The 144179-nt window shown below is 43.4% G+C and overlaps 4 protein-coding genes across 6 annotated transcripts in view; 1 reads left to right on the top strand and 3 right to left on the bottom strand.

Moving 5' to 3' along the window:
* OBSL1 (obscurin like cytoskeletal adaptor 1) overlaps positions 1–10922 on the bottom strand; it is an 83530-nt gene extending 72608 nt beyond the window's left edge. Inside the window, 5 exon segments of the mRNA XM_075829182.1 lie at positions 869–1144; positions 5290–5550; positions 5988–6254; positions 8624–9732; positions 10642–10922. Coding sequence (XP_075685297.1) covers positions 869–1144; positions 5290–5550; positions 5988–6254; positions 8624–9728 — 1909 coding nt within the window. The 5' untranslated portion in view covers positions 9729–9732; positions 10642–10922.
* Positions 10923–33360: 22438 nt separating this feature from the next.
* On the bottom strand, positions 33361–61534 carry TMEM198 (transmembrane protein 198). 2 transcript variants are annotated; one of them, XM_075829180.1, is made up of 5 exons: positions 61193–61534; positions 51822–52077; positions 50255–50830; positions 37870–38069; positions 33361–37043 (listed from the first exon to the last, which is right to left on the bottom strand). In XM_075829180.1, the coding sequence occupies exons 2-5, from the start codon at positions 51982–51984 to the stop codon at positions 36900–36902; spliced, it is 1083 nt and encodes a 360-aa protein (XP_075685295.1). In that variant the 5' UTR covers positions 51985–52077; positions 61193–61534; the 3' UTR covers positions 33361–36899. The 2 variants fall into 2 exon arrangements, with proteins under 2 accessions (XP_075685295.1, XP_075685296.1); XM_075829181.1 differs by lacking the exon at positions 61193–61534 and adding an exon at positions 60967–61184.
* A 12466-nt stretch (positions 61535–74000) lies between these two features.
* LOC142656185 (peroxisomal N(1)-acetyl-spermine/spermidine oxidase-like) lies at positions 74001–103272 on the bottom strand. Its single transcript, XM_075831078.1, has 5 exons — positions 103217–103272; positions 88996–89285; positions 86686–87900; positions 83308–83491; positions 74001–74877 (listed from the first exon to the last, which is right to left on the bottom strand). The coding sequence occupies exons 3-5, from the start codon at positions 87873–87875 to the stop codon at positions 74740–74742; spliced, it is 1512 nt and encodes a 503-aa protein (XP_075687193.1). The 5' UTR covers positions 87876–87900; positions 88996–89285; positions 103217–103272; the 3' UTR covers positions 74001–74739.
* Positions 103273–103440: 168 nt separating this feature from the next.
* Positions 103441–126259, top strand: CHPF (chondroitin polymerizing factor). 2 transcript variants are annotated; one of them, XM_075829178.1, is made up of 4 exons: positions 103441–104356; positions 118633–119197; positions 122151–122333; positions 124584–126259. In XM_075829178.1, the coding sequence occupies exons 1-4, from the start codon at positions 104061–104063 to the stop codon at positions 125841–125843; spliced, it is 2304 nt and encodes a 767-aa protein (XP_075685293.1). In that variant the 5' UTR covers positions 103441–104060; the 3' UTR covers positions 125844–126259. The 2 variants fall into 2 exon arrangements, with proteins under 2 accessions (XP_075685293.1, XP_075685294.1); XM_075829179.1 differs by lacking the exon at positions 103441–104356 and adding an exon at positions 117594–118463.
* Positions 126260–144179: the final 17920 nt, after the last annotated feature.

Raw genomic sequence — 144179 nt, 5'->3', positions numbered from 1 at the left:
GGTATGTGTGTTTTATGGCAGCTGAAATAAATGAGAGTGAAGTGACAGAAAAATGTCATAGATTATTACAGTCTCCAGGAAGTGATGGGGTATAGCCCCTTCCCCAGGGACCAGGTAGTGACAGGGAAGCTGCACAAAGAGACTTATATGTGTATATAGTGCTCATATCCTGCCTTACCTGGGCCTCCAGCAGTACAATAGAGCTGTCATTAAGTCCCTGCCCTCTACTGATAATGAGATGACTTATTATCAGCCCCAGTCTGCACAGTAAAGCTGACAAGTAAGCTACAGAAATCAGGAAATGTCAGCTTCATGTGTATGCTCTAGTGGTCAGTGTGAAAACTGCAATTTCTTTCAAGATTTCTTTGTATGTGGATAGTTAAAAAATAATGATTTTATGATGATACATCCCCTTTAAAATTTTGTTGTCAAAGAATCATTTACATCTGATCTAGAAAGATCGTCGTTTTCATTTTCACAAATGATTTATCATATAAAACCAGTTCCAATAACTCTAAAAAGAAGTCTATGGCAGTATATATGATTGCTATGGGCTCATAGGGCCAATGGTGAAGAGATTCTCATGTTGGCCCCCAAAAGGGCCGTATGGGGAAACAGCAGCAGAGCTCTTCTCTACCATAAAAGATGGAAATAATAATTTGAGGGCGTGTGTATTTTTGCAAATTATCTGTGCCCAATAATACCCATTAAAATGGGTTATGGATAAGAATGAAACGATCATCCCAATGATCCATGAGATCCCAAATGGTTTTTATTATGGGAAAAAAATTCCAAGTCAAAATGCACCCCCACCCCACCCGCACATAGCGGATATGTCATAGGAGGACAGGATTACAGATGTTCTTACCGGACACAGTGACAGTGAAGCTGGTGCTGTCATTACCCATTTGACAGGTGTAGGTCCCGCTATCTACTGGGTCCAATGATGAGATAAGAAGCCTTCTCATTCTGCCATCTGACTGGAGAGAGAAGCGTCCTCCTGTCTCCACTTCTTGACCATCCTTCATCCAGCGCACTTTTGCCCCTGAGCTGGGCACCTGGCAGCTGAGGCACATGGGTTGTCCGGCATCCTGTCTCCTGTTAGATGGTTCTCCAGAGGCCGGGGCAATGCTGGAGCCCCTGACTGAACACAAAGAAGAAATGGTATAATTCACAACCACTCATAATACTGACGCAGAAAAATATAGAAGTGCACATAGGCAGACATATACATACGGGCCCTGAGGGCAAAGGAGGCCCGCCACAACCTGACCCCGTGGCTGACAGGGCACGATGGGACTTCTTATCTTGCAAGAGCTTTGAAAGCCTCAGTTTGTAGACCACTGATATAAAGCATCATGCGCCCCCTAAAAGTCATAGTCATAGAAGTAACGCTGAAGTCTATAAAGCTCCTGTACAGGTGACACTTTGGCGTTTGACGGTTGCGCCCCAGCAGCGTCTCCAGACGTCAATTCTAAACTTTAACGTTCTAAGTTGTACATTATGCCTTATAATAGCCACTGAACTGCTGCAGAACATCTTTCTGAAGAGGGAGCAGAACGTCATGTCAGTCTTTTGCAGCAGTAGGAGCAATGTTCTGTATAAGGCCAGATTCACACGAACGAGGGCAAACTCAGACGTGAAAAACGGAACGAATTGCACCAATGCAGGTCCCGTTTTCACGGATCCTTCATAGACTTCAGTCTATCGAGGGATCCGTGAAAACGGAAGAAAATAGGACATATTCTATCCTTCAATGGACTCTTCACACGGACATCTGAATTCGGCCTAATACACACCATGGTTGCTGCAGAACTTCTTTTATAAGGGAAGTTGGAGTGTCATATCAATCAAAATGATATTCCTCATCCTTTTGATGTTCTGCAACAGATAGTGTGTACATTATGCAGGACAAGTGATCATTCAGGGCTTATTCAGACGAACGTGTTATACGTCCGTGCAACGCGCGTGATTTTCACGCGCTTAGCACAGACCTATGTTAGTCAATGGGTGCGCGAAAATCACGCGCAGAACACTGAAGCACTTCCGTGGGACGCGCGTGTTTCGCGCAACAGCAGTAAAAAGTATGAATGAAAACAGAAAAGCACCACGTGCTACAAACATACAAACAGAGTGTCATAATGATGGCGGCTGCGCGAAAATCACGCAGTCACGCATCATACGCGGCTGACACACGGAGCTGTTATGGACCTTTTGCGTGAGCAAAACGCCGTGTTTTTTGCGCGCGCAAAACGCACACCCTCGTGTAAATCCGGCCTCACCCTAATAACCCTAATGTTTAATCTAATCCTATCATGTGTGTTACGGTCTGCTGAGCCGGTGTATCTAAGCATATCATGTGTGATACTGTCTGCTGAGCCGTGTATCTAAGCATATCATCTGTGATACTGTCTGCTGAGTCGGTGTATCTAAGCATATCATGTGTGATACTGGCTGCTGAGTCGGTGTATCTAAGCATATCATGTGTGATATTGTCTGCTGAGCCGTGTATCTAAGCATATCATGTGTGAAACTGTCTGCTGAGGCGGTGTATCTAAGCATATCATCTGTGATACTGTCTGCTGAGTCGGTGTATCTAAGCATATCATGTGTGATACTGTCTGCTGAGCCGTGTATCTAAGCATATCATGTGTGATACTGTATGCTGAGCTGTGTATCTAATCCTATAATGTGTGATACTGTCTACTGAGCCAGTGTATCTAAGCATATCATGTGTGATACTGTCTGCTGAGCCAGTGTATCTAAGCATATCATGTGTGATACTGTCTGCTGAGCAGGTGTATCTAAGCATATCATGTATGATACTGCTTGTTGAGCTGCTGTATCTCAGCTTATCATGTGTGATACTGTCTGCTGAGACGATGTAGCTAAGCTTATCATCTGTGATACTGTCTGCTGAGGTGTGTATCTTATCCTATCATGTGTGATAGCATCTTCTGAGCCCATGTATCTAAGCCTATCAAGTGGGATACTGTCTGCTGAGCCAGTGTATCTAAGCATATCATGTGCGATACTGCTTGTTGAGCTGCTGTATCTCAGCTTATCATGTGTGATACTGTCTGCTGAGCCAGTGTTTCTAAGCCTGTCATGTGGGATAATGTCTTCTGAGCCAGTGTATCTAAATTATCATGACTGAAACTGCCTGATGAGCTGGCGTATCTAAGCTCATCACGTGTGGTACTGTTCACTGAGCTGATGTATCTAAGCCTATCATGTGTGGTACTGTCTGCTGAGAAAAATTCATCTGTCTATCATGTGTTATACCATCTTCTGAGACGCTGTATCTAAGCTAAACATGTGTGATACTGTCTGCTGGAGCAGGGTATCTAAGTTTATCCTGTGTGATACTGTCCACCAAAACGATGTACCTAAGCCTTTCATGTGTGATACTGTCAGCTGAGCCAATGTATCTCAGCCTATCATGTGTGATACAGTATGGCGAGTGCTGTATCTAAGTCTGCCATCTGTGATACAGTCTGCTGAATTGCTGTATCTAAGCCTTTGTCATATGATACATATCAAAGTACAATATAGCACTACATCTATTTGTGGAAAACTCAATTTTCTTGTGTCTGCTCTTCCCCCTTACACAAATTACTCCTGTTTATAAAGGGAAAACATATGTATTAAAGGGACAGTAGTGCAAGGCCTGAGGGGGCGGAGCATGACACAGAGGTTTCAAAGCACACCAAAGAGAGAATCCTTGTGTCATGCTCCACCCCCTCAGACCCTGTAGTAGACATAACACATTGCATCAGCTATGCCCAGTGTGTTCTTTTAAGGAATTGCTGAAAATAAATTTTCCTAACAAGGAAGCAAAGGATTAAAAGGTGAACTAACCTGTCACTTTAAGAGTGGAGCCAATCAGTCATAAGTGACTGGAAAAGAGATTGAGCTGTTATGATTCGGCATCTTGAACATCGGGAGATCCAGAAACATTTGGTTATCTCATTAGTGAGACATGTAACGTTACAGCGCCCTGTGGGATTTCGTTAATCCAAGAATATTCATAGAAGAGGCGGCTCAGCACTGCAAGACGTATTCAACGTGCCCTTGGATTAACCTTTTAAATTCTCAGGGCTTCCCATGCAGACGGACATATGTATTCCAAGCTGCATTTGTTTCAGAAAGAATCTCCACCTTTTATCGTCTCGTCGTATTTAGGTCCAACATTTTGTGCTTATTAATATCATAATATATCTTTATAGCAGGCGGAGCTCCCTTTTCTGATGCAAAGAACCAAATCCCCTGCATAAATATTAAATTAGTGGTGCAGCCCCCACTAGGGGGAGCTTACTGCATACTGTGTTATTATTGAACTCAATGTATGAACAGTATGCAGTAAGCTCCCCCTAGTGGTGGCTGCAGGCAGCTAGAATTTTTGAATTTGATTCTGTGTCTATGCAGGGGATTTGGAGCTCTGTATTAGAAAAACGGATCTTCGATCGCTAGAAAGATACATTGAGAAACTAATCAGCACAGGATTTTGGACCAATTTAGATTTTAAAAAATAAGCGAATGGTGTTCAAGGGTGGACGTCTTAAAGGGATTTTCCAGGAAGTAATTTTTTTTTTTCGTAAGAATCTTAAAAGCAATTTGGGACCAAGTTTTAGGGCACTAGCATTTTATTTTTTTTATCCTTCATGATTTTAGTGCTCATAAAGTTTCTATTTTTCATAGCTATGTGATAACTTGGTTTTTTTTCGTTGCTTTTAGCAACATTTCTAGGTTCATATGCTGTACTGTACATAATGCGTATTATCAATATTGTATCATAAATAAATGTGGTGAAAAAAAATAGAAACTAATACTCTGCATTATAGAAACAAGCAACAAGTACCACTCCACCAGTATCAGGTTTCTTCAATCAGGTAAACTTTTTATTGCATAATGCAAAAGAATACATACAGTGAAGGCGACGTTTCGGCCAAACAGTTCCCTTTCTCAAGCCCATATGGCCACTATGTCTCCTTCACTGGATGTATGGCCGACAGCCGGCATTTTGCCGCATTTTATTTCCCTAAAAGTTTCGGAATTCACTGTATCAGAAACTTTTTGGAAGTTGGAATTAAATTTGATTTGTGTAGAATTGATTAGTTTATCTCTAAGCCTAAACCCCAGCCCAAACTTTAGAAGGAACTCTATGGAAGGTCGTGACAATCTGCATCAGCCTTCACTCAACCTCATGCCCCATTGGGGGGGGGGGGGTCAGTCATTTAAATTGATACAGGAACCGGATAATGTACCTGTCTTATTATTGTTTCTTACCTTTCACCCGGAGGTGACATGAAGACTCAGAAAGCCCAGCATGGAACTGTATGATACCCGCATCTTTTTGTGTGACCCCGACCATCACCAATACATGAGTCCTTCCAAAACTTTTCACAACCGTTCTATGATCCTCAGAAAGGATGAAACCATCCCGAGTCCAACCGACCTGCTCCACTTCACTCTCCGTCTCAGCACAAAACGCTGCATTTCCACCTTCGGCAACCTCCAAACGACGGGGCAGCTTCTTCACAATGGGCCCTGAGACGGCGATACCAAAGTCTGGTTATAAGATTCTCAAACGCATTAGACAAAAAGACATTCATAGACCTTCAAACCCTAAAGTCTCCAGATAATAAAAAAAAAATACCATTATTTACTGTTTTTGCACCACTTTTAAACTGCTTTCAAAATCCTACTGGTTGCCCTTGGAAACAGACAACAGATTAGCACCACCCTGCTGTCAGACACAGCTGAGCTCCCACATTGCACTGCTCTCTGCTAATATGAAACCAGCTGAATTCTACATTTTTGCTTTAGACATAATTGGAGATAAAATATCAAAAGCAGTACAAGAGAAGTAAAGGAAAGGATTCACAGTTACTGTCTATTTAGGTTATAACTATGACTCGATATATAAATTGTTGACCAATACTAAATAAAAATGACGGGAAACTTCATGTGATGGTAGACCTCACCTCTTACTGCGACTTCTGCAATACTCTGGGCCCCTCTATGAGTCTGGCACACATAGACACCATCATCATCTGTCCGGGCCCCTCGGATTATCAGTCGTCTGAGGCTACCATGTTCCTCCATTTGATGTCGTTTCCCTGGATGAAGTCTTTGATCCTCTAGGTACCAGGATGTCCGGATCCCTTCTGGAACTGAACACTCCAAAATGGCGTCCTGCCCCTCCCTCACCGCTATGTCTCTCAACGGAGCTGGGAAGCGCTCTCCTACCTCTGCAGGAAAGGGAGAGCATGGGTCATAATGGTCCCAGACTAGGGCACTTGAAACTGTGTTTTTAACATTGCATATACAGTCAAAAAAAATCCTTTTATTCTGCATCTGATAATCCAAAAACTCTGATAGTCCGTTACTTGTTTTCAGCATGGCACTGCAAGATAATGCGGCAGGCCATCCGCTATCCTTAAAATGGTAGGTACACTTTTGCAACCAATTTTTTTGCTATTGCTCTAATGCATGTAAAATAAAAAAATAAACAATCGCCGACCGTTTTGTGTATACAGCTCCTATGCAGACTTATGTGTCTCCATGGTTACAGACTACAAACAAACCAAGGGTAGTCTGATTCTGAAGTCAGGTTTTACTTTACTCCCTTTGCCCCCTCTTGATAACCTACACTTGGCCAATCAGTTATACAATGATCGTTTATACAAATGACCCCCCCCCCCCCCCAAAAAAAAAAAATGGCAGACAGCATTGGCTGTTACCGAGGTACAAAGGGGCCATAACTTTATTGATTGAACAGAATGACAGTGTCATCTGAGAGATGATTTCAATAGTAACAACCAATACGACTGCACTTCTGCAAAAATGGCCGCCAGAACAATACCGAAAAAGTACAATATCTCTGTAAGTGAATAAATCCTAAATACCAAACTTTATCTGCTGCTCTAACTACTGATTTACTAATATAGGGACAATGTTAAGATTTGGGTGAAAATCCACTTTAAAGGAGTTGTCTCAGGACAGACATTGATGAAATAAGATACGTTGTCAATGCCCAAGTGGCTGGGATCCAACTGATGTGACCCCTGCCGATCACTGAAACAAAGTGACAGCAGGGCGCATGGTCGACCATGGACCCGCTGGCGATATACCATCAATATCTATCCTCAGACAACCCCATTTAAAGGGGTTCTCCAGGACTTTAACATTGATGGACTCTCCTTAGAATAGGCCATCAATGTTTGATCGGTGAGCGTCCGATCTCGAGAACCTCCACCGATGAGAACAGTAAAGGGGTTGTGGCTTTTGCATGAGCGCCACGTCCCCTTCACTGTTTACATAGCCACAGCGCCTCATCCATACGAGTGGCTGTGTCTGGTATTGCAGCTCATCCTATTCACTTGACTGTATAGACTCCACTGACTTTTCCGTATTCATCTCCTTAATATCACTAGCTCTTTACTGTGTTCTGCGTCTCGTCTTCGGAGATTCCAGATGAGTCCTTATTTCTGTGGTGGAAGTAGGTGCTGGACTATGGGGATTTTTGGACTATTGGATTTAAGAAAATTTAATTGTATATTCAAGTTTTCAAAATCTGAAAATAACTTTGAAGCATTGGCTCCTAAGTTTAGGTTACCAGACCCTCAAATAGAGCTCAATGGTTAATGTTGCGCAATATTTACCCGTGTGACCGTCACATGACTGTCTACTGCCATTTTTGTATCAACCAGTTGCATTACATCGGACCCGTCACCGTTAATGTTACCATGGCATAAGTTTGGATACACACATATATCAAGGGCCCAAAGACACCAGACGGCAATCGATGAGCAGCACTGAGGATAGCACAGAAACCAATGGCGTGGCTAAGAGGGTGACGACATTGAAAACATATCAGGGGCCCTGATGTCTGAGAGGGCCCAATTGTTGCCTGCCACATAAGAGAACAGCAATACTAAATGCTATCTGATAGGCGGGGTGGGATAGACGGGTGCAACAGATTCTGCATCGGGGCCCAAGGGTTTCATGCTACATCTCTACCTTCAATGTAAATGTTTTTGGTCAATTTTATTGTTTCGGCCCCCCATCCCATTTAAATAGTCAAAGTTCTAGAACTTAGGCTCAATAATTATCGTAGATTAGGGTGCCCATTGGCAATCCATGCAGACTGTATGTGAAAGTGTCGTTTTTTCTTCGAGAAGGGGCCGGCCATAGGTTGGTTGGCGCCCTTTGCAGTACTCTCTATGGATGCCCTTTCCTTGATGCCCTATTGTGCCCAAATAATACAATCATACAGTGCTGAAATAACACTGCCCAATGAATAAACTAGGGGATGTAGCTGTGTCCTGTGCAGCAGCAGTTCTATAGATTTGTGCATCAAGTGTGGGATTGAGGGTGCACGCTCCAGTGCCCAGTCCATTAGGGCTAGTGGTGCCCCCTTGAGTAATGATAGGTGGAGCGCCCTGTGCGATCGTACAGGTTGCATACCCCTAAGGCCAGCCGCCCGTGCGCTAACCTGGCCTTATATATTATGGAACTGCATATCTAGCAATTCTCTAAGATATTTCTAATATTGGAATTGACCCCATTAGGGGTTCTAGTGTGAATTGAAGTTGCATTACGTGTTCCCCCTACATACCTCTCACATGTAACATGACAGCACTAAGCGTGTTTCCAGCTGAGTTTGAGGCACCGCACACATACAAGCCTCGATCCTGTTGGCGACAGAACAGCACTTTGAGTATAAAGTGCCCATCACGGTCTTCGTAAATGAGAGTTCGGCGACCAGGGCTGACCGCACGTCCATCTTTGCGCCAGACGATTTCAGGCCTTGGTTTACCAGTAACTAGACAGCGAAGCTTAGCATGTTTCCCTTCATTGACTGTGAATACTTTCACCTGGGCCGGAGGATCCCCTGGAATTGGTTCGGGACCTTGCCGCGGGGTCGGGTCCACAAGAAGTACGGCAGCAGCCAAACATTGCCCAACAGAATTAGTGGCCCGACACACATAGACGCCAGCGTCAGGGGGGCGGACATGAGTAATACATAAAGAGTGTCCCCCGGGAGACAACTGGTAATGAGATCTATCAAAAATCTCTTCAAGGCCCCTTCCATCTTTCTCCCAACGAATTGAAGGCTCTGGTTTTCCTGAAACTGTGCATGTGAATTCCCCACTTTGACCACGGGTCAACCGTTGCGATCTCGGAAGGAGCAGAAAACATGGAGGGAAGTCGGGGCCATCAGAGTGGTGGTCATCGTTGTTGGTCGTATCCAATGGAGTTGGGCGTTGGGTTGTTTCGGCAGAAGGCTCCGTACTGGAATATGATGGGTTGGCCAACTTGGTGGATAAAAATAATTCATTCGATGGACCAACACGCGGCTCGTTGACTGGAGTGTTGTTGAGCGTCACAGTGAGTTTGGCGCCTGCGTAGCCTTCCCCTGACCAGTTACTAGCTCTGCACATATAATGGCCAGAATCCTCCAGCCGCAAGTCACTGATCACCAACTGGTACCAGTCCCCGTCTGTCTGAGCGTAGCATCTGTCCCCCAGCTCAAGACGAATATTTCCGACGCGTTCCCACAATACACTGGGTGGTGGATCTCCACTTATACGACATCTCAGGACAGCATGTGTGCCAATGGATGCTGCGACTGAACGAGGAAAAGACAGAAAGCGAGGAGCGCTCCCCGGCATGTCTAAACCCACGTGTGAGTTCTGTGGGGGAAGGGACAAAGCCGCCATCTACCTGGAAGAAAAAAATAAATCATGATCATTAAAACCAGAGCCAACTCCAAACTAATATTCATCAAAATTCTGATACTCCGGTATTCTTGAGACCAATATGGCAGATTATTGGAATTTATTTCACAGTATTTCTGCTAGATGTCAGTGAATAGGAACATTCTTGTTTTATATCAATAGGATCAAAACCTGTACAGACCTAACAATTTTCACAGCTAAGGGTTTGTTACAATTGTATCCAGTGTAGAAAATCCTTTATGAACTAAACAGCCTGTCTCCAGACTGACAGATTTTACCTGCACTGATACATTGTAACAAACTATTAGGACAGGAGGGATTTGTACTGCTGTGTTTATTGTCTGGATACAATTGTAGCAAAGTCTCACTTGTGAGAAGCATTAGACTAGGAAAGGATTTCAGCCTCTAGATGTAAACAAGAATGTTTTCATTCACTGACAATAAGCAGAGATCTTGAAGATGGTGAGGAATTGAAACACAAAGTATATTAGAAAGTTGCAGAACTTTTTGTTATACGATGATTAAGATTGTGCTGGTAGGAGAACAAAGTATCTCCTTACAAAGTACAGCGGGGGTCTCCAACCAACCTGTAGCTCTCCAGCTGTTGTAAAACTACAACTCCTAGCCCACTTAGATGGCAGGCGGAATGAGAGTGAGGGGCACATGTCAGCCAAGGCTGACCACTGTCTACTGTGTATGGCCCCTTTAAGAAATATCTACATAAGATAAAAAAAGATGAAATAAAATACTAATAATGGGGGCAGATATTAGTCATCCCATTGAAGAACACTATAGTCAGCCCCTCCCAAGCCCAAAATGGTAGATAACAGGGAACAATAGAATGCACTCAAGATATAACTTATGGGGTCCCTTTAATAAAATCTCCTTACGGTACCTTTTGTAATGCTGTGCTTCCCCCCCAGTGGTTGGTTCGGGTTCCTGTAGATCCTAGTGACTTCTGGGGTCTCGTGGAGGATTCCTTGTCCAGGGGTCTTGGTCGTTGGTTGATCTGAGCTGTATGAGAGACAAGTCCGGCTCCTCCTCACCCAGAAACAATCCTAATTTTAGTCTCCAGATAAAACGTTCTAGCAGCTGATTCTGTCATAAGCCCCAGAAACACAGGCGAGGAAGAAGCTGACGGCCGAGCCGGGAGGGTTGTGATGCAGAAACAGGTGGAAGCTGAGACCCCGGCATAAACGCCTCCTGGTGGGATCGGTTTCATACCCAGCAGTGTGTGGCGGCCATGCCTGTGATTGATTGGTACAGATAGATATGCCGGGGCGTGCGACATGGATTTTTTTTGGGGTATAAGATAACGTAATGGTTAGACGACCACCCCCATGTAGTAGATGAATGTCAGCAATGCATTCCTCTCCTATCACTTCCGACATAATCACAGCGCTCTACTGGTCTGCGATCCATCACACCCGCTCCTGTGGGACAGTCCGCCACCCCCACCCCGGACAAGAACAGGACAGACAGGGACACAAAAAGATACTCAGCGTGTGGCATGAGCCTGTCACAGCATGCCGCCTGGCACCGCTCACATACCAACCCTGTACAGTATCGCTATGCTGCTCTTATAATACACTGTATCGCTGATCCCACCCGAATCAAACACCCGGATCGTGTAACATGTCATCTCCGGTAAAACCTTTCAAATACTTGCCCTGCGCCACCACCCCATAACGGAGATGTTAGCGGCTGCGGCTGGCGCTGGTAGCGTGCAGGGCATCTATATTACTGCTGCAATACTCTGCGACTTGAAGGGGATGTACGAGATGAGAAAAAAGGGTCCGCTATTTTTTGCAGATACTGCGCCCCTCTTGTACCCGCTATTCACTTGAATGGGGCTGGACTGCAATACCAGACACAGCCTATGGATAAGAGTGGCGCTGTTTCTATCTTTTTCTCATACAACCTTTACACATTAGCAATGCAGAAAACTTTCCTAAATTAGATGGGTTTTTTTTAATAATAAATGTTCTTCTCATCATGCCTCAGGATAGGGCACAGGTTTCATATTCTCCTTAGAATAGGTCATCCATGTTCGATTAGGAGGGTCCGACCTCTGGGACTCTCGCCGATCAGCACAATATGGTGCAACATCCCCTTCTTTATTTCCACAGGCATAGCGGCTTGTCCAAACACCGCAGCCTCTTCATTGTGCTGATCATCAGGGTGGGTCGCTAAGGTTAGGCGCCCACAGGTCAAACATTGATGGCCTGGACTCCAAGCTGACCTACATTGATACATTGTAGCAAACCCTCAGCTGGGAAAAGAGGACTAGCTAAAGAAATATTTTCAACTTGTAAAAGCAAACAACACATTTTCCATTCAATGACAGCAAGCAGAGATCTTGAAAATGAAGAGAAATTGAAAAACAAAGTAAAAGAAAGTTGCAGAACTATTCCACATAAAATGTAAGTTTTTTGCAGGACTCTCCAATAGATGATACCCTAAAGAGGTACAAATAAAGGGGCATTTTAGGACATTTTGGGGGGTGCTCCTAAAGGGAATGGCGGGGGACTTAAGGTGTCCTACAATTTGGGATTGAAATGTTGGGAGTTATGGTTATCCAATCCATTTGGATCCATTGCAAAAAAAAAAAAAAATCTACAGATATTTACTATGGTGAACCCGGTCCCGAGATAGTGGACCCCCAGGGGGTCCGTGCTGCAGGGTAGTGGTACCTGTGTGCAATGCAGCTTGAGATACAGGGAAGGGGGAAGGGGTTGCAGCTGCCATTCCCAAAAATACCAGAGTGATGACATGGCCACAGAAGAGGGTCAGTCTGCAAATTCAAAGCCTCGGCCCTATGTATAGAATCGCAGGCAACCTGAGACGAGCCTCAAAACGTGCCTATAAACCGAGAAAATAAGGGGCAACCACTGTAAACACCCCATGAAGTGACCCCACAGAGACCTCGCTCTCAGAGGCTGAGCGGCCAGGGAAGCCCACGTGCACATGGGAGGTAAAAACTTTAAATACCCGGCAGGACCCCTGGGGAGCGCTGGCACTGACCTCATGGAAAATCCCTATATAGATTTCCCAGAATCACATTGCAATTCCCAGAGCTCCCGTATGGATCTTGTTATGATGATGACATTCTGGTTACTGACAAGGTTACCCTATAGGGGACGGGTGTGTTTACCTTTAAGGCGTATTCCGACAAAATAAGAAACACCAGTAAATAAGAATCCTTGAGTCGCCTTGTTAAAAGTTTGTTTCAGCTGCTTCTTGTCATATCTGTTTCTGGGAAAGCTGGGTGCCAGCCTAGGTAACCCACATATAAAGCTACAAAGCGGTGGTCACCCAGCTTTCCCAGACTCTTGAACATGAAAATGATCAAATTAATTTATAATAGTCAGATATCTCAGTCTAACCTGATTATATTATAGTGGGATAACCATGGCGTACTCTGCCCCCCGCTGTTCTCCTATGGTGCAAGAAGAGGGTCTGTGGACACCCCTGACATAGGGCCCCTATTTCAATTCTTAGTTGCCGTTGACTTTATATATAAAGTATTCCCGTCACAGTAACATCTATATAGTGGCAAAATGGTCATTGCTGTGCCCTACTGTGCCAAGAGGCAAATGCATACCTCCCAACTTTCAAGAATCACAAAGAGGGACAATCGATGGGGCACGCTTAGCGCGCCACGGAAAATGGTTTCCCTTAAAGCAGCGCCTCTAATCCCGCCCACTCCCCCGCACATACACACCTGGTTCAACCCACACAGAGTCATTCTCCAATAGTGCCCCCCACACAGTGTAATGCCGAGTAGCTGCCCCATACAGTAAAATGCCGAGCAGCTGCCCCATACAGTATAATGCCCCTATAGATTCCCCCATACAGTATGATGCCCCCATAGCTGCCCCATACAGTATAATGCCCCCTTAGCTTCCCCCCATATAGTATAATGCCCCTATAGGTTCCCCCCTAACAGTATAATGCCCCTATAGCTTCCCCCATACAGTATAATGCCCCTTTAGCTGCCACTATACAGTATAATGCCCCCTTAGCTGCCCCCATACAGTGTAATATCGCCTTAGCTGCTCCCATACAGTATAATGCCCCCTTAGCTGCCCTTAGTGCCAGTGCCCACATATAAAGTGCCAGTGCCCACGTAGATAATGCCATAGTGACTATGTAGATAGTGCCACACACAGTGCCCATGTAGATAGCGCCACAGTGTCCCCTGTAGATAGTGCCACACCCCCTTAAACATAGTGCCACACCCCCTGTAGATAGCGCTACCCCCCTGTAGCCATTGAGACGCCCTCTAGGGGCGGAATCCCCAGCCAGAGCGTTGGCCACGCTGCGGCCGGGGATTCCACTCCAGGAGGAGCCCCTGACCTTACTGTCCATTTATGGACAGTGACATCAAGGGCTTCCCCGGGCTAAGCGCTTAAAGTAGCGCTGTGCCCAGGGAGTCCTTTGTACTAATGCTTAAGCAGAGAGCTGACGGTTCCCTGCTTCAGCATTGGGTTCAAATGTAGCTACATACCGAGGACGCAGATACAGGTGAGACCGGGAGTCTTGGACATACCACCGGCCGCCCGGGACAGTGGGACACTGGCCGAAATACGGGAATGTCCCGCTGAGTCTGGGACGGTTGGGAGGTATGGCAAAAGTGACAGGGTCCCCCTTAATACCATGTGCCATTTATATGGTGTCTTATTAAGTAGCAGAGGGGCCTTTGGGTCCCCTCCGACACAGGGCCCGATGCGTGTGCAACCGCTGCACCCCCTATTTACATTGGTAAATGTATGATATTGTAAGATATAAATGTATGACATTGACTGGCATTATTATCAGAGCATGTGGTTGGCTGTCACTATAATGGGGCACTGTGCTTGGCATTATTGAGGGGACACTGTTGCAGACTAAAGATCCTTTTACACCGGCCCATTTTGGCCGGTACAACGAGTGCCATTCAACGAGACAGCTCACTGATCGGCGCTTGTTTGCTCCTGTCACACGGAGCTATGGATGGGGACGAGTGGTTGTTACTCCGATCGCTCGTCCCCATACATTATTATCATGTCGGCAGCGCGTCTCCCTGTTTACACATGTGCTGGTGACATCGATAATATTCTGGGCATATAAAATGATACAATCAACTGAAGAATGAGCGTTTGCTCGTTCACCGGCTGATCGCTGCCCTGTTTACACTGGGCAATTATCGGGAACGAGCATTGTGTGAATGCTCGTTTTCCCTATAATAGGCCCGTGTAAAAGGGCCCTAACACTTTTCTGAAGGCACTGGTGACTGGCTGTCACCTTGATTGGGCACTGTGGCTAACTGACACTACCATGGGGATATGTGACTAACACTACTATGGGGATATGTGACTGACACTATTATGGGGATATGTGACTGACACTATTATGGGGATATGTGACTGACACTATTATGGGGATATGTGACTGACACTATTATGGGGATATGTGACTGACACTACTATGGGGATATGTGACTGACACTACTATGGGTATATGTGACTGACACTACTATGGGGATATGTGACTGACACTACTATGGGTATATGTGACTGACACTATTATGGGGATATGTGACTGACACTACTATGGGGATATGTGACTGACACTACTATGGGTATATGTGACTGACACTATTATGGGGATATGTGACTGACACTACTATGGGTATATGTGACTGACACTATTATGGGGATATGTGACTGACACTACTATGGGGATATATGATTTACACTACTATGGGGATATCTGACTGACACTATTATGAGGACTAAGTGGCATGGTTATGGGAATATGTGACCGACTCACACTATTATTAGGGCACTATAACTAACTGGAATGGTTATGGGGATATGTGACTGACACTAATATTGGCTGGCTGGATGCACTGGCATGCTACTGTGGTTGGCATAATTATAGAGTCTTGTGGCTGGCCAGTTATAGGGGCATAAGGCATCTGAAAAGGAGGTATTAGCTAAAGAGGTCCAGTGCATAAACCTGTCCCTCTCATAAAAATGGTGAAGAATGGACAAAGCCGTGACTTTTCCTGAGCCCCATCTGTCTCTCCTTGGTAGCTGCGGGCACCAGTCTGTGTGCCACTGCCCAAGTGTAACCCGAGATTAGAAGGATAAGACAGAAAATGCATTATGAATGTTGGGTGGAGTGGATCAGAACCATAGAAGCTGAGATAAGAGCAGTAAACAATCACTCCGCCTGGTTATAAAGGGTTAATGTCATATTATAACAACTAAGAACCCACTTCACCTTCCAACGCAGCAAAGAATCCAAGCAATTCATGTTCACGAGGAGAAATTAGAGGTTAAGAGGGGCTTTCAGGAGCGAAGTATCATTGATAAGTGAAGTCAAGACAGCGTTCTGCTTAGGAAGGGAGATCACAATGTTTATGTCAAGTAAATCAGGGCACGTCCTGTGCCACCCTGCCCATGAGCCCGGGTTTAAAGCGATAGAACCAGTCCAGGTTGCCAAGGGGTAAGAACAAACTCTCAAGGGATGAGGAGGATTAGGAGTTCCCAAATTAATATGCTTACAAAAAGGTCCCTAATATAGTATATAAACCACAGTAATGTGAAAAATGCTTGTTGTGCTGCCATCTGGTGACCACATGGGGTACTGCAGCTAAAAACAATAAAAAAACACCTGTCCAACTAATTATTACTAGGACAAAATGTATTCACTTGATAGGATTGTTACATTAGGACCATCCCTGTTCATAAGTCATATTAGACCACCATGTAATATTGCAGACACTGCAGGTGAAGTGCCGGGGGTCTCTCCTTAATCTCTTTCTGCCAGAATTCTGGTGCATTTTTCTTAGTATATTTTCGCCAGTGTATGCAGGAGCCTTCAAGTCTTCATTATATAATATCATAATGCTCTAATGAGATCTTTACCAGGAGCTTTATTACTAAGGATTTCTAACATTTTCGATCTTGAGGCACTGTGTGCCTCCTACCTTTGTGTTAGTGATCGTTTCCAAAAAATTCTAGTAAATCTAAATTTTAGTACCTGATTAGCTAACCAAACCTTTCTACGGCAAATAGGGAACCATAGATATAAATTATCAGATATATCAGTGTGTTTGGTGCAACTTTCTAATTACTTTTTATGAAAAATTATTTTTACTTTTTGAGATACAGCTGCTTTGTATTCTGTATACAGAGCAGCTGTATCTAGCGCTGATACCTGTATCCGTCAGGTCAGCGGGACTGACGGGATCAGTGACAGCGGGACACGCAGGATCGAGCAGTTACCGATCACATCTAAGTTCATAACTTAGATGTGATCGATAACAAGTGAATCCTGTGTGTCAAAAACAATTATTAGAAAGTTGCACCAAACAAACTGATATACATTTTTTTTTAAAAAACAACTTTTTCAAATGTGTACATAGCCTTATAAATGCTCTATCTCCTACATAATGTGATCGGCGCAGTATGATGTATGAGACTGACCAATCAGTGACCCCCAATCAGCCTCATACACTTCTCATTGTTCCAGCCCAGCTTCTTTCACTGCACAATCACTCTGTGCTGTGGATCATGCTGGGCTGGAACAATGAGAAGTGTATGAGGCTGATTGGGGGTCACTGATTGGTCAGCCTCATACACTCCGCTGTACAACACCCAGTTGGTAAAAAGTAAAAACACGCCCAGTTGTCCATTGAGAAACTCATTAGCATAAATCTAAACTAGCTCATAACTTGCTCAAAAATGATCGTTTTTCAAAATAAAAACCACTGTTGTTATCTACATTACAGCGCCGATCACATTATGTAGGAGATAGGGCACTTATAATCTGGTGACAGAGCCTCTTTAATAATAGCACGTTGTGAAGCTCCCTCTAGTGGTGGCAGCAGGAACCCAGAATGTTATGTTTTAAATCTTTGAGGGGTTTGGAGATCTACATCAGAAAAATAAAACTCTGACTGCTATAAAGGTATATTACTAAATGAATCAGCCCAAAGTTTTGGACCTAAAAAACAACATTGTTAAAAGTTATAATCTGTTCTGGACCCCCTCAACTAGATTGCTTCTATGGGACAAAGGGGCCCCTATTGGTAACAAGTCTTAGAAAGACTACAACACTGTACAGATGTGTCTAATATATTTACTGTCAATTTGTTGTCCATTCAATAGGAGGCGCTATTGATCAGTAAGTTACTGCGGGGGGGGGGGTAATTTGCTGACAAGACAATATAAAGACAGCAGTAGGTACAGTGATAGCGGGAAATGTTTTATATACCCGTGGCAAAGTTAATGGGTATTACAGGATCATGTGCGCTCTACTGGCAAAAGAGCTGGTGTAAGAAATCTTAAATGACTGATGTATTAATTGTGAGCCGCTGATTGCATCATATAAGTGTCCACATCTTCAGGATTACACACTTGGCCGAAAAAGACATTTCACAAGCACAAAACGAGTGTGTAACAGCTATTCTGAGCCCAGCGCTCCCTGAGCAAAACACAAAATCGTTCTCATTGAAAACCGTGGACAATGGGTCCTGATTTTAATAAAATTCTCTTTACTCCAGGAAAGGTTTTCAGGTTTTCGTCTGTGCTCAATGACGCCCCCTGTGACAAGTGTTGTGAGTAAATTACTGGCAAGCTAAAGTGAATATGTTTTACTCTACTAGCACTAAATTCTACAATACTGTCCCCTATAGACAAGAAAATAACTACTATAAAACTGCCCCTATGTACAAGGATACAACTACTATAACACTGCCCCCTATATACAAGAATATAACTACTATAATACTGCCCCTATATACAAGAATATAACTACTATAATACTGCCCCCTATATACAAGAATATAACTACTATAATACTGCCCCTATATACAAGAATATAACTACTATAATACTGCTCCCTATATACAAGAATATAACTACTATAATACTGCTCCTATATACAAGAATATAACTACTATAATACTGCCCCTATATACAAGAATATAACTACTATAATACTGCCTCCTATATACAAGAATATAACTACTATAATACTGCCCCTATATACAAGAATATAACTACTATAATACTGCCTCCTATATACAAGAATATAACTACTATAATACTGCCCCCTATATACAAGAATATAACTACTATAATACTGCCCCTATATACAAGAATATAACTACTATAATACTGCCCCTATATACAAGAATATAACTACTATAATACTGCCCCTATATACAAGAATATAACTACTATAATACTGCTCCCTATATACAAGAATATAACTACTATAATACTGCTCCTATATACAAGAATATAACTACTATAATACTGCTCCCTATATACAAGAATATAACTACTATAATACTGCCTCCTATATACAAGAATATAACTACTATAATACTGCCCCTATGTACAAGAATATAACTACTATCATACTGCCCCCTATATACAAGAATATAACTACTATCATACTGTCCCCTATAGACAAGAATATAACTACTATAATACTGCCCCCTATGTACAAGAATATAATTATTATATTGCTGCCCCCTATGTACAATAATATAACTACTATAATACTGCCCCCTATGTACAAGAATATAACTACTATAATACAGCCCCTCTATACAAGAATATAACTACTATAATACTGCCCCCTATATACAAGCATATAACTACTATAATACTGCCCCCTATATACCATAATATAACTACTATAATACTGCCCCCTATATACAAGAATATAACTACTATAATACTGCCCCTATATACAAGAATATAACTACTATAATACTGCTCCTATATACAGGAATATAACTACTATAATACTGACCCCTATATACAGGAATATAACTACTATAATACTGCCCCCTATATACAAGAATATAACTACTATAATACTGCCCCCTATATACAAGAATATAACTACTATAATACTGCCCTATATACAAGAATATAACTACTATAATACTGCCCCTATATACAAGAATATAACTACTATAATACTGCCCCCTATATACAAGAATATAACTACTATAATACTGCCCCCTATGTACAAGAATATAACTACTATAATACTGCCCCCTATATACAAGAATATAACTACTATAATACTGCCCCTATATACAAGAATATAACTACTATAATACTGCCTCCTATATACAAGAATATAACTACTATAATACTGCTCCTATATACAAGAATATAACTACTATAATACTGCCTCCTATATACAAGAATATAACTACTATAATACTGCCCCCTATATACAAGAATATAACTACTATAATACTGCCCCCTATATACAAGAATATAACTACTATAATACTGCACCTATATACAAGAATATAATACTGCCTCCTATATACAAGAATATAACTACTATCATACTGCTCCTATATACAAGAATATAACTACTATAATACTGCCTCCTATATACAAGAATATAACTACTATAATACTGCCCCCTATATACAAGAATATAACTACTATAATACTGCCTCCTATATACAAGAATATAACTACTATAATACTGCCCCCTATATACAAGAATATAACTACTATAATACTGCCCCCTATATACAAGAATATAACTACTATAATACTGCCCCTATATACAAGAATATAATTACTATAATACTGCCTCCTATATACAAGAATATAACTACTATAATACTGCCCCCTATATACAAGAATATAACTACTATAATACTGCCCCTATATACAAGAATATAACTACTATAATACTGCCCCTATATACAAGAATATAATTACTATAATACTGCCTCCTATATACAAGAATATAACTACTATAATACTGCTCCTATATACAAGAATATAACTACTATAATACTGCTCCTATATACAAGAATATAACTACTATAATACTGCTCCTATATACAAGAATATAACTACTATAATACTGCCCCCTATATATGAATATAACACTGCCCCCTATATATGAATATAATACTACAGAGGGAGTGATCCTGAGTCTCACCTTCCAGCTTTGCAGAACCATTTTATGTCCACTTCTGATTTCATAGTAAACTTTGTGATTATCCCCTGGGAGTTCTTATGGACTAGAGTCGGGGTCCTTCCATGGTTCATGTGATCCCCTGGTAGTAAGTTAAAAAAAAGTGCATATTTGTGTTTCATAAATGAGGTGCAGCGTGACATTTTGATACATCATCTGGTTTCATGTTTACATTGTACTGCACATAATTTCCATTGACTACTTATGCACAATGGGCCCTGATGCCTGAGGGGGCCCAAGGCTTCCACTGCCACTTAAAGTGTACCTCCAGTTAGGGTCCTATTACACGGCCGGTCGTGCGGCGTGTAAACGAGTGACTATCAACTAGACAGCTCGTTTGCTTCTTTCACAAGGAGCTATGTATGAGGACGAGTGCTCATTACTACGATCGCTCGTCCTCCGACATTTCTATCACGTCGGCAGCGCGTCTCCTTGTTTACACACGGAGATGTGCTGCCGATAACGATAATATTTTAGGCTGCAGAAACTATACGTTCAGCCGATGAACGAGTGTTTCTCGTTCATCGGCTGATCATTGATCGGGCAATGATCGGGAACAAGCGATCTGGGTTTGCCCGATCATTAGCCCATATAATGGGGCCTTTACTTTACTAAGAAGAGGTAAAGATAGCCCTTAGACATACCTTACACTGTGAAGGAACACACCCCATTGACAAGGGAAAAGGTAACGCCCAGTTGTCAATTTATCCATACATTTCCAGGAGAATTAACAGAGGAACAGCACCATGCAGAGTTGCAGTGGACAGTCATGACTATTCAACCTGATGTGTTATCCATCTTAAAAGCCCCCCTTGTGCTTGGTAATGAATAAAAGGGTGTAAACACAGAATTGGCCTCATAGTCAAAAATCAAAATGAGTCCTCATATTGCTGCTTCCCATACTGGTACGGGGGGGGGGCTGTTTTTTATTTACGTTCTCTGTTCTATTCCTTACAGGAGAAAAGGGCAAGGTGAACGATGGGCCAGCACCTCCTCATTTGTAGATGTTCCTGTGTAGAGTAGGAGAACTAAGCCCCAACTTCAGGGGTGTAGCTATAGGGGTGCATAGGTAGCAGCAGGGCCCTGGTGACTAAGAGGGCCCAAATGTCCCTATACCACATAAGAAGATGTCAGTTTTACATATGGCCCGTGGTAGGTCGGGGCCCTGATACATAGTTTGCATTGGGCCCCAGAAGTTACACCTATGCCCTTGTAACCCTGTGAAACATACGCCCACTCTCACAGCTCCTCAGGGGCGGTCTCTATGATATCTACGCCCTTGATTTTACCTGACAGGACTTATACCAAAACATTTCAAATAGTAAAAAATATTCTGCAAAATGCTGCTAGGTCTTGTCAGAAACCAATGTTGTCTGTATTGTAGATTGGGCTCCTTGGCAGTATTAGACACATACGTGTTCGTCTTTGTACAAGTCAGATGTTAATTGAACATCCTTTAGAAGTTGTTAGACCTACGTGGGAGAGAAACGTGTATTTTTGTTTCTGTTGTCATAGTAACCGGATACATGGCCTCTATGAGATAGGCCTAGCTGGTTTTATATTTTACAAATAATGTTGTATTATATGTAAATGCATTCTATTCACATCTTCACATCTTTTGTGAAGACTAAACTATGATTTGTGTGTCAAATAATAATAATAAAAAAATACATTAAAAAAAAAAGACCCCTGATTTTTGATGACACTTCTCTCCCATGCTGCCATTGTTTAGGTTCTGCATTGAATACAAAGTAAAACCTAAAAGGAGCAGCTACTGTTGGCGGAGAATGATAGGAGAGAGCATGGGCTATGCAATTTTATGAAGCATGGGTGACTCTGTGACTAAATAGCTCCATGGCTGTTAGAATAGGACATATGGACAGGAGTTTTCTTCATGAATCAACCCTGTATGCTTAACCTAAAAATGATAACAATTCACAATATAAAGAATAACCTTCCTCCACACTGTATGGACAATGAAAGACACTTTTGGCCTCCATTGTAATGAAGGGGGTAGGGAAACGGACAAGTGAGCCCTAATCTACCCGCCACTCTGGGCGGCGGTCCCTACGCGGTCCCTACGCTCAGTAAGTGCACGAGACAAACAGACGAGGGTACACAAAGCTAAGGGGAATGGGGCAGTTGCCCACGGCAACACCGTGAGCAACAAGAGTGGTGAACGAGCCGAGTCAAACCAGGAGTGTACGAGGTACCAAACGCAGAGCAGGAGAGTAGTCAGTAAGCCAGGTTCAGTTTGGAGCAGGATCAAATAGTCAGAAGCAGTAGCTGGGCCAAGAAACCACACGAGAAGAATCACAAGCAAAGGAGGAACAGGAAAGGCAGGTATAAATAGACAGAGGGCGGAAGCTAGCTCCGTCTGGCCAGGCTGCGATAGGCTCTCCCACTCCTAAGCCTGCCATCCTGAGTGGTGGAAGATGGAGTCAGTCTCAGAGACATAGACTCAGGTGCAGACTGATTACCTATGGGCGCATACACAGAAGTTGTGCCTGGCAGATCCTTTACAGTACCCCCCCCCCCCCTTTTATGAGGGGCCACCGGACCCTTTCTAAGTGGACCTGGTTTATTGGGGAAACGAAGGTGGAACTTCCTGACCAATACCCCAGCGTGAACATCCCGGGCGGGTACCCAAGTCCTCTCCTCAGGCCCGTATCCTCTCCAATGGACCAGGTACTGGAGGGAGCCTTGGACCATCTTGCTGTCCACAATCTTGGCCACCTCGAATTCCACACCCTCAGGGGTGAGAACGGGAACAGGAAGTTTCCTCGAGGGAGCCAAGGACAGGGAGCAGCGTTTAAGGAGGGAGGCATGAAACACGTCGTGTATTCGAAAAGATGGGGGCAACTCCAGTCGGAAGGAGACAGGATTGAGGACTTCAATGACCTTATACGGCCCAATAAACCGGGGAGCAAACTTCTTGGACGGGACCTTAAGGCGCAAGTTCCTAGACGATAACAACACCAGATCCCCGACCATAAACAAGGGGTTAGCAGAACGTCTTCTATCAGCCTGGGATTTTTGTACGCTCTGGGACGCCTCTAGGTTCTTCTGAACCTGGGCCCAGACTGTGCACAGTTCCCGATGAACGACCTCTACCTCGGGATTGTTGGAACTACCAGGTGAAACGGAGGAGAACCGTGGATTAAACCCAAAATTACAGAAAAAGGGGGAGACCCCTGACGAGTTACTGACCCGGTTATTAAGGGAAAATTCGGCGAGGGGAATGATGAGACCCAATCATATTGACAGTCAGAGATAAAACACCTTAAATATTGTTCTAGAGACTGATTAGTCCTCTCAGTTTGGCCATTAGTTTCAGGATGGAAGGCAGAGGAGAAGGACAGATCAATCTCCACATTTTACAGAAGGCTCTCCAAACCAATGAAACAAATTGTACCCCTCTGTCCGAAACAATATTGACAGGGACCCAATGGAGACGCAGGATGTGTTTGACAAACAAGGTAGCTAACGTCTTGGCATTGGGTAGTTTCTTGAGGGGCACAAAGTGGCACATCTTACTGAAGCGGTCGACTACAACCCACACCACCGACTTGCCTTGAGATGGAGGCAAATCGGTGATAAAATCCATGGAGATATGGGTCCAAGGTCTCTGGGGAATGGGCAAAGAACATAGTAAGCCCGCTGGTCGGGACCTGGGAGTCTTGGACCTAGCACAAACCTCACAAGCGGCGACGTAGGCCTTAACGTCTTTAGGCAACCCAGGCCAACAATAGTTTCTGGCAATGAGGTGTTTGGTACCCAGGACGCCTGGATGACCAGATAGTGCGGAGTCATGATTTTCCCTAAGTACCCTTAGCCGGAATTGCAGGGGAACAAACAGCTTGTCCTCAGGAAGGTTCCCGGGAGCTGAACCTTGATCAGCCGCAATTTCAGAGACTAAATCAGAATCAATAGAAGAAATGATTATACCAGGAGGCAAAATACAAGCAGGATCTTCCTCCGAAGGAGGGCTGGCCATGAAGCTACGCGACAGTGCATCGGCCTTAATATTTTTAGACCCAGCCCTATAGGTAACCAAAAAGTTGAATCTGGTAAAAAATAGCGCCCATCGAGCTTGTCTCGGGTTTAGCCTCCGGGCAGATTCTAGGAAAACCAGATTCTTGTGGTCGGTAAGGACCGTTACCTGGTGCCTAGCCCCCTCCAGGAAGTGGCGCCACTCTTCAAATGCCCATTTAATGGCTAAGAGTTCGCGGTTGCCAATATCATAGTTACTCTCAGTGGGCGAAAACTTCCTGGAGAAGTAGGCACAGGGACGGAGATGGGTGAGGGACCTGGTACCCTGGGACAAGACAGCCCCCACTCCCACCTCGGATGCATCAACTTCCACGATAAATGGCTCCATTTGGTTGGGCTGAACCAGCACCGGGGCTGAGATAAAGCACTTCTTAAGGACCTCAAAATCCTGGACAGCCTCAGGAGGCCAGTGGAGGAGATCAGCACCTTTACGAGTGAGGTCCGTAAGAGGCTTAGCGATGACCGAGAAGTTAGCAATAAATCTCCTGTAATAATTAGCGAACCCCAAGAAACACTGTAACGCCTTCAGGGAGGCAGGTTGGACCCATTCCGCCACAGCCTGGACCTTGGCGGGGTCCATGCGGAATTCATGAGGAGTGAGGATTTGACCCAAAAATGGTATCTCCTGTACCCCAAACACACATTTTTCGGTTTTCGTAAACAGTTTGTTTTCCCGAAGGACCTGGAGCACCTTCCTGACATGCTCAATGTGGGAGGACAAGTCCTTGGAAAACACCAGTATGTCATCAAGGTACACTACAAGAAATACCCCCAGGTAATCTCTTAAAATCTCATTTATGAAATTCTGGAAGACCCCAGGAGCATTACACAATCCAAAGGGCATGACGAGGTATTCGAAATGACCTTCGGGCGTGTTAAACGCAGTCTTCCACTCATCCCTCTCTTTGATGCGGATAAGGTTATACGCCCCCCCGTAGATCAAATTTAGAGAACCATTGGGCCCCCTGAACCTGATTAAAGAGATCAGGAATCAAAGGAAGGGGATACTGGTTCCTTACAGTGACCTTATTCAAGTTACTGTAGTCAATGCATGGCCTAAGACCACCATCCTTCTTACCTACAAAGAAGAAGCCAGCACCTACCGGAGAAGTAGAGGGGCGAATGTAACCCTTGGCCAGGCATTCCTGGATATACTCTCTCATGGCTTCACGTTCGGGACAAGAAAGATTAAATATCCTACCCTTAGGGAGCTTAGCTCCTGGTACCAATTCGATAGCGCAATCGTATTCTCTATGAAGAGGTAACACTTCGGAGGCCTCCTTAGAGAAAACATCAGCGAAGTCCTGAACAAACTCAGGTAGCGTGTTCACCTCCTCAGGGGGAGAAATAGAATTAACAGAAAAACATGACGTCAAGCATTCATTACCCCATTTGGTAAGCTCCCCAGTATTCCAGTCAAACGTGGGATTATGCAACTGCAACCAGGGAAGGCCTAAAACCAAATCGTACGATAATCCCTGCATCAACAGTACAGAGCATTGCTCCAAATGCATGGAGCCAACAAGGAGTTCAAAAACAGGGGTATGCTGTGTAAAATAACCATTAGCAAGAGGAGTGGAGTCGATACCCACTACCGGGACAGGTTTAGGCAAATCAATCAAAGGCATAGCTAGAGACATAGCAAATTCCACAGACATGATATTAGCAGAAGACCCTGAATCCACGAAGGCACTGCCGGTAGCAGACCTACCACCAAAAGAGACCTGAAAGGGAAGCAAGATTTTATTACGTTTCATATTTACGGGAAATACCTGTGCGCCCAAGTGACCTCCCCGATGATCACTTAGGCGCGGAAGTTTTCCGGCTGCTTATTCTTACGCCTAATACAGGTGTTCACTTGATGCTTGTCATCCCCACAATAGAAGCAGAGACCATTCTTCCTGCGGAACTCTCTACGTTGTCGGGGGGACACGGAGGCCCCGAGTTGCATAGGTACCTCCGAGTTTTCCGTGGAAGAGCGAAGCAACGGGACCTCGGGAGGCATCATGGGGGAGTCAGAGGGGAAAACACAAAAACGCTCAGTAAGTGCACGAGACAAACAGACGAGGGTACACAAAGCTAAGGGGAATGGGGCAGTTGCCCACGGCAACACCGTGAGCAACAAGAGTGGTGAACGAGCCGAGTCAAACCAGGAGTGTACGAGGTACCAAACGCAGAGCAGGAGAGTAGTCAGTAAGCCAGGTTCAGTTTGGAGCAGGATCAAATAGTCAGAAGCAGTAGCTGGGCCAGGAAACCACACGAGAAGAATCACAAGCAAAGGAGGAACAGGAAAGGCAGGTATAAATAGACAGAGGGCGGAAGCTAGCTCCGTCTGGCCAGGCTGCGATAGGCTCTCCCACTCCTAAGCCTGCCATCCTGAGTGGTGGAAGATGGAGTCAGTCTCAGAGACATAGACTCAGGTGCAGACTGATTACCTATGGGCGCATACACAGAAGTTGTGCCTGGCAGATCCTTTACAGTACCCCCCCCCCCTTTTATGAGGGGCCACCGGACCCTTTCTAAGTGGACCTGGTTTATTGGGGAAACGAAGGTGGAACTTCCTGACCAATACCCCAGCGTGAACATCCCGGGCGGGTACCCAAGTCCTCTCCTCAGGCCCGTATCCTCTCCAATGGACCAGGTACTGGAGGGAGCCTTGGACCATCTTGCTGTCCACAATCTTGGCCACCTCGAATTCCACCCCCTCAGGGGTGAGAACGGGAACAGGAAGTTTCCTCGAGGGAGCCAAGGACAGGGAGCAGCGTTTAAGGAGGGAGGCATGAAACACGTCGTGTATTCGAAAAGATGGGGGCAACTCCAGTCAGAAGGAGACAGGATTGAGGACTTCAATGACCTTATACGGCCCAATAAACCGGGGAGCAAACTTCTTGGACGGGACCTTAAGGCGCAAGTTCCTAGACGATAACAACACCAGATCCCCGACCATAAACAAGGGGTTAGCAGAACGTCTTCTATCAGCCTGAGTTTTTTGTACGCTCTGGGACGCCTCTAGGTTCTTCTGAACCTGGGCCCAGACTGTGCACAGTTCCCGATGAACGACCTCTACCTCGGGATTGTTGGAACTACCAGGTGAAACGGAGGAGAACCGTGGATTAAACCAAAAATTACAGAAAAAGGGGGAGACCCCTGACGAGTTACTGACCCGGTTATTAAGGGAAAATTCGGCGAGGGGAATGATGAGACCCAATCATATTGACAGTCAGAGATAAAACACCTTAAATATTGTTCTAGAGACTGATTAGTCCTCTCAGTTTGGCCATTAGTTTCAGGATGGAAGGCAGAGGAGAAGGACAGATCAATCTCCACATTTTACAGAAGGCTCTCCAAACCAATGAAACAAATTGTACCCCTCTGTCCGAAACAATATTGACAGGGACCCAATGGAGACGCAGGATGTGTTTGACAAACAAGGTAGCTAACGTCTTGGCATTGGGTAGTTTCTTGAGGGGCACAAAGTGGCACATCTTACTGAAGCGGTCGACTACAACCCACACCACCGACTTGCCTTGAGATGGAGGCAAATCGGTGATAAAATCCATGGAGATATGGGTCCAAGGTCTCTGGGGAATGGGCAAAGAACATAGTAAGCCCGCTGGTCGGGACCTGGGAGTCTTGGACCTAGCACAAACCTCACAAGCGGCGACGTAGGCCTTAACGTCTTTAGGCAACCCAGGCCAACAATAGTTTCTGGCAATGAGGTGTTTGGTACCCAGGACGCCTGGATGACCAGATAGTGCGGAGTCATGATTTTCCCTAAGTACCCTTAGCCGGAATTGCAGGGGAACAAACAGCTTGTCCTCAGGAAGGTTCCCGGGAGCTGAACCTTGATCAGCCGCAATTTCAGAGACTAAATCAGAATCAATAGAAGAAATGATTATACCAGGAGGCAAAATACAAGCAGGATCTTCCTCCGAAGGAGGGCTGGCCATGAAGCTACGCGACAGTGCATCGGCCTTAATATTTTTAGACCCAGCCCTATAGGTAACCAAAAAGTTGAATCTGGTAAAAAATAGCGCCCATCGAGCTTGTCTCGGGTTTAGCCTCCGGGCAGATTCTAGGAAAACCAGATTCTTGTGGTCGATAAGGACCGTTACCTGGTGCCTAGCCCCCTCCAGGAAGTGGCGCCACTCTTCAAATGCCCATTTAATGGCTAAGAGTTCGCGGTTGCCAATATCATAGTTACTCTCAGTGGGCGAAAACTTCCTGGAGAAGTAGGCACAGGGACAGAGATGGGTGAGGGACCTGGTACCCTGGGACAAGACAGCCCCCACTCCCACCTCGGATGCGTCAACTTCCACGATAAATGGCTCCATTTGGTTGGGCTGAACCAGCACCAGGGCTGAGATAAAGCACTTCTTAAGGACCTCAAAAGCCTGGACAGCCTCAGGCCAGTGGAGGAGATCAGCACCTTTGCGAGTAAGGTCCGTAAGAGGCTTAGCGATGACCGAGAAGTTAGCAATAAATCTCCTGTAATAATTAGCGAACCCCAAGAAACACTATAACGCCTTCAGGGAGGCAGGTTGGACCCATTCCGCCACAGCCTGGACCTCGGCGGGGTCCATGCGGAATTCATGAGGAGTGAGGATTTGACCCAAAAATGGTATCTCCTGTACCCCAAACACACATTTTTCGGTTTTCGTAAACAGTTTGTTTTCCCGAAGGACCTGGAGCACCTTCCTGACATGCTCAATGTGGGAGGACAAGTCCTTGGAAAACACCAGTATGTCATCAAGGTACACTACAAGAAATACCCCCAGGTAATCTCTTAAAATCTCATTTATGAAATTCTGGAAGACCGCAGGAGCATTACACAACCCAAAGGGCATGACGAGGTATTCGAAATGACCTTCGGGCGTGTTAAACGCAGTCTTCCACTCATCCCTCTCTTTGATGCGGATAAGGTTATACGCCCCCCGTAGATCAAATTTAGAGAACCATTGGGCCCCCTGAACCTGATTAAAGAGATCAGGAATCAAAGGAAGGGGATACTGGTTCCTTACAGTGACCTTATTCAAGTTACTGTAGTCAATGCATGGCCTAAGACCACCATCCTTCTTACCTACGAAGAAGAAGCCAGCACCTACCGGAGAAGTAGAGGGGCGAATGTAACCCTTGGCCAGGCATTCCTGGATATACTCTCTCATGGCTTCACGTTCGGGACAAGAAAGATTAAATATCCTACCCTTAGGGAGCTTAGCTCCTGGTACCAATTCGATAGCGCAATCGTATTCTCTATGAAGAGGTAACACTTCGGAGGCCTCCTTAGAGAAAACATCAGCGAAGTCCTGAACAAACTCAGGTAGCGTGTTCACCTCCTCAGGGGGAGAAATAGAATTAACAGAAAAACATGACGTCAAGCATTCATTACCCCATTTGGTAAGCTCCCCAGTATTCCAGTCAAACGTGGGATTATGCAACTGCAACTAGGGAAGGCCTAAAACAAAATCGGACGATAATCCCTGCATCAACAGTACAGAGCACTGCTCCAAATGCATGGAGCCAACAAGGAGTTCAAAAACAGGGGTATGCTGTGTAAAATAACCATTAGCAAGAGGAATGGAGTCGATACCCACTACCGGGACAGGTTTAGGCAAATCAATCAAAGGCATAGCTAGAGACATAGCAAATTCCACAGACATGATATTAGCAGAAGACCCTGAATCCACGAAGGCACTGCCGGTAGCAGACCTACCACCAAAAGAGACCTGAAAGGGAAGCAAGATTTTATTACGTTTCATATTTACGGGAAATACCTGTGCGCCCAAGTGACCTCCCCGATGATCACTTAGGCGCGGAAGTTTTCCGGCTGCTTATTCTTACGCCTAATACAGGTGTTCACTTGATGCTTGTCATCCCCACAATAGAAGCAGAGACCATTCTTCCTGCGGAACTCTCTACGTTGTCGGGGGGACACGGAGGCCCCGAGTTGCATAGGTACCTCCGAGTCTTCCGTGGAAGAGCGAAGCAACGGGACCTCGGGAGGCATCATGGGGGAGTCAGAGGGGAAAACACAAAAACTTTCAAGTTGTCGTTCCCTGAGACGTCGGTCAAGTCGTACCGCTAAAGCCATAACCTGGTCTAGGGAGTCAGAAGAGGGATAGCTAACTAGCAGGTCTTTCAGGGCGTTCGACAGACCCAACCTAAACTGGCACCTTAAGGCAGGGTCATTCCACCGAGAAGCTACGCACCACTTCCTAAATTCAGAACAATACTCCTCAACAGGTCTCTTACCCTGTCGTAAGGTCACCAGCTGACTCTCAGCAAAGGCAGTCGTGTCAGTCTCGTTATAAATGAGTCCGAGAGCAGAAAAGAAACGATCAACGGAGGAAAGTTCAGGGGCGTCAGGAGCCAAGGAGAAGGTCCACTCTTGGGGCCCTTCCTGGAGCCGGGACATAATTATACCCACCCGCTGGCTCTCAGAACCTGAGGAGTGAGGCTTTAAGCGAAAGTAAAGCCTACAACTCTCCCGAAAGGAGAGAAAAGTCCTCCGGTCCCCTGAGAACTGGTCAGGCAACTTGAGGTGGGGTTCAAGAGGTGAGGTGAGGGGCACTACCATGGTAGCGTCAGGCTGGTTGACCATCTGAGCCAGGGCCTGGACCTGTAGGAAGAGACCCTGCATTTGCTGGGCCAGGGTCTCAAGGGGGTCCATAGTAGTGTCAGGGACCAGGGTAGACTGGTATATGGCTTGTGATTATGTAAGGAAGGGGGTAGGGAAACGGACAAGTGAGCCCTAATCTACCCGCCACTCTGTCCCTGCCTACTTGCAACGACCCGCCCTAGGCGACGGGGTACAACTGGGCGGCGGTCCCTACGCTCAGTAAGTGCACGAAACAAACAGACGAGGGTACACAAAGCTAAGGGGAATGGGGCAGTTGCCCACGGCAACACCGTGAGCAACAAGAGTGGTGAACGAGCCGAGTCAAAGCAGGAGTGTACGAGGTACCAAACGCAGAGCAGGAGAGTAGTCAGTAAGCCAGGGTCAGTTTGGAGCAGGATCAAATAGTCAGAAGCAGTAGCTGGGCCAGGAAAACACAAGAGAAGAATCACAAGCAAAGGAGGAACAGGAAAGGCAGGTATAAATAGACAGAGGGCGGGAGCTAGCTCCGTCTGGCCAGGCTGCGATAGGCTCTCCCACTCCTAAGCCTGCCATCCTGAGTGGTGGAAGATGGAGTCAGTCTCAGAGACATAGACTCAGGTGCAGACTGATTACCTATGGGCGTATACACAGAAGTTGTGCCTGGCAGATCCTTTACATCCATAATCTGCTATGCATAAAATACCAAAGAACTTCCTTGTACAGCACAAAGGACGTCGTCTCCTATAGATATGATTTCTCCACACACAATTATTTTTTATAACGCCAATCTCAAGACGGTTTAGCACCCATTAAATTTAAAGCTCCCAGGAATAAACAGTCTTTTACACCGGGCAACACTCAGCCAGTGCAGCGAGCGCCGATCAGCGAGACATCGTTGATCGGCGCTCGCTTGCTCCTGTCACACAGAGCTATGGATGGGGACGAGCGGTCATTACTCCGATCGCTCGTCCCCATACATTATCATGTCGACAGCGATAATATTTCACTTTTTTAAAACGATACGATCAGCAGATGATCGACCGTTTGCTTGATCATCTGCTGATCGCTGCCCTTTTTACACAGGTAAATTATGGGCAACGAGCGTTATATGAAAGCTCGTCTGCGCGATAATCGCCAAGTGTAAAACCCCCTTAAGTGAGATGGTTTTCTGGGAGTCTGATATTTGGAGTGTTATTTCCTCAGATCCAAACAATGGGCTTATGAGTTGACTTGCTGGGGAAAATAATAGCCCAAAATTGTCTGTGCCTTAATGCCCTTTTACAAGGGCCGATGGTCGGGCAAACGCGCGTTCAAACAGATGCTTTTTCCCGATTATTTATGCAGCCAATAAAATTGTCGCTTGTCAGCAGCCCATCTCCCTGTGAAAACATTAATAGTGACGATTGTTCGTCCCAATAAATTACCAATCCTGGCTCCGTGTGAAAGGAGCAAATGACCGACCGAGCTCTCTCGTGGAGCGGCGCTCATTTTCGAAGCCCATATCGGGCCGTGTAAAAGGACCTGTATGTGAAGAGAATAAATTATTGTTAAATTGGTTGTCCCCTTTGGACAAACTCTACTTGTTAGAAGGGTCCCTTAAGAATAAGATGATCACAAAGTGTCCCCCTGCTGGGCCCCCCAGCGATCAGCTGTAATCTGTGGGGAAACCTGGCAAGAAGTATTTCCTTGCAGTGCCACCACAGGGGAAACTAAGCATTACACAGTGCTCAATGAGATCAATGGGTTGTCTGTGTGATGCAGGACAGGACAGGTCCTCCAGAGAGAGAGACGCTCTTTACTCTGTCCAAGAGAAGAGGATCCTGGACAGAGCACCCCGCCCCCCCCCCCTCCATTAACTAAAGAGTTCCCTAATAGGGTGTGTAAAATACCCATTAAATCTTTAGGACCACACCAGGATATCGTCTTTAATAAATGGGACACTTTAGTGAAGAGTTGAAATAAATTACTTTAATGAAGAATTGGGTCATATTTACAAGAGACGAGGGGTTTGGCACAGATAAAAATATTTGAAACAAGAAAATGTCTCCCTCCCAAAAAGAGCTAAAGCGAGCGCCTTCTCACATGCAAGTCAAAATCCTCTCATCCACAGACACAGCTACATAACCAGTGAGGCCTGTCACAACGCTTTCTTCCATGGCATAGAGTGGTCTGCTGACATACAGTGGAGGCGGCCATTTTGTCAGTCTCATCAATAGCGTGCAATCCATCATTAACCTAAGAAACAACGTAGGTGTTTTGTGATTGATATTCACGTTTTGTTTAAAATTCATGCCAAAATGGCCGCCCAGTGCCAGGAAATGGCACTCTAAGGAGAAAAGCTAGGTAAAATGACCCCACATAGACTTGTCAGAAAATGGCAATGCGTGGGGTGCATGTGCTGGGATCCCAACCAATTTCCAAAATGAAAGGGCTTCAGTTGACTGAACTGATCCCTGTGCATCGATGATGTTTCGGCCCACAAAAGGGCTGCCTGTGTCGTGACTTAGGCAATGAGTTTTCCTTGAAGGAGTTCTTATGTACTTATTAATCACGGCTTATTCATCAGTCTATCTTCTACACTCCTGAAATATATATTTACTATATAAAATAACGGTTTGTGATTGTGCCGTATGAGATAAATGCCATGATGAGGGCACTTTGGCGAAATTTTCCCTGCAGAAATATGTGATGACGTGTCCAATGATATCTAGCTATTGGCTTAATGTCTTAACAACCAATGAGAGTTCTACTTTCATTTTCCAAACTGCACTGAATTGGTTGCTATGGGTAACAAGGCACATTGGCCTCGAGTATAAAAACTAGAAAGGGTCAGTGTTGTCCATAGCAACCAGACTACCAATCAAAATTTTTGTTGCATGAAAAATGGATTAAGATTGGTGGCCATGATTATGAATTGTTGTTTGTACACATTCTGCCGCAAGAATGGCGGAATCTCCGAAAAGCTTTGATAACGTGCGCTATTTTATAAAATCATTGCAGCTTGAAATAATGGGGACCAGGGTTTAACCACACCACAAGTTATGAAGATTTAAAGAATAGACTGTTTAGTACAAGACTCCACTTTTTGTAATCAAAACCATTAGCGGGTGGGGGTCTGTGAGGTAAGAACCTACTAATTAGTAGGACAACGGGCCTGTGATACACTACCGAGCACTGTGCCCCTGTGGCCTAAAGCTTGGAGAGCTTCATATCTCTAAAGGTGCCCATATACATTCGATGAAAGTCAGTCGAACCTGCCAATTTTGGCCGGACCAGCCTATGATCGAATGTGCATGGAATCGGGAGCAATAGCTGTCGTCCGTCAGCTATCTATATGGGCACCTTAAGCTATGTCGATGACATTGGGTTAGATGGAAATGTAATCTGTTCTAGTAAAAGGTGGAAGCCGCCAGATCAAGGACCCCCACCGATGCTATCAGTAGTGTAATAGAAGTGCTCTAACAGGTGACCATAGACACTCCGATAGTACGGCCCATTGGATGAGAGGCCATAGTGATAAATTCTGTGCACGTACAGGTTCGTGACGATTATTCTTCTGATTGCGGCCACATTTTTGTGTCTATGGTCACCCAGACCCTAGAATGAAACACCTCAAACTAACCGGTACCCATTAATGTCCTGGTTCTAAAAGCGATATTCACATAAATGAGTTTCGTTATTATAGCCTCAAAACAATGGATAAGAAAGGCTTTGTGCATGGCGTTTCTGCACATAAACCATATACACAAGAAGAACCCAACAGATAATCAATAGATCAAAGAGAACATTTACAAGCCACTATTGTACACAACAATTTGTCTTCCCTCTGACCAGCTGTGTTCGTTTAGGAGACACATTATTACCAAGGTCTACATTGGACTAGGCGAGTTACCTTTAAGAGGTCCTCTACATTTATTTTTAGAAAAATCTGATTAACAGTGCAGTTAGAGATGGAGACTGGTATACTTCCAACCTGTTTTTCCGTCGCTGAGCCATTTGAGACAGACTGGTTGCTAGGGATGCAGTTTTGGCCTCATACCTAGCAACAAGTCTGTCTCAGATTGCTCAGGTATTCGGCTCACTGCTACAAGAAGAAAAGGGTCTGGAAGATTATCAGTACTCAAATCATGCCTTTTTTTCCTCTCTTAATGCCATATTAATCATATATTTTTTTTAAAAACAAATGTAGGTGGAGAACTTGTGTTAGTCTAAAAAATGGCCTAATTCCAGTCTTTCTCAATAGTACTAATCAGAGACATGGCATCTGGCAACAGAAAGATTGGAGCAAGATTAAAAAATTATCTTACCCGTTCAAATCCATATTTTGATCATAGGGGGCAGTATAATAGTTAGAAATTATACTCTGAATATTTAGTTAGACCAGAAGCTGTATGGTGTTGAAAGGTGGGACCATGGGGATAGGCTCAGTGCAGTTGTTACTTTCATTCGCCCACAAGGGGGTGACGTTGAGCACTGTAGAATACACCTCCCAGGGTGAATATTATGGAGAGTACTTGGCCATGACCACCATCCATTACCATCTCAGGCTTCTAACATTCATCAGGCATATTCCTATATGATATAGAATTGTACAGAACTGTGCTCTCATTGGACATCATCCACAAGTTGATACATTGTTGCGCTGTATAATGAGGCCATAAGCTCGTTATATCTACAGAAAAATGGGAAGGAACAATATGAGACGAATGACAACTGCGTCTTCATCCTTCTGTCCACCATGCGCCATTACCAACCATACTCCAACACACATAAGCAGCTCACTCTGTCACCCACCCTCACCCCAATAACAATAATTTAAAAAAACATCCATTGAAAAACTTCAGAAAATTCTAATTTTACCAACCAAATCAGTCTTGTGGCTTTTTTTCCTGAAAGTGATTTTTTTGAACCTCTCCCACTGGATCTTACAATTCCTCTAAATTAAATATTTTTATAATTTAAATAAACTTTTCTTGACTTATAATATACACAACAAATCCTTGTCCATACATTTGCACATGAAAAAGAAAAAAAAGAAAAACATGCCCGGTGGTTCAGGGCCACTAGCCGACACTGCAGAAGGCTCAGGATAGGAGTTAGAGGAGACAGACGTAGGTTGGTTGACTCGTATTCCCTCATGGTCCTTTGTCCAGTGGATCCAGTTCTCAAGGGGAGAGGTAATGGAGGTCCATTTAAGGAGAGATCAGAGCTTGAAGTGGGACCACAGGGAGGTAAGTTGGAATGTCTATGTGTGTGGTGTTTGTAGAGAGGTAGGTGGGAGTCATCGCACAGTGTATGCAGAGTTCAGAGAGTGTCTGGTCACTGCTGACAACACATTTTGTCAATTTCTGCAATATAACGTCAGGTAACTCCTATGGGTTCTCATTGTCACAGTGTTGGAGTTGTTACAGCGCGTTGTCTGTGTGTCATTGTGATTCCCTTTCCTCCTGGGTCTTCTTCCCTGCTCCTCTGGCTCTGTGCTATACTCGTACGGCTGATGCTGCTCCGGAGGTCAGTGGTACCCTGGAGCCGCAGTCATAGTCCAAATCCACCACCGTGTGAGCTCCAGTCATCCGGCCTCGAGATGAACCCGACTGCTGGTCTCGGAAACTCTGAATGTAGCTCTGGAAGAAGACATTAGACATTAATCAGGATCAACGAAAGATTTTTTAGATGACCGTTGAATTGAGGTTCCACCAATTCCAAAGGTACTCTACTTGGCCAAATCTATATAGAGGGTGAAGGGTGGCTCCAAATTACTCTAGAGCCACTTACAACAGTGGTCAGGCAATAGAAATTGGTCAGGAAACATCCAATTTCTTTCCCCTTCATGGATTTTAGATTGTTGGTCCTGAGAACATCAGATTTTGGGTGGTCAAGTTTCACATAGGCACCGTGGACCAATGAGACATCTAACCTATCCTCAGCATTGAGCACACTCCGTCTCATAGATGAGATATTTCCATAGTAAAAGAAGTTGTAACTTGTATATCCCAAAAGCAATATCATGCCCAATCAAACTATGGTCAGGGTCTACCAGTTGTCTATCAAGGTGAATGGTAAAACCAGACTCTGCTATATGAAGGCCTAGTGTGGTGGTCAGAAGTTCTCAAGAGGTTTACTATCATCCATTTTATGGTTAATTCCTCTACTTGGACTGAATGCAAGTTTAGGTACCAGTGACATCAAAGCAGGTGGCCATTCTGGTTACCGTGCAAGAGAATGTAGTCAATCGTATCACAAGGAACAATGATATCCAGGGACACGTAAATGGGAACTCTACCTCGGTGTTCTGACATGTCATAAAGTCAGAAGATTACATCGGTTAGGGATCCATGAGCTGGTTCCTTAAACAAAGGGGCCATGTGCTCTGTAGAGAACCCCTTCGGAGACATGTTAGATTTAGATGGAATTCCCCTTTAATTGACATATTACATTCTAAATACTCACTGGGGAGATTACATCACCATCAAATCGCCGAATAGGAGTGGGTTTTCTGCGGAAGGCTGGCTCAGGTGGATGCGGTGTTTTGTGCTGTGGGTGAGGATGATGATGGTGAGGTTTCTTCTTTTTCTTCTTTTTTTCCTTACGCTCCTCTCTCTGCTTTATTTTCATAAGTTGGACCCGGCGCTGTTGCCGACTGATGATAACTGTTGGGTAGGTAAGAAGGAAAATAGATCATATGTCATACACAGACTATTAGGTTAAATCCAACATGGTCTATATTACTATATATAAGAATTATACAAGCTGTACATATACACTATAATTATATATCCCAGAAGGTGCCCAGGTTATACCAGCATGGTTCATATTACTTTATACAAGATGTATAACTTACTGTATACCGGCTGTAAATATATACGGTACTTATATACAGAAGATGTTTAGGTTATACCCGCATGCTCCATATCACTATATACAAGAAGATGTATAACTTATACCAGCTGTACATATATAATTATATACAGAAGATGCCCAGGTTATACCAGCATGCTCCATAGCACTATATACAAGACGATGTATAACTGATACCAGCCGTACATATATAATTATATACAGAATATACCAAGGTTATACCAGCATGCTCCATATCACTATATACAAGAAGATGTATAACTTATACCAGCTGTACATATCTAATTATATACAGAAGATACCCAGGTTATACCAGCATGCTCCATATCACTATATACAAGAAGATGTATAACTGATACCAGCCGTACATATATAATTATATACAGAAGATACCCAGCTTATACCAGCATGCTCCATATCACTATATACAAGAAGATGTATAACTTATACCAGCTGTACATATATAATTATATACAGAATATACCCAGGTTATACCAGCATGCTCCATATCACTATATACAAGAAGATGTATAACTTATACCTGCTGTACATATATAATTATATACAGAAGATACCCAGGTTACACCAGCATGCTCCATATCACTATATACAAGAAGATGTATAACTTATACCAGCTGTACATATATAATTATATACAGAAGATACCCAGGTTATACCAGCATGCTCCATATCACTATATACAAGAAGATGTATAAATGATACCAGCCGTACATATATAATTATATACAGAAGATACCCAGGTTATACCAGCATGCTCCATATCACTATATACAAGAAGATATATAACTTATACCAGCCGTACATATATAATTATATACAGAAGATACCCAGGTTATACCAGCATTCTCCATATCACTATATACAAGAAGATGTATAACTTATACCAGCTGTACATATATAATTATATACAGAAGATGCCCAGGTTATACCAGCATGCTCCATTTCACTATATACAAGAAGATGTATACCTTATACCAGCTGTACATATATAATTATATACAGAATATACCCAGGTTATACCAGCATGCACCATATCACTATATACAAGAAGATGTATAACTTATACCAGCTGTAAATATATCATTATATACAGAATATACCCAGGTTATACCAGCATGCTCCATATCACTATATACAAGAAGATGTATAACTTATACCAGCTGTACATATATAATTATATACAGAAGATACCCAGGTTATACCAGCCTGCTCCATATCACTATATACAAGAAGATGTATAACTTATACCAGCTGTACATATATAATTATATACAGAAGATACCCAGGTTATACCAGCATGCTCCATTTCACTATATACAAGAAGATGTATAACTTATACCAGCCGTAAATATCTAATTATATACAGAAGATACCCAGGTTATACCAGCATACTCCATATCACTATATACAGGAAGATGTATAACTTATACCAGCTGTACATATATAATTATATACAGAAGATACCCAGGTTATACCAGCATGCTCCATATCACTATATACAAGAAGATGTATAACTTATACCAGCTGTACATATATAATTATATACAGAAGATGCCCAGGTTATACCAGCATGCTCCATATCACTATATACAGGAAGATGTATAACTTATACCAGCTGTACATAAATAATTATATACAGAAGATACCCAGGTTATACCAGCATGCTCCATTTCACTATATACAAGAAGATGTATAACTTATACCAGCTGTACATATATAATTATATACAGAATATACCCAGGTTATACCAGCATGCTCCATATCACTATATACAAGAGGATGTATAACTTATACCAGCTGTACATATATCATTATATACAGAATATACCCAGGTTATACCAGCATGCTCCATATCACTATATACAAGAAGATGTATAACTTATACCAGCTGTACATATATAATTATATACAGAAGATACCCAGGTTATACCAGCCTGCTCCATATCACTATATACAAGAAGATGTATAACTTATACCAGCTGTACATATATAATTATATACAGAAGATACCCAGGTTATACCAGCATGCTCCATTTCACTATATACAAGAAGATGTATAACTTATACCAGCCGTACATATCTAATTATATACAGAAGATACCCAGGTTATACCAGCATACTCCATATCACTATATACAAGAAGATGTATAACTTATACCAGCTGTACATATATAATTATATACAGAAGATACCCAGGTTATACCAGCATGCTACAGATCACTATATACAAGAAGATGTATAACTTATACCAGCTGTACATATATAATTATATACAGAAGATGCCCAGGTTATACCAGCATGCTCCATATCACTATATACAAGAAGATGTATAACTTATACCAGCTGTACATATATAATTATATACACAGAAGATACCCAGGTTATACCAACATGCTCCATATCACTGTATACAAGAAAATGTATAACTTATACCAGCTGTACATATATAATTATATACAGAAGATACCCAGGTTATACCAGCATGCTCCATTTCACTATATACAAGAAGATGTATAACTTATACCAGCTGTACATATATAATTATATACAGAAGATACTCAGGTTATACCAGCATGCTCCATGTCACTATATACAAGAAGATGTATAACTTATACCAGCTGTACATATATAATTATATACAGAAGATACCCAGGTTATACCAGCATGCTCCATATCACTATATACAAGAAGATGTATATCTTATACTAGTTGTACATAATTATATACCATTGAATGGTGCGGAGCTGTTGTACCAGGCATAGCCACAACCATATATACAGTGCTGTGCCTGTGTAAACAATAAATGGGGACGCAACGCTTGCTATAGTGCCGTCTCTCCTCCATTCTGCTGATCGGCACCCTGGAGTCGGAATTAAATATTGATGGCCTATCCTAACGAAAAGGGGATAATTATTCAAGTCCCAGAAACTCCTCTTGACCCCGCCCTCTTGTATAAGTCACGCCCCTTGAGCAGTTTTCAGCAGGCCGAAAATGGAAGAATTCAGCAGGACATGAACCTTTGCCTATTATGAATTATAGGGTCGGTCGTCTGATGATGGAGGACATGTGAGTTAGCTCAGCCTCGGTACAGGCTTCGCCGTCGCTTTCATTAAGAAACAAATCTCTTTAATCTTCGCTGTGATAAATCGTCTTTCAAGTCAGTTACAATCAGAGAGATAGCGATATCTCAATTATGCAGCGCATTGCCTGCTCTTTTATCAATTTTTCCCTTGTGATAGTATTAGCTGTGTTAAGGGGGGTCACCGCAGAGCAATATGGAGGGCATTCAGCCATCTTCCTGCAAACAGAGTCACATGCAGCGGCAGAGGGACCGCCGCAGTGTGGAGACTAATTAAAGTGGGATTGTGATCGTGAATTAATATTTAGGAATACGGCCAATATTATAATCCATGTATTAGATTATCTAAATATTCCAGGACGTCAAGTGGACCTTTATCCTTACTGGTATTACCCCCGCCTAATTCCATTTACAATGCCAGCAGCAAATCAATTTATGCTGCGGAATGTTTGCACATTTGTTGCAGAATTTCCCGATTGAAGTCAACGAGGAAGTGAAAATCTGCAACAAATGGCAAATGTTGTAATTTTTGCTGTGGAATAGCTGCATTTCCACAGTAAAAATCGCAATTCGAGAGAGAAAAAAAACTTTTTCTACCTTAAAATAATAAAAAGAGCATATTTACTTCCCTGGCGCTCCCATTTTTTTTGTTACTTCTTTGTATTTAACGTCCGTTTGCATCCGTTTTTCATTGTGCAAATCATATGATCATGCAATTCAAAGATTTCTCTTTGCAACACGTGATTAAGGCTGGGTTCACACGAGCATGTTCGGTCCGTAATGGACGGAACGTATTTTGGCCGCAAGTACCGGACCGAACACAGTGCAGGGAGCCGGGTTCCTAGCATCATAGTTATGTACGACGCTAGGAGTCCCTGCCTCGCTGCGGGACAACTGTCCCGTACTGTAATCATGTTTTCTGTACGGGACAGTAGTTCCACGGAGAGGCAGGGACTCCTAGCATCATACATAACTATGATGCTAGGAGCCCGGCTCCCTGCACTGTGTTCGGTCCGGGACTTGCGGCCAAAATACGTTCCGTCCATTACGGACGTAACATGCTCGTGTGAACCCAGCCTTATACTGAAAAAAACACACCAAAAAATTGCAACATAGATTAACACATGCGTTTTTTGATTAAAAAAAATAAAATAAAAAAATGGAGATCTAATAGAGGGAAACGCTACTAAGGGCTTATTCAGATGAACGTTGAAATCGTTCGTGTGACGGACTTTTTTTAATGGCTGTCACGTGACTGCCTGTATTTCTATGGGGCTATTCACACAGCTGTTGTTTTAAAGGACCCTGTGAACGGCCCATGAAAAAATAGGACATGTCCTATTTTTGTTAGTTTTCATGGATCCCTCAATAGACTCATGTCTATGGGGGATCCGTGAAAACGGGTCCCGCACGAGTGTAAATCGACCGTGAAAAATGTTAGTTTTTCATGTTTGAATAAGCCCTAACTGGCAGGAAAAAAAAAAAAAAAAACAAACCAACTCTTTATTACGATTTTAAAAAGAATCAAATACTGGATTATTAAACTTTCTGGATTATTTGATGCCGGATCAAAAGTTAATGTTAAAGGGGTACTCTGCTTTGGATAATCCCATTTTGTTTGTAGGGTTCCTCGATAATAAATTGATCTCAGGGTGTCCAATTGCAAAGGATTTGCACTAGATTCACAAAAAAATAGCACGTTATTAGGTTGGCGGATATATGTCACATGATCACCACGCCCAGTTACAGCCTCTCACCGGCACAAATTTGTAAGAGCTGCAAAATACGGGAAAACGGAAAAACGAAAAACTATTTTGAAGACTATAAGGGCAGATTCACACGAGCGTTGCGTTTTTGCGCGCGCAAACAACGCGGCGTTTTGCGCGCGCAAAAACCATTTGACAGCTGCGTGTGTCATCCGTGTCTGATGCGCGGCTGCGTGATTTTCGCGCAGCCGCCATCATAGAGATGAGGCTAGTCGACGGCCGTCACTGTCCAAGGTGCTGAAAGAGCTAACTCTTTCAGCACCCTCGACAGTGAATGCCGAACACAATATCGAAAAACCTGTAGAAAAAAAAGAAAAAGTTCGTACTTACCGAGAACTTCCCGGCCGTTGCCTTGGTGACGCGTCCTTGGTGACGCGCCTCTCTTGACATCGGGCCCCACCTCCCTGGATGACGCGGCAGTCCATGTGACCGCTGCAGCCTGTGCTTGGCCTGTGATTGGCTGGAGCTGTCACTTGGACTTAATTGTCATCCCGGGAGGTCAGACTGGAGGAAGAAGCCGGGAGTTAGCGGTAAGTCAGAACTTCGTTTTTTTTTCTACAGGTTCATGTATTTTGGGATCGGAAGTCACTGTCCATCGTGCTGAAACAGTTTAACTCTTTCAGCACCATGGACAGTGACTATCTCCTGACGTCGCGTACCGATAATTTTTTTGCCGGGATCGGCCAAAACGAGTTTGGCCGAACCCGGTGAAGTTCGGTTCGCTTGTCCGGCTTCGCTCATCGCAAAGACACTCCGTTTGGATGTTCGGAAACAGAAAAGCACGTGGTGCTTTTCGGTTTTCATTCATCCTTTTCACTGCTGTTGCGCGAATCACGCTCGTCCCACGGAAGTGCTTCCGTGTGGTGCGCGTGATTTTCACGCACCCATTGACTTCAATGGGTGCGTGATGCGCGAAATACGCAGAGTTATTGAACCTGTCGCGCTTTTTGCGCAGCAGACAAACGCAGCGCAAAAAGCACGGACTGTCTGTACTGCCCCATAGACTTGTATTGGTCCATGCGTGCCGTGTGAAAACCACGCAGCCCGCACGGACCGAATACACGCTCGTGTGAATCCCCCCTAACTCAGCAACAGACGTCCATTTTATACACATGGCTCAAAGTACCGTCAGTTAAATTTTTTTATAAAATACTATTAATGAATTAATACACTATGCATTTAGTTATAAATTCACCTGTGTGCAGTACACCTGAATAACCTGGTGGTGGTGCTATATTCTGCAGATTTAATACAGAGCACTAGCTGTAGATATTATAATGTCCTATTTGCATCGTAATGAACTAAACAACAAAGTAGATTGAATTACTGCTTCCCTCCCGAGTCTGAATCCACCAGAGTGACACCGATTCATTACACGCAGCCTATTGCTACTTAATTGCATTTCTCCTAATTAATTAAATTTATTAGAATTTATGTGCACAGGAAAAACACAAAAATGAAGGTAATTTTTTGTGTTGTGTTGTAACTGGATACCTGTATATTATATGATACGACCGGTAAGATTATGGTTATGAGCATACCGTCATAACCTTAACGCCAGGGCTACACTGAGGCTTTTTGTAGCGCCACTGATTGATCTTAAGGCCGGGTTCACACGTGCACGTTCGGTCCGTAAAATACGGACCGTATGTCGGTCGCATTTCCCGGACCGAACACACTGCAGGGAGCCGGGCTCCTTGTGTCATAGTTATGTACGATGCTAGGAGTCCCTGCCTCGCTGCGGGACAACTGTCCCGTACTGAAAACATGATTACAGTACGGAACAGCGAGGCAGTGACACCTATCGTCATAGATAACTATGATGCGTTGTGTTCGGTCCGGGAAATGTGGCCGACATACGGTCCGTATTTTGCGGACCGTACATGCTCGTGTGAACCTGGCCTTACTCTCGAATGACAGCTGCAGTCCACAAGACAGCATGCAACTCAATGCATTCATGTGTACTGCAGCTGTCACTCAAGAGTTCAAATCAATCAGTAGCGCTACAAAAAGTCTCAGGCGAAATTCACACAAAATTTTTCATTTTGCACGCACAAAAAAGGCAGCGTTTTTTGCGCATTGCAGTTCCGTGTGACATCAGTGTTTGGTGCGTGGCTGCGTGATTTTCACGCATATGTCATCCTTATGACACGCGGTTTTGAGGTTTAGAAAAAGAAATGAAGGAGGTGGTTTTATTTTTCCCTTCATTTCTTCATCTACTGTTGCGCGAATCACGCGCAGCACACGGAAGTGCGTCGGTGTGCTGCGCGTGATGCGCGAAAAACGCTCAAGTATAGGACATGTCGTGAGTTTCACGCAGCGGACACAGGCTGCGTGAAAAACACGGAATGTCTGAACAGCCCCATTCACTAACATAGGTCCATGCGACGCTCGTGTAAATAAGGCCTAAAGGGGTTGTCTCCTCACAGACAACCCATTTCATATGCTAGCCGGAATGGCAATCTGTTCATTGCCGCAGGTCTGGCTCCTGACACCCCCAGAAAATGGGCAGATGTTTGGAGGCGTTCTGCTTTCCGATTTTTCAGCCGTTTTTCGGGACGTTTACGGCCTGAAAAATGGCTGAAAATAGCCTGTGTGAACATACCCTTACAATGACAAGGGCTCTAAGGCTATGTTCACACAGTTTTTTGCAGGCGGAAATTCTGCCTCAAAATTCTGTTTGGAAGTTTGAGGCAGATTTTCCTCTCCCTGCACGCCGATTTTCGCTGCTTTTTTCGCAACGTATTTTGCCATTGAGCGCCGCCGGCATAAAACGTGGCGAAATACGCTTTCTCTGTTTTTCATTGATGTCAATGGGAGGTCAGAGGCGTAAACGCCCGAAGATAGGGCATGTCCCTTCTTTCTCCCGCGAGGCGGTTTTACCGCTCACAGGAAAAAGATGCCTCCGTCTCCGATTGAAATCAATGGGAGGCATTTTCGGGCCGTTTTAGACGAGTTTTGCGGCGCGGTGTCCGCATCAAAAAACTCATCAAAAAACCCTGTGTGAACATAGCCTAATAGTGAAATTGGTGACGTGCTTGTATGTGCAACTTAAAGGAGAATTACCAGAAGAAATGTATAAAAGTGTGAAGAAGTGTGTAATATATTACTTCTATAAGGGCATGCCCCCACGTGGCGGATTTCCTCCGCAACTGTCCGCATCAATGCCGCACAGAATCTGCGTTGCAGATTCTGCTGCGGATCTGCCCAAAATGTGCAGTAAATTGATGCGGACTAGCTGCTGCGGACTGCGGGAAAAGTGCTTCCCTTCTCCCTATCAGTGCAGGATAGAGAGAAGGGACAGCACTTTCCCTTGTGAAAGTCAAAGAAATTCATACTTACCGGCCGTTGTCTTGGTGACGCGTCCCTCCTTCGGCATCCAGCCCGACCTCCCTGGATGACGCGGCAGTCCATGTGACCGCTGCAGCCTGTTATTGTCCTGTGATTGGCTGCAGCCGTCACTTAGACTGAAACGTCATCCTGGGAGGCCGGACTGGAGACAGAAGCAGGGAGTTCTCGGTAAGTATGAACTTCTATTTTTTTTACAGGTTGCTGTATATTGGGATCGGTAGTCACTGTCCCGGGTGCAGAAACAGTTACTGCCGATCGCTTAACTCTTTCAGCACCCTGGACAGTGACTATTTACTGACGTCTCCTAGCAACGCTCCCGTCATTACGGGAGCCCCATTGACTTCCTCAGTCTGGCTGTAGACCTAGAAATACATAGGTCCAGCCAGAATGAAGAAATGTCAAGTTAAAAAAGCAAAACGCATCCGCAGCACACATAACATGTGCATGACAGCTGCGGACTTCATTGCGGAAATTAGAATCTCCATTGAAGTCAATGGAGAAATTCCGCAATGAGTCCGCAACCAGTCCGCCACTGCTCCGCAACAGACAGAGCATGCTGCGGACACCAAATTCCGCTCCGCAGCCTATGCTCCGCAGCGGAATTTTACGCATCGTCTAAACGAACACTGCTAAATTAAAGTGGAAGTCAATGGAGAAACGGCTCCGCTGCGGATTAACGCTGCGGAGTGTCCGCAGCGGAATTTAAGTGAAATTCCGCCACATGTGAACCCAGCCTAATGAGATATCATCACAAGCATTACAGGGCTAAAGCTTGAGGCTGCACTACTGAGAGATTCTGATGACAACATGCTATGAATGACTGATAGGCCTCAGGGCCTCCCATCTATCAGGAGAACAGGGGTCCGGCGGGTTTGGAGGCTGCCGGAAAAGATTGAACAGGGAGAAGGCCGTTTCTCCCTTCTAGTCTGAAAACAGTCAAATTAAGCCGTGGACCCCACTGATCAGACAGAGATATGGTGGGAAACCCCCTTTATCTGTCACCAGTTTATTAATTCCCTATCTCCTAACTAATCTAATATCCGCTATGATGGTGATAACTACAGTCTGATTTGTTTTCAAAAACGTTTATTATTTGCAAAGTTATGAGCATTTTTCTAAATATGCTAATTTGGTTATACGTGCCTAATAGGAGGTGACTCTTTCTTTTCACTCTGGGGGGTGTAATGTTTTCTGTATGACGCTGTCCAATCAGCTTACAGCTTCTCCCCCTTCCCTGCCCAGCAACACAGTGTGATCATGTAGTATACAGCTTCCATTCCTGACTGTGTATTCAACTGGTGACACCTCAGGTTGTTTCACAGCTAGACCTGCGACCTTAGAATCTCCTCTTTCATATGCCACCAGAACCGCTGTTCTAGGTGGTCCACAGCCTGAGATATGGCTATTTGAAGTGACCCCCCCCTCCCTCCAGCCTCAGTCTCTCACACTCTGTGTGAAGCAGCTTCATGCTGATAGGACAGCGTCAGAGGCTGTGAGGAGGCTCCGCCTCATGAGAATCGCTGCTGTTACCTCCCACTTTTCTAGTATAGCCTCATTTGCATATTTAGAAAAAAGCTCATAACTTTTTAAATAATAAAGGTTTTGGGACACAATTTTCGCTAGTATTATCAGTGTGACAGCGACTATTAGATTAGCTGGAAGATTGGGCGTTACTAAACTAGTGACAGATCCCCTAAAGACAAAGTCCACCCTCTAAATCTTTTTTTATTGTTTATATCCATCTAAAAAGTAAAATTATGCAACTTTGAAAATAGTCCTAATTAAAAATCGATCATTTTGTGTCTACAGCTCGTATGTAGGCCTATATTTTCCCATGGAAACAAACCCTGTGTAGTCTGATCCTGCGGTCATATTGCAATCCACCTGTCCCCTACTTCCTGCTAGTCTATCACATGTAAGTTAGTAAGGGTATGTGCACACACAAAATAAAAAACGTCTGAAAATACGGAGCTGTTTTCAAGGGAAAACCACTCCTGATTTTCAGACGTTTTATAATCAAAGTCGCATTTTTCGCTGCATTTTTAACAGCCGTTTTTAGAGCTGTTGTTCTATAGAGTCAATGAAAAACGGCTCCAAAAACGGCTAAAGAAGAGATATGCACTTCTTTTTCACGGGCGTTTTTTTTACGCGCCCGTTTTGAAAAACAGCCGCGTAAAAAATGCCGATTGCCAATTGAAATCAATGGGCAGATGTAAACGGCCCGAAAATGGCTAAAAACACTCTGTGTGAACATACCGTAAGGCCCAATGCACACGACCGTGTTCAGTCCGTGATATACGGTCCGCATGTCGGCTGCATGTCCCGGACCGAACACAGTGCAGGGACCCAGGGTCCTAGCATCATACTTATCTATGACGCGAGGTGTCACCGCCTCCACGCGGGAATACTGTCCCCGTGCTGAAAACATGATTACAGTGCGGGACAGTAGTACCGCAGAGAGGCAGGGACTCCTAGCGTCATAGATAAGTATGATGCTAGGAGCTTGGGCCCCTGCACTGTGTTCGGTCCGGGACATGCGGCCAACATGCTGACCGTATATCACGGACCAAACACGGTCGTGTGCATGGGGCCTTAGAAGTACGAAACAGTAGCAAGTGATTGCAGGATAAGACTACACAGTGTTGGTTTGTGGTCTAGTGCCATGGAGAGACATAGGTCTGCAGAGGAGCTGCATACATTAGGTTTTTGCAAAGTTTTTTCATCCTTCATTTTAGATGCATCGCAGGAATAAAAAATAAAATATATGGTTGGGACGGTGTATCTTCCTTTTTAGACTATTACAGATTTTGTGATACGGATTCATGGAGCGTTTACAGGTCAGGTGGTGGAAAAATCCCGTTTTCAAAAACCCCATTTACGTGTAGTAGAAAAATCCTGGGTACTTGGTGTGGATTTTCGCAGCGGTACTATCACACCACATAACACGTACGTAATACATATGTTCTATGACACCATTTAGATTTAAGAAACAGTTCTAGGAATGCCTCCTGAATTCTTTCTCCCAAGAACCGCACTGCGCTACCACATGTACATAACACGGTTGAGCGTTTGTAATGCTGCGGTTTTCTCCATTGTAGTGAATGGGAAAAAAACGCAACCACCTTGAAAATGAAGAAAAAAACAAAACTGGCTGACAGGAAAACTGACATTGTTGCCCATAGCAACCAATCACAGCCCAGCTTTCATGATACCAGAGCAGTTTAAGAAATGAAAGCTGAGCTCTGATTGGTTGCAATGAGCAATGAGGATTTTTTTTTTTCTGTCAGACAGTTTTGTTAAATTGAGCCAACTTGTGAATACACCCAAAAAGGAAGATTCATGAAAAACTGTCTTTGTTGCCCATAGCAACCAATCACAATGCAGCTTTAATTTCTTATACTGCTCTTGAAAAATGAAAGCTGCCCTGTGATTGGTTGCTATGGGCAACAAAGACCGTTTTTCTGTCAGACAGTTTTCATGAATCTCCCCTATTGTACATACTGTAACTTTGACGGTCATATAGACATATTACATTATAGTATTGGTGGGTCATAGACACCCAAACGATTCCTAAAATTAGGCGACCACTACTCCAGGTGTCGGAGATTTTAAGTGACAAATAAGATATGGATTGATGTGGGTCCCATCTTATCGACCCCCACTGCTATTATTTCCACACGTCTATATATTATGTTACATTTAGGTGCAATTCCCCTTTAAATAGCCGTACATTGGTCTTTATGAATGGCTGGGCACCTACCTTCTGTGTGCGAGTAGCCCTCTGCTGTAACTTTCCACTGGACCAGGACTCCCAGTAAACTGAGTACAGGCCAGATGCCAAGAATAACCCAGCTGTACCAGCACATGGGCTGCGGAGGGTCCACCTTCATACGCTGGTACACGTACTGCACCAACAGAAAGAGCTCAATAAAGTAATCAACAGTCACTGTCATGATGGCGCTGCCAAAGACTGCAGTGGAGAGTGTGGTGAAGAACCGCTGCCATTGTAAGGTCAGCACTGCAAACAGCATCCCAATCCCGAGAAGTAGCGCCACCGGGACCCAGACAGTGCGCGGGTGGTAGAACTGCTCCATGACTATCAGTGAGGCTATGGCTAATAACAGTCCGAGCAGTAAGCCCACCATGAACAATCCCACACTCCTCACCAGCATGGTAACCAGGCCACACAAGACGCCAATCCCAAGGCCAATGCCCACACTGGCCTCCACACTCAGCTGTGTGTCCAGAACCCGCTCCTTGTAGCATAGCATGAAGATGACCACTGAACCAAACATGAGGCCCGTCAGGAACATGACGGCCTTGAAGCATCGGTAGCCTGGAAGGACAGAAGGGGCAAATGATAAAGTCAACATTACCAATGAGACGCGGCCAAATATGGAGGAAATTGTCGAGTTACACAATATAACTCCATGACCTGATTTTTACCACTTTAGTCTACAGATTATGTATTATACTCCAGTCACATCCAGAGCTGCACCCTCAAATCTGCTGGTTTCCTGTTAACTCTCAGGTTACATGATCTCTAATGTCCCTGTATCTCACAGCTAGTTCAATGTTTTTGCAGAGAATGCTTTTCTATGATGCAGTGTAGATTTTGAGGGTTTACACCATACAGTAGTCTCATTTGAAACATTTTAAAGGGGCATTTCGGTTGTAGGTATATGAAGCATATTCATTGTATAACGAAAAGTTCTGCAACTTTCTAATATACTTTGCGTTTCAATTTCTCACCATTTTTAAGAGCTCTGCTTGCAGTGACTGAACGGAAACATCCTTGTTTACATCCAGAGCTTGAAAACCCATCCCGATCTTGTCTAGCTGATGATCAGGATGGGTTGTCAGCCTCTATATGTAAACAAGAATGTTTTCATTCATTGAAGGCAAGCAGAAATATTAAAAATGGTGAGAAATTAAAACACAAAATATATTAGAAAGTTCCAGAACTTTTCATTATACAATCATTAAGCGTTGTTCGCTGTTATCAGCCATTTCAGATTGGAGACAAGCTGACTGTAGTGTTTTTCAATGGGATGAGTGACTGGGAGACCTGGAACATCCCCGCCCCCAATGATGACTACATTATATCACAATCTTCCTCCATTGTGAGAACCTACTAGGTGTGACTGATATCAGCCGCTCCTCTATTAGCTGCACTTTTTATTGTGGCCTTTATGGTTAGTGCTCCTTTAAAAATATATAGATGACAATTATATGTTACCCATCATCCCTCAGTTACATGAAAACATATAGAGGTTGTTGGGTCCCTTTAAATCATTTAAATCAACTGATGATAATACGACACTTACCAAAGAAACAGTAGATGATTCCAAAAAGGCAACACATAGCGCAGACCACCGAAGGGACCACCTGGTACCTCCGCTCTATCTCCTGCTCACAGGGGGGAGGCCAATCTTGCCCCGGCTCAGGGGCAAACTGCTTAAAGTGAAAGGCTTGCATAGTGGTGGTCATTTCTTCAATAGGAGAACCTGGAAGTCCTGCAGCCGACCTCAGTATCTTATTGACATTAAGTAGTCGGTTCCATGCAACGACTTGTCACCCATCCTAGAAAAGAGCCAGTGAGGTAAGGGTTAATCTTCCATAGAAGCACAAGGACAATGAGCGCAGTCAGGATGAGCCGTACATTAGACATGATTTCCAGGAACAGGAAGCTGCAGATGTTTGGGATGTAAAGAGACTCAATAATTCTAGGACTATAGGCCGGAAGGAAAAGCGATTACATTTTTATCAATTTTACACAACTGCTTAGTGAATGTGCCAATTTTATGTAAATGCCTTACAATGGAATGCCTAAATCTACAAAAAAGATTGACTACCTTTGAAAATACTTTGCTACTAGTTATTCTGTACTCATATGGGGTTGCAAATACAAATATATGTTGTTCTCCAGTCACAGCTAAAGCTGTTTTCAAAATTTGCCCTGGGCAATAACCTACAATTAACAGTTATGTGACTTAACCACTAAGCTCTAAGGAGCTTTCTGGCAACAGGAAACGGGTAGAATTCTGACTGCAGCTTTGGTTGGGAATAGAGTATAATGCAGGATCAGGGCAGGATAAGTAAAGCAAAGTATTTGCAGAGTCACTCAACTGTTTATGTAAACATGCAACATGTTTAAAAGCAAAGTATCCATATTCTTATAATTGTTGAATGAGTATCCTGCAAATATGTCTGCAATATTCTGAGAAAACTGTAAGATTGTGTCAAAGGATATTTGCAAAAGGGTGTACAAACATAGCAGTGCTGAGTGTGTCATTTGGCATACAATTAGCAAGCAATTAAGACTGGTTCTCACAATGTCCACACAAAAAAATCACAAGTAACAAATACAGCTCTGCTACATCTGTACGTAGAGATTAGTAGAGGAGATCTCCACTTTTGATATTAATTTAAAATAGATTATCCCTCCATGCTCAGGTGTACACCACCTATTGAATTGTAGAAGTGATAGGAAAAGGGGAAAGGAGGAAAAGGAGCGTGGAGGGTTAAAGTCGCCTTCAATTAAGGTCTATTGATACCGACTGGAACAAGAGCAGAAAGATTGTGTTGTGCAATGTCCCCTATTATTATTGCCACGTTGTAAAGTATTGATTGTTACAATGTGTCATTACGACTTTTATCTAATTCACCAAGGTGGAAATTTTGTTTTTGGTTTAATCACTTTGGTGAGAAATAGAAGAGGTAGTGCTGCAAGGATGATTAGTATATGTAAAATTCCTTGCATACGCACCCCGCAAGAGGTTATATTCAGATTATGTGAGCAACTGCGTATTGCTTGATTGCGTTTATGGTGTTATTCCAATTGGTTAGTTGGTTATACTGTTGTGCAATACGTTTTATGTACAACGCTATTGCTTTAATCCCAGTTGGATATACACCTTATTCAGCAATATGAGCACTATCGTTATGAACTGCCAATTCCTAGTATATACTGTATTACATTCAGGCGGCCGTGCACATAGGTAGACAGGCTCTGTTTGATTTGTAAGTATTACTAGATAAATTCAATTATGAGATTTGCTGGTTTTTTGCGTCAGCAAATACTCAGAATGTAAGCTATCAGAGCCACGGCAGCTCGGTGGCCTATGATGATATTACCACCACGTTCATTCGTTCCCCTTTTGTACGGAGCGAGCTCGCAGTTCAACAACCTGTAGTGCTGTAGGATGTAAGCTGTCAGAGCTACGGCAGCTCAGGAGCCTGTGATGGTATTACCACCACGTTCGTTCATTCCCCTTTCGTGCGGAGCGAACTGACAGCTCAACACCCTGTAGTGCTATTGCCACTACCTCCGTTCGTTCCGAATTTGCAGTGGACGAACTGATTGCGGTAAGATTAGATTTTAAAATTTTTCATTTGCTAATCTTGCCCTCTATAGTCGAAAATCTTTCCCTATTGCCAGGGTCGGTATGATCCCGACGCGCGTTTCACTGATCAAAGTCAGCTTCTTCCGGGGGCGGGAGCATTTTGTTCCTGACGCTACTTAAAGCCCAGGATTTGATTGACATTGAGTGTAGCCAATCAGTTACAAGGTGATTTGTTACACTGTTTCTATTGTGAAGGGAACTGTGATTAAATTTAATCCCGCCCCCGGAAGAAGCTGACTTTGATCAGTGAAACGCGCGTCGGGATCATACCGACCCTGGCAATAGGGAAAGATTTTCGACTATAGAGGGCAAGATTAGCAAATGAAAAATTTTAAAATCTAATCTTACCGCAATCAGTTCGTCCACTGCAAATTCGGAACGAACGGAGGTAGTGGCAATAGCACTACAGGGTGTTGAGCTGTCAGTTCGCTCCGCACGAAAGGGGAATGAACGAACGTGGTGGTAATACCATCACAGGCTCCTGAGCTGCCGTAGCTCTGACAGCTTACATCCTACAGCACTACAGGTTGTTGAACTGCGAGCTCGCTCCGTACAAAAGGGGAACGAATGAACGTGGTGGTAATATCATCATAGGCCACCGAGCTGCCGTGGCTCTGATAGCTTACATTCTGAGTATTTGCTGACGCAAAAAACCAGCAAATCTCATAATTGAATTTATCTAGTAATACTTACAAATCAAACAGAGCCTGTCTACCTATGTGCACGGCCGCCTGAATGTAATACAGTATATACTAGGAATTGGCAGTTCATAACGATAGTGCTCATATTGCTGAATAAGGTGTATATCCAACTGGGATTAAAGCAATAGCGTTGTACATAAAACGTATTGCACAACAGTATAACCAACTAACCAATTGGAATAACACCATAAACGCAATCAAGCAATACGCAGTTGCTCACATAATCTGAATATAACCTCTTGCGGGGTGCGTATGCAAGGAATTTTACATATACTAATCATCCTTGCAGCACTACCTCTTCTATTTCTCACCAAAGTGATTAAACCAAAAACAAAATTTCCACCTTGGTGAATTAGATAAAAGTCGTAATGACACATTGTAACAATCAATACTTTACAACGTGGCAATAATAATAGGGGACATTGCACAACACAATCTTTCTGCTCTTGTTCCAGTCGGTATCAATAGACCTTAATTGAAGGCGACTTTAACCCTCCACGCTCCTTTTCCTCCTTTCCCCTTTTCCTATCACTTCTACATCTGTACGTAATTGAGGGCCTCATGCAGAGTTGTAGGTAGGGTTTCCTTCATCAAGGTCAAAGATTCAGTTTTTAGCTCTAGCACTGTCTCTAAATACCCTGGCTAGAGCAGAGTAGCCTGTTGCCACCCCCCCCCCCCCCTCCTTGGCACCAGATGCCCCACCGCAAGTCAACCTTCTAGCAACATTTCTGGCCTCATGCCTCAATAGCCCCAAATGTTTCAACCCATTGTTATAGCTGGGTATAACTGATTTAATGCTGGATCCCATAACTAAACATGCCCATTCCCATGCCTGGCATTGATTGTTGCTATTTCCTCTGTACATACCCCCAGACTATCCTTATATCTTTCCTCCTACGTCATAAGGATTACACTTTAAAGCCTCATCTGATGTGATGGCCAGAAAGCCTCTTGTGTGGGACACAGCTGTGAACTGAACTGACACAGCGCAGAGCTCTCCCTGATGCCAACACTGCACATAAAACACCAGTATATAGGGTGGCATCTGTATATGGATCATGCAGTAAGAAGACCTGAGTGTATCCCTGCTTATTAACACAATACTCTGCTGGAGACTTCTGAGCCCCACATCCATTATGTAACCCCAGGCTAATCACCCACTGAATGACCCCAAGCTCATCATACATTGTGTCGCTCCTTGTCCATCACCTTGTCTGTGGGAAGTAATCTATCATATTGCAACAATATGGACTATATAGTATGTATGTATATATATATATATATATATATATATATATATATATAATTTGAGAGATAGATAGATAGATAGATAGATAGATAGATAGATAGATAGATAGATAGATAGATAGATAGATAGATAGATAGATAGATAGATAGATAGATATTAACAATGTATACAAATTCTATTACCAAGCACATATTGTACACACTCATACCAAGAATCGTCACAATATATACAAACATCCTGCGAAAACCTCAGACTTTACATACACAACGCAGTCAATAATCAGCCCATGCAAAACCATAATATATATTTAACCCTACTGATAGTCAGCAGACAAGAGGTCACGTGATCAGAGAATCCTACAGTCAAACATCGAGAACACATATACATATCATATATACAGTACTGTATCAGACAGTCTGTAGACACATTATATGGTACATAATCTAGTAATTTTACATGTATACAGCACTGTATCAGACACTCTGGATATATTATATGGTCTCTATATACTAGTGATGCTACATGTATACAGCACTGTATCAGACACAATATGAATATATTATATGGTGTATATATTCTAGTAATGCTACATGTATACAGGACTGTATCAGACACTCTATGGATATATTATATGGTGTGTGTATATATTCTAGTAATGCTACATGTATACAGCACTGTATCAGACACTCTATGAATATATTTTATGGTGTATATATTCTAGTAATGCTACATGTATACAGGACTGTATCAGACACTCTATGGATATATTATATGGTGTGTGTGTATATATACTAGTAATGCTACATGTATACAGCACTGTAACAGACACTCTGTGGACATATATTATATTATATTATACTTTAGTCATTCTAAATGTATACAGCGCTCCTACTAAATGACAACAACACTCACAGATTAATTATAAATTCAATGAAACTTTATTGTTACATATAAATAAATAAAAACACATGAAAATGTAAACATACCCACGATGAAGGATTAACCCCAAGGTCTATAGCCCAGAAGAAGCAGGGCGAAGCACGTGTCGGGGTGTTACCCCTTGGTCTGTATGTTCCACTTCTCCTGTATCTAGTATATGATTGGCTTTTTGTATGCATTGTGCACTTTATACCCAGTCCTAGTATATACTTATGTGGCTTACATGATTGCAGCATTTGCACTTTCCATTTTTTATATGTACTCCATCTGATTGACTTTAGACCTTGGGGTTAATCCCTCATTGTGGGTATGCTTACATTTTCATGTATTTTTATCTATATGTAACAATAACGTTTTCATTACATTTCTAATTATTTTGTGGGTGTTGCTGTCATTTAGCAGGAGGAATTCATTATTTAGACAGCACCTGTTTTCCTTTTTGGAGCTAGTACAAGCCCCTTTCTCATAGGTGGTAGTGTGTATACTGCACTGTATCAGACACTGTGGCTATATTATATCTTATATATACTGGTGATGCTACATGTATACTGCACTGTATCAGACACTGTGGCTATATTATATCTTATATATACTGGTGATGCTACATGTATACTGCACTGTATCAGACACTGTGGCTATATTATATCTTATATATACTGGTGATGCTACATGTATACTGCACTGTATCAGACACTGTGGCTATATTATATCTTATATATACTGGTGATGCTACATGTATACTGCACTGTATCAGACACTGTGGCTATATTATATCTTATATATACTGGTGATGCTACATGTATACTGCACTGTATCAGACACTGTGGATATATTATATCTTATATATACTAGTGATGCTACATGTATACTTCACTGTATCAGACACTGTGGATATATTATATCTTATATATACTGGTGATGCTACATGTATACTGCACTGTATCAGACACTCTGTGGATATATTATATCTTATATATACTAGTGATGCTACATGTATACTGCACTGTATCAGACATTGTGGATATATTATATCTTATATATACTGGTGATGCTACATGTATACTGCACTGTATCAGACACTCTGTGGATATATCATATCTTATATATACTAGTGATGCTACATGTATACTGCACTGTATCAGACACTGTGGATATATTATATCTTATATATACTAGTGATGCTACATGTATACTGCACTGTATCAGACACTCTGTGGATATATTATATCTTATATATACTGGTGATGCTACATGTATACTGCAGATCTTTCAAAGCTTGGGGTATAGATAGGGTGATATGTGGTATTAGAGGTGGGGATGCCAAGAATTTGCTAGCTCAGAGGGAGTGCAAGTGGATTATTACGCTTGGAACTATGGCCCCTGTTGGTTTGAATGAGACACTTAGTTTTGCGCCATTTTTGTAATCCCTCTACCATTTTTTATTTGTTTGTGTTTTTAAACTGTATGTCTATTAATTTTTATATTTTCTCCTTCTAGTCTTCTACTTTGGCCATTTTCTGACCTGTATATACTTACATTGATCCATGATCGATATACTTTTGAAACATCTGTTCTACTGCTTGTGAGATGTTGATTCTCACTATTTGGATCTGCCTGAAATCATCTCTACACGTCGTGGGATAATTCACTGTATTTTATAATTCTCTGTAAATATTTATATATCTGTTATTCTTTTATGTTTTTTTGTTGACAGCCTGGGATATGGGTGGAACAAACACATAATGTGTTCCGCTTTAACGAGTGGGACTCTCTTAATTCGGGTTTTCTCACTATTGGTTAAATTCAGCATCAGTATGCTGATAATATAATATAAATATGTTATTATAACATGGATTGTATTCTGTGCACTTAACTCATTTATGTTTATAATTTTCATCTCTTACTGGTTTGTTTTTACTGATGAACTTTCTTCTTTTTCATTACTGTATTTATTAACTCATCACAGCACTCTGGGTGCTCACTTGCCATCTTATACATTTTTTGCGATCCCGTCTTATTATATCGACTTTCACACTGATCTTATTATGACTATCTCTAGTGAGAACCTTCATGGATCGATATGTGCTTTTATATCTGCACTAAATTATTTACTGCAGTATATAACTTTGTAGCATTAGAATTCGGTTTTTAAACTTACTTTGTCTTCATCCTATGATGTTGTATACCGGCCCTGCCTGTCATACACGTCATCGCTGGCTCTGACCCTGTCTGCCGTTTGTGCCTCTCTGCGCGTGCGCGGTTTCCGGAGCCGCGCATGCGTAGTGGGGACTCGGCTGGCAGGTGTGCGAGTCTCGCGATTTTTCGGTCTGACAAGCACGGCCGCATTGATCTGATTTCATTGGCCAACCCGTACCAGCTGACTGGATTAAACAATATATTTAAGGTAGAAGGACTTGATCGAAGATAGTATACCCCTCTAAAAAAGCCATCTACGCGAAACGCGCGTCGGGGTCCCTCCGTACTCGGGAAGTCACTGAACCACAGGAACCATATGGGTTAGTAGCACTATAGGTTTTTACCTGATACCTTTTCTACTTACCTTTCCTCTTGTGGCTTTACTTGCTGGGAAGATACATCTTGCTTGATGTGGGCTTATGTAAACAATTTGTCGTCATTTTTTGAGTCCAGCATTTAATCATTTACCTACAATGCTACTATGAGTCTGGATGAATATATGACCCAATTTCACTTATATTTCACATTCTGGCGTCTTGCCTTTATTTGATATTCAATTACATTGAACTGACAATATGTTTGTTTGAGCCCTTGCTTGTTTGATTTAACGATCTCCTTCTTCCCGGAGCTGCATTTATAAGAGGTATTTCCTCTATGTTCGTTTTTGCCACTTGGGAGGTTTACAGGTCTTGGATTTTGTAGTCTAATTTTAAATTGTATGTAATCTGTACTGTCCTAATAAAGTTTATTTTTCTATGCCATTGGCAAATTTATCCTAATAGTCTATGACTCCTTTGTTCTCAGTGTTTTCTATGTATATTGCACTGTATCAGACACTGTGGATATATTATATCTTATATATACTAGTGATGCTACATGTATACAGCACTATTTTAGACACTCTGGACATATAATACGGTGTATATATGCTAGTGATGCTATACAGAACTGTATCAGACACTCTGTAGACACATTATATGGTACATAATCTAGGGATTTTACTAATATACAACACTATATTAGACACTCTGTGGATATATTATATGGTATATATTCTAGTGATGTTACATGTATAGAGCACTGTATCAGACACTGTGGATATATTTTATAATATATATTCTAGTGATTCTACATGTATACAGAACTGTATTAGACACTGTGGATACAATATATGATATATATATATATATATATATATATATATATATATATATATATATATATATATATATACACACACACTAGTGACCCCCACATGTATATAGCACTGTATGAGACACTCTGTGGATATATTATATGGTATATATTCTACTGTTGCTAAACTATACAGTACTACATCAGACACTCTGGATATATTATATGATATATATTCTACAAATGCTACATAAATATAAAGCACTATATCATACACTCTATGGATATATTATATGATATATTCCACTGATGCTACATGGATACAACAATGTATTAGACATTCTGTGGATACATTAAATGGTATATTCTAGTAATTTAACATGTATACAACAATGTATCACTCTGTGGATACATTATATGGTATATATTCAACTGATGCTACATGTATCAGACACTGTGTATATATTATATGGTATATAATCTAGTGATTCTACTTGTATACAGAACTGTATCATACACTCCATGGATAAATTATATGGTGTGTATATACTATTATACTATATAATAGTATATATAAATATATACTATTAATGCTACATGTATACTCTGTGGACACATCATGCTGTAATAAGATCTCAGCTCATGTCAGGGTATATTCCTGACTACACCTGTATACATGCATTATCACTGTTTACAGTTTCTCCCCTGTGGATCTTATTGTAGCCAAGTGTTGATACAATGTTGCAATGTAAGATGTGGATCAGACAGAGAAACACTGAGGCCTCTGCTGCTTCTTCCCATTCTGAGGACCACAACACACAACACAACACAACACAACAGACCTCACCCTCATCCTCTGCTGCTGTCAATGATCCCCAATGCACAGACATGGATTCAGCTCACTACACAGGAGGGGATTTTAACCTTTTGCCTCCCAGGCCCAGCTGGCACATCCTGGAATGGGCACTGCCAATGAGGTGGGCTGCAATGATTAGATTAGAAATACCAGGGGGCAGGTGGGAATGGTAGGGTGGGGTGAGTCACATCCGTGGGAGGCGTCCTGAGAGCCTTACCATGGTGGGAGCTGTCACTAGATCCGCGCAGCAGTCTCTTGCTGTCTCTTTCTTGATCTTGACTGTCTCTGTGCAGTCTCTTTTCATCCTATTGAATGTGATGCTGTCTCTGATGTGCAGCCAGGGGGTCTCTGAAGTCTGGCAGGATGGGATGCGCTGTCAATGGCTGTCACAGGTCTCCCTGCAGTCTCTGACACATTGTGTCTGTCTCCTTCTCATTGTAGTGGTGTGGATGTGACTGCTGCTCTCTTCTTCCATCACTCTCTTCCTCTCTTTGTCCCCATCTCTATTCTCTCCTTCCTTCTCCCTCTGCGGTTGGAGGGGCTTTGTGAACAGAGACCTCCCCCCTTCTCCCCTCCCTTTCCCCCCACCCTTCCCTCCCTGTGTCTGCTGTCTCTGCCTCTCACATCTCCTGCCTTCCCTTTTTGCACTTTCTTTAGTCTTTTAAGTCTATGCCCTCTTTTACCTCTTGGTATCCTGGCAGCTGATGCCCTCTCTTAGCTCATGCCCTCTCTTACCTATTGGTATTCTGGCAGTTGCTGCCCTCTCTTACCTCTTGGTATCCTGGCAGTTGCTGCCCTCTCTTAACTCTTGGTATCCTGGCAGCTGATGCCCCCTCTTAGCTCATGCCCTCTCTTACCTCTGGTTTTTCTGTTAGATCATGCTCTCTCTTACCTCTTGGTATCCTGGCAGCTGATGCCCTCTTTTACCTCTTGGTATCCTGGCAGATGATGCCCTCTCTTACCTCTTGGTATCCTGGCAGCTGATGCCCTCCCTTAGCTCATGGCCTCTCTTACCTCTGGTTATTCTGTTAGATTTTGCCCTCTCTCACTCCTGGGCATTCCATCTGGCGAACTGTTAAAGCTCCAGTCAATTCCTCGGTATATCACCTGGCTAACAGCTCATGCCCCTGCTTACCCCTGGGTATCCCAGCTAGTAGCCCATGCCTACTCTTACCACTGGGTATCCTACCAACTTATGCCCTTTCTCACTCCACGGTATTCCAGCTAAATGTTTATGCTTCTGCCATCCCCCAACAGTCCATGCCCCTTTTTACCCCTGGGTATCACAGCTAGCAGCTCATGCCCAGTCTTAGCTCTGGGTATCCTAGCAGCTCATGCCCTCTCCAGCTAGCAGTCATGCACATGCCCACTATTTCCCCTGTGTATCCCGCTATGCTCTTCTTGCCCCTTGCCAGCAGCCTGCTCTTTGAGCCCTTTGGATTCTAGCTAGCACGCCATGCCATGGGTACCCTAGCTAACAGCTCATGCTCCCTTAGATGCCCTGGGCATGCTAGCCTTTTATGCACTCTCATACCCATGCATTACTATACCCTTTGCTTAACCAGCTGGCTAGCAGGCCATGCCCTCTCTTGCCCCTGCATAGCCTAGCGGGCAGCCCATGCCCTGTCCTACCACCTGGTAACCCTCCTCCCAGGTGCCTGTCACCCCTCTCTTACCCCAGCACTGTCTCCTCTGCTTTGCCCCCTTTGTTTTCCTGTTAGTCTATTATCTCCATGCAGCTTCCACCCTCCTCCCCTCCTGATGCTGCTGGACAGCTCCTAGACTAGAAGCAGCAGGCGGGGCAAACCAACCGCTGACAGGAGGAGGGGAGTCATCACTGGGAAGAAAACACTCCGACTGTACCATTTCCTAGCACGCCGTGGCTCATGTGTCCCAGCTCTGTATCCAAAATAGCTGAGAAGAAAATGGTCTCTCTAGTGCCACCTATAGGCGACTACCTTGTAAATCAATGTCCGACCCTTTATAGAGCCTCGAATCATGACTCGGGTTAATAGCCAAACCAGAGACTCCCATCTGTAGAAAGCACTGACTTGGAGCTGCTGCTCCTCATCAGGAGCTGGGTTGGCTGAATGCTCTGTATGACACCTTATTTGTAATGGAAGAGGAGCTGCAGCAGCTGTGAGGGGCAGGATCCTGTGACCTCTTCTTTAGCCTCCACTAACATACAGCAGGCCAAGCTTATAGAAAACACTGAATTCCAGCAATCGCAGCCCACCCACAAGTGTATTTATAACATGGGCCGAGGGGCGGCAAGTGCTGGCTCCTAATTGGATAAATGCATCTGTATAATTATCAGATCCACCGCCAGACATTTACATTCTGACACTATTTTTATACCAGATCCAAACTATTGCTCATGGCGTAGCAGCCGGTGCTTATGGGCATGCAGATTGTGACACCAGGACAATGTGGTGTGCCATATATATATACATACTAGCCCCTCTCAATGAATTATAATATCATCAAAAAGTTAATTTATTTCAGTAATTTCAATTTAAAAAGTGTCTCTCGTATATTCTATAGATTCATTACACACAGAGGGATCTATTTCCAGCATTTTTTGCTTTTACTGTTGATGATTATGGGAACAGTTAATGAAAACCCAAAATTATGTGTCTCAGAAAATCTGAATATTATATAAGCCCAATTTCAAAATGATTTTTAATACCCTAATGTTGGCCTCCTGAGAAGTCCGTCCAGTATCTGCCCTCAATACTTGATCGGGGGGAACCAACTCTGCATGAATTACTGCATCAATGCGTTGTGGCATGGAGGCGATCAGCCTGTGGCACTGCTGAGGTGTTATCAATGTGGCGTGGCATGGGGCGATCAGCCTGTGGCACTGCTGAGGGGTTATCAATGCGGCGTGGCATGGGGGTGATCAGCCTGTGGTACTGCTGTAGTGTTATCAATGCGGCGGCGTGGCATGGAGGCGATCAGCCTGTGGTACTGCTGAGGTGTTATCAATGCGGCGGCGTGGCATGGGGGTGATCAGCCTGTGGTACTGCTGAGGTGTTATCAATGCGGCGGCGTGGCATGGGGCCGATCAGCCTGTGGCACTGCTGAGGTGTTATGGAAGCCCAGGTTGCTTTGATAGCGTCCTTCAGCTCGTCTGCATTGTTGGGTCTGGGGTCTCTCATCTTCCTCTTGACAATACCATAGAGATTCTCTATGGGGTTTAGGTCGGGCGAGTTTGATGGCCAATCAAGCGCAGTGATACTGTGGTTATTACACCAGGTATTGGTACTGTTGGCAGGGTGGGCAGGTGCCAAGTCCTGCTGGAAAATGAAATCATCGTCTCCATAAAGCTGTCAGCAGAGGGAAGCATGAAGTGCTGGGGAATGTCCTGCTAGACGATGCGCTGACTCTGGACCTGATATAACACAGTGGAGCAGCACTAATGCTCAGTGTCCAAAGTCCTGTTTTCAGATGAAAGTCAATTTTGCATTTCATTGGGAAATCTCGGTCCCGGAGTCTGGAGGAAAAGTGGAGAGGTGTCAGTCCAAGTGTCTTGCGGTCCAGTGTGAAGTTTCCGCAGTCAGTGATGGTTTGGGGGCCGTGTCATCTGCTGGTGTTGGTCACTGTGTTATATCAAGTCCAGAGTCAGCGCATCGTCTAGCAGGACATTCCCCAGTACTTCATGCTTCCCTCTGCGGACACTTTATGGAGACGATGATTTCATTTTCCAGCAGGACTTGGCACCTGCCCACACTGCCAACAGTACCAATACCTGGTGTAATAACCACAGTATCACTGTGCTTCATTGGCCAGCAAACTCGCCCGACCTAAACCCCATAGAGAATCTATAGGGTAATGTCAAGAGGAAGATGAGAGACACCAGACCCAACAATGCAGACGAGCTGAAGGCCGCTATCAAAGCAACGTGGGCTTCCATAACACCTCAGCAGTGCCACAGGCTGATCACCTCCATGCCACGCCACATTGATAACACCTCAGCAGTGCCACAGGCTGATCGCCTCCATGCCATGTGGCATTGATAACACCTCAGCAGTGCCACAGGCTGATCGCCTCCATGCCACGTCGCATTGATAACACCTCCGCAGTGCCACAGGCTGATCGCCCCCATGCCGTGCGGCATTGATAACACCTCAGCAGTGCCACAGGCTGATCACCTCCATGCCACGCCGCATTGATAATACCTCAGCAGTGCCACAGGCTGATCGCCTCCATGCCACGTGGCATTGATAACACCTCAGCAGTGCCACAGGCTGATCACCTCCATGCCACGCCACATTGATGACACCTCAGCAGTGCCACAGACTGATCACCTCCATGCCACGCCGCATTGATAACACCTCATCAGTGCCACAGGCTGATCGTCTCCATGCCACGCCACATTGATAACACCTCAGCAGTGCCACAGGCTGATCGCCGCCATGCGGCATTGATAACACCTCAGCAGTGCCACAGGCTGATCGCCTCCATGCCACGTCGCATTGATAACACCTCAGCAGTGCCACAGGCTGATCGCCTCCATGCCATGCGGCATTGATAACACCTCAGCAGTGCCACAGGCTGATCTCCCCTGTGCCACGCCGCATCCTCCTCCTCACCCACGAAATGTTATGGTGGAGGGATCGTCTCCATGTCTGCAGAATCTGTGACTGCTGCTGGTCACACTTTCTGGATATCACAGGTTGATAGACTTAAAAAAATCCACTGATCAGTTTACAATGAATCTATTGTCTCTATTCAAACACAGCAATGTAAACACTGGTGTTACCACCTTCCTAATAATATGCCGATAAGCCTTACATTCCATTAGGATAACCCATTACATGAAAGAGGGGCCTCCTAATCAGACCATCAGTAAACATGCAGAAGAGATTGGTGTCCCCCACCCCTCAGGTCTCTGGATATTCATTTGTTCTTACACATGAATATTAAAGGCCCACTCCAGGCAAAACGTATCTACTGTGTTATGTCTAGTGCAGGGGCTGAGGGGGCGGAGCATGACACAAAGATTCAAGCAACACCAAAGCGGTGTCATGCACCGTTCCCTCAGACTTATATCAAACATATCAAAGGTTATCAGTTTTGCCTGGTCTTAAAAGGAATCAGTTAGGACCGGTTCACATCAGCGTTGCCCTTCTGTTGAGGGGCTCCGTCTGAGGTTTTAGTCGGGTTAACCCCTCAACGGAAACCTTAGCTTCCGTTTGCATCACCATTGAGCTCAATGGTGACGGAAACGTTGCTAAAGGTTTCCGTTTATCACGGTTGTGTAAGGGTTCCGTTGTTTTTGACAGAATGAATAGCGCAGTTGACTATGGTATTGATTCCGTCAAAACGCCGTAGCCCTTACACAACGGTGATAAACGGAATCTATTTGCACCGGATCCGTCACCATTGAAATCAATGGTGATGCAAATGGAAACCCATGGTTTGACAGAATGATGCTGACAGAAACCTCCAACGGAACCCATGAACGGAACAACGACGCAGATGTGAACGAAGCCTTACACTTAAAAACATCATCATCATACAGATATTCTAGCCTAAAGGACAGCTGCCAGGTGAAACATTTGGAGAGTTTGTTACAATGTATCAGTGCACGTAATATTTACCTTTCACAGGATTGTGTGGACTGGAAACCCTCAGCTGTGAGAAATATTCTAAACAGGTTTATAGCCTCTGGGTGTAAACAAAAATGTTCTCAATTAACTAATAGCGAGAAGAGATCAATTAGGGATTGAAACAGAAAATACATTAGAAAGTTGCAGAACTTTTCTGTATACGATGATTAAAGGAGTATTCCCATCTCGGACATTTATGGCATATCCACAGGATATGGCATAAATGTCCAATAGATGCGGACCCCACCTGTGGGACCCTCATCTAGGGTATTGTAATCTGCAGTATGGTGTTTTACATAATACTGTAGGACACTTTACTACTTCTCCCCTGTGGCGGGGTGTAACAAGTAACCATAAAGCCACATAGTAAAACTTAAAAAGGGTTAAAAAGGGGACCCACTCATCCATGGCTACCGTCAACATCGCATTCACAACATGAAAAGTGTATGATAATTTTGAGCTTCACTCTATGTCATGTGTCATTTGCTGATGCACAAAGATAATGCACAAAATGATGTCACAATACAGGGATTAAAGCGCACAGTTATGTCACATCATACAGGTATTTCGCATAGTGATGTCACAGCGCATTATAAAAACAGTGATGTCACGGCACAGGTATAATGTGCACAGTTATAACGCAGTAGCAGAGAAATAACACACACAAATGTGACATCATTGCGATATCACGGCACAGAATGATGTCACCATGACAGGTATAATGCACATAATGACATCACAGTGCAGGATAATGCAAAGGATGACGCTGGAGCAGAAAGATAATGCACACAGCAGGGGTGCAACAATGTTAGGATTCCCCACTTCATCATCCATGGGCCCCCTTAGTTGTTGGGCCCCATAGCATCTGCTACCCTGGTAGGTACACCCACGTTACTCTGGGGCTCTTACATTCAAAAAGTGGCAAAAAAAAACTGGAATGTGTGTGTTATCCCACCAAGGTGCTGAAACTAGACATGAAAGAAACTTTCCAAAAGTTGCCCTTTTGTTGTGAACATATGACCCGATAGGGCGAAAAGTCGTAAAAGGTGGTGAAATTCCGCATCCTATTTGAGACCATTGTTCACATGGAGTTAGACAGAAAAGTGGGAAGTGCGAATTCAGTCATGTGATCACTTTATAAATAGGGTTCTTACCCTTTAAAGTTTTGAGGCATTTGGGCTGTAAGGTTTGAGAAAAAAGAAAATATAGGAGGGGGGGGGGTGTTCTCGGATGTGGAAGCAAGCAGAGATGTTATCACGACTGTGTTACTTCATTAACGTTTCACTAATCACTGTCGCCTTATCTTCATGAGCAGCTGTGAGTTTCCACCTTCGGAGCCCATTCACACGGGAGCGTTATCCTTATATGCGGTTATTTAAGGACTTTCCCAGAGAATAAAAATGTCCTCTGTAAATTTCAGTCCTTGCATCTTCTCTGGTGTAAAAAGGAGTTTTCTCATAAAGACAACCACTTTATAGAGGGCCCCCTCTATGTCATACTGGATAGCTGCTACGTAAGTGTGGATTTCCCTCTAGATCCGATCCCATCCCATCTACTACATGAACGACCATTCAATCGAGATGTATGGTAATGTATAGCGAGCCGAACCCCAGAGATAACAGCTGATCACTAGTGGTTCCAGGAGCCAGACCTGCAGTGATCAGCTGATGACTATGGTGGCCATTATTAGACAAGCTCTGGCCGTACAAGTACAATTTATATGGTTTTGTATGACCCTCTGTTAATCCAGAATATTGAAAAGGGATGTACCACAATCCACAGGATAGGTGATAATTGTCTAATTTCTGGGGACCCTACCACTGGGACCCCCACTGAGGCCGAGCATGGGCACTGCCGCACCAATCGAAGTCCACAAGAATGCTGGAAACAGCCGAGTACAGAACTCATATGTTTCCGTCGGTCCCATAGACATCAAACGGAGCAGCAGTCCCATGCTTGACCTCCACCCCATTCAGCCTCCTTCTCACTGCAGGGTGTCCAGTGAGGAAGAACGGGAGGTTCGGGACCTCCGTTCTCGTAATTGGTGGCAGACAATTATCATCTATTCGGTGGATAGGTGACAATTGTCGATTCTTCTTTATTACTCAGGTTCTGGATTAAAGGGATTTAACAGTAAAGGCCCTTTTACACAGGTCAATTATTGGGCAATCGAGTGTAAATCGGCTGATTGTATAGTTTTAGCTGCCTAAAGTATTATCGATGTCGCCAGCACTTCTCCATGTGTAAACAGAGAGATGTACTGACGGCATGATAGAAATGTATACGGACGAGCGAGCGTAGTAACGAGCGCTCGCCCCCATCAATAACTCCTTGTGAAAGGAGCAAACGAGCGCCGATCAACGAGCTGTCTCATCGATTGGCGCTCTTTACACAGCCCACATCGAGCTATGTAAGAGGACATGAGTGTAATATTGGCACATTTTTCAACCGTATTACATCTACAAATCCAGTCTTGGCCACGTGTCTACAGACCTGAACCAACAGCATCCTAGTTCCCTGGGATGCCATTAGTTGGGGGCATTAGACCCGCAATCAGGCCTGGACTTGATACCGCAATATAGACGCTAAAATGCCTCCATGAATAAACATGGTTTGAGAGTAAACATGGCCTTGTTGCTAATAGCAACCAATCACAGATGAGCTTTCATTTTGTAAAGTGCACTGTAACAATGAAAGCTGAACTCTCATTGGTTGTCATGGGCAACACAGCTTTAAGGCCCAGTGTTCTGTATCTGTAGGGCCCTTTAAGGCTTCCTGCTTTTAAACAAAGGATGAAATCCCGACGGAGATATTACATAACACATAATTGATGGTTTAGATGCCCATTTCTTGCCTATCATAATGGACAATCCTGACACTTATGCTTGCGCGGTTTGCGAGTGCAGCCGTGCGTGAAAGATCAGCAAACAAAGAGTTTTGCTTCACCAACCCCTCTGCTCATCTTTAATACTGAAAACCTTAAAAAAAAACTAGGTTAACCCTTCACATCCAGAGGCCATTCATCCCCTTTCTCAGTGTAATACGGACACAATTTAGTGCCCATATTTGGCAAGAGCCGGAAACCCCTGCGGTTCTACTGACCCAAAGTCAAACCACAGAGGGTCCGAGTATTAGGCTAGTTTCATGCACACATAGTCCATAGTATAGCAGGAGCCGTATATTTATTGCCAAGAAAGGGAACGAGTCCCGTGACAATGGGGAATCAAAAGTTTAAAGCGTACGTCAGGGGGATCCTGTAAAAAAAAAAGTAACTTATTTTTAGATGGCGGTATACATGTCCCCATTGAAATGCATTATCACTATATTTGGGATCACTCAACAAATTTTCTTCAACGGACGTCCAGTTTATAAAACCAGATTAAAAACAAACACCCAGATAAACTGTGAGCTGCCATTGTTTTATCACCATGTGTGGTAATTTTGTGTCAGACAGTTTTGCTACTGACCTCTTGCTCCTACTGGTCCAGGACATAGCTAAGTTGCAGCAGCCATTTTTAACAGCTACAGTGTCAATATGTTGTCACAGAGTCACCCTGGCTTCAGAGAGAGATGCATAGCCCCTGCTCTCTCTTCCCCTTCCATTACTCTGTAGCTCCTCCTGTTGGGTTTTACATTGAATGCAAAGCATTGCCTGATATTCACATTCACAGTCGAATCGTAGCCAAAATCTGCATAAAACCAGCCTTGTTGTATGTATATAGATGTAAAGCTATATAATGTGGTTATGGATTATCATTAGAAAATCTATCAATCTCTTGAACATGATCCCTCACATACAATTATCACATCATGATTTACTTTGATTGTAAGCAATAAAAAGATTGATCTCTCAGTCTTGGCACCAGCACGCAGTGATACAAAGTATTCATTTGAATGATCATAAGTTATATGTCAGCAGTTCTTAAATATACTTTGAATTACAAAATCTCCCATTCTCCCAATATATAGCGAATGTATTTTTGTGCAAAATAAACTGATAATCACCTCCTGTATACTCACAGGTCTTTAATTATGTCTAAAAGAGAAATTCCAGTGAGGCAAGATCATTTCCCTATTTGTTCAAATCCATATTCTTGTCAACAGATGTCAGTATTATACTAGGTATATCCTTGTACATAGAGGGCAGTATTATAGTAGTTATATTCTTGTATATAGGAGCAGTATTATAGTAGTTATATTCTTGTATATAGGAGCAGTATTATAGTAGTTATATTCTTGTACATAGGGGGCAGTATTATAGTAGGTATATCCTTGTACATAGAGGGCAGTATTATAGTAGATATATTCTTGTATATAGGGAGCAGTATTATAGTAGTTATATTCTTGTATATAGGGGGCAGTATTATAGTAGTTATATTCTTGTATATAGGGGGCAGTATTATAGTAGTTATATTCTTGTATATAGGGAGCAGTATTATAGTAGTTATATTCTTGTATATAGGGGCAGTATTATAGTAGTTATATTCTTGTATATAGGGGGCAGTATTATAGTAGTTATATTCTTGTATATAGGAGCAGTATTATAGTAGTTATATTCTTGTATATAGGGACAGTATTATAGTAGTTATATTCTTGTATATAGGGGCAGTATTATAGTAGTTATATTCTTGTATATAGGGAGCAGTATTACAGTAGTTATATTCTTGTATATAGGGGGCAGTATTATAGTAGTTATATTCTTGTATATAGGAGCAGTATTATAGTAGTTATATTCCTGTATATAGCAGCAGTATTATAGTAGTTATATTCCTGTATATAGCAGCAGTATTATAGTAGTTATATTCTTGTATATAGGGGGGCAGTATTATAGTAGTTATATTCTTGTATATAGGGGCAGTATTATAGTAGTTATATTCTTGTATATAGAGGGCAGTATTATAGTAGTTATATTCTTGTATATAGGGGCAATATTATAGTAGTTATATTCTTGTACATAGGAGACGTATTATAGTAGTTATATTCTTGTATATAAGGAGCAGTATTATAGTAGTTATATTCTTGTACATAGGGGGCAGTATTATAGTAGGTATATCCTTGTACATAGAGGGCAGTATTATAGTAGATATATTCTTGTATATAGGGAGCAGTATTATAGTAGTTATATTCTTGTATATAGGGGGCAGTATTATAGTAGTTATATTCTTGTATATAGGGGGCAGTATTATAGTAGTTATATTCTTGTATATAGGGAGCAGTATTATAGTAGTTATATTCTTGTATATAGGGGCAGTATTATAGTAGTTATATTCTTGTATATAGGGGGCAGTATTATAGTAGTTATATTCTTGTATATAGGAGCAGTATTATAGTAGTTATATTCTTGTATATAGGGACAGTATTATAGTAGTTATATTCTTGTATATAGGGGCAGTATTATAGTAGTTATATTCTTGTATATAGGGAGCAGTATTAGGGCATGACCACACATGGCGGAATTCCTCCGCAACTGTCCGCATCAATGCCGCACCTAATCCGGGTTGCGGATTACGGCTGCGGATCTGCACAAAATGTGCAGAAAATTGATGCGGACTGGCCGCTGCGGACTGCAGGAAAAGTGCTTCCCTTCTCCCTATCAGTGCAGGATAGAGAGAAGGGACAGCACTTTCCCTAGTGAAAGTAAAAGAAATTCATACTTACCGCCCGTTGTCTTGATGACGCGTCCCTCCTTCGGCATCCAGCCCGACCTCCCTGGATGACGCGCCAGTCCATGTGACCGCTGCAGCCTGTGCTTGGCCTGTGATTGGCTGCAGCCGTCACTTCCACTGAAACGTCATCCTGGGAGGCCGGACTGGAGACAGAAACAGGGAGTTCTCGGTAAGTATGAACTTATATGTTTTTTTACAGATACATGTATATTGGGATCGGTAGTCACTGTCCCGGGTGCAGAAACAGTTACTGCCGATCGCTTAACTCTTTCAGCACCCTGGACAGTGACTATTTACTGACGTCTCCTAGCAACGCTCCCGTCATTACGGGAGCCCCATTGACTTCCTCAGTCTGGCTGTAGACCTAGAAATACATAGGTCCAGCCAGAATGAAGAAATGTCATGTTAAAAAACCAATACGCTCCGCACCACACATAACATGTGCATGACAGCTGCGGACTTCATTGCGGAACTTAGAATCTCCATTGAAGTCAATGGAGAAATTCCGCCATGAGTCCGCAACCAGTCCGCCACTGCTCCGCAACAGACAGAGCATGCTGCGGACACCACATTCCGCTCCGCAGCCTATGCTCCGCAGCGGAATTGTACGCATCGTGTAAACGAACACTGCGAAATTAAAGTGAAAGTCAATGGAGAAACGGCTCCGCTGCGGATTAACGCTGCGGAGTGTCCGCAGCGGAATTTAAGTGAAAATCCGCCATGTGTGAACCCGCCCTTACAGTAGTTATATTCTTGTATATAGGGGGCAGTATTATAGTAGTTATATTCTTGTATATAGGAGCAGTATTATAGTAGTTATATTCCTGTATATAGCAGCAGTATTATAGTAGTTATATTCCTGTATATAGCAGCAGTATTATAGTAGTTATATTCTTGTATATAGGGGGGCAGTATTATAGTAGTTATATTCTTGTATATAGGGGCAGTATTATAGTAGTTATATTCTTGTATATAGAGGGCAGTATTATAGTAGTTATATTCTTGTATATAGGGGCAATATTATAGTAGTTATATTCTTGTACATAGGAGACGTATTATAGTAGTTATATTCTTGTATATAAGGAGCAGTATTATAGTAGTTATATTCTTGTATATAGGGGCAGTGTTATAGTAGTTATATTCTTGTACATAGGGGGCAGTATTATAGTAGTTATATTCCTGTATATATGGGCAGTATTATAGTAGTTATATTCTTGTACATAGGGGGCAGTATTATAGTAGTTATATTCTTGTATATAGTGGTCAGTATTATAGTAGTTATATTCTTGTATATAGGGACAGTATTATAGTAGTTATATTCTTGTATATAGGGGGCAGTATTATAGTAGTTATATTCTTGTACATAGGGGGCAGTATTATAGTAGTTATATTCTTGTACATAGGGGGCAGTATTATAGTAGTTATATTCTTGTACATAGGGGGCAGTATTATAGTAGTTATATTGTGGTCTACAGGGAGAAGTGTTATAGCAGTTGGAAATCTGCACTATTGGTCAGAACACTTATTATTCATACCTACGCATTTCTGATGGGACCCACAGTTTTTTCAGGTCACATTTCTCTCCTACTATTACATTGTAAACTTAGTTGGCACATACATAAAACATTTTTTTAAATAAAAACAGGGATATATCAAGACTAAATTTATAATATAAAAATTGCAGCACACATATACAACACAAACTCATTATTTAATCATTTTCACACAAAAAATGTACATTGTAATTAAAATTATGTGACGTTAATGTATTTTAGTCATAAGAATGACGGATATTCATTCAATGAGAATTAGTGCAATTGTAGATGAATAACCTGGATTCATGTTAATCTATGTGACCTCCTTGGTTTGGTTATAATCTAAAATCAAGCAGAACTTGCCCTTTTTTTTTAGTAAGTCTGCTATATACTTCAATAGACCATGATCTGCTCCTTTTGAACAGAGCACTGCCGGCCCTGGTACGGGTTGCTGTGTAATTTTCAAAATTCTGCTTCCTCCTCTAGGTGGCGCTCTTCATATTATATACGGTTCCCAATCACCTGAATTGGGATCATATATATAGTCACTACTTTAAAGACTTGGTTATTGTAAGGCACCATTTAGACAACTGGCTCCAACCTGTGTCTCTCCAGCTATTGCAAAACAACAACAACTCCCAGCATGCACTGTCAGCCTGCAGCTGCCAGGGCTGCGGGCTTGCTGTCAATTGTTGACGAATGGAGACCACTGATTTAGGAAAGGTGTTATTAACAGGAACATCTGATAATGTATTACTGTGGAGAATCAGAGGTCTGAGGTCACTGGCGACACATATAGCTACACACTTTTTGCATGTTACTGCAGCACCCCATATAGATTTCTTTCATACATAGTGGTGCCCATACGTCCCCAACTTTTCCATATATAGCTACAGACACATCGGTGCGGAAATTGGTTATATTGCAAACGAGATACTGGTGGAAGTACTAGAGGCGAGGGTTCGCTTTGCACTCGTACAGTTTTATGAGCCTTTCTGCCTCCCGTACTCCGGTCATATAGGCACCATGTGTAGTCGTGTAAAAGTTGGGGTGCGTAGCTTCTCCCGCAAAAAGAACCTGCAAAGGCTGCATTCAGGAAAAATACTCATCAGTATGAATGATCATCATTGTTGAAAATTACCTGAGAATCTAACGGCCTTAAAGAGAACCTTTCACATGCCGATACATGTGCAGCGTGTTAAGGGGTCGGGGGGGGGGGGAGGGCTGCACAAACCCTGGGGCACTTAACATTTTTTTTCTACCTCCCTCCGTTATTTAGATATCGGTGCCGTTATATTTGGCGCCCGATATATCCGCTGAACAATCAATGGGGAATGTACTGGCAAGGGGGCGTGTCTCTGCTACAGACAGTGTAAGAGCTGGAGAGAGGAGCGCGCTCTCATCTCTTGTGAGAGATCAGTCTTGTACTTTGTCTGCCGAACTGGCAAGGGGGCGTGTCACTGTCTGTAGCAGAGACACGCCCCCTTGCCAGTTCGGTTGAAAAGACTGATATTCAAAGCTGAAGAGAGAGAGCGTGCACTTTCTCTGCTCGCTCTTGCTGTGGCACTGCCCATATCTGATTGGACAGTGTCACAGCCATAGTAACACGCCCCGTTGACTGTTCAGGGGGTATATCGGGCGCCATATATAACGGCACCGATATCTAAATAACGGAGGGTAGGAAAAAAATTTAAAGTGCCCCAGGGTTTGTTCAGCCCTCCCCATTACATGCTGCACATCTATGGAGAGGTGAAAGGTGCTCTTTAAAGGGAGTTTTATGTCTATAAGGGCATTATTATTGTTTATTATAGTAGTTATATTCTTGTCCATAGGGGGCAGTATTATTGTAGTTATATTTTTGTATATAGGGGGCAGTATTATAGTAGTTATATTCTTGTATATAGGGCGCAGTATTATAGTAGTTATATTCTTGTATATAGAAGGCAGTATTATAGTAGTTATATTCTTGTATATAGGGGCAGTATTATAGTAGTTATATTCTTGTATATAGAGGCAGTATTATAGTAGTTATATTCTTGTATATAGGGGGCAGTATTATAGTAGATATATTCTTGTATATAGGGGGCAGTATTATAGTAGTTATATTCTTGTGTATAGGGGCAGAATTATAGTGGTTATATTCTTGTATATAGGGGGCAGTATTATAGTAGTTATATTCTTGTATATAGGAGCAGTATTATAGTAGTTATATTCTTGTACATAGGGGGCAGTATTATAGTAGTTATATTCTTGTATATAGGGGGCAGTATTATAGTAGTTATATTCTTGTATATAGGGCAGTATTATAGTAGTTATATTCTTGTATATAGGAGCAGTATTAGGCCTCATTCACACGGCAGGGTTTCCCGGCCGGGTGCCGGCCGTTCATAAATCGGCCGGCACCCGGCTGCATTAGGAATAATAGACCCCTAATGGGGCTATTCACACGACCGATTTTTTGACGGCCGGGAAAACCGGCCGTCAAAAAATAGGGCATGCTCTATCTTCGCCCGGGTACCCGGCCGCCCGGCTCCCATAGAAGTCTATGGGGCCGGGTAATACACGGCCATCACCGGGATGTGTCCCGAGTGATGGCCGGGTTTTCCGGTGCTTGCGCTCTATCTCCTCCTCCTCACAGCGCAGAGTGCATGTGAGGAGGAGGAGTTGATGCCATTCTGACGAATGGCATCGCTGTACACTGTGTGGCAGGGCCGGGGTGTACAGCAGGTGGAAGGGAGCGCTGCGCTGGCTCCCGTCCCCTGCTTGTTTTCCTGGCCCAGCGACACCTTCGATGGCGCCGCTAGTAGCAGCAGCTGCTGCTGCTGCGGCTGCTACTACTGCAGCGACGCCACTATAGCAGAGCAAGGGAGGTATCTCCCTGCTCTGCTATGTGCTAGCCGCACTTTAGCTCCTTGAAGGAGCGGAATCCCCGTGTTTTCGGGGATTCCGCTCCTGGACAGAGTGCTTGATGTCTCTGTCCATATCTGGGCAGTGACATCAGGGGAAACTCCTGAAGCGGAATCCCCGAACACATGGGGATACCCCTTCAGGAGTTGCCGCTGATGTCACTGTCCAGATCTGCCCGGCCCGGCAAGGATGCAAAACTTTATGCAAACCGGCCGGGCAGAATGGCCGATTTTACCGGCCGGCACTCGGGCTCGGGCGCGACCCGTTCGTGTGAATCCCGCCTTATAGTAGTTATTTTCTTGTATATAGGGGCAGTATTATAGTAGCTATATTCTTGTATATAGGAGCAGTATTATAGTAGTTATATTCTTGTATATAGGAGCAGTATTATAGTAGTTATATTTTTGTATGGGGGGCAGTATTATAGTAGTTATATTCTTGTATATAGGAGCAGTATTATAGTAGTTATATTCTTGTACATAGGAGCAGTATTATAGTAGTTATATTCTTGTATATAGGGGCAGTATTATAGTAGTTATATTCTTGTATATAGGGGGTAGTATTATAGTAGTTATATTCTTGTACATAGGAGCAGTATTATAGTAGTTATATTCTTGTACATAGGAGCAGTATTATAGTAGTTATATTCTTGTATATAGGGGCAGTATTATAGTAGTTATATGCTTGTATATAGGGGCCGTATTATAGTAGTTATATTCTTGTATATAGGGGCAGTATTATAGTACTTATATTCTTGTATATAGGGGGCAGTATTATAGTAGTTATATTCTTGTATATAGGAGACAGTATTATAGTAGTTATATTCTTGTATATAGGGGGCATTATTATAGTAGTTATATGCTTGTATATAGGGGCAGTATTATAGTAGTTATATTCTTGTCTATAGGGGCAGTATTATAGTAGTTATATTCTTGTATATAGGGGGCAGTATTATAGTAGTTATATTTTTGTATATACGAGACAGTATTATAGTAGTTATATTCTTGTATATAGGGGCAGTATTATAGTAGTTATATTCTTGTATATAGGGGGCAGTATTATAGTAGTTATATTCTTGTATATAGGGGGCAGTATTATAGTAGTTATATTCTTGTATATAGGAGCAGTATTATAGTAGTTATATTCTTGTATATAGGAGCAGTATTATAGTAGTTATATTCTTGTATATAGGGGTAGTATTATAGTAGTTATATTCTTGTATATAGGGGCAGTATTATAGTAGTTATATTCTTGTATATAGGGGCAGTATTATAGTAGTTATATTCTTGTATATAGGGGGCAGTATTATAGTAGTTATATTCTTATATATATAGGGGGCAGTATTATAGTAGTTATATTCCTGTATATAGGAGCAGTATTATAGTAGTTATATTCTTGTACATAGGGGGCAGTATTATAGTAGTTATATTCTTGTATATAGGTGCAGTATTATAGTAGTTATATTCTTGTATATAGGGGGCAGTATTATAGTAGTTATATTCTTGTATAAAGGGGGCAGTATTATAGTAGTTATATTCTTGTATATAGGTGCAGTATTATAGTAGTTATATTCTTGTATATAGGGGGCAGTATTATAGTAGTTATATTCTTGTATATAGGGGGCAGTATTATAGTAGTTATATTCTTGTATATAGGAGACAGTATTATAGTAGTTATATTCTTGTATATAGGGGCAGTATTATAGTAGTTATATTCTTGTATATAGGAGGCAGTATTATAGTAGTTATATTCTTGTATATAGGGGCAGTATTATAGTAGTTATATTCTTGTATATAGGAGCAGTATTATAGTAGTTATATTCTTGTATATAGGAGCAGTATTATAGTAGTTATATTCTTGTATATAGGGGCATTATTATAGTAGTTATATTCTTGTATATAGGGGGCAGTATTATAGTAGTTATGTTCTTGTACATAGGGGCAGTATTATAGTAGTTATATTCTTGTACATAGGGGGCAGTATTATAGTAGTTATATTCTTGTATATAGGTGCAGTATTATAGTAGTTATATTCTTGTATATAGGGGGCAGTATTATAGTAGTTATATTCTTGTATATAGGGGGCAGTATTATAGTAGTTATATTCTTGTATATAGGAGACAGTATTATAGTAGTTATATTCTTGTATATAGGGGCAGTATTATAGTAGTTATATTCTTGTATATAGGGGGCAGTATTATAGTAGTTATATTCTTGTATATAGGGGGCAGTATTATAGTAGTTATATTCTTGTATATAGGTGCAGTATTATAGTAGTTATATTCTTGTATATAGGGGGCAGTATTATAGTAGTTATATTCTTGTATATAGGGGGCAGTATTATAGTAGTTATATTCTTGTATATAGGAGACAGTATTATAGTAGTTATATTCTTGTATATAGGGGCAGTATTATAGTAGTTATATTCTTGTATATAGGGGGCAGTATTATAGTAGTTATATTCTTGTATATAGGGGCAGTATTATAGTAGTTATATTCTTGTATATAGGAGCAGTATTATAGTAGTTATATTCTTGTATATAGGAGCAGTATTATAGTAGTTATATTCTTGTATATAGGGGCATTATTATAGTAGTTATATTCTTGTATATAGGGGGCAGTATTATAGTAGTTATGTTCTTGTACATAGGGGCAGTATTATAGTAGTTATATTCTTGTATATAGGGGCAGTATTATAGTAGTTATATTCTTGTATATGGGAGCAGTATTATAGTAGTTATATTCTTGTATATAGGGGTAGTATTATAGTAGTTATATTCTTGTATATAGGGGCAGTATTATAGTAGTTATATTCTTGTATATAGGGGCAGTATTATAGTAGTTATATTCTTGTATATAGGGGGCAGTATTATAGTAGTTATATTCCTGTATATAGGAGCAGTATTATAGTAGTTATATTCTTGTACATAGGGGGCAGTATTATAGTAGTTATATTCTTGTATATAGGTGCAGTATTATAGTAGTTATATTCTTGTATATAGGGGGCAGTATTATAGTAGTTATATTCTTGTATATAGGGGGCAGTATTATAGTAGTTATATTCCTGTATATAGGAGCAGTATTATAGTAGTTATATTCTTGTACATAGGAGCAGTATTATAGTAGTTATATTCTTGTACATAGGGGCAGTATTATAGTAGTTATATTCTTGTACATAGGAGCAGTATTATAGTAGTTATATTCTTGTACATAGGGGCAGTATTATAATAGTTATATTCTTGTATATAGGAGCAGTATTATAGTAGTTATATTCTTGTATATAGGAGCAGTATTATAGTAGTTATATTCTTGTATATAGGGGCAGTATTATAGTAGTTATATGCTTGTATATAGGGGCAGTATTATAGTAGTTATATTCTTGTATATAGGGGCAGTATTATAGTACTTATATTCTTGTATATAGGGGGCAGTATTATAGTAGTTATATTCTTGTATATAGGGGGCAGTATTATAGTAGTTATATGCTTGTATATAGGGGCAGTATTATAGTAGTTATATTCTTGTCTATAGGGGCAGTATTATAGTAGTTATATTCTTGTATATAGGGGGCAGTATTATAGTAGTTATATTTTTGTATATAGGAGACAGTATTATAGTAGTTATATTCTTGTATATAGGGGCAGTATTATAGTAGTTATATTCTTGTATATAAGGGGCAGTATTATAGTAGTTATATTCTTGTATATAGGGGGCAGTATTATAGTAGTTATATTCTTGTATATAGGAGCAGTATTATCGTAGTTATATTCTTGTATATAGGAGCAGTATTATAGTAGTTATATTCTTGTATATAGGGGTAGTATTATAGTAGTTATATTCTTGTATATAGGGGCAGTATTATAGTAGTTATATTCTTGTATATAGGGGCAGTATTATAGTAGTTATATTCTTGTATATAGGGGGCAGTATTATAGTAGTTATATTCTTATATATATAGGGGGCAGTATTATAGTAGTTATATTCCTGTATATAGGAGCAGTATTATAGTAGTTATATTCTTGTACATAGGGGGCAGTATTATAGTAGTTATATTCTTGTATATAGGTGCAGTATTATAGTAGTTATATTCTTGTATATAGGGGGCAGTATTATAGTAGTTATATTCTTGTATATAGGGGGCAGTATTATAGTAGTTATATTCTTGTATATAGGAGACAGTATTATAGTAGTTATATTCTTGTATATAGGGGCAGTATTATAGTAGTTATATTCTTGTATATAGGGGGCAGTATTATAGTAGTTATATTCTTGTATATAGATGCAGTATTATAGTAGTTATATTCTTGTATATAGGGGGCAGTATTATAGTAGTTATATTCTTGTATATAGGGGGCAGTATTATAGTAGTTATATTCTTGTATATAGGAGACAGTATTATAGTAGTTATATTCTTGTATATAGGGGCAGTATTATAGTAGTTATATTCTTGTATATAGGGGGCAGTATTATAGTAGTTATATTCTTGTATATAGGGGCAGTATTATAGTAGTTATATTCTTGTATATAGGAGCAGTATTATAGTAGTTATATTCTTGTATATAGGAGCAGTATTATAGTAGTTATATTCTTGTATATAGGGGGCAGTATTATAGTAGTTATATTCTTGTATATAGGGGCAGTATTATAGTAGTTATATTCTTGTATATAGGGGCATTATTATAGTAGTTATATTCTTGTATATAGGGGGCAGTATTATAGTAGTTATAGTTACATAGTTACATAGTACGGCTGAAAAATGACACATGTCCATCAAGTTCAACCAAGGGAAGGGAAAAGGGAAGGAAAAATTTCTACACATAGGAGCTAATATTTTTTTGTTCTAGGAAATTATCTAACCCTTTTTTAAAGCCATCTACTGTCCCTGCTGTGACGGCTCCTGCGGTGTCTCCTGTCCCTGCTGTGACGGCTCCTGCGGTAGGCTATTCCATAAATTCACCATTCTTACTGTAAAGAAGCCTTGTCGCCTCTGCAGCTTGAACCTTTTTTTCTCCAGACGGAGGGAGTGCCCCCTTGTTTTTTGAGCGGGTTTTACAAGGAACAGGATATCACCATATTTTTTGTATGTGCCATTAATATATTTATATAAGTTAATCATGTCCCCCCTTAGTCGTCTTTTTTCAAGGCTAAATAGGTTTAATTCTTTCAATCTTTCCTCATAACTTAAATTCTCCATGCCCCTTATTAGCTTCGTTGTATATAGGAGCAGTATTATAGTAGTTATATTCTTGTATATAGGGGGCAGTATTATAGTAGTTATATTCTTGTATATAGGGGCAGTATTATAGTAGTTATATTCTTGTATATAGGGGGAAGTATTATAGTAGTTATATTCTTGTATATAGGGGGCAGTATTATAGTAGTTATATTCTTGTACATAGGGGCAGTATTATAGTAGTTATATTCTTGTATATAGGGGCAGTATTATAGTAGTTATATTCTTGTATATAGGAGCAGTATTATAGTAGTTATATTCTTGTATATAGAGGCAGTATTATAGTAGTTATATTCTTGTATATAGGAGCAGTATTATAGTAGTTATATTCTTGTATATAGGGGCAGTATTATAGTAGTTATATTCTTGTATATAGGGGGCAGTATTATAGTAGTTATATTCTTGTATATAGGGGGCAGTATTATAGTAGTTATATTCTTGTACATAGGGGCAGTATTATAGTAGTTATATTCTTGTATATAGGGGCAGTATTATAGTAGTTATATTCTTGTATATAGGAGCAGTATTATAGTAGTTATATTCTTGTATATAGGAGCAGTATTATAGTAGTTATATTCTTGTACATAGGAGCAGTATTATAGTAGTTATATTCTTGTATATAGGAGCAGTATTATAGTGTTATATTCTTGTATATAGGGGCAGTATTATAGTAGTTATATTCTTGTATATAGGGGGCAGTATTATAGTAGTTATATTCTTGTCTATAGGGAGCAGTATTATAGTAGTTATATTCTTGTATATAGGGGCAGTATTATAGTAGTTATATTCTTGTATATACGGCAGTATTAGGGTATGTTCACACGGCGGGGGTCCGTAACGGCTGAAATTACGGGGATGTTTCAGCCTGAAAACATCCCCGTAATTTCAGCCGTACCGGCATGTGCAGGCGCTTGAACGCCGCGTCAATTACGGCCGTAATTAGCGCTGCTATTCATTGGAGTCAATGAATAGCGGCTCCAATTACGGCCAAAGAAGTGACAGGTCACTTCTTCTACGCGGGCGTCTATTTACGTGCCGTCATTTGACAGCGGCGCGTAAATATACGCCTCGTGTGAACAGACAAACGTCTGCCCATTGCTTTCAATGGGCAGATGTTTGTCAGCGCTATTGAGGCGCTATTTTCAGACGTAATTCGGGGCAAAAACGCCCGAATTACGTCCGTAAATAGGCCGTGTGAACATACCCTTATAGTAGTTATATTCTTATATATAGGAGGCAGTATTATAGTAGTTATATTCTTATATATAGGAGGCAGTATTATAGTAGTTATAGTCTTGTACTTAGGGGGCAGTATTATAATTTTATTATTGTACATAGGGGGGCAGTTTTATAGTAATTATACTCTTCTCTACATACCCGTAGGGTCTTCCTCTGATACGTGGATGGCAATGGCTCTGCCAGGGCTGTCTGCTCCTTCACAGCATCCACCCCCACAGGCACATTGGTGTAAGACCCTCGTATATAGGGGTTACTGTGCCACGTGGAGCGTAGCACCCCCCGCAGTTCTGTCACTGGCCAGCCTGTAAATTTCTTCAACAGTCTGGGAAAGAAAAGATTAATTGTGGAAAAGTTCAGTAACTGCTGAGTGCAATCTAAATAAAATACAGCAAAAGCCTTAATGATTCTGCAAGTGCTAAAATGGAAATTCTTGTGAATTACTTACTGGAGAGAAGCGGCTAACTCAATGGAAATGTGGCTAATAATAGCTGCAACACGGTGATTCCCTCACTCAGCATTCCCCAGATAGCCGCTGGAAACATTTATAATAGAGGCTCCGAGGAAAAACACTGGATATGTGATAAAACCTGCGGCGGGAAGCTAAGTGCACAGGAGACACATCAGGTGGAACGCAGGAATCATTTCAAGAGTCCGGGAAGAGCTCAGCGGTCACTTCCAAATTGTTTGTCAGTTTCAGAAATGACTAAGATCATGAGAACTCTTAAAGGAGCACAAAATGTAAACCATTTCCTATCCTGTGCAGTGGAGTACAATCTACTGTTCCCTGTTATCACCAGCGCTGAGAACCTCCAGGGACATTGAGGGTATGTTCACACGGTTTATTTTCAGCCGTTTTTCATGGCGTAAACGTCTTGAAAAACGGCTGAAAAAACGGAAGCTGAACACTTCCAAACATCTGCCCATTGATTTCAATGGGAAAAACTGCAATTCGTTCCGACGGTGTGTTCTTTTACGCGGCCGTTTTAAAAAATGGTGTTAAAAAACGTCCCGTAAAAAGAAGTGCATGTCACATCTTGAGCTGTTTTTGGAGCCGTTTTTCATTGTGTCAATAGAAAAACAGCTCCAAAAACGGCTTAAAAACGTTTGTGGTTTCAAAAACGGCTGAAAATCAGAGGCGTTTTCACTAGAAACCAGCTCCGTATTTTACAGCCGTTTTTCGTTTAGCGTGTGAACATAGCCTTACATATATATGTTTGAATGCTAGAAGCAGTTAGACATATACGTTTTACTTTAAGGTTATGTTCACATATGGTGGATACGCTGCGTAAAAGCACACAGCCTATCTGCCCTGATCGCCGCAGGGAATTCCGGTCAAAAAAAACGCACCAAATGGTTGTGCAGGTTTTCGGCCGGAATATCCAGTGTGGAAATCCTGCACTGGAAAAAAATAATAGATACTTACCATGGCGACGCTTCCCTCTGAAGTCCTGACGTCCTGCAGCCCTGGGATGACGTTTCATCTCATGTGACTGCTACAGCCTGTGATTGGGTGCAGAGGTCACATGGCATGAAACGTCATCCAAGGAGGCCGGGTTTGGTGAAGAAACATAGAATTGTGGGAAGTAGAAGATTTTTTTTTCCGGCGTTGTGTGTTTTGCGGCGGAATAAAAAAAAACGTAACATCTGCTATTTGTTGCAGGTTTTACCTCCATATTGAATTCAAACCTGAAACACAAAAGCAGCGATTACGCAAATTCAATTGACATGCTGCGGATTAAATTTAAAAAAACGCACCATTTTTCCGCTCAGAATTTTTGTAGCGTGTGGATGACAATTGTTCAAATCTCATCCACTCTGTTACTACCATATTAGGCTGCAGATTTTCCGCAACTAAACCCGTTGCGGAAAAATTCACAGTATTTACGCTATGTGTGAACTTACCCTTATAAGGGTCATACTATGGGTTTTCTGACCTATTAAAAGGGGGTGTCTCATAAGACCACCCCTTCTGACAGCTGCTACACCGAAGTTGTTATTTATTTTTTGGCTTTTCCGATAACACAATGCAAATAAACCTGAGCTCAGCACAAAACCCGGGACTGTACAAGAACATTTGGTTGCCCCAGCCACAGGATTAGAATATATGGATTTGTTACTGATGGTGTTTAATGAGAGGCGATGCACAAGGATAAATAATACGTTCAATTGCTACAAAACTGAATCACAAAGCACATTTTAGGCTTCGTTCACATCTGCGTCGGGATCCGTTCATGGGTTCGGTCTGACCTTTCCGTTAGAGGAATCCATACTGAATCAAACGTAAACCATAGGTTCCCGTTTGCATCACCATTGATTTCAATGGTGACGGTTGCGGTGCAAATGGTTTCCGTTTGTCACTGTTGTGTAAGGGTTCCGTCGTTTTGACGGAATCAATACTGTAGTCGACTACGCTATTCATTCCGTCAAAATGACAGAACCCTTACACAACAGTGACAAACGGAAACCATTTGCACCGCAACCGTCACCATTGAAATCAATGGTGATGCAAACGGAAACCTATGGCTTCCATTTGTTTCAGTTTGGGTTCTGTTCATGGGTTCCCCTGACGGAACCCATGAACGGAGTCGTGACGCAGATGTGAACGAAGCCTATTTAACTAGTGAAAAAATACATCATGTCTCTCAAATTCAGAACAAAATAAGAGACAAAATATTTACAGTTACTCAACTTTTTTTTTTAAATTGGACTGACATTTTAGAGGGTATGTAGACTTTTGCAATTGCTCCAGTGAATCTGAAAAGGAAAATGAAATAACTTTGCAAATAGTCTTATCTGTATACAGCTCCTATGTAGACATGTGTCTCCATGGTTACAGACTACAAATAAACTATGTGTAGTCTGATACTGCAATCATGAGTTACTCCACCCCTCTTCTTGCTACCCTACAAATAGTTGATAGATGGAAAAGAGTAACACATGACTGCAGGATCAGACTACATAGGGTTTGTTTGAAGTCTGTAACCATAGAGACACATAGGTCTGCACAGAAGCTGTAAAAAGAAAATGGCAGGGTAAGTCATTTATAGTTCTCATATGTGGCAGGGGGGACTTTGGGGACCGTAAGGTTCCAGGGCCTGGAACTTCTGCTCTGATTTGAGCAATAAAAATATCTGCAAAAATATACATACCCTATAAAGGTGTTGTACAGGAATTTAAAAAAAGGGTCTGCTTTTTTATTTCCAAAAACAGCACCACCTTTGAACATGGGTTGTGGCTGGTATTGCAGCTCAGCCCATTCGCTTGAAAGCCAACTTGGCTATTTAAAGGGGTTGTCAAGTATTAGGAAAACATGGCTGCTTTTTTCCCAAATACCTCTCCTGTCCAGGGGCTGTGTCTGGTATTGAAGCTGAACTCCTTTTGAAGTGAATTGGGTTGAACTGCAATACCAGCCACAACCTGTAGACATGTGTGGCACTGTTTTTGCAAGAAAGCAGACATATTTTTCTAAATCTTGAACAACTCCTTTAAGTTTTTATGCTTTTTCTGTTTGCTCACCTGATGCATGCCTCCCCCACCTCGCTTTCAGGGAGATTCTCCATATGCTCCGCAGCCAATCCGGTGATCCAACCGCATAGGGTGCTCCTATGCATTGGAACGCAGTCAAAACCTCCAATCTTTTTGAACCACTCCGAACGCCATGATTGTTGTTTGCACCCATCAGAATAACCCTTTGGGCTTTCTGGGCCTTGTTCCCACACCAACTGTATTCCAGCACAGTCATCCGGCCAAAAGGGCTTTGAGAACTCCAAGAAGATCTTGGCCACTGTACCAAACCCTAATCGTTGGATGGCCTCCACCTTCCCCTTTGGAAGTGGAGGATCAAATAAAGTGGAAGCCCGTTCCTTCATGCATCCAAGAGACACCGTGACAATGACATGATCTGCCAGAAACTGCTCCCCATCTTCACAAACCACATTGACCGAATGTTTAGATACCTTCAAAACGGACGATGAAGATCCTTCCCATTGGATACATTGGACTGGCTTATGGCAACGAAGAGAATTAGATGGTAGCTGGTCTATTAAGACATCTAGCAGAGCCTGGTAACCTTTACTACCCAAGGAGTTGAAAAAAGGTCCATCAAGTGCGGTGTATAAGCCAAGTTGACTCAACGAGAATTCATACATGGAGTTACAAGCCTCGTCAACACACTCCGCTCGCTTACACCACTCATAAATACCATGAGAACCATCAGACTCAGAGAAGTTCGACAAGGCAAATTCCCGATCTAGATACTCTCCGACTGACCACGATTCACACTCTAGTTTATAGTCTTGCTGGTTGATTTGGGACATCAACCTGCCGAAAAAGCAAGTTACCTGTTCCACCTGAGGTGAAGGCAGTAACTTTCCTTGCTCATTAAAGAAATAATCCTGGGCGGTTACGGATATCGGCTGGCAAGATACCATATTGAAACCATCATTTGCCAGTAGTCCTCTCTCCTTGGCCATTTGGTAGAGTGGATTGTCCTTCTGGCCATGGATCCAGGTGGCACCTAACTCCAGTGCAGCAGCTCCAAAAGGTTTATGGGTCCAAACTCTTCCACCTGCCCGTCCCAACGCTTCCAGGATGACAAGATTCTTCACTCCATGTTTTACTAAAGTGGTGGCAGCACCAAGCCCTGCAAAGCCGGCACCAATTATAACCACTCTGGGTTGGTGGTCTTTATGAAAATCGGAGTCCATGGAGGTTGGAGAACTTCAGGAGGACCTAAAACAATAAATATCACAGAAAGTCTTGTAAAATCATAGGATATGGGATTTGACTTTACCTAGTAATGTACAGGATGAGACAAAAGTCAGGAATCATTGAAGTATCTATGAGATGCTTAAAGGAACACTCTGGGAACAACTTATACATTTTGCGATGCTTAGTCCGGGGGCTGAAGGGGCGGAGCATGACACAGTCATTTAAAGGACACCAAAAAGAGAAACAATTTTTGGTCCACTCGACTGTAGACTTACAGAAAATGATGTGCTCTTCTTTCTGGCTACCTACGGCCGCCACTAGAGGGAGCTTAGGAGCCTACTGTATATACATTGAACCATGCATTTTTTGAGTAATTTATTAATGATTTGTGTATTTGTGTTATTTTATCACAGTTCTCGTGTCAGTAAATTCGGAAATACCCAATAGTGTCTTTCAACAATTATTTAACCATTGAACATGAATTCTGCAATGACTTTCTGGAAATAAAGAAAATAACCTAGAATCTGTTCCTACCGAGCACCAAGTCAGTGCATCTGCTACACGGCAATAGTCTTCTATTATGGCATGTACAACTTGGCCCTCTACTACAACTGCACCTTTATTTATTTATTTATTTAGGGGTTTTCCAGAAAAGAAATAAAAAATCTGAAGCAAATAATTGACTTATCTTATACTCCATTCACATCTAAAGCTGCAATCAAAATTCTGTTGACAGCTATAAGGAATCTGTCGCTGTCTACCTGAGCTTCAATATTGTATTATACTCTAAAAACAGTGCAGTCTGGGAGATGTAGTTTTGGAGGATGTCTAATGTAAACACTACAACTCCTGCAATGCACCACAGCAAAGCATGATATGTGCAGATACTGAACCAGCAGTGGGGTGTAAGGTACTGCAGCTTGAGCTATCAGGGAAAGAGTTTTTGAATGCAGCTCTAGATGTGACTAGAGTATAAGACACGTGATAACTTGTGATTATTACAACACAAAGTTATTCAACATTACATATAAGTTTAAATAGTAAAATGATGTTCACAAGCCGAGTTACTATTTAATTAGAAATCAGGGTGACTTCACGTATTCAGACCCAACTCACCAAAAATAATCGGAGATTTTGGAGGGCCTCAAAAAACAACCGCAATGACGGATTCTGAAGAGAGTCCTGGTCTGTAGGGCCCGAGAGAATATTCCCGTATGATACAATTCCCAGCAGTGAGGATCGTCATATAGTGACTGTAGATGTATGCAGGGCGAGTCGGCTTTATCCGCAGGATCCATGAACCTTTGCCCTGATCAGTCCAATAGGAGCGCTCCCAGTAAAGGCTGAAAACATAAAGTAAATGTCCATATTCCTCCTGTGCTCATCCTGCAGAGTCATCCACAGACCTTTGATCGGCAGTGGAAAAAAAAAAAAGACAGGTAAATAACAGGTGGAGTCCATGTTGCTAAATGTAGCGACTCCTGTAATATAATGTGTTCGTAAATTGTTATTTAAGCAATTTCCTAAACATTTACGTTGGTTGAACGTCACTTTAATATAGCTGGAGATGCCCATATAGGCAATGATACGTGTATATGTATTATAGGAGATAATACATGTGTAGCAAGGCACAAAATATAGATTTGCAACAATCTGATCTTTGCAAATCTTTTCAGTGTATGTCCCTTTAAGAATCAGTTTCCATATAGTGGAACATAACACTAGCTAGATTAGGGGGTGAACTGGCCCTATATGGCCGGCTTTAAAGACAGGGGTCACTTCCAAACATCTCATGATAGGGGAAACCACACATCGGAGGCCCCACTTATGGAATCTAGTGGAGAGAGTGCCTATAGGGACCAATCCGTCTTTCCAATCATGCGCCCCCTGCTGGAGAGAGGCCAAAACTCATAAAACTGATTGGCTGGGAATCTCACAGTACATGCAGGTGGCTGTATGGCCGTCAGTGAACTTCTGAATCTCCTGCAGATTCTAGAATGACAACTGCAAATAATTGATGTTGTTCTGTGGGTCTCCAGCGACATGGGATTCACAGGACAAACTGCACGTTTGGTCATTGCGAAATAGACGAGAGAAGTGCGGCTGCCAGACACATATGGTGCCGCTTATCTCAGGGTATGAAAAATAAATTAATAAAAAAAAAAAAAAAAACCCCGTCTGATCTATGCTCCTCTAATGGTAAACCTGGGTCTTTCAGCGCCCGCAGAAATCAGATTATGAGTGGGATCCTGCAACAATTTCAAAATAGACAATTTCCTATACAAAAAACCTTGGGAAGTAATTCTGTATGGAACACAAGACACAATGTTTCGGTAAATACTCTGTTCATTTCGGTATAAACAGGATGTTTTTGGCGCAGCTCAAGGTTTTCGATAAGTAACAGTTTTTTCTGTGAGGGTTCTTGAAGGTCGGGATCAGATAGACACAAGAGAGTAGGTTGGGGGAGTCCTGGGCAGAGCCGTAGCAAGGCTTTCCTTCACCCGGGGCAAAAGGTTCCATTATCTGCCCCATCTCTGGATATAATTAACCAGGCAAAGTGGCTTGTTGGCACCCCCCTCCCCCTCACACCCAGGGCACATGCCTTGGTAACCTCCCCAAGCTACGTCCCTGCCCGGAGTGCCAACAAGACATTCTACCTCAGTATTTAGATACAAGGCCTAGTGAAGGAGAACCTGGCCACAACTCTGTATAGAAGGAACGTGCAGGGACCTGGTACTTACACAATGGCTGCACCTGCAGTAGTGCGAGTATTAAAGACTATGTAAACCTTTTGAAATTTATTTTTTTTCTTATAAAAATGTCTCTCGGTGTGATTGGTGCAACTTTCTAATTCAATTTTATTAAAAAATATTGGTACTTTTTGAGATAGAGCTGCTTTGTACCCTGTATATAGAGCAGCTGTATCTAGCGCCGAGACCTGAATCCGTCAGATCAGCGGGACTGGCGGGTTCAGTGTCAGCTGGTCCTGCGTGTCTGACATGCAGGATCAAGGTGTTACCGATCACATCTTAGTTCATAACTTAGATTAAAATCGATTACTCGTGGATCCTGTGTGTCAGACACGCAGGACCAGCTGACACTGAACCCGCCAGTCCCGCTGACCTGACGGATTAAGGTCTCGGCGCTAGATATAGCTGCTCAATATACAAGGTACAAAGCAGCTGTATCTCAAAAAGGACCAATATTTTTAAATAAAATTTAATTAGAAAGTTGCACCAATCACACCGAGAGACATTTTTATTTAAAAAAACCAAAACTTTTCAAAAGGTGTACGTAGTCTTTAAGCAGCGATAAAAATCAGTAAAGCGTATGCCCACGATTGGGCAAGACCATTGGCATGATGCCCAACAGTTATCTTATAGGCAGCTTTAGGTCAGATTGAGGCTGCTAATTCTAAAGTCCAATTTTCAGGAGAAAGCCATGCAGCAGGATCAGATTACACCCTGGGCAACGGGGTAACAGCCCTGGGGTCGACACCACCCTGAACCTTAAAGAGGTCTGTCACCAGTTTTTCAAACCCCTATCTCGTATTGCATGATCGGCGCTGCAATGTAGATTACAGTAAAGTTTTTTTTTTTTTTAAAACGAGCATTTTTGGCCAAGTTATGAGCATTTTTATATTTATGCAAATGAGGCTTTCTAAAGTACATCTGGGCGTGTATTGTGTATGTACATCGGGGCGTTTTTACTTGTTTTACTAGCTGGGCGTTGTGAATGGAAGTGTATGATGCTGACGAATCAGCATCATCCACTTCTGTTCGTTACCACCCAGCTTCTGGCAGTGCACAGACACACAGTGTGTTCTCCAGAGATCACGCTGTGACGTCACTTCCTGCCCCAGGTCCTGCATCGTGTCGGACGAGCGAGGACACATCGGCACCAGGTGACAGAGGCTACAGTTGATTCTGCAGCAGCATCGGCGTTTGCAGGTAAGTCGATGTAGCCTCTGTCGCCTGGTGCCGATGTGTCCTCGCTCGTCCGACACGATTTAGGACCTGGGGCAGGAAGTGACGTCACAGCGTGATCTCTCGAGAACACGCTGTGTGTCTGAACTGCCAGAAGCTGGGTGGTAACGAACAGAAGTGGATGATGCTGATTCGTCAGCATCATACACTTCCATTCACAACGCCCAGCTAGTAAAACAAGTAAAAACGCCCAGATGTAACACATAATACACGCCCAGTTGTACTTAAGAAAGGCTCATTTGCATAAATATAAAAATGGTCATAACTTGGCCAAAAATGCTCGTTTTTGAAAAAAAAAACACTTTACTGTAATCTACATTGCAGCCCCGATCATGCAATACGAGATAGGGGTTTGAAAATCTGGTGACAGAGCCTTTTTCTGCTAGACTCCCACCAATCAGTGTTGGGAATTTTAAAGGCCTAGACTGTAGCAGACCTTCTCTGTAAGCAATTTGCTAATATTTTGATCCGAGTATCAGTAAGCTTGGAGTTACACTTTAAACCCTGAACACGTATTAAGGGGTTCTTCCTTTTTGTTAAAGCGTTCCCTCGAGAGTAAGCTGATCAGAGTGTCCCGCTGCTGGTACTCCCAGCGATCGGATGTGATCTGCAGGGAGCCCGGCAGCAAGTGTTCAATTTCCCAGCAGCGCCACCACAGGAGAACTGAAGAATTACACAGTGATCATTGAAATGAATGACCTGAAAAAATGTAATACCTGGATATCCCGAGTCCTCCAGAGTAAGAGGCACTCTTTGAAGCCGCATTCGGGGAACCCCCCCCCACATACACTATTAACGTAGAGTTTTCTAATAGGATACTTGAACATTGGTGTTAGATAATTCCTTTAAGAGTTCTAGAACACATTAAGGGTATGTGCACACACACTAATACACTAACTGTAATCATGTTTTCAGTACGGGACAGTTGTCCTGCAGCGAGGCAGGGACTCCTAGCATCGTACATAACTATGATGCTAGGAGCCCGGCTCCCTGCACTGTGTTCAGTCCGGTACTTGCGGCCGAAATACGTCCGTCAATTACGGACGTAATTAGTGTGTGTGCACATACCCTTACAATCTAGACGCCCATTTTTTTTCTTTATATGAAGCAACTTGCTGACAATTTCCTGAAAATAACTTTAGTGAGCTGATTTTATTGTTCCGAGTTAATATTTCATACAAGGTCAATGTATTACCTGCCGGCTTGTATATTTTTCCTCGTCAGCATTTATTAACGGAATGCGATAAGATATAAGTTATAACATCTTACATCTCACAGGCAATCACACCATTTTATTAATTTCACATAACTTGTCCCATATTAACTTCTGAAAAATGTCCTACCTCACTTTTTATTTTTTAAATTAGCTCTGTTTCCAAGAGTCCCCATAGATTGCAGCAATAAATGCCGCTCCCACAATTCCATACATTGCAGCAGAAGTTTAAATGTACTCATATCTGGGTGGAACCTAAAGCTCTGTTCCGCCTGCTCATCCTGGTTCATGAATACAAGGCAAGCGCTACAGTAAAAACTGACACAGTGGAAAACTGTTTGGCAACCACTCTGGGTAACAATGGCTGCCATAAGTGTCGGCCACGCTGCATCTGTTACCTGTGCAAAAGATCAAGGCGAGATCCCAGAATAAGAAAGCAAACACTAAAACATCAAGTGGAAAATACTTACCTATGACCAACAAAAATGGATCTTGGATAAACCTATTATATATACACACCGCCAACATATATTGGAGAAAGTTATTATATTTTACATAGTATATACATTACCGTTCAAAAGTTTAGGGTCACTTAGAAATTTCCTTATTTTTGAAAGAAAAGCAGAGTTTTTTTCAATGAAGATAACATTAAATTAATCAGAAATCCACTCTATACATTGTTAATGTGCTAAATGACTATTCTAGCTGCAAACGTCTGCTTTTTAATGCAATATCTACATAGGTGTATAGAGGCCCATTTCCAGCAACCATCACTCCAGTGTTCTAATGGTACATTGTGTTTGCTAAATGTGTTAGAAGGCTAATGGATGATTAGAAAACACTTGAAAACCCTTGTGCAATTATGTTAACACCGCTGTAAACAGTTTTGCTGTTTAGAGGAGCTATAAAACTGACCTTCCTTTGAGCTAGTTGAGAATCTGGAGCATTACATTTGTGGGTTCGATTAAACTCTCAAAATGGCTAGAAAAAGAGAGCTTTCATGTGAAACTCGACAGTCTATTCTTGTTCTTAGAAATGAAGGCTATTCCATGCGAGAAATTGCCAAGAAACTGAAGATTTCCTACAACGGTGTGTACTACTCCCTTCAGAGGACAGCACAAACAGGCTCTAACCACAGTAGAAAGAGAAGTGGGAGGCCCCGCTGCACAACTGAGCAACAAGACCAGTACATTAGAGTCTCTAGTTTGAGAAATAGGCGCCTCACAGGTCCTCAACTGGCAGCTTCATTAAATAGTACCCGCAAAACACCAGTGTCAACGTCTACAGTGAAGAGGCGACTCCGGGATGCTGGCCTTCAGGGCAGAGTGGCAATGAAAAAGCCATATCTGAGACTGTCTAATAAAAGGAAAAGATTAATATGGGCAAAAGCTCAGACATTGGACAGAGGAAGATTGGAAAAAAGTGTTATGGACAGACGAATCTAAGTTTGAGGTGTTTGGATCACACAGAAGAACATTTGTGAGACGCAGAACAACTGAAAAGATGCTGGAAGAGTTCCTGACGCCATCTGTCAAGCATGGTGGAGGTAATGTGATGGTCTGGGGTTGCTTTGGTGCTGGTAAAGTGGGAGATTTGGACAAGGTAAAAGGGATTTTGAATAAGGAAGGCTATCACTCCATTTTGCAATGCCATGCCATACCCTGTGGACAGCGCTTGATTGGAGCCAATTTCTTCCTACAACAGGACAATGACCCAAAGCACCTCCAAATGATGCAAGAACTATTTAGGGAAGAAGCCGGCAGCTGGTATTCTATCTGTAATGGAGTGGCCAGCGCAGTCACCAGATCTCAACCCCATAGAGCTGTTGTGGGAGCAGCTTGACCGTATGGTACGCAAGAAGTGCCCAACAAGCCAATCCAACTTGTGGGAGGGGCTTCTGGAAGCATGGGGTGAAATTTCTCCCGATTACCTCAGCAAATTAACAGCTAGAATGCCAAAAGTCTGCAATGCTGGAATTGCTGCAAATGGAGCATTCCAAGACCAAAGCACAGTCTGGAGGAGAAAATCATTATTTCTAACCTTGTCAATGTCTTGACTATATTTTCTAGTCATTTTGCAACTCATTTGATAAATATAAGTGTAAGCTTTCATGGAAAACACAAAATTTTCTGGGTGACCCCAAACTTCTGAACGGTAGTGTGTATATATATATATATATATATATATATATATATATAAAAAATAACTTTCTCCAATACGGTTTGATAGGTTAGTCCATCTAGATACGTCTGAGGCTTTGATCATGGGAGGTGACTCCCTCCCTCGCCCACCACCCTCTGTTGACCAGACATCTTGGCATCGAGACAGTTTGATCACCCTGCAGGGAGTCTTTCATGGCCTAAAGTAGCTAACAATAAAGCACAAGAGCTGACAATGAGCGAGATAAAGACTCCAGCGAGGCCTCTTGTGCTAGACACACGGACAATTGTAGATCCGGCACATGTAGATCTTCCCAGAATGACGGCTCCGTCCACAACTTCTAAATAAAATAAAAAATTCTATACATATTTTTTTTATTCCCCTGCCCTAGACTGTTAGCCTTTGAATTGTATCTATTAATCTATGTCCACATTTGATTTTTTTATTTTTTATAAAATGTCTATCAATGTGATTGGTGCAACTTTCAAAATACTTTTTATGAAAAATAATTTTTACTTTTTGAGATACAGCTGCTTTGTATCCGATATATAGAGCAGCTGTATCTAGCACTGAATCCTGAATCCGTCAGGTATGAACTTAGATGTGATCGTATATAGCTCAATCCTGCGTGTCAGAGATACACAGGACCCGCCGCGGACACTGAACCTGTCAGTCCCCCTGACCTGACGGATTCAGTTCTCAGCGATCGATACAGCTGCTCTGTGTACAGGATACAAAGCAGCTGTATCTCAAAAAGTACAAATATTTTTTAATAAGTTATTTGAAACTTGCACCAAACACACGGATGGATAGAAATTTAAATTTAAAAAACAAAAAACACATTTCAACGGTGAATGTAGCTACAATGCAACCGAATGTAGAGATCATCACTACACGTAATTGTTTGGATCCATTATTGCTATGGTAGCATAAATGGCGCTCAGAACAGAAAATAATCCAATCATAAGGAACAAAAAAAAAATCGCTACGATGGAACATTTTACTTTTTTTTTGGACAAATTGGTTTTACACCATAGCACAATAATCCTTGTGTGTGCTGGCCGGCTTAGACCTCGGGGCAACTAATGAATCATCGGGACGTCTGTGGGTGTAGACTGACCCTCTATTTCCCAATATAAGCGGCATCAGCTGTGTCTGGCAGACGCTGGTCTCCTTCCCTCCATAAATATAGCACACACACTGACCAAAGTTGGAATATTTTTTCGACACTGGTTGTGAAATACGTTTTATGTAAGTTTAATCACTGTATAACGAAAAGTTCAGCAACTTTCTAATATATTTTGTGTCGATTCCGCACAATTTTTAAGATCTCTCCTTGCTGTCAATGAATATGAACATTCTAGTTTACATCCAGAGGCTGAAAGGTCATACTGTCTTATTAAGATGGATACAATTGTATCCAGTCTAGACCTCTGTGACCTAAACAGTCTGGACTCCAGCCTGATACATTTTACCTGCACTGATACATTGTAACAAACTGAGGGTTCGTTCACATCTGCGGATCCGGTGCCAATGGTTTCCGTTTGTCTCTGTTGTGCAAGGGTTCCGTTGTGTTGACGCAATCAAAACCGTAGTCGACTACGCTATTAATTGTCAAAACGACAGAACCCTTGCACAATGGAGACAAACGGAAACCATTGGCACCGGATCCGTCACCATTGCAATCAATGGTGATGGAAACGCTTTCCGTTTGTGTCTGTCAGGGCTCCGTTCCGATAGAAAGCTCAGTCGGAACGTAGCCCTAGTGCAGATTTAAATGAAGCCTATCAGAACAGGAGAGGGATCTGCGTTGCTAATGTGATTAGCTCACAGGTGATGGTCCAGACTGGATATAATTGTAGCAAACCCTGTTGCGAGTAGAATTAGTGTACAGGTTTTCAGCTTCTGGATGTAACCAAGAATTTTGCCATTCACTGACAACAAGCAGTGATCTTGAAAAATGAGGAATGGAAACAAAATGTATTGCTCTGGTCACCACATAAATTGTTCATATATGTAAATGTATCGTCTCCATCTGTTATGAATCGATGGAACGATTTGACACTGGTTGGTCATGATCGGGTTCGGTCCCTCACTCGGCTGCTTCCGTATCTACCATAGAGTTGTACGGAGCGGGTCATGGATGTGCTTTTCCATCACTCCATATAACTCCTCCTTACCTGCAGCCAATCATAGGGTCCCCCTATTCTAGTGAACGTGAGGGTCCCAACATCTGTGCCAGTCACTGCACTGGTTGCCCATCCCCTTCCGAATAAAATTCAAACTTATTACTCTCACCCACAAAGCTCTCCACAGTGCTGCACCTCCTTACATCTCCTCCCTCATCTCTGTCTACCACCCTACTCGGACTCTACGTTCTGCCAACGACCTTAGATTAAAATCCTCCATAATCCGAACCTCCCACTACCGTCTCCAGGATTTCTCTCGTGCTGCACCCGTCCTCTGGAATGTGCTACCCCAGACAATCAGATTAATTCCCAATATCCACAGTTTTAAACGTGCCCTGAAAACACATCTATTTAGACAGGCCTATAAAATTCCCTAATCTGACTCCTTTTCATGGCCCTCCATTTAGATTAGTCATCAGAATAAGATTCCCTCACACTCCTTCTCTTCATGTCCGTCATACACGGATAGTGGCTGGTGACCGGCTCATGCAGCTTTATGTTACCACCGCATGTGTATAAAAATGGCCGGACCATTGTACAGAACAAACACTGTTACACTTTGTGTCTCCCTTATGTCCTCATAGATTGTAAGCTCTTGCGAGCAGGGTCCTCACTCCCCAGGTTTGAATTGTAAATGAACTTTGTCACTATGTAATGTCTGATATTGTTTTCATGTTCCCTCTACATTGTAAAGTGCTGCGTAATATGTTGGCGCTATATAAATAAAGATTATTATTATTATTATTATTATTATAACATTTATCACCTAGTAGTATTCCAAAAATATTAATTGATGATTGATCCTTAGGACATCAATGTGTGATTGTTGGGGGTCCGATCAGCAAAATGAAGACTGTACACCCCTCCAGCAAGCTCCACTGCCCCATCTTACTGTTGATGGATACAGGTCCATAGGGTCGGACCCCAACCAATGACACAATGGATTGGCCGACAATGAATGTTCCTGAAAAATCCCTTTAACTGGTTGCCGACACAGGACGAGTATGAGCGGCGAGCACTTCGCGCATTAGGACGAGCATTCTCGTCCTGTGTGACAGCCGGCTGTGCACGCGATCGAGAGCGGGGCAACGGCTGTAATAAACAGCCACGGCCCCGCTCTGACAGCGGAGAGAAGAGAAACATCTTCTCTCCGCCGTTAACCCTTTGAACGCCGCGATGAAAGCTGATCGCGGCGTTCAAAGAGGGGGGACTGCACATTGATCGCGTCACAGAAGATAACTGTGACGCGATCAAAGCCCAAAACTCGTATGGCCAGACAGCCCAGGGTCCAGTGAAGGCCCCTAGGGCTGTCTGAACATATTTCCTGTTGTTAGGGCATACTGAGGTACGTCCTAACAACTGCCTGTGTACAATCAGTAACAGGCTAATGTACTGGCATATAGATCTTTGCCAGTACATTACAGTTACAAAATAAAAATCAAAATGATAAATCCCTTTATGGGATTAAAAAAAAAAGTTAAATGAATGTAAAAAAAATGTAATGAAAAATAAATAAATAAAAAGTTAAAAAAAAATACACAGAAACACAAATTTTTTGTAATAAATCAACTTTTTTAAATATAAGTCCCAAAACATGAAATAATATAGACATATTTGGTATCGCCACAACCGTAACAACCTGTACAACAAATGTATGACATTATTTATGATGATCGGTGTATGGTGTAAAAAAAATAAATATTAAAACTGCAGCGAAACTGTTTTCTGCAATTTCGCCAAAATAAAAATTTCTAGAAATTAAACGATAATGTATTTGTACCAAAAATTTTTACCTACATAAAGTACAACTCGTCCCGCAAAAAACAAAGTCTCATACAACTTAGTCGTACAAAAAATAAAAGAGTTATGAGCGTCGGGATGCAAAGAGGGGAAATGTAAAAAAATTGCTCTGTCCTCAAGGCCAAAATTGGCCGTGTCCTTAAGGGGTTAAAGCGGTGTCCAGGATTACAAAAACATGACTGCTTTCTTTCAAAAACAGCTTCACAGCTGGCACAGGCTGTGTGTGGTATTGCAGCTCAGCCTCATTCCCTTCAAGGGAGCTGCAATACCAGACACAGCCAATGAACAGGTGTGGCGCTGTTTCTGGTAGAAAGCAGCCATGTTTTTATAATCCTGGACCACCCCTTTAAAGGGCTATTCACAATTTAGGCCTTTATGGCATATCAACAGGATATGCCATAAATGTCTGATAGATGCCGGTCCCAACTCTGAGACCGCACCTATATGGAGAACAGGGGTCATCCGACTCCCGTTTCGCTGTACGTGGCGGCCACAAGCCGCCGGTTCCATGCAGAGAATAGTGGAAAGGGGGTCGTGCATGTGCGCGGCTCTTTCCACTTTGTTTTCGGGAGTTCCAAAAACAGCCAAGCAGCGCTTGCTTAGCTGTTTCTGTAACTCCCATTTAATAATGGGTGTAGCCCCCTCTCTACTAGTTTCCGCCTGGAATCGGCAGCTTGCTGCCGCCACACTAGGTGTCCACACTAGGTGTATCGGGGTTCGGGTGACCCCTTTCTTGATATAGAGCTGGGGCCCTCATCTGTGGATATGCCATAAATGTCTAAATTGGGAATACCCCTTTAAATTGTAGGTTTTTATCACTGCGTCATTGGTCAGCTGTGCAGATAAACTGGACAATGTCCCATATCTGAGCAGGAGACAACATGTCTGCTCCCTAATGTCCCCAGTCAGCAGACAATGACTCTTGTTTACATATTCATTATCTCTAGTAGCATCCCCCCATAACCCTGGAGGGGTTCCCTTTTATGTCCTATCTGCAAAAACAAAAGCAGCGCAATTAAAATGCAATAATCCCACTACAAATGGAATTAACCCCGTCACTGTACAATTTGGTTCCCTAAAGACAATAATAACAATGGGATTATATGAATCTAGTTAGTAGGAAGGTCAAGTGAGGTCAAGCCATTAGCACACGGGGAGCACCTCCCCCCCCCCCCCCCCCCCGGGTTACCTGCATTTACAAGATGGACTTACGTGAAGGCGTAAATTAGAATATGATAATAGATACCGCCAACGAATGTCAAGGACAAAAACTCTCTTGAGCTGTAGGGTTGGAATTTCATTGACGTTTGAACACCTGGAAACACAGATGGAAAGACCAAAAAGATGCGTCCACCACTAAGGCTATGTTCACACGCTTAGCAAAATACGCGTTGCACGGATGTAATTCCCGTTCGTCTGAATAAAGCCTTCGAGTAATTTTTTCCCATAAATAAAGCTTAATCTTTATATAATGAAAGGTTCAGAAACTTAACTTTCTATTATACTTTGTGTGCCAATTTCTTACCATTTTCAAGAACTCTGATTGATGTCAGTGAATGGAAACATTCTTATTTACATCCTGCGGCTGAAGAAACATACAAATCGAATACTTCTCACAGCTGAACCAAACAGCCAGGATTGGAGACGGATACGTTTAACGAATGCTATACAGTGGCATTCGTCACCCATAGGCTACTATGTTAAAAAAAAAAAGTCTACATTTAAAGGGGTCCTCCAGGCATTTTACATTGTTGGACTATTCTTAGGATAGGTCATCAATATCAGGTCAGTGGGGGTCCAACTACCGACACCCTCGACGATCATCTGATCGACTGTGTTCGTCACCTCAGCATTTTCACACTTTACAGGCACATCCATAGTGGCTTTGCCTGGGATTGCAGTTCTGGTCCCATTCAAGTGAATTTAACTAAACTGGAATCCCAGGCACAGCCGCTACCGATGTGTACGGCGCTGTACCTGGTAAACACGAACACCGCGGCGCACTTTAGTCAGCTGATCAACAGGGGTCCCAGAAGTCAACCCCCATCGATCTGATATTGATGACCTATCCTAAGGGGAGGCCATCAATATACATTGCCCGGAGAACCCTTTAACGCACGCTTTCTTTTTTTTACTCTGAACTGGGCCTTACCTGCACTGATACATTGTAGCAAACCATTAGGTGCTGAGACCTTTATATTTAGGATATATTTAGGTAACAGAGGATTGCATAAAGTTGCAGTCACAATGCGCCCTCTAAATTGCCTGAAACTTTGTGACTTGCAGTAAGGCTAAAGCTGCGCGATGACGCAAAGTTGCTCAGGAAGTCGCGACGCAACCTTAATGGTTCACTACGGGAAAGAAAGTCACTTTCATTCCCATAGAAAACATTTAGGCTTTGTTCACACAACCTATTTTCAGGCGTAAACGAGGCGTTTTACGCCTCGAATTACGCCCGAAAACACGGCTCAAATACGTCGGCAAACATCTGCCCATTCATTTCAATGGGTTTGCCGACGTACTGTGCCGACGACATGTAATTTTACGCGTCGCTGGCAAAAGATGGCGCGTAAAATAACAGCGTCGTCAAAGATGTGCAGGACACTTCTTGGGACGTAATTGGAGCCGTTTTTTATTGAATCCAATGAAGAACAGCTCCAAATTACGGCCGTAATGGACGCCTCGCAAAACGCCAGTACGAGCAATTACGTCTGAAATGCAGGAGGTTTTCTCCTGAAAACAGCTCCGTAATTTCAGCCGTAATTGTCGATATCGTGTGCACATACCCTCAAAGTTGTGTCGAGACGACGATTTGCCCACTATGCCATGCTGCTGTAGCATCAATGGAACTTTTTCATTAGTCCCAAGATTACACCCCCAAAGAGAATCACAGAAGCCGCATTGTGGCTGTGTACCCCAATTCAAAAATTTTTGCGATTTCTCTTTAAAAAAAAAAAAAAAAAGTTGCTGTGCAGCTTCACAACTCTACCTGCGGATGCTGGAAAATTAGAGAGAAAATAGAATCTCAGGCTTCGTTCACATCTGCTCTATGGCTCCGTTCTGACGTTCCGTAGTCGACTACGCTATTGATTCTGTCAAAACGACGGAGACAAACGGAAACCATTGGCACCGGATCCGTCACCATTGAAATTAATAGTGATGCAAACGGACACCTATGGTTTCAGTTTGTTCCAGTCAGGGTTCCGTTCCGACGGAACGCCAGAACGGAGCCCTGACGCAGATGTGAACGAAGCCTTAGGGCCAGTCCACATCACCGTTGCCCTTTCGTTGAGGGGTTCTGTCGGGTTAACCTGTCAACGGAAAGGCAAACGGAAACCTCAGCTTCCATTTCTCTCACCATTGAACTCAATGGTGACGGAAACCTAGCTTATGGTTTCTATCTGTCACCGTTGTGACAGGGTTCCGTTGTTTCGGACGGAATCAATAGCGCAGTCAAAACGACGGAATCACCCGGGGCTGTTCACATCAGCGTTGGCATTCCGTTGAGGGGTTCCGTCGGGTGAACCCCTCAACGGAAAGTCAAACGGAAACCTTAGCTTCCGTTTACATCACCATTGATACTGATTGATTGTCATTGATGGAGACGGAAATATTGCTAATGGTTTCCGTTTGTCACCGTTCCGGCAGGTTTCCGTTTTTTCGACGGAATCAATAGCGCAGTCTGCACTGCCGGGAGGCATGTAAATATAGTTCCATATATGCCCTCCTCTTGTGAGCCATTTCCACCAATCATAACAGCAGAGAGAGGGCTATGTCTCTCCTATTCTGGTCCCTTAATTGGCACTATAGGGGACAATTTATGTCAGAAGTTTTGATCGGTGGGAGTCCAAGCACTGACACCCCCACTGATCGCTAAGCCGCTTCGTTTCTGATTGGCTTTCCTCGGAAAGCCAACCTAGCCTTGTACAAACTATGATACAATGTATCCAAACATTATCCATTTATGTGTCTGCTACCGGTCACCCTACCTTGCTGCTCTACGCCACGCCCACCGCACTAGGTATTCATTACTTTTCTGCCGTTCATCACGCCCACCTTTCTTCCCAGCCAATCACACCCCAGCTTTCATCCTCACCATGCTTCCCGCATTTGCGTTCCACGTCTCTCAGTGAAGTAGGTAAGAGGCGTGGTTGCGGGCGATGACGTGGGAGTGACGAAGGCGGGAAGGGGCGGTGCTGAGAAGGTGACACGTCAGAGGGCTGCTGGGAGCTGTTATTAGAGGAGGAGGAGGAGGAGGCGTGAATGAGACTTGGGCTGCGTGCTCTGGACGGGGTGATACTGACTACAAGAAGGATCGGTCCTAAGGGGAGACGGCGCTGGGTAGAGACCCCCTTGAAATGTGATCGGACTGGTGGCCATTGACCCGAATCTCGTCCTCCTCTGCCTGTATTACACCTCCTTCCTCCCTGCACACCTTTATTCTATACTCTATTACATCCTTGTCCCTCTACTTCCCTCCTGTGGTCACCGATCTCCTCCAGCTTCTTCATTTGCTATTTCTCCTTTCCTTAGATCTCTTCCTACATTTCCTTTATCCTCCCCCCCCCCCCATTGCCCTTTAAATCATCCCCATTTTCTTCTACTACCTCCCCAATTTTCCCTCTGCACCTCTATCACGTATTCTTTCCATCCCTTGGATCCTTCACTCCATCCTCATCGCCTAATTCTCCCACCTTGAGGAACATCTCCGACCTTCTTGACTACAGAGTTGTGGGATTCTGGAGATGACCCGGGTTCACTGAATCCTATAGTTGAGCCTCTGATTGTTGTCCAGTGCCCCCCTGGTGCTGGTTGGCAACTCCTGGTGCCTAGATGGCGAAGAGACTATCCATGGTACTATCCTTGATGCGGCCCGTGGGCCCGGTGGTGATTGGCATCTCGCTGGGCTTCACGCTCAGTTTGCTTAGTGTCACCTGGGTGGAAGAACCTTGTGGGAGTGGTCCAAGACTCCCTGGGCAAGGAGGACTGAACGATTTTGGGCAAGATGTGGGCATTGTAAGGAAGCCCAACTCTGTTCTTTCTGGTATGGACAACAATGAGAGCTTCGAACCCAAGATCATCCCGTACAATCCGCCGGACCCCCGGAAGCTGCAGAAGAAACCTGTCCGGTGAGTAGGACTCTTTGTTTCCACCTCCTGTAACTCGTCTGCCCTGGAGCGTTTGAGCGATCGTCACAATTACGCCAGGGACGTTCTCATGTCTCGGAGTCTTTGGAACTTTCTATGTAAGGAAAGTTTAAATTGTCTGTAATGGCCCTGTAAGTGTTGGTGGGGGGTGAGTAACTCTGTGCCATGTTATTAGGCTCCGGGACCAGACCTATCCCCTTATTATAGTGTGCGGGATGTTGAAAGACTTTCTTGGCTTCTGGCTTTTCTTTCCGTGTGACGGTTTCCTCCAGTGGGTGAAGTTTTGTTCCCTTTTTGCTTGATTTGATTAAGGCTATGTTCACACGGCAACGCCAAATACGTCTGAAATTACGGATCCGTTTTCAGAAGAACACAGCGCCTGAATTTCAGACGTTTTTGCACGTACTCTAGTTTTGCACGGCGTCTTTTTCGGACGTAATTGGAGCTGGTTTTCATTGGAGTCAATGAAAAAAACGGCTCCAATTACGTCCCAAGAAGCGTCCTGCACTTCTTTGACGTGGCTGTAATTTTACGCGCCGTCTTTTGACAGCGACGTGTAAAATGACAGGCCGTCGGCACAGAACATTGTAAGACCCATCGCAAGCAATGGGCAGAGGTTTGCCGACGTATTGGAGCCGTCTTTTCAGCCGTAATTCAAGGCGTAAAACTCCTCCATTACGTCTGAAAATTCGTTGTGCACATACCCTTATTGTTGACTATTTTGGATGATATTGGTTGACCTCGTAGTCTCCGGCTTCTCCCAGTAGGCAAATGGGTAGAAGTGACACTTTTTGGCCAGCATGGCACCGAAACGACTGGTCTCGAAAGTAACATCTATTTAGCCAATGGGCGGGCTGGGTTGAGGGTGAAAAATATTTCTGATGGGTAATAATTGGGTCGTCGGAGGATCATTTGGGTAATTGAAGAATTGAGCGTTTCCCCTTTAAGTAGAAAAAAATAGCTAAACTTTTTTTAATTAGTTTCCTCTCGTCCTATTGTTACATTGTATTTGGCCTTTTCATGTTTGTTTCTGGGAAAGCTGGGTGGAAACTAGAATATCTACCCCTATGATTCCAAACGCACAAAAAATTAAAATAATCTGCCTCCACTCCTTCAGGATTTTTGAGGAAGGTTTTGAACTGCCACATTTTTCACCCACGGCCATTGAAGCTAATACAAAAAAAAAAAAAAAAAGCTCAGAAACGGACATGCTGCCCCCAAACCCCCCCCCCCCCCCCGCCCCCCGTGCGGTGGCCAAAAGCCACCTGGGGGACAAAGCAACAATTTCTCCCATTGAAATCAATGGGGGGCATTTTGGACGCTTCTCGGCGCTGAATCAGATGCGGTTTCTGTGTCCAAATCCTTTTCGAAAGATTTTGTGTGGACTGGTGCGTCCAGACGTGGCAACTGTATCTTGCTACAAATTCGTGTTCTATATTGGGGTGTTTTCACGCCCATTGTGCCCACTCGGCACAAGAACGAGCAGGCTGCAAATTTTTTTCCACTACATGTGGAGAGGATTTCAAAAGCCCCATTGGCTTTTTTTTTTTTTTTTTTTTTTGTACTGTAAATTGCTGCAGATTTGCGATGTGAAATTCGCACCACAAATCCTCCACATCAGCTCTCTAGGACATTCACCCAGCTTTCCCAGGATTTGTAACTGACCGGTCTGCCCACTGATACCTCCCCATCTCCTGTATTGTTGGGTTACAAGAGTTGGCATTCAGGATTCTGGGAAAGATGTTGGGGCTGGATTAACGGCCATATTGATTGTCACCCAGCTTTCCCAGAGATGGATAGAACTGATTGAATAGTTTATTTAAAAATCCCTTGTACTGCTGGTATGACCTGGTTTTCCATGGCTGATTGTAGCATTTGCGTCTGTCGACTATGGAAACTGTTGCAACGGGTACGATAAGTGTTCTGACTGGGGGAGGGGGGACATTGTAGCGGTGGTGTCCAATCTGTGGCTCTGATGAGAGTTGTTGTTGTTGTTTTCAACAGCTGGAGGGCCACAGGTGGGATACCACTGCTGTGTTGTGAAAACTAAGGCTCCGTTCGGATCCATCAGACCTTTCTGTCAGGGGAACCCATGAACGGGATCCAAACGGAAACCATAGGTTTCCATTCGCATCACTATTGATTTCAGTGGTGACGGATCCGGTGCAAATGCTTTTCTTTTGTTACCGTTGTGTAAGGGTTCTGACGGAATCAATACTGTAGTCGGACTGCGCTGTTCATTCAGTCAAAACAACGAAACCCTTACGCAACGGTGACAAACGGAAACCATGTGCACCGGATCCGTCACCATTGAAATCAATGGTGGTGCAATCATGGGTTCCCGTGACAGAAAGCTCCGACGCAACCCGTGAACGAAGCCGAATTCCTTTAATCCGGTATATTTTATCATCTTAAATCTGGTAATCTGGCGCAGAACTGCAAAATAATTCGAGATCAGAAGACTGAGCAGAGAAAACCAATTAGGAAATTCCTCGGGTTAAGAAAAAAAATGTATATAATTTAAAAAAAAATTTTTTTTGTATTTTTTTTGGTTGTGCTGTTTTAGGCTTTATTTATCTTCATGCGGAGACCAATTTATAAGTCAATCTCTGATAATCCGGCAAATGCACCTAAATTTATGTTGTGCAATGTCATGTCCCATACGATGTAGTCGGGCGACAGAAATGATATAAATCTACCAACATCTGCGTTCGGGTCCCGTTTGGTCCCATCAGACCTTTTGCCATTCAAGTCAAGGGTAATGCAGAAGGAAGCTATGGTTTCCGTTGATGGGCTCCTCCAACGGAAAGGTCTGACGGAACCCGTCAACGGAAACCGAACGCTGATGTGAACAGGCCGCTGTATAATATTTGGCGCAGCTTGCTAGCCGTGTCCGCCTACTGTATTCTCACATTTGCGTTGTGGCTGCCGTTGATAGAAACCATCATGCAGTGTCATACGACGGATACTACCGGCACCCGACAGACCGCGTTGATTTATAATGGGGCGCATCAAGTTCTATCGTTTTTCACGCAGCGCTATTCTTCCCGTCAACACTGACGGAATCTTCTATGAAGGCTCAAAACGCATCCGTCAGCCCAGATGTGGACACCGCCTTTGACACCTTTCTTGCCCTTGCGCCACATCACGGCTGGCGTACACTTACACTAATATTTTGTGTCAAAAATGGCGCACGTTTTTTTTAATAAATCATCATTATTTTTTGTATTGGCTGTAGGAGACTTTCCTACGGGAAATCCTTTTAATTTTTCTCATGCCACGGCCCTTTTCTACGTCTAATGTGCCAGTAGCGTCGCGGGTACGGCTCGGGTCCAGAAACTACAGCCACGTCTTCGCCCTTTTTTTGGGGCCCTGTGTTTTGTCTTAGCGTCTTTCCATTAGGATCTTATTAGGGTAGACACTTGGGGGGAGGTCTTACCCATAAAATTATATAGGTTTGACCTTTGACCCAGGACCTAAACAATATCTACTGTCTGAGTGCTTCCAATCTTCTCCTGTGTACAGTGTAAACAAACTGCTTCCTGTCAATGAAGTCACAACAGTCTGTGAACCCCCAATGAACAGGTCACTGACCCTATAGGTCATGTACTGGGATTGCTGATTATAGCAGGTCCTCGCAGTAAGCAGATATTATTCTGTCAGTGATCCGTTTCTGGGAAAGCTGGGTGACAACCAAAATGGCCGCTATTACAGCTTCTGCTGCTGTTAAAGGGAAACCCGTTCACATGCTCACCTATACCACTCCTTATACCCTGCTTGTTTGGAAGTGGATCTAGTGGACTACCTACTTTTGTCAGCTACCCAGCTTTCCCAGACTCCTGAACGGCCAGTCTGAATATCTGTTTCAACATGGAAGCTGGTGATGGATAACTGTAACTATTTGTTATTCTGAATCTGAGGATTCCTGGGAAACCCAAATGGACGATATATTTGTCACCCAGCTTTCCCAGAAGGTGAAATAATGAACGTCATTGGAGGTATTTAAAAATTTTTCCCTACTAAGTGCCCTTAAGCATCGGACAGTGACTGGAGACCCCTCAGTGGTGCCCGTCTATGCTGTAGGAACGCCGGGCTTTACATGAAGTACAATGCGTCCATTCACAAGACGATTATGTGGCGCTTCTTCCTGCGGGGCTGTAATGTCTTCCTGAAGTGCGGTCACTCTCCCTTTCAGAGCCCCTGACGTGTTTATTTGTCCTGCCTGTAGTCCGCACTTCAGGAAGCCATTTGTGGATGATACATTTCCTTGTTACTGTGCTTTTTTTTGGGGGGGGGGGGGGCTGCATTAACTCCAATGCCCACAGGGGCCTATGAAGTTAATAGGAGCTGTAAAGTGACCCCTCGTGTGGGGGGGGGGGGGGTGTAAATATAATTTCTGTAAATGGGAACGATGGGTCTCCATTATCGGGTGGGGGGCCCTCGTTTTTCCTCGGTTCTCTGAACTCCAGAGACTTCTGCTACTTACAAAATGAAGATGTTTCACATTAGTTTTAATGACTTCCTGATGGCAATTTCCTTCGTGTACAGTCGGGGCCCCTCCGTCCGTCCATCTCTGGGCTGCCTGCGTTTCCTGGAGCCCGTTTACTTACCAAAATTTCTGCAAATTTCTAATACACATTGTGCCTTCAATTCCTCACCGGTTTCAAGATTTCTGCTTGATGTCTGTGAATGGGAACATTCAACTTTTTTACATACAGACCAAATCTATTTTTTTTTTTTTCTTTTTCCCAGCTCTGGGTTAGTTAAAAATGTGCCTAGTCTAGACCTTTCTCTGATCTAAACAGCCTGGAGTCCAGATTGATTGATACATTTTTACCTTCACTGGTACATTGTAACAAACTATCAGGACAGGAGAGAAATTTGCGCTGCTGATGGGTTTATAGAATTGTTTAGACTGAATACAATTGCAGCAAATCCTCGGTTTGCAAAGAAGCATTAGGTCTTGTCTGGGTTTGCAGCCTCTGAATGTAAATTATAATAATCCCATTCACTGACTGCAAACGGAGATCTTGAAAATACAATCCATTTTTTTTTTTTTTTAATTTGCAGAATCTTATTAGCCTTAAATCTTATTTACTTAGCCTTGATTATAAGAAGAAATTCAGTTCATAGGGCCTTCAACTGGAAATTTCACCTAGAATTTGTTCTGTAAGCTTTGGGCCGAGGAGGTTCAACACTTTAAAAAGCCCTAGCACCGTCCGCACTGGTTTATGTCCCCCTAAACTTTTTACCTTGCATTTGCAACAAATGTCAGATGCAGTTTTCCCTTTAAGAACTCGTGAGACGGTTTATTCAAGTGCCATGCGGAAACCGGTTAAAGGACCGTGTCCCCAAGTCTTCGTTCACCTTCAGCAAGCAGGTGAAACAATCTAACCGCCCCCCCCCCCCCCCCCCAGCCTCTTCAGATATCAGTACGTCAGGTGTGAAACTCTGGAACAATCTAGCCAATGCTGGAACATTTTTGACATTCAGGAGTCTGGGAAAGCTGAGTGACAACAAATTTGCAAGCTGTAATGACTGTTATCCGGCGTTTCCAGGAAAAAAGAGAGGAGGGATATTATGTTCTTTTTATATAGGCTTCTTGGGGGTCTTATTCCCCGTATAGAGGAGCTGGTTCTTCTTTACAGGGCGAGTACACGGCTGATCGGGTTTTATTGGACGCCTCTCCCTTGTGTTTCATATGGCGGTGACCTTGACACCCACTTATGGGGGTTGAGTTCAGTCAGCGGATGATGCGTTACATATGGTGGGTTATGGCTCCTTAGTCATCCGCTACCAGCAGCTCGTCGGGGGGCGAAGGTCTGAGGACACGGGAGTGCGATCACCAGGTGATTCCGGGAATCTGTCCAGCTGCAGAGGATCTACAGGGGGTGTGAGCGGAAAAATGTGCTGGATCTAACCCCCCCCCAATGAATTTCTCGCTGACCTAATTGTCGTGCAGCTCGTACGCAGAAGTGGGGTTATTGATTGCGGCGCTCTGTAATGTACGGTCCTCCTGTAACATTGACTAAAAAACGTATTCCGTAAATGAAGTTCTGCAGCTTTCTAATGTACTTTGTGTTCCAAGTCTTCACTGTCTTCAAGATCTGTTTGTTTCTATTCACTGACAGCATTCTTGTTTACATCCAGAAGCTAAAAACCTGTACAGATCTAATACTACTTCTCACAGCTGAGGAGTTGTTACAATTGTTTACAGTCTAGACAATCCTCTGAGAATTGGAATCCAGGTTGATACATGGAATGCAAAAAATGGCACAAACAAGTGACGCAGGTTTTTCTACCTTCCATTGATTTCAACGGGAGCTCCGAGGCGGATACCGCTCGTAGAAAGAGCATGACTTTTTTTTTTTTTTTTTTGCGCAAGCAGGCAAACGTTTTTTGGGGTGGGGGTGGTGAAATTTGCTTTCTAGTCATTTTACTAAAAAAGACTCCAGGTTTCCATGGAGCACTAGCCCTACCTTCACTGATACATTGTAACAAACTATCAGGGCAGAAAGCAGTGAAGAGATTTGTGCTTTCCTGGTGCAAATGCTGAACCTAGGGTTCGAACGCAATGGGAACACAGCCAAGCGGCATGAGTGCCCCACAAATGAGTCTTCCCCGGTGCTAATCAGGGGGCTAATATCTGATTTGCGTTCCTACTTAACCATGCTATGGGGCTGGACAGTATCTATGCATGATGAACCCCCCCCCCCCCACCCTACAGAGAGGGTTCATTATTTCCGTAAACTACATGCACGGTCTTTGCCCCATAATGGGCATTGCCATTCAGTGGGTACAGATGAAGGTGGCAGATGTGCTAATCTTAAAGGGTCCGTCCAGGTGTCCGGCTCAGGTTTCTGTTTTAAAGGTCTTTGCCACCAGGTTTTCATTTTCACTTGATGTGAATCCGTTCAGATTTACTCTCAGTATAAGGGGCACTTTCCCTGGTACAGGGCACTGCTCACCCTCCATAGACTGGCACTTAGCGGGTCACTTAATAAGCACCGCTGAGCCCTCGTTACTGTTTCCTCTGTCGTTTCACTCCCCTACGGGATTAACCTGGCAGTGCCCTCGTCTCCAAGATCTCCGCTACCTGCTGTTGGTGTTCGTTTCCTGCCAGTCTTCCCACTCGGAGGCGTCACTCAGACCGCAGATGACTATGGAGCAAATGTTCCAGCTATACCAGGCCGGGCACAGGCAATGCGGAGTGTGGACTACTAAAAACGACAGCACTATGAACCCTGTGTAATATACCTGCATGTAATATTTTCTGCTGTCCTGCATTGTGGGAGATGTAGTGTTTACCCCTGGCTCTGTAGTAGTCTGATGTCTCATTACACCATGGTGCATTATGGGAAAATGCTTAAAGGGGGTCTTCCATCTTATAAAAGTAGGTCCTATACGTCAAATCTCTCCTGGCTCCATAAGACGTGATGCCTTGTCACATGACAGTTGATGTGGGTTGTAGAGATCTCTTTTTACACTTTGGGTCAAATAAGCCATATTTTAAAGGGGTGTTTACAGGATATGCCATAAAGGTCTACTAGATGCAGGTCCCTCACCCCAGGGACTCACACCTATGCCAAGAACGGGGGTCTCCCAACCACCTCCTAAGGAAAGAATGGAGCTGCTGTGGATAATGCCTGTCACAGTGGCTGCTAGCAGAATTTTGAATACTGCTTTGGAGGTGACTGGAGAATGAGATGTAGCTCAAAATAATCGATCCCCAGCGATCAGTTGGCTAAGCTGGCAATAAGTGTTCCATTCCTCTGCAGTGCCACCACTGGGGAAATAGAGTATTACACAGTTCTCATTGAAATGGGCTAAGAGGAGTCTGTATAAGGGACCCCCCCCCCCACCTTTCCTCTCTCAGAATTCTCTACTAAGGTATTTGATAATGGGGGGGGGGGGTCTTCACTGGACTGCCCACATTTTGTCTGACTGAATGTATTCCGCAATCTCCACTTTTTGCGCTGACGGCTTGTATTTTCAATGACTCCATGTCTACAATCAGCATTCTGTCCTCGTACTCTGGTTTTGAGAAGTGGTTTGTGAATCTCTGGTCATTAACCACATACGCTGATAGAAAAACAATACGCAGCTGCCATATATCATGTGACATCGGCTACGAAGAAGATTCTAGCGCGATCGCTTCCTCAGGAACCATGGCGGAACGCAGATAAAAGGCGGATGTGGTTGTCAAATATTCTCATACTCCTCTCTAAGAGCTTTACTGGCTTAGCAACTGACCCTAAACTAAGCCTACATCTGCATAGTTGGGCATTTACATCCCCTCTACTGCTTTGCTTGTGTCAGTCTTTACTGTAATTCTGGAGTTCTATTCATGAGACAGGAAGCTCAGGGTTAACAATGTTAGACCATTTTATATGGTAAAACGAATATGCACACTGTATGTGACTTCAACTGTAGAGATCCCATTGAGACAGTAGAGAAGGCCCCAGGTCATGCACACCGTGTTTTTTATCAGTGGCAAAGTCTTCTAAACTACTGGCAGAACTACAGACGGCGGCGGCTGTCACTGCGCAGGAAGGAGCGCACTCCATTCAGAGAAACACTTGCCGTCTCGGACGGATTTATCAGTTGCAGATGTACAGCTGAGCCGTGTTTGTACACAGTTTGATTGTTCCTAGCTGCCTATCTGCTGGAAGAAATCGACATGGCGGTGCCAGAAAAACAAAGCTGCATGGGCGATAAGCTCGAATCAAAGAGATTTGGAGCGACCTGCAGTCTGGGGTCCAAAACGGCTGCCGTTGTAAAGGCGAGAAATGTTCTGCCAGGATTGGTAAACTTAAAGGGGTGTTCCCGCCGTAGAATGATATGGCCTATATCACTGGGATACGCCAGAATACTCGCTTTTCTCCTGCTCAGCGGTGCCCGTGGTCAAGCGGATGGCCGGGAATACCAACACAGCCCATCTAACCTGGTGGCCCGGAGCAGGGAAATATTAAAGGAGCTGCAGTTCTTGGCTAGTGCGGCTAATACTTTATTATAAATATTTGTGGGAGTTCCCTGCAGTCGGACCCCCACTGATCAGTAAGTGATGGTATATGGTAGGCTATGACTTGCTATGGTAGAAAACCCCTTTAAAGGACCAACTGTGCTGGTCGTTGGGAAACCTTTGACCAATGTTGACCCTTTGGCATCTGAGCTGGGGGGGGGGGGGGGGAGCAGTTAGTTTTTCCTACATTAAATGACTGTATAGTGCCTGGTGTTCTGATTATTTGTTTTCTGGGATCTCCTCTTTACAAGTTCTATACGTGGAAATTTTAACCCTGTACCCTGCAGAATAGTGAGTGCAGCTCTGGAGTATAATACAGGATGTAACTCTGGATCAGTACAGGATAAGTAATGTAATGTAATGTACACAGTGACTCCACCAGCAGAATAGTGAGTGCAGCTCTGGAGTATAATACAGGATGTAACATCAGGATCAGTACAGGAGAAGTAATGTAATGTAATGTACACAGTGACTCCACCAGCAGAATAGTGAGTGCAGCTCTGGAGTATAATACAGGATGTAACTCATGATCAGTACAGGATAAGTCATGTAATGTGTGTACACAGTGACTCCACCAGCAGAATAGTGAGTGCAGCTCTGGAGTATAATACAGGATGTAACTCTGGCTCAATAATGTAATGTATTTACGAGACTTGGCTTTTTATGTAGATTAATTCTACGTGAACTGGGGTGCTCAGCGGTGATTGTGCTTTTTAAAGCCTTAATATCGCCAAACCGGATCTACATTTGACCAGTGAATGTCTGAGGGGTTTTTAATGGAGGACAGTCACTGAAGGTCACAGATCAGTTGGCGCCGAGAGCGAATTTCTAATACGTTTCCGTTTGTAAGTCACTTCACACAAGACTACGCTCCGGAGCATCGGTTTTCATGTACGTCTCATCTGCACGTATATTCTGGTTTTCCAGCAGCTGCTTCCATTTCACCTGCAGCTAATTGGGACAATAATCTAATACCCCGAAGATCAAAGGCAGTGATTTTTCTCCAGAACCCCCAGAGCTTTCCTTCTAGCCTGGATTTACGAGAGGAATTTTCTTAGCGGAGGAGAAATATTCATGAGACGCTGTTAAATTTAATGTACATGAGCAGCCGGTACTGAGTGAAGATTCTCCACCTTTAATATGGCAGGAAGATGGTGCTCGCCAACCTGTGGCTCTCGCAGTCTGTCGGGGCATGCTGGGAGTTGTAGTTTTCTAGAGTCGCAGTTTGGAGACCACTAGAAAGGGCCTGGTTTAAGTCCTGACCAGGCTCTTTGCTCTGTGCCTTCAGCTGCCGGTACTCTTACCTTAATCTGAGGCAGATTGGTTGCTATGGATGCGCTTCCTGACAACCCCATTGAAAAGACTGGTAGTTATGCAGTGTACCCATAGCAACCAGGGTCTCTTACAAGATTGCCACGATTCTGACAGGAAAGAAGGGTAAAAAGGCTTGGCAGTAGTCTGGTCATGCCGTTCTTTATCTTGGACCGCATTATTCCGATTTTTCTAAAATAAAAGCTTGTTGGAACTTATTATCCGTCATGACTGCGTCCACTGTGCTGCCACTGAGCTTTTCTAGGCTCCTAAATGGCAAATCTACGTTCAGCCGTACAAGATCGGGGGTATAAACAAGCCCTTGTACTGCTTCTGAGTCTTTGAAGGAATATTTAACTTGCATATATTAATATCCAGATGTGTATTGCAGTCGCAGTGGATATTACGCCGCTATGAGCTGCGCCGTCGTATTGTTGCACTGTAGCATCACCGACGCGTCCGAGATCCTTTGTCAGATGTGACCTTCCTGTAAGTTGCCTTAAGCTGTTTTTTGGCTAAAAATAACTTGTCTGTGCAGCTGTGCCACGTAGTGGATGACGGGCAGCGTGCGCGTCTGCCTTTAACACTACTCCTAGTATATCATCCAGGTGGATGGTTTGCTTTCATCTCCAATTGTTGCAGTCCTACAACTCCCAGCATGTAACTGTCGGGACATGCTGGGCATTGTAGTTCTGCAAAAACAGCAGAGCCACTGGTTTACATTACTACATCACTTGTGTTGGCATTTTAGTGATGTCATTACAGTGGCAGCTAAAAAAAATATGCCCATTACGTGAATTGTATGTACTCCTCTGATCTTGCATAAATAGCAATTCCTTAATATTAAGATGGACAAATCCCCCCCCACAACCATGTGGCAAATACGTCCACAAACTTGCTAATGTTGCCAACGGTTTAGGACGGTCTATGGAACTTTTTTTTTTTTCTGGTCCCTAATAGTCACATTGGCTCCTCCATCCCTGGCTGAAAGGTCCCTTTCCCCTACCATGGGCTGATCATGGGTTATCCCTCACCTGGAGTCACAGCGATCAGGTGTAATCTGTGAGGGGACCATGCAGCGCCACCACAGGAGAAATAAAGCATTAAACTGCCCATTCATATCAATGGGCTGTCTGAGTAATTGTCCATGCATTACCCTGGGTCCTCAAAGCTAACGACGCTCTTTGTTGACACTCTAAATAATAGATGAGGGTCCTGAAGGAGGGACCCCCTGTCTTTTTAACGATAGGCTTATTGATGCGTCACCCATCTGTGTGATCTGTGCAAACGTGATATTCAGACATCTGGAAAAGCTCGGTGACCAACCTAGTGGAAGCTATAATGGCGGCCATATTGCTCTGTTCCCAAAGACCAATACAACCAAGAAATGTCTGAATAGAACAAACCTGACAGAAGGGGACGACTCAAGGAATCCGATTTTATCGTGATTTACTAAAAAATTCCTTCATGTCCTATCTGCTGGATGTGATTTGGGTGGTGCAGTATATAGCCCATCCTTCTATAGGTTCTCTCGGTCCACGAGGTGTGTGTGTGTGTGTGTGTGTGTGTGTGTGTGTGTGTGTGTGTGTGTGTGTGTGTGTGTGTGTGTGTGTGTGTTCTCTCTCTAGGGTTAAAGTTTACTCAAGGTGCTGGTCTCCATTACAGACAGGTGATTGTTCTGCTGGGGGAGGGCGGCGGGGATACGTCTTGGTATCTTACACTTCGGCTTCTGTCTCTACATGGTCTAATCCCGTCTCCTCCTCCTCCTCCTCCTCCTCCTCCTCTCTGGGGTACGTACAGCAACCTTGGCAGAGCCTGGAACAAAAAGACTTTTTATATTCACGAGTACAACAAGACGGACAGAACGCAGATGTGAGAGCAGAACATACACCAGGCTGATAAAAGACGTTACACGCTGCACAATCCACTCTGTCAAAATGGACCCTCCTCAGAACTTTCTAATAACTTAAAGGGGTTGTCCAGTACAGAAAACCCATTTTCATACACCCTATTAGGGAATTCTGAGGTAATAAAGGGGGGGTGGGGTGCTCTGTTCAGGGTCCTCCTCTCTTGGACATAGTGGAGAGCGGTTACGTAGAGCGTCTCTGGGGGACCTGTCCTATCCTGCATTACACGGACAACCCATTGATATGAATGGACACGGTGTAATACTTCATTTTCCCTGTGGTGGTGCTGTAGGGAAACTACTGCCACCGCCCCCCCCCCCTCCCCCAGATTACCTCTGATCGCCTCAGGTCCCAGCACAGGGACATCTTGTGATCCGCTTATTGTCAATAGCCCATTTTAACAAGTAGGGATTGTCCAAAGCCGAGAACCCCTTTAAGTAGTCCTATGACAGACCTACAGATTTTGACCATTTGTCCGCTCCCTACCATAATGGTATTTTTGGTGGTGTAGGTTGCCCGTGTAGCTTGGCAGTTAACCTTTACAGCTTTGACTGGCATTGGTTTTTCTTCACACATTTCATATGGAATCCATGAGTGGAAAAGAAAAAAGGCATGTTCCATAATCTGCTGTATTATGGAGGGATACCCTATATGGAGGCAATATACGGCCCACCGCTCCATAATACAGAACCATAGGGACACTATGTGCTGCTGTACAGACACCCGCACGTGTCCCTTTGGCCCAGATATGAACTGAAAAACGTCCTATTTGTAATGTTCTCCAATATTTTGCGTTTTTGCTCAAATTAACTTTTTATTTTATATTTGACATTGTGTATATACTCTGGGCAGCTTTACGTCCAAGTCTGTAATTACCATATTTTCACCTATAGCTATTGAGTGCAGATTAGAGGGTAAACTAATGACCGTAGTGGGGGGGGGGGGGCAACTCCTGTCAGCGACACTTACTGGGATCCCGGCTCATCCAGAAGAAGCGGTATTAAGAATCTTACAGAACGAGGTTGCTGGACAAAAGGAATGTGGATATTTGCTGAGAAGTTGTGCACTTAAAATAATTGGGCTCCATGATTGACGTCGTGGACTGAGGAGCCTGTAATCCACTCTGCCGCACTTGTAGGATCACTGGGAGTAAGCGGCTTCCTCAGTCACACTTGTCAATCATTTAGGAATGGGATTAGAACCAATCTTCAGAGATGTTGCCCATCATGACGACATGGCTGAAACCCCAGCCTTAATAGAATTGTCCCCTTTGGACAATCCCTTTTCTTAGAGGGATCCCTTCATGATAAGCAGATGACAGGGGACCACTAGTGATCAGCTGTAATCTGACGGCAAGCCTTCAATTCTCCTGCAGCGCAACTACAGGGGAAAAGCAGCATTACAGTTCTCAATAAGCTGTATGTATGGACATGCTGGGTCCTCCAGAGACACTCTGTTGCTGATCGATTGGGGACCGGAATGGACCTAATGGGGTTTTTGAAACCAGACAACCCCCTTAAATCTTCTTATAGGAGAAGTTCTGCAACTTTGTATTTATTTTGAATTTCCTCATTTCAAGACTTGGATGAATTTGGAAATGGAAAACTTCACTGTAGGGGTTGTCTATGGACACCAACCCCTGCCTATATTCCCTGTTGGAATATGGTTATCCTAGTGGTGGGGTCCCACTCAAGACCCCTGCCACCACCTCTGTGCCACAAAGGAGAACATCCTGGCTTTTACATACCTGGCCACCATGTAATTCTACATTTTCCCTGCAGCGGCTGGAGAAACGTATGCCTAGATGCGGCTTATCGGAGGGAGCGGATTGCTGCACCAGCTTTTTCCGGTAGACAACCCCTTTAAAAACCATCTGCTGCTGTTACGTTTGGTGCAATGTTTTTGTTTTTTTATTTTAAGTATAGACTGTTTTTAATCTGTTTTGTAAACTGGTTGTAATTTCCAAATCGGTTCTTCCGCCATCTTAATTTTTTTTTCTTTCTCTTCCTTGGTTGTAGATCTCGCTACATAAGCACAGAACTTGGCATCAGAGAGCGGCTCTTTGTTGGTGTCCTGACGTCCAAGACCACCCTGAACACCCTAGCGGTAGCAGTCAATCGCACCCTAGGTCACCGGCTGGAGAAGCTTGTCTACTTCACAGGCATGCGTGGTCGAAAACTCCCTCACGGCATGTCGGTGGTGACCCATGGAGATGACCGGCCCATTTGGAACATGTACCAGACAGTGAAGCATCTACTGGATCACTATATCCAAGAGTATGACTGGTTCTATCTGGTGCAGGACGACACTTACACCGAGGCTCACCGCATTTCTAAGCTTGCCGCTCATCTAAGAATTGATTCTGACTTGTACCTGGGCCGGCCTGAGGAGTTCATCGGTGGTGACACCGAGGGGAAATACTGCTATGGTGGGTTCGGTTATCTCCTCTCTCGAAGCCTCCTGAAAAAGTTGCAGCCCCATTTGGAAAGCTGCCGCAATGATATCCTTAGCGCCAGGCCTGATGAGTGGCTGGGAAGATGCATCATAGATTACACCCATGTCAACTGCGTAGACGAACATGAGGTAAGAGTCGTTGCTTGCGAATGACTGCCCCACCCCTAGCAAAAGAAAGGCCATCTAGTCTGCATTAAACCTTGTCGATCACTTCAACTTACAGGCCCGAAGCCTGAGACTGCACTACTGATTGCATGTCAACTTGTCATGGAGATTTTCTGTGAATCCAAATCACCATTTACATCCTAACTAGGTGGAATAATAACCGTTACATGGGGATATTAAATTTTTGGGGATTTGGATCCACGCAAAGGGCCTCGTTTATCTGTATTGTCTAAAAGAAAATGTTGTTGCCCATAGCAACCAATAGGACCTTCACTCTCAGTTGTTCTGTGATTGCAAAGACTGTTTCTTTAGACTGTTTTAATAAGGGTATGTTCACACGCAGTGGTTTCAGACGTAAGTCGGGCCGTTTACGCCTGAAAAAACGGCACCATTACGCCTCAACATCTGCCCATTGCTTGCAGTGGGTTTTACGATGTTCTGTTCCCATGAGGCTTTAATTTTACGCGTCGCTGTCAAAATACAGCGCGTAAAAAGACGCTTTTGGAGCCGCTTTTCATTGACTCCATTGAAAAAACGCTCCAATAACGTCCGTAAAATACGCCGCGAGAAACACGAGTAGTCCCAAAAACGTCTGAAAATCAGGAGCTGTTTTCGCTGAACATACCCTAAACCTGTCCTAAAGTCTTTCCCTCAGAGGAATCAGAACGGGACATGTCATTAGAATCTTAGTTGTGCAGCCTCAGGCTTTTGGCCTGTAACCTCAAATCCCCTCTCCGCATGGATGTAAGATACGGGATAAAAAGGTTTTCGGGGTTCTGTTTTTTTGTTTTTTTTCCCCTCTCCTGTACAAAAACCCAGTGCTTTCTGAGCTCTGGAATTCACGTGGTTAATATTTAACGTACTTTGAATGATTATCATGGGAAAGTAAATCTTTGTGTGCGCCGCTATAGGTACGTGCACCTCGGTGTGTATGCAGAAGAAGAAAGCTGCTGTTTTCTCCGCTTCGGTCCTGCAATATGAGGGTTTATAAGGCGGCTTTGTGTAACATACCAAGATTTTGCAGCACTTGCATTGAGGCCGCTTTACAGCAAGATCCGCAATTATCAGAGCGGAGCACGAAGTACCCACTGCCCTGGCTTTTTGGTGGTATGGACTGGGAAATCGTGAAGTTCGAATATTTATGTAGTGAAACTGACTGTTTCTATTTTCTCTGGGGTTTATTCAACTTTTTTTTGCATGTATTCTAAATTAATTGCGTTTTAGTTATGTAGAACATTAAAGGGCAATTCCAGCCAAGATTGCTCCAGAAAGCCCACCAAGGTTATATGGGAAAATGCACTTATCTTTGGAGGAGACAGTTTTTTAAAAATTTTATTTTGCGGCAAGATGTTATAAGCTGAATGTCTACCAAATCCACTAATATAACTACTATAATACTGCTCCTATATGCAAGAATATAACTACTATAATACTGCCCCTATATACAAGAATATAACTACTATAATACTGCCCCCCTATATACAAGAATATAACTACTATAATACTGCCCCTATATACAAGAATATAACTACTATAATACTGCCCATATGTACAAGAATATAACTAGTATAATACTGCCACCTATATACAAGAATATAACTACTATAATACTGCCCCTATGTACAAGAATATAACTACTATAATACTGCTCCTATATACAAGAATATAACTGCTATAATACTGCCCCTATATACAAGAATATAACTACTATAATACTGCCCATATGTACAAGAATATAACTAGTATAATACTGCCACCTATATACAAGAATATAACTACTATAATACTGCCCCTATGTACAAGAATATAACTACTATAATACTGCCCCCTATATACAAGAATATAACTACTATAATACTGCCCCCTATATACAAGAATATAACTACTATAATACTGCTCCTATATACAAGAATATAACTACTATAATACTGTCCCCTATATACAAGAATATAACTACTATAATACTGTCCCCTATATACAAGAATATAACTACTATAATACTGTCCCCTATATACAAGAATATAACTACTATAATACTGCCCCCTATATACAAGAATATAACTACTATAATACTGCCCCTATATACAAGAATATAACTACTATAATACTGCCCCTATATACAAGAATATAACTACTATAATACTGCCACCTATATACAAGAATATAACTACTATAATACTGCTCCTATATACAAGAATATAACTACTATAATACTGCCCCTATATACAAGAATATAACTACTATAATACTGCCCCCTATATACAAGAATATAACTACTATAATACTGCCACCTATATACAAGAATATAACTACTATAATACTGCTCCTATATACAAGAATATAACTACTATAATACTGCTCCTATATACAAGAATATAACTACTATAATACTGCCCCCTATATACAAGAATATAACTACTATAATACTGCCCCTATATACAAGAATATAACTACTATAATACTGCCCCCTATATACAAGAATATAACTACTATAATACTGCACCTATATACAAGAATATAACTACTATAACACTGCCCCTATATACAAGAATATAACTACTATAATACTGCCCCTATATACAAGAATATAACTACTATAATACTGCCCCCTATATACAAGAATATAACTACTATAATACTGCTCCTATATACAAGAATATAACTACTATAATACTGCCCCCTATGTGCAATAATAGATTGATACCTGATGGAATTGCTCTGTGTATGTAACCACGGGTTTATAGTTCCTATACAGATTGCTATATTTATCTGTATTACATCTCCTCAGTACAGTTCTAGCTGCTGGCAAATGCAAATCAAATGTCTGACCATGGAAGGTAATAACCCCCAGCATCCTCCTCCTCATATAACGATATATGCATCTGTTCTGACTGACCCACATTTGCTTTATCTGCAGGGAATACGTTATCGTTACTTTGAACTAGGGAAGAATGTGGACCCCGATCGAGAGGTTGACGACCACTTCAAGGTCACCTTCACAGCCCACCCAGTCCTGGACCCGGTACAGATGTATCGCCTTCATAAGCACTTTGCTCAGCTGGAACTGGAGAAGACGTACCAAGAGATAGAACAGCTACAGGTGAGTGCGACCCCCTCCGACTGCTGATTGGCGGCTGTACAGACCTGGTTGCTTTAATTTAGTAATATTTTATTATCCTATAGTGGAAGCAAGCTTCTTCTGAATGCACTAAAGTCCATGTCCGCCCTCCAACACTATGATTGTATTCGTTTTCTGTATAGTAGGTCTATAATTCTGTGCCGATTTCAATTTCTTAATGTATCTTTACAGTTTTCAGAGCTCCGTTTTTCTGATAGAGCTCCAAATCCCTTGCATAGGTATAGTTAAATAATAAGGTTCTTGCAGCCGCCACTAGAGGGAGCTTAGCGCATACATTTTATACTTTGAAGCTTACGGCATAATAGGTTATTATTGAATTCCTAGTCTCCTGGCGGATAGTGCAGGCAGCTAGAATTTTATCACTTAAAGGGGGTATTCCCATCGAAGACCTTTTATGGCATATCCACGGGACCTGCCAGAAATGTCTGGAAGGAGCAGGTCCCAGTTCTGGGACTTAAAGCTTATCTCCAGAACCGGGGTCACCAGGTTGTAGAATCAATAGATATCCCATAGAAATCAATGGAGAGTCGCACGCCCCTCTCCATTCGTTCTCCACCTGGATGCCGCTGCATCACCAGGTATAACGGGAGTCTGCTTGGCAGCAGATGGTGGTCAGTATTGTTAAAGACTAAATTCCCATGTGTGGGTGAACTCCTTCTTGCGGTTTTATTTGCGCCCCCTTATCCTATTCCTCGTTCTGTTGCCTGTAGATTAGTTCTGTGTATATCAAGTCGGCCTCCGTCATATAATGTACTGGGGTTGATGCTGAACCCTCTGACCCCCCCCCCCCCCATCATACACAAGGGCTCAAATCTGTTTTCTCACTGGTTCACGAACAACCTGTATGACTGGTTTTTGCCGCCTTATAGAATGCGGAGCCGCAGACTAAGGGTTTCAGATACTTCTCATTTTTCAGTTTTCTTCATTCTTAATAATAGTGCTGTTTTCTTTACATTTACCAAGAATCAGGGCAGTCGTCGACCTTTCTTGGCACCGTACATTAAAGTGGTCGAGGGCCACTCCCAAATTGACTTTGTATGGGAATTTTATATTTTGAGCTTCCCACGGGAGGGGGTTTGGGTTAGTACCTATATAGTAATCTTTAATAAATCTAAAATTTGGTGCTGTTAAGCTTCATAACATCTATCGTAGGGGGCTACAGCCACTTTTTTTTTTTTTTTTCCCCGGGCAGAGCTGCATATTCCCTTGATTCCTAAAATTCGGTTTCACTGTAGCCACCACTAGGGGGTGCTCACTGCATACAGATTCATACAGCCCCCATTGAACTTCATTGTAAATCTGTCTTCAGTGAGCTCCCCCTAGTGGTAGAATATTATCGTGTTCTTTGTTGGCAGATGGCCCCTTATCTGATTGGGCCCATGAGGGCAGTACCGTGTTTGCTCTCCTTGCCTTTTTAATTTAATAATTACCCTTTACCACGCGGCCCATAAAATGGTAAATTATTGAGGCCAATTTAGTAGGTTACCATGGACCTGAGTATTTTTGATACGTTAGGGGGGGAGGGGTTTAACACCTGCTGGCATCATTGGCTCCATGCAATAGTCTACACCCATGTACCCCAACCTGTGGCTCTCCAGCTGTTGCAAAACTACAACTCCCAGAATGTCCTGACATGTCCTTGATTTGTAGTTCTGTAGCAGCCTGAGAGCCGCGGTTTGGGGAACGGAACGCTGATCTATATCGTACTAATTTTTTAAGAATTTGTCGCTTCCCATGTACCTTTATTATATCAGTGTCAGGATTACCTAAAGCCGCATTATAAGTAGCATCATATCCGATCTTGAGCTTTCCTGCCCTTCTATTTCTAGATACCTAAATTCTAGTCTTGTTATACGTATAATAGGTCCCCCTAGTGTCATACGGTAGGTACTACACAAAAATAACTTGCACTAAACTTTAATCCATGCATAGGTAAGGTACTGCAGACTATGCCAACAAGCACGGGCATTTATTTTCTGAATTTGTAGAGTATCAATTGCATCGCTCTTCCTAATAGTTCATAAACTGACTCATTGGCTAATAGTCTGGACATAGACAGAACATAGGAAAGACCATAGTGCTGATTTTTAGATGCTGGTCACCCCTAATACCCAATGATTTAGACCCACAGACATGTCGGACTGTATGTACTCCCATTGGTTTGCAGACTGTTGTAGTAATTTAGCGCCTCTCTCTTGTTATGTTTTGCAGCGAGAGATCCAGAACACGAGCAGCCTGACTGTAGAGGGCGAGCAGTCTGCCACATGGCCTCTCGGAATCAACCACCCTTTCCAGCCACGCACACGCTTTGAAGTCCTGAAGTGGGATTACTTCACCGAGGGACAGACCTTCTCCTGCGCCGATGACTCTCCGAAGTGTGAGCTGATCGGTGCCGACCTTGCCGATGTGACTGACGTCATCAGCACAGCCGTCGATGAGTTAAATCGCAAATACCAGCCCGTGCTGCACGTACGCAAACAGCAGCTTCTAAATGGTTACCGGCGCTTCGACCCAACGCGAGGCATGGAATACACGTTGGACCTCCAGTTGGAACTGATTACTCAGAAGGGCCATAGCCGCTCCATAACGAAGAGGGTCCATCTTGTCCGTCCACTCAGCGAGGTAGAGATCATCCCTATGCCCTATGTGACCGAGGCCAGCCGTATCAATGTCATCCTACCCCTGACTGCACAGGACCGGGAGCATGCTACCCGCTTCCTCCAGTCCTTCACAGACATCCAAGGCAACGAAAACTCCCTTCTTACCCTTCTCTTCATCTACGACCCCTTCCAAGCTCAGCAGGTCAGCCAAAATGACATTTTTGGTCAAGTCAAGAGCCAGATCGCAGAGTATGAACGCAAGTACCATGACGTCAAGATTCCCTGGATCAGTGTGAAGACCGATGCTCCTTCTCAGATCCGTCTCATGGATATCATCTCCAAGAAGCACCCGGTGGACACCCTCTTCTTCCTTGCCGGCGTCGGTAGCCACGTCAGTTCGGAGTTCCTCAACCGTTGCCGAATGAACACCATCAACAACTGGCAGGTCTTCTTCCCCATTCACTTCCAAGGTTACAACCCCGAGGTATCGGAGCACGGGCAACAGTCTCCCTCGGGAACCCTGGAACTTGTACGGGACGCCGGCCGCTTTGACCAGGACGTTTTTGACGAAGCTTGCTTCTACAATGCCGACTACATGGCGGCCAGAACAAAAATGACGGCTGATGCGCAAGAGAACGAGGAGATCTTGGAGATGCTGGATATCTACGAGATGTTTATTCGCTACTCTGGACTTCATGTCTTCCGGGCCGTGGAGCCGGCGCTTCTCCAGCTGTACCGCGCACGGGCTTGTAACCCACGTCTCAGCGAGGAAATCTATCACCGGTGCGTGCAAAGCAATCTGGAAGGACTGGGTTCTCGTTCCCAGCTGGCCATGCTGTTATTCGAGCAGGAACAGGGAAATAGCACCTGACCGCAAACCTAAAGTCACGCCTCGGACCAAGTGTGGTCATGGGCCATTAAAGACCTTCAGTCTGCTTTATCCTTACCAGGACACTGTTGCAGGTGCCAGGAACGAAGCCTTAGTGGCACCTCCTGTTACAACGCCAGGTCTATGGCCTTGGCGAACTGTAATACAAAAACTGACGTGTGGTCGGACGCGAGGGGACTTCCCCCTTCAATAATGGCCCTCCAGCAGTCCCGTGTTTTGTGCTTTTTTGCACCCACTTTTGCCATCATTGCTGCTTCTACTACTTGCTCAGAAACTGAAGGACGCGTTACTCGTGCCCACAGGGGGTACTCGCGCCCATGTTTTTAAAAACATTACAAAAAAAAAATACATTCACCCGGAAAAGAACACTTGAATAAAAATTTCCAAAAATTGTCAAATCTTTGTGAACCGTTTTTAATTTATCTCTGTGTTCCGTCGGTTTTTATAAGATAATTTTTTTTTACTTTGTGGACGCTAAGATTTGGAAGGCTTCACGTTGTCCTGTTCTATATGTGTAGCTCCCAATCAGACGGCCACCATTTTTGGGCCTCATAACCAATGCCAATGGCGGTTTCCAATCTGCTGGTGAAGTTGTCGTGCCCGTGTCTGTCGATCTACCCGGATATGTGAAATAGAAAAAGGTTGCACATTTCTCAGCCGCAGCGGCTTTATAAGACCGAGATACAGGAAAAATGTAGTACTCCAAGTGGTTTATTCTCTCTCTGGTTATACTTGTTCTCCAAATTCCCATCCCCCCCATGCAGAATTCGCTCAGCGCTGTGTATGTGTTTAGTTTTGCAACACTCCTCTTGTTCAGTCAGCCAGAAAAGTGGATAAAGTCTGCAGAAAGAACGGGCACGGTGCCATCTAAAGACTTTGCTTGGTTAAAGTTCTATTACCCCCCCCCCCCCCTCACTGGGTCAAAGTGTTTCCTTAAAGGGGTTTTCCATTTTGTATAAGTGAAGATGTTTCCTTGTATATTAAAAAGCTATCACCTTTTTAGTATACTTCCTTTTTCCGCTTTCAAGATCTCTGCTTGCTGTCAGTAAATTGGAATGATGCAGGGCTCATTGATAAAAAACCATAATACCCCCTTTTTTAAAGTATATTATAACAGTTAAGCTTTATTTCCCTAGAGCTCAATCTCTGCTTGCTGTGACTCCTTAATTGTTTACTCCTAGTGGATAAAAATCTGATGGTCACACAGGTGCACGGCTCATTCGTTATCAGGTCATGCACCTGTGTGATTATCACATGGCTAGATTTGTATCCACTGGGCATAAACTATTGAATGACAGCAAGCAGAGGTCTTTAAAACGGGTATGAATTGATACGGAACGTGTATTGGAAAATTGTATAACGTTCTTACTATACAATGATTGAACTGTATCTACTGGCACTAATGCCGGTTTTTTAAGGGGTTGTCCAATTTAGAAAACCTGTTTTCATGAACCTTATTCGGGAATTTTGAGATAATAGAGGGGGGGGGGGTCCTCTGTTCAGGCTCTTCATCTCCAGACCATAGTGGAGAGGGGTTACGTAGAGCGTCCTGTCCTCTCCTCGATAAATAATGGACACTGTGTAATGCTTAATTTCTCCTCTGGTGGACCTGCAGGGAAATGAAACACTTACTGCCAGGTTTTCCCACGGATTACAGCTGATGACTAGGGGGTTCCAGCAGGGGGACACTTTGTGATTAGCCTATAGTCAAGGGACTCTTCTAACAAGTAGGGATTGTATCATTCACTGACTGCAAGCAGTGATTTTTAAAAGTGCCGAATTTTGCATAATACAATGATTAACATTTCAGCCGGAAAATCCACAACTCTGGTTTGGAGCCACTTTACATATTGGAGGAACTGGCGCCATAAGCAATTTTAATAGAATGGTGAAAATAAATTCCCCGCTGAAGCCGTGATGTCAGAACGCAGGTGATGTTTATGGCAGTCTGTATTCTGAGAATGTGTGCTGACCAGTGCGTCATGTTCCTGCTGCTGCTCATTATCCGAATCGATCTCTCTCCACACCAGAGCGTCCCTTGAAACACGTGTGACGACCCTCGTATATATATTTTGATTTCTCTATTGAACTTGAATCTTCTATGTTGTGTTTTTTGTTTTAAATATTTCCTATTGATCCTTCTCATTTGCTGCGGTCATCACATATCGGGGTGCAGTCGCCTGTGGCAGATTTGCCTCGTATTTCTGCATCGTAACATTTTAACTTTACAATGTAAAAAATATTCCGTAACTCAGTCCGATTTCTCAATTGTTTTGCGTTGCGGGATATCGTTCCCATCGTAGTACGTTGTAAAGTTTTCCGTGGCGTATTATTACTCTGTAAAAAAAACGAGGCAAATACTCCACATGTGACTGCGCCCTTATGGTAAAGCGGTAAATCTCAAACGGACTAGTGATCTCACACTGGGGGTGGACGAGGCGCGGGGAAGCAATCATTCCAAAAACTTTTCAATTTGAGAAGACCCTGCCGACTCCTTTCTTGAAAGCAATCCTTTTTATATTATAAACCTATTTAATTTTGTTTTTTTTGTGATTTTGATTTTAAATATAATACTTTAATAAAAATGCAACAAATATCTCGTGTTTTTCATGGCAAGCTTGGAAGGAGACAGTAGGGGGCGTCGTCTTATAGTCATGATACCCGGTATCTAGAAAGTGTTCTATACACCAGATATAATGCACTGGTCACACTGTATATACTGGACACTTCTGCTTTAAGCATGGTCTCCATTCACATCCAAAGCTAATTTCTGAATTCTACAGCTTTCCTGTTGCATTGTGGGAAAATAGCTGACCATAGTAAAGAGCTAAGCTGCACGGTACAGCACTGCGGTGTGTAGATAGACCACTGATATGACACAATGTCTTTAAGGTGAGTGGGTGGTGCGATACCAGTGTTCTAGGTTTCCTCACGTCTCCCATTCCTCTCTCACAGCATCCAGCCTCGTAGATGAGCGAGGAGACATTGCAGCTGCATCCCCTTCCCCTCCACCTACTTTTTATTAAATTAGGCCCCATGCACACAACTGTATTTTTCATCTGTAATTACGGACCCATTAAGATCTATGAGCGATGGGTGACTGCCGTAGCGATTATAGAATGTCCTTTTTTTTTTTTGTGAGCTGTAATTACAGCATGGACTCTCCATAGAAGTCCATGGGTGTTTCTCTAATTACGGACTGCAACGGATGTACAACGCTGGGGGATTACTCTAGATTGCTCCCCGGTTTTTTTTTTTGTTTTTTTTTTAGTGGATCCGTAAAACAGACGCATTACGGACCATATTTGCGGACACCCTTCTGTATATGGGGATGATTTATAAATGACCGGATCCGTATTTATGGATGGATGGATGGATGGTAATTACGGTCATGTGCATTGGGCCGAACTCTAAACAAATGTTTTTTTTTTGTTTTTTTTTTAAAGAGCACCTTTCACCTCCCCATACATGTGCAGCATCTAATGGGGAGGGCTGCACACACTCTGGGGCACTTTACATTTTATATTTTTTTCGGCATCCCGCCATTATTTAGAGATCGGTGCCGTTATATTTCGCACCCGATATTTAAATAACCCCCCCCCGAACAGTCAACGGGGTGTATACTGTCAAGGGGGCGTATTACTATGGCTGTGATGCTGTCCAATTAGAAATGGACAGTGTTACATCATAAGCGAGGGGAGAGTGCGCGCCCGCTCACACTCTCTCTTCAGCTTTGAAGTTCATTCGTCTGCTGAACTGGGAAGGGCGCGAGTCACTGCTACAGACCGTGTAAGCGCTCCCCAGCTCTTTTAACACTGTCCGTAGCAGTGACATGCCCCCTTGCCAGTTCGGCAGAGGACTGATCTTCAAAGCTGAAGAGAGAGTGTGAGCGGGCGCGCACAATCTCTCTCCACGCTTTTGCTTTAACACTGTCCATATCTGATTGGACAATGTCACATCCATAATAACACGTCCCGTTTGACAGTTCAGTGGGTTATTTAAATATTGGGCACCAAATATAACGGCACAGATATCTAAATAACGGGGGGAGGTAGGATTTTTTTTTTTTTTTTTTTTTTTTTTTAAAAGTGCCCCAGAGTTTGTGCAGCCCCCCCTCCATTACATGCTGCACATGTATGGGGAAGTGAAAGGTTCTCTTTAATCATGACTGAGATTTTTGAACGTAGCGTATACTCAAGCGGCGTTGTTTGCCTCCCACTGGTTTCAATGGGAACCTGAGCCATATTTCATACGACGCTATGAAGCGTAGAATAGAACAATACAATGTCTGTTTTTGGTCATAGAAAGTTGCCCCTGGGGCACCAATTTAGAAGCTGCAGAACCTCTTTTATAGGATCAGACCAGGATTCCATCATCCTTTCATGTGGGCTGAATCCATCCATCGATTGAGTCTCGATTTATTTTCGGGTTTCTGCTTTCACCTCTCATTCCCAATTACGGTTTCCCGTTTCCTCTGAGTGGTATCAATTAAAATGAACTAAAAACAATACACATTTTGATGTGTAAGAGAACCTAAAGAGAGAGGCGCTGCTGTTAGTGAAGATAATGATGATGATAAGTAGTTAGCAAATAAATAACTAGTTTTAATGGAGATAAGCAGGCAACGCGTTTCAACGTTGGACTAACATCTTCAGTCCAATGTTGAAACGCGTTGCCTGCTTAGCAAATAAATAACTAGTTTTAATGGAGATAACTACTTATTATCTTCACTAACACCAGCGCCTCTCTTTAGGTTCTCTTACACATCAAAATGTGTATTGTTTTTAGTTCATTTTAATTGTTCTCATTTATTGTGGTAATCTTCACGGTTCACCGGATTGGACCTGGCTGCAGCTGGTTTCCAGAATTGTGCGTGTATATAGCACAAACTTACAAGGTGAGCCTTTGCCTGCGCTACCTTGTATATGCCTATCTGTTACTAGCATTTACTTTGCACTAGGGGGCGCCGTGCTCTCTTCTTTCTCTCCTACAGCTGAGCGGTATCGGCAGCGAGGACGTCCGGCTCATCACTGTGGATACGATGTAGTGATCTTCAGCCGCTGATTATCGGACATCTGCTTGTCCCTTCCAGGCGAGGACGTGGCACTAAATCTTCCCATCTGTAAATGAACTGATTTAGCCCAATCCACACGGATTATCTGTATCTGATGCTCCTTAGCTGTCGACCTGTGCGACTGAATACAATGCAAATTTATTTTCAGTTTTCTATCGCAGGTTGCTATAAGGCTGGATTCACACACCGCATTATGCTGCTTTTTTTTTTAGGCTGTTTTTAGTGCAGCCAAATGTTACATTAAAGTCTAGTAAAATATAAAATGCACTGTTAGGGTATGTGCACACACACCAATTACGTCCGTAATTGACGGACGTATTTCGGCCGCAAGTCCCGGACCGAACACAGTGCAGGGAGCCGGGCTCCTAGCATCATAGTTATGTACGATGCTAGGAGTCCCTGCCTCTCTGCAGGACAACTGTCCCGTACTGTAATCATGATTACAGTACGGGACAGTAGTTCCACGGAGAGGCAGGGACTCCTAGCATCGTACATAAGTATGATGCTAGGAGCCCGGCTCCCTGCACTGTGTTCGGTCCGGGACTTGCGGCCGAAATACGTCCGTCAATTACGGACGTAATTAGTGTGTGTGCACATACCCTAATGGTTTGTGGTGTTTTTTAGGCAATTTTGTGGTCTGTGACGTTTCTCTCCAAACGCAGCATGTTCTGGTATTGTGTTTTTTCAGGCGTTTTTCCCAAAGCCTTCTCTATAGGACTTAAAACAAAAAACGGCAGAAAAAAGCCTGTACGAAATGGCTTAAGCTTAGCGCTAAGGGTGTGTTCGGATGTTGAAACTGCATAAAAAAAAACAAACGTGCGCTTTTTTATTTCTTTGCGGTTTTTACAGGTGAAACCCATTTATTTATCCATTTTCACCTGTTAAAACCGCAACGGCATTGAAAGCGCTAGAGCAGCGTGCATTTTATTTTATGCAGTTTTAACCGCAACGTCTGAATTCACACTAAGGGGAAGATTTATTAAGACGGGTGTTTTATACGCCGGTCTTACTATAAAACAAGCAGGAGAAAAATGCGACCGTTATTAAAAAAAACGCACGCATGTTAATAACTTTGTAGCATCCATGTGCCACTGGCGTAAATACAGTGGGCTACGGGAAGCCACGCCCCCTTCTATGACTCCACACCCACCCACTATAATTTTTTTGATCAATAAGGCCTCATTTAGACGAGCGTGCGCAAAAGGCACATAACAGCTGCGTGTGTCAGCCCTGTATGATGCGCGGCTGTGTGATTTTCGCGCAGCCGCCATAATTATGACACTCCGTTTGGATGTTTGTAAACCGAAAAGCACGTGGTGCTTTTCTGTTTACATTCAGAGTTTGACAGCTCTTGCGCGAATCACGCAGTTCACACGGAAGTGCTTCCGTGTGACCTGCGTGGTTTTCATGCACCCATTGACTTCAATGAGTGCGTGATGCGTGAACAGCGCACAAATATAGAACATGTCGTGAGTTTTTTTAAGCGCACTCACGCTGAGCAAAACTCACGGACTGTCTGCATGCCCCCATAGACTAATATAGGTGCGTACGACACGCGTGAAAAGCACGCGCATCGCACGCACGTATATCACGCTCGTGTAAACGAGGCCTAAGGGTATGTGCACACACACTAATTACGTCCGTAATTGACGGACGTATTTCGGCCGCAAGTAGTGGACCGAACACAGTGCAGGGAGCCGGGCTCCTAGCATCATAGTTATATACGATGCTAGGAGTCCCTGCCTCTCTGCAGGACAACTGTCCCGTACTGAAAACATGATTACAGTACGGGACAGTTGTCCGGCAGCGAGGCAGGGACTCCTAGCATCGTATATAAGTATGATGCTAGGAGCCCGGCTCCCTGCACTGAGTTCGGTCCGGAACTTGCGGCCGAAATACGTCCGTCAATTACGGACGTAATTAGTGTGTGTACACATGCCCTAAGAGAGAAAAATTGGACGTTTTACTCTGAGGCGCTGAATTCAGCACCTATTTACCCTTCCGATAAACTGCCCACTGAAAAGTGGCAAGTTTGATGAAAGTGGCCCAAAAGGCAACATTTTTGGGAATTTTCGCTCCTTCTCTTGTACCTATTCAGGGCAGATAAGCGGGTGCAACAACCCCGTTTTCAAGATTCTCTAAGGCTATGTTCACACGGCAAACAAAAAACGGATGTAATATACGGAGCTGTTTTCAAGGGGAAAAAAAGCCTCTGACTTTCAGCCGTTTTTTATGCATTAGGCTTTTTTTGCTGCGTTTTTTTCAGGCCGTTTTTGGAGCTGTTTTTCTATTGACCCAATGAAAAACGGCTCAAGAAGTGACTTGCACTTCTTGAGCAGTTTTTTCAAACAGCCGCGTAAAAAAAAAAAATGCCCTGTTGGAACGAAACACTGTTTTTCCTATTGAAATCAATGGGCAGATGTTTGGAGGCGTTCAGTGTTTGTTTTTAGCCATTTTTCGGGGGAATTAACGGCCCGAAAAAATGGTTGAAATAAGCCGTGTGAACATACCCTAACTAGGTAGAGGAAAGAAGTAACGTAATCCCAATCTTAATGGTAGTTGCTTTGAAAGCCATATTGCTTTGCGTTACTCCTATGCTACGTTTTGATATTTCCGACCAGATGCAGGTAGAAAGATTGTGACTGATCTGACTTTAATTATGTCAATAAGTAAATGTAGAGATGACGATTGAGACGATCGCAGAAGATGACGCAATTGAAGTCGAACCATAACCTTTATTTCTTTCACAATGGCGCGGTCCTTCACTTGAATACGTTCTCTTCAGGTTGTAAAACAGGGCAACCACCTCCCAATAGGCACTGGTTACTATCGTCCTTCCAGCAGCTACTCATCTCATCCCACACGGACCCAGCAATGGCGCCCAAATCAGAGCAGGTTCTCCTCTCACCGCTCACGACGTCTCTCCCAGCGACAAACACGAGTTCTCAGCTAAAACTCCCATCGGGCACTACAGGACTTCAGGCCTCAGCTACGGCTCACCAACCGGCTCCTCAAGATCCACTCTCCGCCTGGCATTGCTGTACCTAACAGCGAACCGCCAGCCTCACGGTCAGCTCCTGACTGAAGACACAGGGTTTCTCAGGATGCCATGCGGTCTAGTAAATGGTGCCAACTCTCTCCCTTAGTTTTCCTCTATCTCCTATTGGTCCCTCCTAACTGGCAGACAGCGCCACAACGCTCGCCATTACGTCAATGTTGGACTCTGCGTAAGCCCGAACTAACACCCGGCAGCTCCCAGCGCAGCCGAGTACTACGGCCCACCAGCCCTCCATCACCGATGGGCATCAGAGTGGGTATACACATGGCACGTCACACTTAAAGCGGTATACGCACATTTAAAAGGCATAAAAATGTAATTCTACGTAAGGAGGGCATTCGAGTTACTCTACTTACATGATGGCCGAAGTCTTTTTTTCTCCTCTTTCACCACATAATACTGCATTATTACTCCAAGTAACCAGCGAGACAACAGAAGCAATCGCCTCCGAGCAATTGTGTCTTCTAAAAATTGTATTCACGAGCAATTGTATCTGGACATTGTGCTGTTTTCATACAAATATAACGGTGAACTCTTCTGATCCATTTTACTATTATTCCCTCAATTTATTGTTCAGTTATCACTAACATAGCCACGTTCTTGTAGGGTGTAGTACTGACATGTGGCCGTTAGAGGGCAGCCTACAATTAGTTTTCCCTTGCTCCTTGTCTGTCAGGATAATGATCGCTCCTGTATTATTGATTCATTATTGTTTCACTGTGTCATTTATGATATTTTTTGTTTCGTTTTAACCTTTTTTTACCTGCAGTTTTTTTGTTTGTTTTTAGTTTAACCTCAGGGGCTTGATACAACGCTTTTATTAAAGGGGTTATGTGGGGACTCTTCGTCACGTGACCGGCCCCACTGCACTTTATGAACTAGGGGTACTACTGCTTCTACATGGAGTACAGCGGGGTCGGTCACGTGACGAAGAGTCATATCGCCATCAAAGAAGATTGTGCAACAAGACTTCTGGTGCCCCGCCAGCGCTGCAAAATCTATAAAAGTCTCTGAATCAGCATGACGGGGGACCGGAATGTATATTAGTCAGAGGCGTAGCTAGGGTTCTCCAGCACCCGGGGCAAAGATTCAGTTTGGCGCTCCCCCCCAACCTCTTTCCCGACAACTCCTTCCCCCTCGCCGTGTTTGTTTTCTCTACCAATCGACGTGTCATTTCTTTTTATGTAACGCGAGCATAAAAACATTTGTAGATTTTACAAGCAATGTGGTTCTATACACAACACCAGAACCAAGCTCAGTACATAAATACAGCCCCAGAAGCAAGCTCACTACATATATACTACACCAGCACAAATACAGCTCAATTTAGTGCAACCCCTGCCGTATAGGTGTGTACGGCGTAAAACTACAGCTCCCAGCATGGCCCAAACAATGGTAAGGATATGCTGGGAGATGCCGTTTCACAAAAAATAAATCCTATCATAATCATACCACCCATCATCTCACTGCAGAACATACAGTGACTATAGTGCTGATTAGAGGCAGAATAAACATTTACATTAAGTGACTCACCGGTGACGTCTCAGATTCTAGTTCTTTTTCTCTATCCGGTCCAGACCCCTATGATGACTTCTCCCGGTCACAGCCCATTTCTGCAGTTTGCCGTTCACATGTCTTCAGCTTCTCACTTTTCCAATATTTCTGCACCTATAAATAAATATAAAGTTATCATTATACCGCACACTACATCCCTAAATATAATAGCGCCATACACTGCACCTCTAATTATAATAGCACCATACACCATGTCCCACACACACACTGTGCCCCCTGTAGATAGTGCCTGCCATAGAGTCCCCTGTAGATAGTGCCTGCCATATAGCCTACCCCTGTATATAGGGTTCCACTAGATAGTCCACCCCTGTATATAGTGCTCCACAGATAGCCCACCCCTGTATATACTATATACAAGGGTGGGCTATCTGTGGAGCACTATATACAGGGATGGACTATATGTACAAGGGGGCTATATACAGGGGTGGGCTTTCTGTGGAGCACTATAGGGGGAGCTATTTGTGGGATACTATATACAGGGGTGGGCTATATCTACAGGGGGACTATATCTAAAGATGTGGGCTATCTACAGGGGGACCATATCTACAAGGGGACCATATCTACAGGGGTGGGCTATATCTACAGGGGTGGGCTATATCTACAGGGGTGGGCTATATCTACAGGGCTGGGCTATATCTACAGGGCTGGGCTATATCTACAGGGGCTATATACTATATAGCCCCCCCTGTAGCTATAGCCCACCCCTGTATATGGTGCTCCATAGATAGCCCACCCCAGTATATAGCCCCCCTGTAGATATAGGCCCCCTGTATATAGCCCACCCCCTGTAGATATAGTCCCCCTGTATATAGCCCACCCCCTGTAGATATAGCCCCCCTGTAGATATAGTCCCCCTGTATATAGCCCACCCCCTGTAGATATAGTCCACCTGTATATAGCCCACCCCCTGTAGATATAGCCCCCCTGTAGTTATAGTCCCCCTGTATATAGCCCACCCCCTGTAGATATAGTCCCCCTGTATATAGCCCACCCCTGTAGATATAGTCCACCTGTATATAGCCCACCCCCTGTAGATATAGCCCCCCTGTAGATATAGTCCCCCTGTATATAGCCCACCCCCTGTAGATATAGTCCCCCTGTATATAGCCCACCCCCTGTAGATATAGTCCACCTGTATATAGCCCACCCCCTGTAGATATAGCCCCCCTGTAGATATAGTCCCCCTTTATATAGCCCACCCCCTGTAGATATAGTCCCCCTGTATATAGCCCACCCCCTGTAGATATAGCCCCCCCTGTAGATATAGCCCCCCCTGTAGATATAGTCCCCCTGTATATAACCCACTCCCTGTAGATATAGTCCCCCTGTAGATATAGCCCCCCCTGTAGATATAGTCCCCCTGTATATAGCCCACCCCCTGTAGATATAGTCCACCTGTATATAGCCCACCCCCTGTAGATATAGTCCCCCTGTATATAACCCACCCCCTGTAGATATAGTCCCCCTGTAGATATAGCCCCCCCTGTAGATATAGTCCCCCTGTATATAGCCCACCCCCTGTAGATATAGTCCACCTGTATATAGCCCACCCCCTGTAGATATAGTCCACCTGTATATAGCCCACCCCTGTAGATATAGCCCCCCTGTAGATATAGTCCCCATTTATATAGCCCACCCCCTGTAGATATAGTCCCCCTGTATATAGCCCACCCCCTGTAGATATAGTCCAGCTGTATATAGCCCACCCCCTGTAGATATAGTCCACCTGTATATAGCCCACCCCCTGTAGATATAGCCCCCCTGTAGATATAGTCCCCCTGTATATAGCCCACCCCCTGTAGATATAGTCCCCCTGTATATAGCCCACCCCTGTAGATATAGTCCACCTGTATATAGCCCACCCCCTGTAGATATAGCCCCCCTGTAGATATAGTCCCCCTGTATATAGCCCACCCCCTGTAGATATAGTCCCCCTGTATATAGCCCACCCCCTGTAGATATAGTCCCCCTGTATATAGCCCACCCCCTGTAGATATAGTCCACCTGTATATAGCCCACCCCCTGTAGATATAGTCCCCCTTTATATAGCCCACCCCCTGTAGATATAGTCCCCTGTATATAGCCCACCCCCTGTAGATATAGCCCCCCCTGTAGATATAGCCCCCCCTGTAGATATAGTCCCCCTGTATATAATCCACCCCTGTAGATATAGTCCCCCTGTAGATATAGTCCCCCTGTATATAATCCACCCCTGTAGATATAGCCCCCCCTGTAGATATAGTCCCCCTGTATATAGCCCACCCCCTGTAGATATAGTCCACCTGTATATAGCCCACCCCCTGTAGATATAGTCCACCTGTATATAGCCCACCCCTGTAGATATAGCCCCCCTGTAGATATAGTCCCCCTTTATATAGCCCGCCCCCTGTAGATATAGTCCCCCTGTATATAGCCCACCCCCTGTAGATATAGCCCCCCCTGTAGATATAGCCCCCCCTGTAGATATAGTCCCCCTGTATATAACTCACCCCCTGTAGATATAGTCCCCCTGTAGATATAGCCCCCCCTGTAGATATAGCCCCCCCTGTAGATATAGCCCCCCCTGTAGATATAGTCCCCCTGTATATAGCCCACCCCCTGTAGATATAGTCCCCCTGTAGATATAGCCCCCCCTGTAGATATAGTCCGTCCCTCCGCAGATACAGCCACACACTTCTATTACAATAAAAAAAAAAAAAAATATTCAAACTCACCTTATTCCCGCTCCCACGCCGTCCGGCAGCCATGGAGACCTGCTCTCTTCTGCGCAGGTCTCCAGGGGGTTGAACACAGCGTCTATGAAAGGCGCTGATTGGCTGGGCAGGATGACTTTCCCTGCCAGTCAGTCAGCGCCTTTCATCGACGGAAGCGTCACTGGTACAAAAGTTGGAGAGGCGCTGAATGGCCGGGCACGGTCATTCATTGCTTCTAATTGTACCTGTGTCCTTGCGACACAGGTACAATTATAGGGCAGGAGGAGGTGGCGCTGGCGCCCCCCTCTGAGCTGCGCCCGGGGCACGTGCCCCGCCTGCCCTCCCCCCCTAGCTACGCCCCTGTATTAGTGAGTGTACTCACATACTGCAGCAACTACACTGCTAATAATTTTTGGTCCCCATATCACCCCTTTAAATCTGGTTTTGGGTCCAGCATTGAAACTGTCAGGCTGGTTCAGTTCTTCTGTCAAATGTTATTCACATGTTTGCTATATGTGTTTCTGGGAAAGCTGGGTGACAAGCAATATGTATACTTTCCAACTTTTGAGAAGGGACATCAGGGGGTGATGGAAAGTGCGGCATGAAGTGGCACAAGCAAAATCCAGACACCAGAGCAGACCCTTTAAATAAATACAGACCACAGAGTAGGCCCCCTAAATAAATGCAGACCCCCGACCTGATCCTATAAAAAAATACAGACCCCTAAATACAGACCCCAGACCAGGCCCCTAAATAAATACAGACCCCTAAATACAGACCTCAGACCAGACGTACAGATACTCACCTCTCCCTGTTCTTTCAGTCCTCTTCACCCCCGGGTGGCGCTGCAGACAACGTCCTGACACTGGCCCTGTCTGTTTCCCCGTTTTTGGTATTTTTTGTGTATTATTTTTTCATTAATTTATTTGAAAAAATAATAATTTGATTTGATTTTTACGAAGCCGTCCACCATTTCTTTCTTGCAGCTCATAGTGCTGAATGTGCACTGTGAATTTTTATAAGCGTTTAGGATTTCCCCTGAAATGATGGGGAGTCCCTTTTTAATGCATCCCTCCAGAGTCTTCCTTGTGGCCGGTTTGCTCCTCTGTTTACACACAATAGGGTCAGGGGTTTGTCCTCCTGCTGGGCTCAAACTACAAGTGGTCTCATCTCTGCCTGAGGCCAGTTTCACAAGAGCGTATTACAGCCTCAAATCTCGGCCCGACCCCAGGTCTGATGACCCAAACTAGGTCCCTGTGATGCTGTTATTTCGGGTTATGGGACCCGCAGTCTGGCCGGGATTTGCGGCTGTTTTATTTTCATGTGTAACTGGCCTTAGGGTTTTCCAGGCCTTGTTTTCATCATGCTCTCATGTTACCTGCTGCTGGTGATTTCACAGAACGGGAGGTCATTTCCAATGACGAGAATATTACGGTACATCTTTAGTCCCTGCTCAGCTGGTTGATGAGACTATTTCTGAGTCTGGCATACCCACTCATTTCTATGTGTGCATGTTAAAGAGGTTTTTCTGACATTTTTTATTGATGGTCTATTTTTAGGATAGGTCATCAATATCAGATCGGTGGGGGTCCAACTCCCGGAACCCTCGCCGATCAGCTAATTGATGGGATCATGGCTTCTTCAGTGTTTATACGAGGCACAGCGCATGAACTGGAATGGAACTGAGCAGCAATCCAATGCACAGCCGCTATAGATGTGTACGGCGCTGTGCCTGGTAAACACTGAAGGGGCCACGGCATTCAGTCAGCTGATCAACGGGGCTGCCGGGAGTCAGACCCCCACCGATCTGATATTGATATTAATGACCTATCCTAAGGATAGGCCATCAATAAAAAATGTCCGGACAAATCCTTTAAGACATGGCGACATTTGGGCGTGAGCAAGTTGCTGTAAAATCACGGTATTACCACGACGCATCCTCAATGTTTCCTTATGGGAAGTTAGGTCAAGGGCTGCCTTACTCATGTGGGACCAAATATCGCTGTGTAGCCCCAACCTGGATAAAAGAGAAAGTAGCTTACAGCACCCCAAAATCTTGTGTGGGGACAATGAAACAGTAAATATTCTTATTCTGGGGCGTAGCTATAGGGGGTACAGGTGTGGCATTCGCACCTAGGCCCTGAGGGGGCCCAAACGTCTCTCTGCCACATAAGAAGACACAAATATTATAAATGGTAGGTGGGGGTCGTGTTAGAGATTTTGCATTGGGTCCACAAGCTTCAAGCTATGCCCCTGTCCCTATTTAAATGAACAATAAATGTAAAAGGGTTGCAATAATATCCTCCTCATCTCTAATTCTGTCCTACGTAACACAACAATAATACAATGTCTTCCAGGTGGTAGCCATTTTGACTTATCACAAACCTCAGATCAAAGGCTGGGAGGCAGCTTGCTGCAGCAGGAACCCTCCCTACACCTCTGTCTACAATTCGAGGCCAGATCATTAAACCACGCCCCTTTCACAAGCACCTCCCCTTAATAACACTTTTTTTTGGGCACAAAGCTGCATTATTACTGCTGAGTGAAAAATATAGTAAAACACAATATGTGAACCCGGCATCTCAGGTTCAATGCGGCTTTAGAAACATCAAAAAGTTATCCCTATATGCTATAATAAGACCAAATCAAACGTATCTTAGAAAAATACAAAATGACTTTATTGAAGACAAACAGCACAGTTGATCAATGCGGCTTTATAATGAGACTCATTAATATTGGAATTATTTTTATTAGAAATGCTCCTTTAAGTAGAAACATGGGAAAAAAAATAATTGTGTATTTAAAGAAGTTTTCTCGAGGTATAAGAATTCGCTGACAGCAAGCATGGCAGATTACCATTGGGGCTTTTGGGGCTTGAGGCACCCGGGTACCCAGCGCAGCCCCCTGCATTGTATCCGCGTCCGCCTGCGTCATTCCGCTGTATCAGGCCTGGTCAGGAGAAACCAGGCCTGTGCCGCTAGAGGACGGCGTGGGAAATGGGACAAGAAGTGAGTGTGTAATGTTCTATTTTTATTTTTCAGTGGGCGTTGTGAATGGCACTATCTACAGGGGGATCGATGAGGGGCACTATCTATATGGGGCTCTATGGGGGCACTCTATGTGGGGCACTATCTACAGGGGGCTCGATGGGGGACACTATACACAGGGGGATCTTTGAATGGCTCTCTCTACAGGGGGCTGTGAGGGGCATTATCTACAGGGGGCTCTATGAGGGGCACTAACTACAGGGAATTCGATAGGGGCCACTATCTACAGGGGGATTTATGGGGGGCACTATCTACAGGGGATCTATGAGTGCCACTCTCTACAGGGTGCTCTGAGGGGCACTGTCCACAGGGGGATCTAAATAGTGCCACTCACAATGCCCCCTGTACATTGTGCCCCATCTACAGGGGGCATTGTGAGTGGCATCATCTACAAGGGGCTCTATATGGGGCTCTATATGGGGCACTATCTACAGTGGGCATTGTGAATGGCACAGCCTACAAGGGGCACTGTGAGTGGTGCTATCTACAGGGGGCACTGGGAGTGGCACTTTCTACAGGGGGCATTTTGAGTGGCACTATCTACATGGAGCACTGTGTGTGTGTGTGGTGCTTTATTTTGCCGTGTTTGACACAATTGCATTCAGGGGCGCAGTGTATGGTGCTATTATTTTTAGGCGCATAGTGTGTGGCACCATGAAAATTTTATCTTCGTTTATAGGTGCGGAAATGTTGGAAAAGTGCGGTGCCTAAGACATATGGTCGTGGCCGGGGGAAGTCATCATGAGTTCTGGACTGGATGGGGAGGAAAAGAGAAAAATAATTACTAGAATCTGAGAAGATGTCACCTGTAAGTCACTTGATTTATAGAGAATCTGTCACCTCTCCTGATATGTCTGTTATAGGAAATGCTTGTATTCCACAAAAAGTCTTTGTCTAGCCCAGGACTAATAGACAAATGGGTGTTACCATTCCCCTTGTCAAGAGAATCTCTGTTGCCGACTCTGGCCGGGGATTCCGCTTCAGGAGGAGCCCCTGACTTCAATGTCCATATATGGACACTGACCTCAGGGCTTTCCGCTAGGAGCGGAATCCCCGGCCAGATCATTGGCAACGGGATTCCGCTCAAGGAGTAGCCACTGATGTCACTGTCCATATATGGAGAGTGACATCAAGTTCTTCCCCGAGCACTATACTTAAAGGGACTCTGTCCCCAATTTCTCAATTCCCTATCTCCTAACTAATCTAATAGGCGCTATGATGCTGATAACTACAGTGTGATTTTTTTTCAAAAAAACTTTTATTATTTACAAAGTTATGAGCATTTTTCTAAATATGCTAATGTGGCTTTAATAGCCAAATAGGAGGTTAATCTCTTTTCACTCTGGGGGGTGTAATGTTTTCTGTATGACGCTGTCCAATCAGCATACAGCTTCTCCCCCTTCCTTGCCCAGCAACACAGCGTAATCATATAGTATACAGCTTCCGTTCCCGACTGTATTCAACTGGTGATATCTCCGGTTGTATCACAGCTAGACCTGCGATCCTGGTGTCATATGAAATATTAGAATCTCCTCTTTCATATGCCATCTAAACTATGTTCACCTGTTCTAGGTGGTCCACAGCCCGAGATTTGGCTATTTGAAGTGATCCCCCTTCCCTCCAGCCTCAGTCTCTCACACTGTGTGAAGCAGCTTCATGCTGATAGGACAGCGTCAGAGGCTGTGAGGAGGCTCCGCCTCAGGAGAATCACTGCTGTTACCTCCCACTTGTCTAATAAAGGATCATTTACATATTTAGAAAAATGCTCATAACTTTGCAAATAATAAAACAAATCAGACTGTAGTTATCAGCATCATAGTGGCTATTAGATTAGTTAGGAGATAGGGAATTGATAAACTGGTGACAGAGTCTCTTTCAGTAGCGCTGTGACCAGGGAGTCCTTGGCAAGCGGAGGAGCTCACACTGCTCCTCCGGTCTTAACTAATTCTGAAGCAGGGAGCTGATGGTGCCCTGCTTCAGAATTGGGTTCAACTGTATCTGCGGACACAGATACAGTTGACAGTGGGACATACCCCCGGCCCCCCTGGAGAGCGAGACACCGCCCGGAATCCGGGACGGTTGGGAGGTATAGTGTTCAATAGTATCTGCGTTCTAAGGACGCAGATACTATTGAATGTGGCATCACTACCGTACCATACTACCGTACTACCATAGCGGCTGCTAGCGGCGCCACCGGGTATGGGGGGGGGGGGCGTGCCACAGGCCCGTAAGCCGATACGGCTGCTAAGCAGTAGTTATGCCACTGCCTCTCTGAATGGGGTATCTTAAAGGAGCCGATGCTAATTAAAGGGGTATTACAACCGCTAAAATTGATGGCATATGAATATATAATATGCCATCAATCTGGGATCTCAGGGATCATCAACAATGCCTAGAATGAAGAGACCCGGTGCACTGTAAAGCCAAGCAGCTCCTTCATTTCCGCTCCTGCACAGCGCCACTCCCCACCCAATGCTGTTTAGGACCTGCGATACAGTACCAATCACCGGAATGGGGCCGCGTTGCAAAATGGGGTGAGGAGCGGCGCAGAGTTATGTCCCTTTAATCTATGTCATATTCATATGTCATGGAGGGGCTGCCCATGGTGTCTATGTCACCGTAATGAAAATTGACATTCCCATCTATTATACTATTCACCTCCGGCAAACATTGCCTTAGCCCTGATCCCATTAAGGATTCTCTGCACACAGAGTCCTTGTTTTTCTCTCCGCAGCAGGAGTAGGACCCATTCATGTGGTGTCCCCGGTGCATCATCCACTGCTCAAATGCCGCACAAATGTCATCGGCCATCAGTAAATGCCCTACCTGATGGCCCATGGGTTTTTCAGGAGAACTTGTCCAATTAAGGAC

This window comes from Rhinoderma darwinii, chromosome 6 (assembly GCF_050947455.1).
Source record: "Rhinoderma darwinii isolate aRhiDar2 chromosome 6, aRhiDar2.hap1, whole genome shotgun sequence".
Classification (NCBI taxonomy): Eukaryota; Metazoa; Chordata; class Amphibia; order Anura; family Rhinodermatidae; genus Rhinoderma; species Rhinoderma darwinii.
Note: the sequence above shows the minus strand (reverse complement) of the source record. Positions and strands in the feature narration are given on the sequence as shown.

What these genes read in the sequence shown, in the direction of transcription:
- LOC142656185 (XM_075831078.1), bottom strand. Translation starts at nt 87,875, where the DNA reads ATGGACTCCGATTTTCATAAAGACCACCAACCCAGAGTGGTTATAATT. An exon ending in GTGGGGGAGGCATGCATCAG is followed by an intron (nt 83,492 to 86,685) that starts GTGAGCAAACAG and finishes TTTCTTTCCCAG; the next exon opens with ACTGTTGAAGAAATTTACAG. An exon ending in ATCAGAGGAAGACCCTACGG is followed by an intron (nt 74,878 to 83,307) that starts GTATGTAGAGAA and finishes TCCTGAATGCAG; the next exon opens with CCTTTGCAGGTTCTTTTTGC.
- CHPF (XM_075829178.1), top strand. Translation starts at nt 104,061, where the DNA reads ATGGCGAAGAGACTATCCATGGTACTATCCTTGATGCGGCCCGTGGGC. An exon ending in CTGCAGAAGAAACCTGTCCG is followed by an intron (nt 104,357 to 118,632) that starts GTGAGTAGGACT and finishes CCTTGGTTGTAG; the next exon opens with ATCTCGCTACATAAGCACAG. An exon ending in ACTGCGTAGACGAACATGAG is followed by an intron (nt 119,198 to 122,150) that starts GTAAGAGTCGTT and finishes CTTTATCTGCAG; the next exon opens with GGAATACGTTATCGTTACTT.
- TMEM198 (XM_075829180.1), bottom strand. Translation starts at nt 51,984, where the DNA reads ATGACCACCACTATGCAAGCCTTTCACTTTAAGCAGTTTGCCCCTGAG. An exon ending in GGGCTACTCGCACACAGAAG is followed by an intron (nt 38,070 to 50,254) that starts GTAGGTGCCCAG and finishes CCTACCCAACAG; the next exon opens with TTATCATCAGTCGGCAACAG. An exon ending in ATGGTGATGTAATCTCCCCA is followed by an intron (nt 37,044 to 37,869) that starts GTGAGTATTTAG and finishes GTCTTCTTCCAG; the next exon opens with AGCTACATTCAGAGTTTCCG.